The sequence below is a fragment of the Podarcis raffonei genome, chromosome 4 (genome assembly GCF_027172205.1).
Source record: "Podarcis raffonei isolate rPodRaf1 chromosome 4, rPodRaf1.pri, whole genome shotgun sequence".
NCBI classification, from domain to species: domain Eukaryota; kingdom Metazoa; phylum Chordata; class Lepidosauria; order Squamata; family Lacertidae; genus Podarcis; species Podarcis raffonei.
Window position 1 is genome coordinate 18,384,957 of NC_070605.1, and position 139,060 is coordinate 18,524,016.

General features: G+C 43.9%; 8 protein-coding genes, 1 long non-coding RNA gene and 8 other non-coding genes across 25 annotated transcripts in view; 4 read left to right on the forward strand and 13 right to left on the reverse strand.

The window, feature by feature from the left end:
- Positions 1-20,039: 20,039 nt before the first annotated feature.
- CMTR2 (cap methyltransferase 2) lies at positions 20,040-22,518 on the reverse strand. The gene has a single exon (XM_053385601.1). The coding sequence runs from the start codon at positions 22,425-22,427 to the stop codon at positions 20,145-20,147; it is 2,283 nt and encodes a 760-aa protein (XP_053241576.1). The 5' UTR covers positions 22,428-22,518; the 3' UTR covers positions 20,040-20,144.
- Positions 22,519-24,698: 2,180 nt separating this feature from the next.
- On the forward strand, positions 24,699-62,091 carry CEP295 (centrosomal protein 295). Of its 4 annotated transcripts, XM_053385597.1 has the most exons (30): positions 24,721-24,820; positions 25,072-25,196; positions 29,025-29,157; positions 29,882-30,082; positions 32,147-32,271; positions 33,550-33,643; positions 34,399-34,533; positions 36,232-36,372; positions 37,867-38,050; positions 39,723-39,872; positions 40,935-41,159; positions 42,313-42,419; positions 43,482-43,691; positions 44,152-44,267; positions 44,382-45,393; positions 46,357-46,534; positions 47,005-47,157; positions 47,516-47,731; positions 49,504-49,610; positions 50,519-50,666; positions 50,860-51,096; positions 52,539-52,672; positions 53,094-53,238; positions 55,697-56,355; positions 56,709-56,882; positions 58,917-59,037; positions 59,588-59,788; positions 60,254-60,353; positions 60,862-60,961; positions 61,767-62,091. In XM_053385597.1, the coding sequence occupies exons 3-30, from the start codon at positions 29,050-29,052 to the stop codon at positions 61,812-61,814; spliced, it is 5,529 nt and encodes a 1,842-aa protein (XP_053241572.1). In that variant the 5' UTR covers positions 24,721-24,820; positions 25,072-25,196; positions 29,025-29,049; the 3' UTR covers positions 61,815-62,091. The 4 variants fall into 4 exon arrangements, with proteins under 4 accessions (XP_053241571.1, XP_053241574.1, XP_053241572.1 ...); XM_053385596.1 differs by lacking the exon at positions 25,072-25,196 and having other exon boundaries at positions 24,699-24,820; XM_053385599.1 differs by lacking the exon at positions 25,072-25,196 and having other exon boundaries at positions 24,699-24,820; positions 58,920-59,037.
- LOC128413285 (small nucleolar RNA U2-19) lies at positions 50,137-50,220 on the forward strand. The gene has a single exon (XR_008330306.1). It is a non-coding gene; the product is annotated as a small nucleolar RNA U2-19 (small nucleolar RNA).
- Positions 62,092-64,429: 2,338 nt separating the features above from the next.
- TAF1D (TATA-box binding protein associated factor, RNA polymerase I subunit D) lies at positions 64,430-76,476 on the reverse strand. 5 transcript variants are annotated; one of them, XM_053385605.1, is made up of 13 exons: positions 76,375-76,476; positions 74,087-74,496; positions 73,237-73,412; positions 72,550-72,607; positions 71,259-71,320; positions 69,302-69,455; positions 68,282-68,327; positions 67,649-67,751; positions 66,798-66,831; positions 66,251-66,305; positions 65,577-65,632; positions 64,971-65,042; positions 64,430-64,586 (listed from the first exon to the last, which is right to left on the reverse strand). In XM_053385605.1, exons 2-6 carry the CDS (start codon positions 74,456-74,458, stop codon positions 69,440-69,442), a joined length of 684 nt encoding a protein of 227 aa, XP_053241580.1. In that variant the 5' UTR covers positions 74,459-74,496; positions 76,375-76,476; the 3' UTR covers positions 64,430-64,586; positions 64,971-65,042; positions 65,577-65,632; positions 66,251-66,305; positions 66,798-66,831; positions 67,649-67,751; positions 68,282-68,327; positions 69,302-69,439. The 5 variants fall into 5 exon arrangements, with proteins under 5 accessions (XP_053241580.1, XP_053241579.1, XP_053241582.1 ...); XM_053385604.1 differs by having other exon boundaries at positions 66,251-66,318; XM_053385607.1 differs by lacking the exon at positions 65,577-65,632.
- Positions 65,149-65,268, reverse strand: LOC128413280 (small nucleolar RNA SNORA32). The gene has a single exon (XR_008330302.1). It is a non-coding gene; the product is annotated as a small nucleolar RNA SNORA32 (small nucleolar RNA).
- LOC128413282 (small nucleolar RNA SNORA18) lies at positions 65,700-65,830 on the reverse strand. The gene has a single exon (XR_008330304.1). It is a non-coding gene; the product is annotated as a small nucleolar RNA SNORA18 (small nucleolar RNA).
- LOC128413276 (small nucleolar RNA Z40) lies at positions 66,504-66,573 on the reverse strand. Its single transcript, XR_008330298.1, has one exon. It is a non-coding gene; the product is annotated as a small nucleolar RNA Z40 (small nucleolar RNA).
- On the reverse strand, positions 67,441-67,574 carry LOC128413278 (small nucleolar RNA SNORA1). Its single transcript, XR_008330300.1, has one exon. It is a non-coding gene; the product is annotated as a small nucleolar RNA SNORA1 (small nucleolar RNA).
- Positions 68,060-68,198, reverse strand: LOC128413277 (small nucleolar RNA SNORA8). The gene has a single exon (XR_008330299.1). It is a non-coding gene; the product is annotated as a small nucleolar RNA SNORA8 (small nucleolar RNA).
- Positions 68,538-68,663, reverse strand: LOC128413287 (small nucleolar RNA SNORA40). Its single transcript, XR_008330308.1, has one exon. It is a non-coding gene; the product is annotated as a small nucleolar RNA SNORA40 (small nucleolar RNA).
- Positions 69,800-69,875, reverse strand: LOC128413290 (small nucleolar RNA SNORD5). Its single transcript, XR_008330311.1, has one exon. It is a non-coding gene; the product is annotated as a small nucleolar RNA SNORD5 (small nucleolar RNA).
- Positions 76,477-76,581: 105 nt separating the features above from the next.
- On the forward strand, positions 76,582-87,967 carry C4H11orf54 (chromosome 4 C11orf54 homolog). Of its 2 annotated transcripts, XM_053385602.1 has the most exons (9): positions 76,582-76,679; positions 78,376-78,470; positions 78,936-79,034; positions 82,579-82,652; positions 83,672-83,773; positions 84,830-85,006; positions 86,068-86,217; positions 87,162-87,278; positions 87,581-87,967. In XM_053385602.1, the coding sequence occupies exons 2-9, from the start codon at positions 78,413-78,415 to the stop codon at positions 87,752-87,754; spliced, it is 951 nt and encodes a 316-aa protein (XP_053241577.1). In that variant the 5' UTR covers positions 76,582-76,679; positions 78,376-78,412; the 3' UTR covers positions 87,755-87,967. The 2 variants fall into 2 exon arrangements, with proteins under 2 accessions (XP_053241577.1, XP_053241578.1); XM_053385603.1 differs by lacking the exon at positions 76,582-76,679 and having other exon boundaries at positions 78,357-78,470.
- A 2,903-nt stretch (positions 87,968-90,870) lies between these two features.
- MED17 (mediator complex subunit 17) lies at positions 90,871-109,057 on the forward strand. Its single transcript, XM_053385626.1, has 12 exons — positions 90,871-91,263; positions 93,560-93,726; positions 94,175-94,391; positions 95,344-95,480; positions 95,564-95,648; positions 96,014-96,166; positions 96,529-96,659; positions 98,341-98,525; positions 106,458-106,595; positions 106,976-107,093; positions 108,073-108,232; positions 108,635-109,057. Exons 1-12 carry the CDS (start codon positions 91,017-91,019, stop codon positions 108,841-108,843), a joined length of 1,947 nt encoding a protein of 648 aa, XP_053241601.1. The 5' UTR covers positions 90,871-91,016; the 3' UTR covers positions 108,844-109,057.
- A 455-nt stretch (positions 109,058-109,512) lies between these two features.
- Positions 109,513-120,532, reverse strand: VSTM5 (V-set and transmembrane domain containing 5). The gene is made up of 4 exons (XM_053385635.1): positions 120,137-120,532; positions 116,060-116,392; positions 113,774-113,911; positions 109,513-110,469 (listed from the first exon to the last, which is right to left on the reverse strand). Exons 1-4 carry the CDS (start codon positions 120,225-120,227, stop codon positions 110,426-110,428), a joined length of 606 nt encoding a protein of 201 aa, XP_053241610.1. The 5' UTR covers positions 120,228-120,532; the 3' UTR covers positions 109,513-110,425.
- Positions 120,533-125,136: 4,604 nt separating this feature from the next.
- Positions 125,137-129,928, reverse strand: LOC128412323 (high-affinity choline transporter 1-like). Its single transcript, XM_053385229.1, has 4 exons — positions 129,809-129,928; positions 128,499-128,652; positions 128,014-128,231; positions 125,137-125,752 (listed from the first exon to the last, which is right to left on the reverse strand). Exons 1-4 carry the CDS (start codon positions 129,926-129,928, stop codon positions 125,246-125,248), a joined length of 999 nt encoding a protein of 332 aa, XP_053241204.1. The 3' UTR covers positions 125,137-125,245.
- A 536-nt stretch (positions 129,929-130,464) lies between these two features.
- On the reverse strand, positions 130,465-132,624 carry LOC128412564 (uncharacterized). Its single transcript, XR_008330108.1, has 3 exons — positions 132,361-132,624; positions 131,261-131,416; positions 130,465-130,623 (listed from the first exon to the last, which is right to left on the reverse strand). It is a non-coding gene; the product is annotated as an uncharacterized LOC128412564 (long non-coding RNA).
- A 5,968-nt stretch (positions 132,625-138,592) lies between these two features.
- LOC128412560 (transmembrane 4 L6 family member 1-like) overlaps positions 138,593-139,060 on the reverse strand; it is a 20,808-nt gene continuing 20,340 nt past the window's right edge. Inside the window, exon 6 of the mRNA XM_053385636.1 lies at positions 138,593-139,011. Within this exon, the coding sequence (XP_053241611.1) occupies positions 138,991-139,011 (21 nt within the window). The 3' untranslated portion in view covers positions 138,593-138,990. The remainder of the gene's footprint in view (positions 139,012-139,060) is intronic.

The following is a 139,060-nucleotide window of genomic DNA, read 5'->3' on the forward strand; positions in this document are numbered from 1 at the left end:
TATGCAGAAGATATTAAAAATAAATAAATATTAAAAAATAAATTTAAGGAACCGCAGAAAGAGGGGGAACGAAGTCAAATTTTGGAATGTCGAAATGATTGTAAAATCAGTGAAATGTATAAACCTGAAAAGTATAAATAAAATAAATACAAAAAAAAGGAAGAACAGAAAGGATACAGGCAGTGATGGTTTTGTATAGTGGGGTTACGTTCTGGACCCCTACAGATATTGGCAGAGCCCACGTAAGGCCTCCCTGCCCTGTTCAGCCCCTGTCCGACCTGTTTTTGTAACGTTTTCTGGCCACTTCCAGGTTCGGCACAATGCTCATGTGCACAGTATATGCCTATTGGTACGCACCTAAAACAGTCGCTGCCTGTATTGTAGACATTCCCAGTCCAATAGATTTTGGCACCTGAGGCAAACCACAAAAAAGTGCCACCCCTGCCAGGGAAGAAGAGGTGAGTGAGGTTCTACCTCAGGAACAAGCGGGGGATCAAATCAGCTTTACCTGATGGTTGAAGTGGGACTCAAAACCCAGAAGTCCCCAGAGGGCAGCCCCCACCATTTCATTTAAGGGGGGGTGAAATAAATAAATTAAGGTCTTATATATACCGTATTTTTTGCACCATAACACTCACTTTTTTCCTCCTAGAAAGTAAGGAGAAATGTCTGTGCGTGTTATGGAGGGAATGCCTACGGGTGGCATGCCTACGGATTTTCCTCCTCTAAAAACAACGTGCGTGTTATGGTCGGGTGCGTGTTATAGAGCGAAAAATACGGTATATAATAAATGTTCATAAATGTACCAAGCAAACTCGTACATAAATATATAAACCACATGTCTGAAGCAGCACAGGAAAACAGCCCTGGGACCATTCTGACTCCCAAACTGACCAAATGTTCTCTGCAAAGTCAAAGGAAAATGGAAAAGCCTTCCCATTGTCTTTTCATTCACAAATCCTGTCTTAAGGGTATGTCTGTGTATGAATAGGGTGAGCCTGTGATCTGGCTCAGGAACTACGGTAGGTATGATGTATCTGGGGGTGGTCTTGGATTCCAAGGCAGGCAATTTAAAATGTCTATATAAGGGCGGGCACACCTGGGTTCTGGGTCCTCTTTCTTCTCCTGTGTGTGAAGGGGGCACCCTGTTGGACAGTTCAATAAAGATCAGGCTTACAAGCTGCTTTGCTTCTCAATATTCTCTGGTTGGCCTCTGTTATTTTCTCCAACCGATGGAGAACCTGCAAAGGACTCTAAAACGGCTCTTGTGTCCCCCATAAGGGAATACGGGCACATTTTCGTTTATTACAGGGGAGACCAGCAGCACCTCCTATTTGTGGAGACGCTGCTATAGAGGCGGCATTGGGAGGGGGGCTGCTGAGGAGGGGGCAGAATCGGCCCCCCAAGGAGCACACGGCAGTGGCAGCAGCAGGCAAGGCATTCCTTGGAGGCTGGATCTGCTGCCCCAGTGGATTCTGCCGCCCGAGGCACCCGTCTCACCTTTCCTCATGGGTGGGCCGGCCCTGTCTTCAGGAAACTTTGGAGCTGGCATGAAAAACGCCACGCGAATTCCCTCAGTGACTTAAGGGAGTTCCTTTACATTCAGGCTTAGAGAGAGAGATGGAAAACAAACTGAGAAAATAAGCAGTCTGGGCTCCAGCTCAAAAACACCAGGCTGCTTTTGACAGATTCCCTTTAACACACATTTGCTTCTCTCTTTCTGTGGATAGCTGAGAAAGAACGTCATATTAGGGAGCCCCAAGGCTAAGAATTGATGTTGAAGCGGAAGAAGCACGTCGTACGAGCCTGTTAAGGTGTAATGGTGCTTTGCCTGACTGTTGGCGCCCTCTAGGAAGTTTGAAGCCTGCAATTCTTGGCATCCTCAGCACACCTATCTAAACACCCCAGACTTAAATTGTTAATAGTAATTTTATTTTCCACGGGGTATTGTTGGAACAGCCAGCAAGGGGAGAGCTGGGGATTTCTAACAGGCAGGCTGCAACAGCCTCACCAAACGGCAATTCTTTGAGGGCTGCTGTGTCATTTAAATTGGCAGAAAATTGAATTATGCTGAACTCGGATATGCAATTTCTGTGTACGGAAATGCCACGTTTTGTTTGGAAGTAGTACTGTAACACTATCATTGGCCTGGTGCGGGCCACATACGTAGCCATGATTTGTTGCCTTAACCTGGTTAAGACATTCAGTGAAAACAAGGTTTGGATTGCGTTTGCAGGAAATCAGGTTTTCTCCCCACCAGTGTGGCAGTGCTTTTTCTCTGTAACTTCCTGCCTATTGATATTAGGCAGGTGTCTTCATTGCATGGTTGTAAACCCCTGCTAGAACATTTTTGGTTAGGCAAACTTACCCTGACGTCACGCGCACAGTGAGAAGAAAAATGCTTTTGAGGTTTTCTTGCAATCAGGTGGGACAGAAAGTTTGCTAAATAAACAAACAAAATGTATTTAAAGTAATATTTCAATAATTTTACTATGTTTGCTCTTTTAACAAGTTCCTTAGGAAGGCAGATAGATTTGTTAAACCACTCTGGGAACAGTCGTTCTGTGAGGGAGACAGCAGTCTCCTAACAACACTCTGCATCCGTAACAAACAATTGTTCCCAAGATTCCTTGAGGGGGGAAAGCCATGACGGTTAAAGTGCTTTATAGGTATCCCGCCGCATCTCTGCTCACCTTTCTCCCCTCACAAATGCTCATCTTCTCACTCGGCTTCCGATTTTCCCACCACACCAACTTCCCTCTGTTTGGGACCTCCCTCTTTCCCTGCTTGCTAAGACTGCATCCAAGCATTGCATTTATTTCGTTTTACTAATTATAATGGCAGTGCTTCTGTTCCCATTTCTAACGCTCCTTTCTCACTTTGGTACCTATATTAAGGTTACCAGATTTTTTTCAAAGAATCTGGGGACACTTTTTTATTGAAAAGAGAAAAAAGTTATTTAAAAAGTGGTGTGTGTTTTTTTTAAAAAAGACAACTTCTGTGGTCTCCTCTGTCACATGTCCTTCCTCTGGACCCTGGCCTGCTCTCTTGGAGCGCTAGCCGCCATGGAGTAGGGTCGGACCTGGGCTTGGCCATGTGTTCTTGCCCTCCCGGTGCTCTCCTGCCTCTCCTCAGTGGCAGCGAAGTGGCAAGATCAGGGATCCCCTCTTTTTTCTCCTTCCTCTTTCTCTCTCTTCCTTCTCCTTCTCCTCTCCTCCTTCTCCCTGCGTTGGCTCTGGGGTTTTCCTGGCCCCGTAGCGACACTGGGCAGTCAGCCGGGTGACCGGGCGCTCTCGCTCCCGGCTCAATTTGGGTCACGGGGTGTGTGTGTCAGCAGTTCCCCCAGTGGCAGTCTCGGCAGCCCGGAGCCAGCCTGGTGGCGCAGTTGGCTCTGGCTGGCTTCAGGAGCTACCTGCTGCCGTGCCACCCACCATTTTGCCTTGCTGGAAATCCCCATATGTTGTGTCTTGTGCCATTGAAGCAATCACGGAACATTCATTCCCTACTAATAAATCTACAACACTTAAAAAATAAATCCGGGGACATTAAATGAAATCCGGGGACAGATTTGTAAATCCGGGGACTGTCCCTGGGAAACGGGGACGTCTGGTAACCATAACCTATATGCCACTCTGTCACCCTAAATTCACTCACACCTGTGCGAAAGGGAGGTTAGAAATTGGGGTCGACTGCTCTGCTCAACAGCTGATGAGGGGAGGGGGTGATCCTTGGGGAGGGTTTTTAAGAAAATCAGTTATGGAGCCTCACTTGGGATCACAGCTGTTGAGAGTGGACAGCCCTGGAAGGGCTTGTAGGGTACCACAATGGGCTTTACTGGTTATTACTGGTTGCAATGATAGCGTTTCTGGCCCAATTGCTAACATTCCTTTTACAATAAATTAAAACAATCCGTTAAAAAGACTTCTTAAAAACTCTCTTAAAAGAATCAAGTCTTCAAAAAAGTTATATGATCTAAGAAAGTCTTTAAAAGAACCCTTCCAAAAGAATTTAGAAATTATAATCTAGCACCTTAGAGACCAACTGAGTAGTTTTAGGTATAAGCTGTCGTGTGCATGCGCACTTCTTCAGATTTATGTAGACCAACACGGCTACCTACTTGAATTCCTTTTACACTTATAGTACCTGTTGAGTTATGGGATCAATGTTCCACCGTGTTTTGCTAACTTTTAAATGGTGGGAAAGAACTTTAGGCCAGGAGACCACCCCAAATCTCGTTATGTGAAATTACAACACAAAACACTTATACTTTTCTGAGTTTCAGGGTTTGGTTGCAAATGGCTCTCTTCCTGACCCCAGCCGGAAACAGCATTGAAATGAACATGTGACCTTACAGTAAGGTTAAACCTTGTAGTAAGGTTAAGGCTTACTGGGAAATGATATATAATGAATTGAAAAAGATGTTTAAAATAACTTTTGTTTAAAAAAATGCAAAACAGAAGCTTTCCTTTTGGGAATTATAGGGACAGAACTCCCCAAACTGTATAGAAATTTATTCATGTATGTGACTACAGTGGCAAGAATGTTACTTGGCCCAAAATGGAAAGAAGTCCCAGCAAAGGAAGGATGGATGTGGAGAAATGGAGAAACTTACCGGAAAAATAAGAAACCAAGATAACTAACATTTTATAAAAGAATGGAAATGGTTTATGGAATATTTACAAACAAACTGTAAACATTTAAGAACATTGACAGGATTATTGTAATAACCTGCAGTTTTATAAGAGTATATATTTAAAGTAGATGAATAAACAAGCAAATTAATTTGGATATGCAGAAAATATTAAAAATAAATTTAAGTAACTGCAGAAAGAGGGGAAGGAAATCAAGTTTTGAAATGTTAAGATGATAGTATAATTATTGAAATGTATAAAACTGAAAATCATTGTGTGTGTGACATGAGCATGTAAACTTTCACTAGATACTACTAGATTACCAGAAGTGGCTTTTATGACATAAAATGTCATAAAATGTGGAAATTTTCAGGCATTGGAATAAAATGCTGACTGAACGCAGTCAAACTCCTCTTCCTGGCTCACTTTCTCCCTCTGAATTCCCTGCTTCCTTTCCCGGTTAAAAGCTCAACATCAACTGAGGTGAGAACTGTATTTATACAACTTCAGGGAAGTCTTTGGAAATTAGGGATAATGCCAATCTCACTACTTTGTCCTCTGCAAGCCTCGCAGGGATAGGAGGATGTCCAAACATAATCTGGTCGCATCGGAAGGTTTTGCCAGTTGTTCTGTTGCCAAAACGGCACCTACTTTGAGTGACTACATCGGTTAGACTAATACACTTCACGATGAAATCAGTGCTGACAGCGGGGAGCCCATCTATTACCGGAAATAATTTGAAGGATCAGAGAGCAGCTTGTTAAAAGCAGTCAAATGTTGGCAGAACTATCAATGATTATTGGCATTTTTATTGTCTCAGAGGTAAAACAGGCAAATTAATGAATGCAGCATGAAATATTATTTTTATTACCAGTGCATTTAGTTAAGCCATAATAAACAGGAAGGAATTGAAGCTGTGGGCAAGGGGGGAGGAATTTCTTCCTTCAGGAATGACCGCTCTTCACATTAAATGGGGGGGGGGATTTGCCTGGTCGCGCACAGCCCCCTGGACCCTATGCAGCACCATTAGCACAGGCTTGGCTTCGCCTTCCCCCAGTGGGGTACCTGGAGGTCCCCGCCTACCTCAGCCAGTTGCCCAATCCCGCCTGGGGAGGCGTTGCCAAGGTGATCAGGCCAGGTAGGGGAGGGATTACCTGCCCACACAATAGAGGGAGGATCTTACCTGGGAATCATCAGTTGGCTCCAGAGCTTCTCCCACCCTACCCACCCTCAGTTAAGACTTCTTTTGCAGGTTAACCTCTTCTCCACAGGTACGCGGGAACTGCTACGTCAAGGTTGTTGTTGAAGGGCCGGAAAGGAATTCTTCTGCGTTGGCAGGTTTGCTTTTCCCGTAGCAAAACGTAACAACTTTGGCAGTATCAGGCCTTGGGCAGAATCCTTTAGTCTATCTTCCCTAAATTGGGGGTGGGCGTGTAGCGGTGACTCACGCCCCCCTTCTCTTTGCGGCGGCGATACCAGGGTTCCCCATTAAGGGGGTTGTTTTGAGGGGAGGCTTTGGCCGTACGCCGAGAGGTCGTCATTGCTCTCCCCTGCGACGTCGGCGTAACGGGGGTGGACTCTCTCTGCTTGAACGTATGTTCTCCAGAGCCAGCCCTCCCCCCACCCCCCACCCCCCCTCTGGATAACCCTGCTGTTCCCTAGATCCCTGGCGGGGGACTGGGAGGGATAAACGCCCAATGCCTGAGCCAAGGTCTACCCACATCTGAAACATAATAAAGTTGTGGCCAATTTTAATCCCATATGTGAGATACTCTTAACGTGGTCAAGAAACAGGACAAGGGACTCAATATAAGGATAACCCTTTTATTGTTTACGCAATTGCAAAAGCGGGCCCTCCGTACTCACGAGCACAAAGAGCCCCGAGCAAGCTTCTGGTTCCAACTTTTGTCCCTATTGCTGCCGCCCCTCCTTAGAGGCTTGGCTTACACTCTACCTATCATGTTTCTCCATATTTCTAATACATAGACCAATCTACACTCTTCTTTCAACTCATTACCTTATATGGGGGAACTTCCTTCTTTTGTGTTTTAGGGGCCTCTTTGTTTGGAAATTTCCACTGAGCTTGAGGCACGACCTATTGCCTATTCTCACAATCCCCCCTCTTCTTGTATCTTGCCTCAAACTCACACAATAGCTCCCAATGATCCCCTCCTTCTTCCTTCTCATCCTTCGTTGGTATTGGGAGATACCGCATGGACATTAACTGAGTTTGGACATGTCTTTGTGTCAATAGAGAAAGAGAATTGTTGATTGTCCTTACAAAAATTGGCAATATACATGGAATTAATACACATCCTGCAGCTATAAGCCCAATAAGGGCCACTATCGCCTGTAATCCTGGCAATTTGGGGAACCATGATCCAAACATGTCCTTAAAATTCAGCCCATCCCATGTTTGTACGGGCACGTGAGCCAGCTTAATCATGCGGTCGGCTATATCTTTTACCACTCGTCCACTATCATCTATTTCAATACAGCAATTGGTTAAATTAAACTTCCCACAAATTCCTCCCTCTCTTGCCAACAAATAATCTAAAGCAAGCCTGTTTTGCATAATATAAGTGCGGCTTTTAGCGCTTTCTTTTGCTAGCTTGGTTAGAGCAGAAGCAGTTTCATTAGTAATTATCTCCACTACAGCCTGTAAGCGTATTATTCGGTTTAACAAATAAATTGGGTCCCGCCCAAATGACCCCGCCGTTCCATCGTTAGCCCAAGTTGCTGGTCCGTAATACTGTATTATTCTTTCTGGGGGCCATTCGGTATCTTGCCATGTTCCTATACGAATGCCACGTCTTTTTCTTGGCCCTATTTCATCATAGACTGGCATCCCTAATTTGGATTTCACTTCTAATGGAAGCAAAAAGAAACTTGGTCGTAAGGTGGCTAATACGCAGGACCCTATCCAATTCAAAGGGAGCCGGTTGTACGCGTAGGACCCACATGCCCAATAGAACCCGTCGGGGGTTGTCCATTCTAAAGTGATGTTTTGGGGGTCCTGTAAAAAAGTCATATTGGTCATGCCGGCTAGAGGCGAGGGCCATTTCCTGGAAGAGTTATCTGAGGCCCACCATTGTCTATTATTCCACTGTCCTAGACAGGGTGTGTTTCCCACCCATGTTCCATTTGTATCGTTTCTCATAAAACATTCCGTCCCTACTAGCTGATTAGAGATTTGCCATATCTCATTTCCCAAGTGTTGGTATGTGAAGTTTTTCTGATTCTTGTATACTTCAGTGTAATTTACTTCGTGAGCCACCCAAGGCCATTGATCCCCCATGTTAGTTCCCCCGCATACAAAACAATTTCTTACTGTGAGTTCCTTTGCAATAGTTTCTGCTAGACTTAGAAACATATTATGAGCTTTGGGTGGGAGAGGAAGATAATTCAGTTGTTGCATCTCATCCTCGAAATCCTCATAAACAGACATGGGCCTTTTACTAGCTTTAGTAGTATGTACTTTAACAATGAGATAACCGTAGGGGTCCGTTCCCGAACCTTCTATGCCTAGCCCCAGATATATGTATTTTGGGGTGGTGGATGCAGATTCCTTTGCCCATAGGCAAATAGGATTACAGCTTCCAGTCTTACAATCCGTGGATGCCCCTTTCCTGGTGATATTGATTCCCCCGGGCCCCCGATACCTAGGGTCCGAGTTGATCCCTTCTGTGTACCAATAATTCCAAGTTCCGCCTCCCGCTCCCACATTGGTCCCCCTCATCTGTTGAAACAAATATTTTCTCTCTTGGAGATATGATTGCTCCCACCCGTGTGAGCCACAAGTTACTCCTGCTTGATTATTTGGTCCTTGTCCCTTGGCTATGGCAGTGCAAGCATCAAAACATACATAAACTGCCTCTCCTCCTCTAGTTATGTTATGGGCTATGTATCCCTGCCTAGTTTGAGCTGTAGAGAACATAGCTTTCTTCTCCCCCTGCTTGTTTGCAGTTCCTCCCTTGTATCCATACACATAAATGGTTGAAGTGATAGGCCCTACTGCCAATGGTTCATAACACTCTGTCTTGTTTTCTTTGGTTCTGCATCTATAATACTGGGTTTGATTGTATACGCATGGTTTTAATGCTATAATACAATCCGGGGCTACATTATAATACATTAAAGTTCTTGTGATTCTATTTCCCGTCCTAGTGGTCTGGATGCATTCAGTGCACTGTGGTGGTTCGCCCCGGGCTATGCCCAACACCAGAACGGTCAGTCCCCATTTCCTTATCCAATTCATTCTGGGGGTGTCCTTTTTCTAAGATATTCTAGGGCCTGGGTTACGGTGGGGGTCTCTAGCAGTTCACAATGAACAGTTTCTAGGGTGACTCTACAATATTGAATTATTATGTCCTCTATATACACTATTGTACATTCCCTAGTACAGTGAACACAGCAGACACAGCCCTCACAATGGGAGCAACAGCAACATTCAAAAAGACACTTGCAGGTGCAAAATATACACATTACTGTCCCAAGTCTTTTCCCTGGCTCCTGGTCCCTGACTTGGTTAGTTTCACCTTCAGTGGATTGTCTAGGCTTGGCGTTGCCGTCCAACTCTCAGGCGGGGCCCTTTTCACCCGGTGGTAGTGCGTCCATCCGTGTTCGCGAGTCCGTATGGCAGATTCGGTAGCCAACAGGACCTGAAAGGGACCTTCCCACGCCGGGCTAAGCTTTTCCGCCTTCCACGTTTTGATCAGGACCAGGTCACCGGGTTGGAAATTGTGCTGTTGTTCCAGCAATGGGGGTCTCTGTGCCAAAACTCCTCGCCTATGGAGAGATAATAAAGACTGGGACAATGTCTGCAGATATTTCCTAAGAAACATGTCCTTGAACTGAATAAGGGGGTTTCCCAACTGGGACAGATAAGGTCGCCCCATCATCATTTCAAAAGGGGACAGCCCTATGTCTTTTCTAGGGGCAACCCGCATACGTAGTAGGGCCAGAGGTAAATTCTTCGTCCAAGGCAACCCATTCTCCAAATGTAATTTTGTCAAATGTTTCTTGATTTCAGCATTCGCACGCTCTACCTTACCGCTACTCTCAGGGTGCCACGGGGTGTGAAAATCCCATTTAACCCCTATTTCTTTCATTACCTCCTGTAATATTTTCTGGGTGAAATGGGTCCCGCGGTCCGAATCCAATGCCTCAATCATTCCATACCTCGGGACTAAATTCTCCAATATGTTTTTTGTCACCACCTGGGCAGTGGCCCTTCTGCTAGGGTAAGCCTCTACCCATCCCGTCAAGTGGTCCTTGAATACTAGTAGGTATTTCTGCCCTCCCCTTTCTGGTAATTCAGTAAAATCCACCTGTACCCGTTGGAAAGGCCACACTGCTAAGGGCCTCCCTCCCTTTTCTGTTTTCCTCGCCCGTGTTTTATTAACTTTCTGACAAATCAAACACTTCCAAGCGATGGCATGGGCCATTGGCCACATGTCCCTGCTCCAATATAGTGACTTGACCAAGTTGACCATCCCTTCAGTACCAAAATGTCTGCTTTCATGCACCTTTTCCAAAATACCCATCATGACCGTTTTGGGGAGCACCATTTGCCCTTCCGGGGTTTCCCATTTTCCTTCCCTTTCTTCCCAACCTTCTTTCATCATATATTCCTTTTCTTTGGGAGTGTATATTAAGTCAGTTGTGTCCAGTGGGGTTAAGACAGGGACCCGCAGGGTGCACTGCCGGATAACTTCCTCATCCGGGGTGCCTTCCGCGGCCTCTTTTGCTCTCAGGTCCGCCCACGCGTTTCCCCTCTCTTCTGGACTCTTCCCTGGAGTATGTGCCGAAACGTGGACCACAGCTACCTTCCATGGGCCGCACAGAGCCTCTAATAATCGCTCTAATAGCTTCATGTGTTCTATTTGCTTCCCATCCGCCCTAATGTATCCCCGTTCCCTCCATGTTCTTCCAAAAGTGTGTACCACTCCCCAGGCATATCGCGAATCTGTCCAAATAGTCACTTCCAGTCCCGTCCCTAGTTCTAGGGCACGAGTTAGCGCCATTATCTCACACTTTTGGGCTGACCATGTACTTGGCAGGGCCCCAGTCTCTATTGGGTCCCCATTTTCCAGTACCACCGCATATCCTGACTTCCTCTTCCCTTCTCTTACATAACTTGACCCATCTACATACCACCGCTCCCCTGTGGGGAGCGGGATCTCCACTAGGTCCTCTCTTACTTTTGCCATTAACTGTATATTATTCAGGCAATCGTGCTCATCCGGCTCCCATTCCTTTCTTTCCCCTTTTAAGAACTCTGCTGGGTTCAGATTTCTGTCTGTCCCAATAGTGATATCAGAACTTGTTCTCAAAATGCCCTCATACTTCACAAGGCGGCCGTCTGTCATCCATGTGGACGCAGCCCCGGTCAGGATTGAGGTTATTTGGTGGGGACTATGAACTATTAGGGCTCCCCCAAATGTTAACTTCCTGCTCTCGACTACTAATTCCGCCGCGGCAGCTACTGCCTGGATGCACGAGGGCCACGCCCTTACCGTTGGTTCTAGAGTTTTGCTTAGGAAGGCTACGGGTTGATACCGCCCCCCCCTCTTCTGGGCCAGGACCCCTATTGCCGCTCGGGCAGTAGCCGTGACATACAGATGAAATGGCTGCTGGAGGTTTGGGAGAGCTAACACTGGTGCCGATATCAGGGTTTGTTTTATTTCTTCCCAGCGTTCTTGGTCCTCCCTGTCCCATTTTACTTCCTCTCCCTCCATGAGCTTTTTATTCAAGAATTGGGTTAACCTAGCGTATTGATCTATCCATAATCTACAATATCCCAACAATCCCAACATTCTTCTGACATCAGTTTTATTTTTAGGCGGTTGTAGTTCCAAAATTCCCTTTACACGATCGGGATCCAGTTTTCTAGACCCTCCTTCCAAGATATGTCCCAGGTATTTAACTCTGCGCTCTACAAATTGGAGCTTTTCTTTAGACACCTTTACACCCAGGGCTCCTAACCAATTAAGGAGCCTAATTGAGTCCTGCCTGACCTCTTTTTCTTTTTCCCCTATCAGTAATAGGTCATCAACATATTGCAACAAACGGTTCGGATCCTGGGTCCGAAAGTCTGCAAGCTTCTCTCCTATCGCTTGCCCAAACAAAAGGGGACTCTCAGTATATCCCTGAGGCAACACTGTCCACCGGTATTGTTGTTTTCGCCCGGTGTCAGCGTCCTCCCATTCGAATGCAAACAAATCCCTACTAGCCTCGTCGAGGGGGCATGTCCAGAAAGCATCTTTTAAATCTATAACCGTATACCACCGAGTACTGGGCGGGATTCGGCTCAATAAAGTGTAGGGGTCTGGGACCACTGGGAATCGGGGTACCACTATGCTATTTATGTTTCTTAAATCTTCTACCATACGGTATTTTCCATCTTTCTTTTGTACAGCGAGGATCGGGGAGTTGAAAGGAGACATGGTGGGTTCTAACAATCCCTGCTTTACCAATTCATTGACCACTAGTTGCAGACCTCTTCTTCCCTGACGTTTCATTGGGTATTGAGGGGTCCACAAATGGGTAATTCCAGGCTTGATAGTAATCTTAATAGGGCTCATTTCTAGTTTACCAACTGTTTTTCCATCTGCCCATACCTCAGGGTGTATTTGATTTTCATCTTCTTCTTTCAAAATATACATGGGGGTTCCAACATTTAAATCTATTAATTGGAAGCCTAATTGAACCATCAAGTCCCTCCCCAATAAGTTTATGCCTGACTCTGGTATGAACAATAAAGACCCCATCACCACTCTCTCCTCCCTTCTTATTTCAGTGTTTTCCAATTGCACAACTTCCTTCGGTTTACCACTGACCCCCACCACCTTTAAATTGTGCCCTGTTTTATTTACCCCGGGTGGCATTACACATATAGAAGACCGGGTCGCTCCCGAGTCAACAAGAAAAATTAACGTCTTTCTAAGAGGACCCACACGTAGGTTCACCAGTGGCTCATTCCGGGTCCCAAGGCCTGAGCCGGAGGACCCCTATTCATCATACAGGCTGAAAAGTTCAGCCACATCTCCCTCCACCCCCCTCTCAGTTGTCCGTGGGTCTGTCCTCCTCTCAGGGCGGGGTTTTACCGGGATCTGGTCCCTTGGGGTGCGACATTCCTGGGCATAGTGTCCGGGCTTGTTGCACCGATAACAGATAAGTCCAGCCTGCCGGGCAACTCCTCCTCTTTGGCCACGACTCCCTCCTCTACCTCGGTAGGCTGTATTACCTCTAACTTGTTCCTGTGTTTGATCAACTTTTTCTGGTTTAGGGCCTTCCCACGCCTTCTGGAGGGTGGCTGCCATCATCTGACATTTCTGTTTGCTTTTTACCGCGTCTCTATTAACATAGACCTGTTGTGCAATTCTTACTAATTCTGGCGTAGTGGCGTCCTGCCAGTTCATTTTCTGCAATTTCTTTTGGATATCCGGCCAAGCCTTTGTTACAAACTGCATTTTCAGCAGGTTGTCGAAGGCTGGTGTTTCTGGCGTAACGCCTGAATATTTAGTTAAATGTTCCCTGATCCTCTGGATGAAATCTCCCGGAGACTCTTCCTTTTGTTGATTTACCTCAAAGGCTTTTGTCAGATTTGTGCTCTGCGGAACGGCCTGTTTAATTCCCTCTATTATCAGGTCTTTTAGATCCTGTAAATTTGTCCTATGGTCCCGATCATTTGGGTCCCAGTTTGGATCAGTCAATGGGAATTTCTGCTCCGCCGGCACTGGATTCTGCCCCGCATTTGCCAATTGTCTAGCATCCCAATGTCGCATGGCGGCCCCTCTGATTAACACTTTTTCCTCAGGCGTGAAAAGGTGTCCCAAAATGTACATCAGTTCAGTATATGTGTACAAGTGGGGCCCCATCCACATCTGCAGGAGGTTAGCTACCTCCTGACTGTTTTCATGTAGCTTGGGCAAAGTCTGTTTTAATTCTCTAAGTTCTGAGGGTTTAATGGGACTCACCACATATACCATGACTGGGTGCCCTTGGGCGTCCAGTCCTCCCGGAGTCTCCCGTAGGGGGTAACTGGTCACTGGAGATTCTCTATCTATTTGCCCTGATGAAGGACGGAAGGGCAAATTTTCCACGTCCTTCTTTAATTGTCTTAATTCCCGCTGTAGACCCGAATAAGGGGGTGGTGGGACTGAAAATGAGGGTGGGGTAAAGGTGAGACGGGTTACTACTCCTCCCGGCGTCTGTTTAGGGTCTCCCGGCGCCTCCCCTGTTTCAAGGGGAGGCGCGGAGGCCGGGGGGGGTGACCCCGAAGGGGTTGGAGCCGGTATCTGTCCCTGTTGAAAAGGGGGACTGGGGACTTGTTCGTCCTCTGAGTCTTCTTTATTTATTTTTACAGGTAATTGTCTGAGGGGCGGGGGATCTGGCCCTATAAATTTAGCATGAAACCAGACTTCCAGATAGAGTCTTTCGTTATCTTTCTTGTTTTTAATCAGATAAAATTTCAATTGCTTCATCCAATATATATCCGTCTCCCCGTCTGGATTCCAGTTGTAACCGCCCCCTGGCCCTATCGGATACGTGGGCCAAACTACTCTACAGAAATTAATCATTTTTACCTTGGACAATCCTCTGGTATATTCCTTTACTCCTTCCTCGTTCCATTCCAATAACACCTGACCTAGAGGACTAGTTGGATCTATCGGATCCTGCTTCTCTCCATTGGATCCCTTTCTGCATTTACTCTGTCCTTTCCCCATAATTACAATGTCTCGTGTTCACTTTCTCGCAGATTCACACGGAATCGCCTGGCCGTTTCCCTCGCGGGACAACGGAACCGCAAGCTAATCCTCCCGTCAGGACTAGGTCCTGATCCACACTCACGCGTCCGTATGGAACCTCTCTTTCATACACAAGAGACGAGTCTCTCACCCCCGTCCCTTCCCAGGTCCCACTTTTTACTCACCCAATTCCGTCCAGCGCCGCTTCACGCGACTAGTGAACAGGCGGGCGTCCCCGCTGGGTGCTCACGGTCCCCGACCGCGGCCTGTTTTCCAGCCTAGGCTCTTGTCCTCTTATACCGGAGTCCCGTCTATCAGCCCCCGTGAACTGTTACAAGCGGCCTCAGGGCCGGGCTACTCCGAAGAAGCGGAGTGGCGCCCACCCGGTTACCAAGGGTCGCTGCGCAATTCGTCGGGAGCCCCACGTTGGGCGCCAATTTGTGAGATACTCTTAACGTGGTCAAGAAACAGGACAAGGGACTCAATATAAGGATAACCCTTTTATTGTTTACGCAATTGCAAAAGCGGGCCCTCCGTACTCACGAGCACAAAGAGCCCCGAGCAAGCTTCTGGTTCCAACTTTTGTCCCTATTGCTGCCGCCCCTCCTTAGAGGCTTGGCTTACACTCTACCTATCATGTTTCTCCATATTTCTAATACATAGACCAATCTACACTCTTCTTTCAACTCATTACCTTATATGGGGGAACTTCCTTCTTTTGTGTTTTAGGGGCCTCTTTGTTTGGAAATTTCCACTGAGCTTGAGGCACGACCTATTGCCTATTCTCACACATAGCACGTTGTCTTGAGTCGTTATTCCACACGGGGGCTGCCCAGGGTTTTGGGGGACTCTGCCTGTCCACGCAATTAAAAGGCAGGCACATTACAGCTGTTGAATGGAGCAGAGTCACAGAGAAGCAAGCTATTGCCCTTCTGAGTATCAGCCAGGTGTGGATGCCCCACAGGGCACCATCACTTCTTTTGTTGTCCTAATGGTGGCCCTCAAGTGGCAGCTACGGCCATTCTCTCACAAAGAAGCTCACCTAACTAATTCTGCAATGGAATCCTCTGTTAGATTTTTAACCCTTGCTGAATCCAGGAGTCCAGGAATTAGAAGGGACTCATCATACAGACTGATCCCACCCCCCAAAAAAAACCTGACAACAGTTATTATTGGGGTTGGAGGATATACTTTTCTTGGCTTGTAAGCCTCCATGCAGGTCAGCTGAGGTTTATCACCCCCTCTCTGCTCATCTGATGCTCAGGGAAGACATGATTTGCATCGATATTAGCAGGGCTTTTTTTTTAGCTGGAACCCATCGGAACTCAGTTCCGGCACCTCTCAGGTGGGCGCCATTGCCATTATGTAAGAGAACAAGGGAGGCGTTCATGGCGAATTCCAGCACCCCTTTTTCTAGAAAAACAGCACTGTCTATTAGGGCTCTGCATGAACTCCAGGGATGTGTTTACTTTAACCTTTTTTTCTCTTTGCTGTTGCTTCCAAAATAAGTGAGATCTTGTGGGGACGACCAGCTCCCCAACTGGGGGGTGGCCACCCCGGTCTAAATTTTGCAACACTTGCCATGGCAAGTGCCGAGTCCTGTATGTGGGGGACACATTACTGATTCAGGGCATCTCCTTAAAACACAGAACACCAAGTCAGAGAGATACCGTATTTTTCGCTCCATAAGACGCACCCAACCATAAGACGCACCTAGTTTTAGAGGAGGAGAACAAGAAAAAAACCATTCTCTCCCTCTCTGCGCAGTGCCCCTTCAGTGAACGGCAGGAAAAATGGAGCCTGTTTCTCCTCCCGCTTTGCTGAAGGGGCTCTGCGCAGAGAGGGAAAGCTGCGCAGCGCCTCTCCAGCGAAGCCAGGAGAGCAAGAGGGGTCGGTGCGCACCGATCCCACTTGCTCTCCTGGCTTCAGGGATAGCTGTCTGAAGCTTCGTGTTGCTTTCGCTGAAGCCACGGAGCCTGCATTCGCTCCATAAGACACACACACATTTCCCCATACTTTTTAGGAGGGGAAAAGTGCATCCTATAGAGCGAAAAATACGGTAATTTTGCATTAGTCTTAGGCAGGGAACATCTGTTCTCGACATAGGTTTCGAAACTGCGTCTAGCAGGTCCTCTAAATTTGGAAGCCTGTCAGCCCCGACAGGACTCATTGCCAGGAACAATAGTTCAAGCGAGGTTCCTGAGCAGCTGCAGGCACAGTGGATTGAGAGCTAATTGGCCTATTTATTGCAGATAATTATGCATATCGTTATAATTGAAGGAGCATCACTTTTATGGCTGCTGTGAGGCATCCTGGGCTTTTCAGGTCGATTGTAGTAGGGTTCTTTTTGAAAACGCACATGGCAGATGCACCATGTGGTCTGTGTGAAATAATTGTGCATATGCTTGTGGCATCTGAAGTTTTCCAGCTAATCTCCAGAGACGGAGGACATAATTATTTATACCCAGCCTCTTACCTTCCTCCAAAATACTTGACTGCTGTGCAGATCCACCTGCTCTGGAGAGAGGGGACAGGAAGCAATTTAAATGAGAGACTCAAATGGGACTTCTGCTTATAGACACATACCCTAACCTAACAGAGAACCTGACTCTCCAGGGGTCAATCTTTTGGTCTCGGAAATTCCACCACCTACAGCCAAAAGGGAGGTGGCAGCAGGTTTGGGGGACCTCGGAAGTTTACAGAACTAGAAAAAAAAATGAGGAACCCACACTGCTCAATTGAGGCAGTGCAAACTTGGCAGGCATGGTGGTTGCTAGCTGCCTGTTAGAGAGAAGGGGAACAGAAAATCAGGGGAATGGAACGGAGGCTCCTGGCACAAGACCTTGCCGGCTGGCTGGCTAAAACCCGGTCTCACTTGTCCTCTCTATTTCTGATGTTCAGGACGGGAGTGCCATTCCTTACATAGCCAAAATGGAACCACAAACATTCTGCTTTAAGTTCCACAATGGACAAAAGGAAGGATCCAAATGACAATCAAATCTCCAAGCAGGCCTCAAACACATTCCTTTAACGTGGGATAACTTCTTTTCAGCCTAGCTTCCTCCACAGCTTGTCGTGAGAATAAAGGAAGAAGGAAAAAAGAGGGACCCTCTCCTAATGTGGACATTAGTCAAAATTGCAAACAAAGGTGTTTCTACTTGGAGAAATTCGCACCGAATGCCTACAAATTCTAATGACGATTTAAAAAATATGTATCTCAGATTGCAATGGAAGATGCGAATAACTGAATTTAAGAAGTCCATCAGTATTGCCTGATGTGGACACCAGTTTGAGTGCAGCAAAAATATTAACTGGGTCAGCAGAAAGCATTATTCTCAGATAGACTTAACATTACAGGCTAAAACTAACTGGAAGCAAAATGTTTATAACGAGTAAAACCCCACAAAAACCTTAAGTTATTTTGAAATTTCTATTACATTTTTTTTTGCAATAACCCAATCAGTTCTACTTTTCTTCAGCAATTTCCAAACGTGTGTGGTGTTTCTTCACAGCTACAACAAGGTGTTTTTTTTAAAGTATACGCTTCAAGAAGAATCACACACAACACAGAAAATAAAAGATAAATTGTATTTTCAAAATCATTTTTTCTTAGTTTCCTCTAGATCAAACTTTCTTGCTGTTCATAATTTACAAAGCTCAAAACAGAAATAAGAGTAGCCAAATCAAAGCAGCAACATGAGGCGCCAACCATTTGTTTCAAAACAATGTCAACCATCCTTTTGAAGCTTAAAATAAAAAAATTTTTAAAATAAAAAATCAAGGGAAAAACAGCACCTGGAGATGTTTTTTTTACCAAATCCAGCTTATCAAGCACACCTGGAAACACCCAGTTTCCTCAAAATACACTACATTGAACTTACAGGTGAAAAGGAATGAAAATTCTCTCTGGAAAATTTGTATCTGGAAAATGGGGGAAGAGTCAGAAGGGCACTGAGAGAGCCTGGGCTACAAGATTGTGGACACTTGTTGACCAATAATAACTTAGTTATTGAAAAAAGTAAAAGAAGTGTAACCTGGCAGGGAGAGGATGCATTTTACAGTGGCGAAACTGCACATCTTTGCTTTCCCTCTGCAACCATGCAGAGTGTTCCTCCTCTTCACCCTGCAGCCGGCACTCCCAAAATCTGCTCTGGATGGTCCCCCCAACCCTCTAGAGCAGATTTTTGGGGCATGTGGGAGGCTGCAAGGAGGAGAAAAGGAAGGGGAAGTCCTGTTGCGCAACCAGGAGGCCTATCCTCATTGTACAATGGCAGGGTTGGATACGGACATTAGCTCAAGGCCACAGGCACATTAGGAGCACTGTTTACTAGGAAGTGACGGCCTAGCTTCATAGTGAAGCAGAGTCACACAGCTCCTGTCTGCTCTGTTAGGGCTTGCACAGGAGAACCTCCCAGGCGATGCTAGTTGAAGGTATTTGTTTGGCAGTTGTGCAGAAGATACAACTTCTCAGGTGGAAAGGCTGCATGCAGCTTCCATAACAGCACCGGGAGTTTCAGCCAGCTGAATGCTCTTGCTGGTTGACAGATACTCAATAGCTGCTTGTTATTCACATGCTAACACTGCCTGAACAGCCCCTTGCTGGCCAATGTTCTTCCAGACCAGCTGCTCACAGCGTGGTTAGGATCCAACCCTGCAGCTCTGAGCCATCACAAGACACTCATTGCGCCCGAATGAGGAAATGGTGAACTGAAACCATGAAAAATGGAAAAATGCGTCCAAGATTCACACTATCCCACATTAAACAGGCAGTTCCCAAACCAAAACACTGCCAGAATTCCATTTATCTTGTATTGCAAAGGGGAGGTGGAAGAAGAACAAAGGCCCGCCTTTGTCTGACAGACAGTAAGAGTCTACAGGGACTTTGCTGATGATCCAATCTTGTGGCTTTTATGTTCATAACAGAAGCTCTTCCTGCACATTCACCTGAGTTCTGTCCCTGCTACGACCCTGGGATCTGTTCTTGGAGAAACACAGAAGGGTAATCCAGGATGGGAGTGGAAAGGCCTTGGAGAACTGGAAAAGTGGGTAAATGTTTTACCGTAAGATCACATATGCTGAAGCACTCAACAGCACGGAAAAGGCACAATTATGTTCACAGTTAAAAGTGGTGTTTGAAGCACATATGCAAAACCCAGGCGAGTCTAGTGGAAGGGTTGCCTTTAATTTCTAATACCTCCATAGAAGCACCTGTCTATATGCAGCCACAGAGTCAGATGCATGAACCAGCCAAGCAGGTAGGGGTCTTTATCAAGTGATATCAGATGGAGCAACTCTGTCAAATGGGTCATTATTATTATTGCTGCTCTCCACAAAGGGCAACGATCAGTTGGGAAAAGACTCAGGTGATTTGCTCTGCGCATGCAGCCACACGATGAGCATACACTTCCCAGCTATGTACTGCTCCTATTCACCTGAAGGCACCTTTAACGGAAGCCAGTGCCACTTCTGAAGAAGCACTAAGCTAGGCAGATTTGGTCCCAACTTATAAGTCAGAGTTAGGCATAGAAAAGGACTCTTTTTTCCATTACAGCTGTGACTCCTGTATAATAAAATTTCCCCAGGGCCTCACAAGTTGTATATAAACAGAGAATAAAGCAGCAGGATAGTAAAGTACAAAGGACAGCAGATATCTCAAAATATCATATATTTAAAAAGGGTTCACTATGGTTTAAAAAGAAACATTTTCCCCCCAGCAGATAGGTGAAAAAGGGGGTGGCAACTTGCTGCTTTGAACTAAAAATCATGTCATTTGCTGTTGCTCGATTTGGACAATCAAATGCAGCTGTCTCTTTGCAATGGCGGTATTTAGGTCCCACAGAAACTCCAGCAACTGCCCCTTTAGAAGGTTTTCCATAGGCACAAACTGCAAGACTTGCTGCGGGGAGTCCGAGTCAAGCAGTACACCCATGAGCTTCTTCAGCTGCTGCAGGTATTGGAAAACCGGATCTGGAAGACCTTGGTAGCCAGCACAAAGCAGTACAGCGCTGGCCCCTAAGAGATGAGACGAGGTTGGGCAAGCAAATGAGATGTGCTGGAAACAACTGTGCAGTATGAAAACTAAGCCAGCAGTGAAGCGTGTAAAACAAGAAAGAATGGGCAGGAGCAAAGCGTCCCCTTCCTGAAGCTCTGGGAACGAACGCAAAAGGCACTCCAGGAGCTGCTGCTGGTATTTGGGTTCCCCGTCGTGAAGCAACGAGCAGCCGAACGTTGAGAGTGATGCAGGCTCCAAGCATTTAACTTCCAAGCCAGATGGGCTGTTGGCATCACAAAGCAATGGGAAGCCTACAGTCAAGCACTTTCTTTGGCCAATGCAACCTTCATTTGGAACCTCCATCAGTTCAGACAATTCAGACAATATCAGTGACTCCGTAAGAACATTGCAAGATTGGCACTCTTGCTGTGCCAGGCTTCTGAGGGTGCCAACGCTTGCCCTGCCAACGAAAGATTTCTCAAGAGCTTCATTGAGGCTCTTCAGGACCTCACCATTACAGAAGGGAGAACACTTCACTCTCGGCAACCTCCGCCCCTCCAAGATGTACCATAACTGACACTCCAGGCTGCAAGAAGCCCCTTCCAAGATGCAATTTTTCCCGACGTTACCGAGGGAATGTTCTTCAGCCCATTGATTAAGACAGCCCTTGGCCACTTTCTCCTCCCACGTCAGAGACTCCAGAATCTTCCTCTCATTGTACGTGCAAAAGTATTTGTTCCTCTGCCCGCACCACTTGGAGTTCATGCCACAGCCCGCACGGGGCTTCTTCACAAGCCAGTTATTTCTGGCGATAGGCTTCACCTGGAACCGGTTCAAGAAGAACGCGACGGCGCAATCCCGTAAAGCGTTCAGCCTCGCCTGCTCCACCTCGCCCATGCGCTCAAAGAGTCGGAGGTTCTCAGCAATGGTCTCAATTTGGTGCCTGTGGAAGAACGAACAGCACTCTTCGTGGACTTTAAGGAAAGATTCTGGAATGGAGTGTTGGGGGAAGAGGGCCTTCTCGACCATGTCCGTCCCAAAGTTCTGCATCATCTTGGACAAGAGCAAGTGAATGGCCTCCCTGCCCAAATAGTGAAGGCAGACCACATACACCTCAGAGTTCCCAGCTTTACTAGTGGCTGGTTTAAACACGTGAACCTCTTCGAAAGAGCAGTTCAGCAGATACAGCAAGCTAACGGAACAATGTTCAAACAGAGTGAACATCTTCAGAACGAAGGAGCCCCCGAGGCCAAGGGTCATTAAAGCAGTGACCGTTTCGCAGTAATGCAAAGAGGAAACCAGGGCTTCTTGCTCGCCTGGATTTCCTTGGCAATCAAAGCTCCCGTCGGATGTGACCAGGTGAACGGTGGCCATGTTGCTGATGAACTGCTGAAGTCCCGTGAGATGTTTGAGTGTCATCACATCCCCCGTGTTCTCAGGGCCAAAATACCACCAGGGCAGAGTGTTTGCGATAAGCCTGTCATCCATAATCATCATAAGGGTATCGTTTGCTTCATGGTAGGGGTTCAAGGTATTAGCTACCCAATTCCAGTCACAAGGGATGCGGTGAGACTTGAGGTAATGATTGAGGCTGGCTATGAAGGCGCCAGGAGCCTCACAGAGATGGACAGAGTTGAGTTCCCCATTTTGAAGAGCATCGCTTGGGAGGAGAGGGAAGCTGCCCAGGATCTCATGGAATTTGCACCAAGCTTGGGTACACAACTCAGCATTTACGGCTTGCTTGATGTGAGCAATGATCTTCCCTGCTTTGTTGGTGAAGGATGTGTGCTGATGCCACTCATCTAATTTCTTGTCGCTCAGCTGGTTCTTGACTTCATTCAGGGAATCCTTCAAGGAGGCAAGGGAACTGAACTCTTTGTGATCGCAGCTAAAAGTCTGGTTAGGATCTGGCAGCTGCCATTCATTGTTAGGTGGTTTGATGTACGAGAACTTCTTCCCAAAGAGCTTCTCAATTTCAGCAATGATATCAGAACCAAACTTGTCAAGGGTTGTGGTCTGCTCAACATATGCTGCCTTCTTCTGCTTGTTCATTCTCAGGCCAAAGCAAACCTTGGAGAAAAGAGGAGAAAACCAAATGAGGAGGGAAAGGACTCGGGGGAGATCACTTGCTTTGCATGCAGATGATCCCCATAATCTCCGGGTAGGGTTGTGAATGTCTCCTGTCTGAAATTTAGAGGAGTCGCTGTCAGTGTCAGTATGAACCAGGGGTGAGGAACCTTTTTCTTTTTTTTCAATTTTTTAATTAATTTTCCACATTTACAACAAATATAACATATAAAAGACACAAAACAAAACACATTACAATACAGTGGTACCTCGGGTTACATACGCTTCAGGTTACAGACTCCGCTAACCCAGAAATATTACCTCGGGTTAAGTACTTTGCTTCAGGATGAGAACAGAAATTGTGCTCCGGCGGCGCGACGGCAGCAGGAGGCCCCATTAGCTAAAGTGGTGCTTCAGGTTAAGCACAGTTTCAGGTTAAGAACAGACCTCCAGAACGAATTAAGTACTTAACCCGAGGTACCACTGTACTAAAAAGAAAAAAGAAAAAGAAAAACACTTATTACTTCTAAAATCCAAATTAACTTTCATTGTTATCTGACTTCCTCAAATCCCCCCTAACTGAATTTCATTGTGACACCTTTGTGACAGTTCTCCAATATCATCTTTCTAATACAATTAACTCCTTCCATTTACTATATTCATCTCTTTTCTTATTAGTTTAAATCCATATTACTATACAACATTCTTATTCTAATCCTAGGCCTATTTGATACTTTCAAGTACCTTCTAATTATCTGTGAGGAACCTTTTTCAGCCCAAGGACCGCATTATTTTCTGGGCAACTTCTGGAGGGCCGCATGGCTGTGGTGGGTAGGACCAGAGGCGGAAGTAGGCAGTGCAGCAAAAGTTAACTTTACCTTTGTACTGTAAGCTGGTTTCTACTCTATCCTCCACCCAAATCAGACAATATCAGACTTCAAGACCACATTCCAGGTAAAAAATACCAGGGTGTGAAGTGAGCAGTGGGGAAAGCTCTGAGGATCAAATAAAGGGGTGGGGGATACATTTGGCCCCCAGGCCTGAAGCCCCTCACTCCTGGTATAGACAGTGCTCAGCTAGATGGGTATTGTAAAGCAGCTATACGGGAGAGGGTTTTCGAGGGAGGGGGACGTTTAGTAATGGTTGATAAGCTCTGCTGACAGGCCGTTACTCTGGCGTGTGATGGGAGTTGTAGCCCAGCAACTAGAGAGGCAGAAAGTCAAGGCATAGCAATAACAGGCTCTACCAATAGCCCATGGACTGCAAGAAGATCAAACCTCTCCATTCTGAAGGAAATCAGGCCTGAGTGCTCACTGAAAGGACAGATCCTGAAGCTGAGGCTCCAATACTTTGGCCACCTCCTGAGAAGAGAAGACTCCCTGGAAAAGACCCTGATGTTGGGAAAGATGGAGGGCACAAGGAGAAGGGGACGACAGAGGATGAGATGGTTGGACAGTGTTCTCGAAGCTACCAGCAAGAGTTTGACCAAACTGCGGGAGGCAGTGGAAGACAGGAGTGCCTGGCGTGCTCTGGTCCATGGGGTCACGAAGAGTCGGACACGACTAAACGACTAAACAACAACAACAACTAATAGTCCAAATCTGCACCCCAGTTTTGGCAAAACACCCCCTGCATGATTTCTGTGACAAGCACTCAGGGCCTATGTAACTACACGACACAATTCCCAAAGGCAAATGAAGTTTTTTTTTTAAAGCCACTGAAGCAAGAAGTCAGGTATGCATCACATATCCAAGGAGTACACGCTTCTTGTAATTCGCACGTTAATTTAGCGACAGCAAAGTATGCGTGTACAGTCATTAACGCGGACAACACCTCGACCCCGCCCCTTCCGCTACAACCATGCACTCAAAGAGGATCTCCTTTTGATCTCCAATCCATACCCATGACGAATGAGGGGGGAGGGAAACACCAAACCATTATCCGTGTAATTAAAAGTATTCACCCCCTACGCGGAAAACCAACAGCTGCGCATGCGTGCTTCCCTTTACGGGTGAGGCCGGGAGAACGCTCCTTCCATTTCCGCGCAGGCGCACTTCGAGGCCCTAGTCTCCCTTTCGGATCCGCACTGTGAAACCGCCTCTCCTCTCGCCTTTTCCCGGACCAGTCGCGCAGGCGCAGAACGCTTTCCTCCCACCACCCTGTCGCGAGAGCCCGCCCGGTTTCCCGCGCGGCTTGGGCGGTTTCCACCCGCCGGCCAATCGGAGAAGGCATGTGAGGGGCGGGGCGGAAAGGCGGTTTGGGCCGGCGGATGTGACGTCGGCAGCGGCGACCAGAGGCGGAAACTTTTGTGAGGGGGGGCGAGGCTGTTCGAGGAGTCCGTTTTAATGAAGAACCTCGCGGGCGGCGTTAAGGCCAACGTAGGTATCGAGGCATAAGCCGCTTTGTGAGGCCTTCCCGAAAAGTAGTATATAAATATTGTAGAGAAATGACAATAAATTGAACAAATAAGCTTTCATGAGCCGTAGCCCACTTTTTATCAGATGCATGAAGTGATGTATCCGAGTGTGTAGGTGCGTGTTTACGGCTAGCATAAAAAGAGCAGTTGGGAATCTGCTGAGGGGATCGGTTCAGCTTTTCCTCTCCCCTCTTTAAGAACCTGGCAAAGTAGGCTGTGACCCATGGAAGCTTATTGGAGGAATCTGCACAGGAGCGAACAGGAGGAGATCTCAAAAGCACGTTCAGGAAAATACAGTGAAGCCCAAGTTGTTTTTAAGTAGCAGGACTTACTCAGAGGTAAGAATTCGCCCCTCTCCTTGTACGTTTGTTTTGGTGCAGAGATCCTGACTTTGTCTTAAACTAAAGTTCCCTATTACAAAAAGAAAAAATTCCGGTAGCACCTTAGAGACCAACTAAGTTTTTTATTGGTATGAGCTTTCATGTGCATGCACACTTCTTCAGATACAGTGGTACCTCTAGATACGAACGGGATCCGTTCCAGAGCCCCGTTCGTTTCTAGAAGTAAACGTAACTAGTGATGGCGCGTCTGCGCACGTGCGCGTCACTTTTCGCCGCTTCTGCGCATACGCGTGATGTCATTTTGAGCGTCTGTGCATGTGCAAGCGGCGAAACCCAGAAGTAACACACACCGTTACTTCCGGGTTGCCAAGGAGCGCAACTCGAACACGCTCAACTCGAAGCGTCTTCAACCCGAGGTAAGACTGTACACTGAAACAGAAGTCAGAAGACCCTTATATATAGTGAGAGGGTGGGGAGGGGTATTACTCAGAAGGGTGGTGGGAATGGGTGATTATGTTCAAACCCTGTTTTGTGTCAAATAATCTGCTTATTATCCTGGTTAGTTAACCAACATTGTGCTGGTTTGTGTGCCGCCGGAAATTCTGCTTTAAAACAAGCCCTGTGAGGGAGAGGAGTGTGGCGGGGTGTGGGAAGGAATATACCAGCTCAGAATTGGTTTCCAGCCTCATAAACTGGTTTGTGGAATGTACTTCTGAACAAAGCCATTCAGTCAAATGCCCCTCAAGAAGAACTGTACTATTCTAAATGCATTAGTACTTAATGTACTGTTTTTAGGGCACCTTCGAAGTCTTGTCTTCTCTTTATTTAAACAGTATCAAATACTGTATCTCAATAAACTTGCTAATTTTTAAGGTACCATAAGACTTGCTAATACATGGGAGGAATTCACGTTAAATCTTAGTATACTCTTCTCCAAGTGAAGAGTTTCTTCAACAGTTTTCAATATGTGTAGCGTTATTGCGTAATATATGTGAATTAGTTTTTAGAATGCTTCAGATTTGATATAGATGCTAAATGTTAATTTGCTATTCTTTGCTTATTTTGCCCTCACAAAAACCTCAGTTTGAGAGGGAATAGCTTTTCCAAGGATGCTTGGCTAATAGCAATGAGAGAAAATACTTGGGGGATAACGTATCACTGAAAAACAGCATAGTACCAATGAAGTATATTCTTATACAGTATGCCCAGTGTAAATTGGGGGTTGAGAGGGCAGGTGTTATTGTTTTGCAAACTCCCAATTCTGCATCCACTAGTCACATTTGACCTCTACTGCTCCATAACTCTGCCTCTGAACCAGACATGGTTCTTTATTATTTATTATTTTGACTTTCCTCACTTCATTTTAAAGACTTACAAGGATTCATCACTAATAACTGATTTGCAGCTCATGAGGAATTCAGATTTGCTGTATGTACACCAGTGTTAGTTGCCTGTAAATACTTTCATACATGTGCCATGAACTGTGATTGTGTTGTGTAGTGTAGGGCGTGTGTCATGCTTTCTTGCTTTATGTCATGAATAAGACAAGGCAAACTGTTCCCACATGTCAGAAACGAATGGGGCCTTTTGGGTTGTGGTGCCAAGCCTCTGAAATACCCTTTCTCTTTCCATCTGGGGGGGCTATGCCTTATGACCTTTGGAAAGAGGTTGAAAACATTGTTCTCCAAAGCTTTTAATGAAACCGAGCACTGTTTCTTACTCTGACATCGTTCGTTGTTTCTTTCAATTGTTAATTGTTTTAACTGCTCTTACCTTGCTTTTTGTGATTTTATATTGTTAGCGATTTCACTAAGCATCATGATCAAGAGGCAAGATCAAAATACTTCAAATCAGGATTAGGGATCAGCTGTGGCCCTTCAGATGCTATTGGATTGCAACTTGCGTCAGCCCCAATTACCATGGCTAATGGTTATGGATAAGGGAGTTCTAGACCAAGAACATTTCGGCAGACATAGGCTTTCCTCATTCCTACTTTAGATCAATAACATACATTTGTTGCAACATTGTGAATAAGCCCTTGAGCATGATTTTTTAACTGGGTTTCCTGAATCCAATCTTACTGCTGTCCCAACTTATATCTTGATGTTGATTCCAGGGCTGATATAGAATTGGTTCCTGTTCAACAAGGAAATTAATTTTAGTTAAAAATAAGCATGCACACCACAAACATGTTGTGCAATCCTATGCTTTTTATTTAGAAGTATGTCACCCTGAACTAATCAGGGCTTACTTTCTAGCAAGTTTGTTGAGGATTGCATTATTAGTTCTCTTAAGCTAAGCTCCCTTCACTGTGAACATGTTTAAATATGCTCTCTCTCCTCCCCAGCTGTGTTTTCTTTGAACTGTTTTCCATGTTATAGAAGATGCTCTGTGAGTTTCTACAGCGTAAGTGACTTTTGACTGTTTACCCTTCATAGCATTGGGTGGGCTTTGAAAATGCTGGGGTCTGATGTGACTGCTGTTCTCAGAATAGCAACATGCCCTAAGGCAGCAAACAGGTTTCTCTTCGTTTTATAAGCAACAGCTAATTTTGCATGAATATGATTAAGTGTTAGTAAGGGCAGGTTAATTGTCAATGCGTGGGGTTTTTGTCATTTATTTTGGAGCCTTAGGGCAGTAAAACAAAAAGCTATTTTGCCTCAAGCCACTGTAGTCAGAGAAGACTTAAGTTCTGGAGAATCCTCGTTGTATTGATATTTGTCACTTCAATGTAAATGTCTGCTTTTCATTTTTCTTTTTTTTTACATAGTTAAAATTCTTTTTTTTACACAAGGTTAGAGAGCTCCCAAGACAGTCTTGTTTGAACATACCATGGGTAAAAGATGCATTAAGGAAGATCTTAAGATTTTGCTTGTTGGTTAAACTTTATGAAATTCTACCCACTGGAGGCCTTATGAACCCTCAGTGGTGCTTTTCTTTTGAAGCAGCTTGTGCGATACACTTTTGCGTTTGAAAAATGTAAGCTGAATCCTGTGCCCATTTATCCACCAGAGTAATTACGTATCTGTGCGAGTTCTGAAGTATGGAGGGAATATGCCCCAAAGGCAGCGTGACCTTGAGGTGCTTTCATATTGCTTGTTATATTTTCAGCTCTCCAGGAAAGCTTTAGCTCAGTTCTTCAGAACAGCATTTTGATTGCGGTGAGAAATTTGAAAACAAGATGACAGTGTGTCTGAAAAGCATGGTGACAAGTAATCAAACCCCATTCATTTTACTTTCTCTTCCTTTTATTTTTGTGCACACTTCATTACTTTTAAAAGCATTCCATTTGAAAGGGTGGAAGTAGTCTTCTTTATGCGCTATTCGTGAAGTGAATGGGGTGTTGTGCTTGCAGAAGGATGTACGGCTAAAATGTTCAGCATTTGCTTAGAAGATTGTATGCCATATTGAAGAGGGCTAAATATGTATTGGGTAAAAAAAAAGAACTAGAATTTAATTTCATTGATGGCTGTAGAGAAATGGCTCAAAACTAATGTTAGTCCATTCTTACGACTTGCACATTGTTCTTGTTAATTATAGTCAGGTGGTGCCAATGCCAGATAGTGTTCTCCACTACCCACAATAAAGTTATTTGGATTGGTTTGGATTGGTAGATGGAGGAAGGCAGATATGCCTACAGAAGGGTAGCTGATTAATCTCAGTCTCATTTCCTGCCCATGCTGTTGTCTTACCTGAACATAATTATTGCTGTGAGAATAAGCTTTTTGGTTCCTGTTGCAGACGCCTGTTAATTTTGTGCTTTGTCTTCACTAAGTTAGAGTGAAATGAAGTTTATTCCTGTTGTATTTTGTTTTGCTAATGCAGAATAGAACATCACACGTCTGGAAAGATGAAAAGAAAAGTGGCCAAAGCTGTGGGACTTAGACTTAGTCCTAATGAAGAAGCTCAGCTGCTGAAAGAAGAACATGAAAGGAGAAGGAAATTAAGGCTACAGCAGGTGTGTTTGCATTGTTGGGAATGGCCTTCCTTTAGGCCAGGGTTTCCCAAGCTTGGGTCTCCAGACTACAGGTCCCATCATCTTTGACCACTGGTCCTGCTAGCTGGGGATGATGGGAGTTGTAGTCCAACAACAGCTGGAGACCCAAGCTTGGGAAACCATTCATGAAACAATTGAATCTGCAGGCTTCCACATTTTTATTCTGCATGGGAGCAGACTGATTCTGAGTCTGACAAGCTGTAGCATTTGCCCCAACCTGGGAGCTGCAGAGATTGAAGCGGGTCCTATCTTCAGTTGTATGGCAATTCTTGCCCCCCCCTCTGGTTCCATGGTTGAGAGAAGAGCTGTCCGTTGTGTCACCAAGACACCAGAGCACTTCAGCCACATATACTTTCCCACTCAGGAGCAAAAAAGGGTAGAGAGAACTTGACTACAGTGTTGCTGAGGTGTCAGCTATACAAGGTCAAATTAGCTAGGGATGATAGGAGTTGTAGTCCCAAAACATCTGGAGGGCCGAGTTTGCCTATGCCTGTTCTATTTCCTTGTTGCTGGCCCTTATTTCACAGGTGTCCTATTTGTCAAGAAGCAGATAACGGTCTAGCATAGTAAAGCAAGTGGGATTAAGTAAGGTGAGCAAAGAATTCAAGTAGAATAACAATTTAAAAAGAAGTCTACAGTCCTCTACAAAATATAAAATCATCAACAAATATATTTTTTCCTCCAGGTTAGAGAGCAGGAGAAGAATATTGCTTTGCAGATAAGGCAAGATGTTAAGCAGAGAAGAGATGAGCAGCTGCATCATTTGGCAGAAGAACTGAAAGCAGAGTGGCAAAGAGCACAAGATGAAAAGATTCATGCCTTGGAAAAGCTTTATCTGTCAAGCTTAAGAGCTATAGGAGAAGGGCATAGACAAGCAAAGGAAAATGTAGGTAAATTATGGATGTGATACTATAGCAACCAAGACTTTCTGCAAATATCTACTCAACTGAAATTAGAAAAGCTGTATATTTTACTAATATATATGTAATCGTGTACTAATAAAACAAAGTTGGCAGGTGTTGCTTTTTTCTTACATCTGTATATGTGAAGGAAGACATATGGAAATTCAGACTCTCTGAATTTATGTGCAATACATTTAAACATGCAAATAGAGCAAAATAAGGCAAATAGTTAAATGTTGGGCAGGTGTAAAATGATGGTAGTACACAGCTGTGCTGCAGACTTCAGTTTTGTTTGTCAAGGGGGGGTGACACTACTTAATCTGTTGATAATTGAAGTACCGTATTTTTCGTCCCATAGGACGCTCCATCCCATAGGACGCACCTAGTTTTTTGGGGGGGAAATAAAGGAAATTTCCCCCCCTTTATTTCCCCCCAAAAAAGCAGGTCGGAGAAACCGAACCAGGTAGAGGACAGCCTCCCTGCTGTCCCCCGAGCTTGTGGGGCTGGCCGATGTCTGCCCAGCGCGAGGGGCGCTCTGATTCAGGGCGCCCCGCCCGCCCGGCGGCAGGCTGCTATCCGCAGCATGGGGAGCCCTGGGGGGAACTCCTGCAGGGCTCCCCACGCTGCGGATGTATGTCCAGCGCGCGGGGCGCTCTGCTTCAGGGTGCTCTGCGCGCCGGGCGGCAGGCTGCTATCCGCAGCGTGGGGAGCCTTGCGGGGAACTCCTGCAGGGCTCCCCACGCTGCGGATGTATGCCAGGCGCGAGGGGCGCTCTGCTTCAGGGTGCCCCGCCCGCCAGGCGGCAGGCTGCTATCCGCAGCGTGGGGAGCCCTGCAGGGAACTCCTGCAGGGCTCCCCACGCTGCGGATGTGTTCCCGAAGCGCCGGGCGCCCTGAAAGCAGAGCGCCCGACGCTCCGAGAAGCAGGCTGCTATCCGCAGCCTAGACATCCCTGCGGGACCTCCCACAGGGCTGCCTAGGCTGCGGATGTATTCCCGAAGCGCCGGGCGCTCTGATTTCAGGGTGCCCGACGCTCCGGGAAGCAGGCTGCTATCCACAGCCTAGACACCCCTGCGGGACCTCCCACAGGGCTGCCTAGGCTGCGGATGTGTTCCCGAAGCGCCGGGCGCCCTGAAAGCAGAGCGCCCGACACTCCGGGAAGCAGGCTGCTATCCGCAGCCTAGACATCCCTGCGGGACCTCCCACAGGGCTGCCTAGGCTGCGGATGTCTTCCTGAAGCCTGGAGAGTGAGAGGGGTCGGTGCGCACCGACCCCTCTCGCTCTCCCAGCTTCAGCGAAAGCCTGCATTCGCCCCATAGGACGCACCCAGATTTCCCCTTCATTTTTGGAGGGGAAAAAGTGCGTCCTATAGGGCGAAAAATACGGTATGTTAAATCCTAGGATAAGTGGAGCTGTGAAATTGTTCAACTTGTATATTGAAGAGGCAGCTAATGACAAATTAGTGGATTTGAAATTTATAATGATCATTGGAACCTTTGAAAGCAAATGAATGGGGAAATGGTGTGGAACGCTGATATTTACAAAGATGCTCCCATACTGAGAATAAACCTTGCCCTTTTATCAGTGCAAAATAGTAATGCCATCAACATTTTGATCATTAAACGTCCACTTAAAGTGAAGCAAGTCCTTAACATAGCACCATCTATAGAGACAAAGAAAAGGTATTAGAGTAAAATTCCAAAACTTTCCATGGAATTAGAAAATTCCATTTTACTCATAAGTTGATACAGTAGCTTTACTCTGGTGGGTCCTGCTTCAATAGCAATGAGTATAGACCCAGTCCTGGTGGAAAGGCAGCCATTAGAGCTAACACTAGCTCCACAGCACATTTTGATGGCAAAATTATTCCTTAGATTGAGCCCCTGCAAACATTTTCTATTAAAAGCTGGCACAAAGACAGGTCATGACATCTGCACAAAAGGGAAGTTTACCTGAAGTCTTAGATACACTTTTAAGCTGTTTGAATTAAAATTCTGATGTTAATTTGTTTCCATGACAATCGTTCAACTTATACATTTAATTTCAAAGGAACCGGATTTGGAGGCTCTGGCCAAGCTGGCAAAGGAAAGGAAACAAAGAGCAGAAAAGAGGCATAAGGAAGCGCTAAAGGAGCAGAAAAATAAAAAAGAGAAGTTGCTAAGGGAGCAAACAAGGTAAATTGTACATAAAATGAACCTTCACTGCTTTAATGTCCCAACATCTCTTGCATGTGTGCATATGTAGGGTTGCACCGGGGTTCATGCGTTCAAGCTTTCCAGCCCCCTGCACAGCCCAATAGTGTCTCTTGAGTTGGGGCTGCAGCAGAAGGCTGAATTGTTAAGGGGAGAGGGCATGGGGCTGCCTTGCTTTAGCACGTGCCTTTCTGCTTACTCGTACTTTTGGCTGAACCTCTCAGTAATTATTAGGAATTGCATTTTCTAAAGAATATTACAGCTGTGGTTTTTTGGAGGTTTTTTGCATTTCTGTTAGATTTCAACGCAAGAAAAAAACAAAACAACCCCCCCAAAAGTAATAGGAGAAAGAAAATTACATATTACATATTCTATTATATTAAAAAAAAAAATGATCATTGATGGACTTCCCTTCCTCTCCTTCCATGGTTCCTTTTAACTTCCACTTCCTGAGATACATCGTTTGTGCTGTGCAAAGATACTCCTATAGCCCAATCCTATGTGTTTTCATTCTGCATTATGACTTGCTGAATTCATTGAGACTAGCTTGTGAACAGTCGTGCATAGAATTACCGTCCTAACAGCATTGGATTTCTGTTTTGATCTAAGGACTGCAACAGCTGTGCATTTATTCATTGCATTTATTTTCCCCACCTTTTGTCATAGAGCTCAATTGGTGTACGTAGGTCCGCTCCTCCCCATTTTATCCTTGTAACAACCCTGTGAGATAGGTTAGGCTGAGAGTGAGTGACTGGCCCAAGGTCACACAGTGAGCTTCATGGCTGAGTGAGGACTTGAAACCTGGTCTCCTAGGTTCTAGTCTGACACTCTATAACCATTACTGGCTCTTGTCTACAGACTACCCTTCCCCAACCTGTTGCCCTTCAGATGTTTGTGACTACAGCTTCCATAATTTCTATTGGCCATGTTGGTGGGGGTTGTAGCCCAAAACATGTGGCATAGACCAGGCCATTCCTTTTTGTGGGAATTGGAAGGGCAACGTAACAAAGGGAAGCGAGTCAAAATAACCTGCAGGGTATTGTGGGAAGTTGCATTCTGCCCTCTGGTTCTCGCCCTTTTTAAAAACACTTGTCACTGAGTTGGATAACAGCCTGCTGCCTCTTAATTTTATTATCCTTGAAATTCAGTATATTGCCAACTAATAAAACTATTGATTATGTCTTAACTATTTGTTTGATTTAGCCATGCACAAAATCTGATTTGAATGTCTTATTTCTTGCTTTCCCCCTTCTAAACAAGGAGAGCAAATGCACGGAAGAATGCCTTGGATGTCGAAAAAGAGAGAGCTGCTAAAATTGCAAGCCTACCGCCTCCTCCCCCTCCCCCTTTTGAAGTGAGTATTCTTTTCAGAGACTTTAAAAGATGTTGGAGCCTAGCTAATTAAAAGGCTCATCATAGGGACTAATGCATTCCTTAAAAAAAAAAAAGGTTCATTTTTTTAAAAAAAAAGTTTAAGAGGCCTAGAAGTTGTGGATTACGTCACAGATTATGTCCGCAACCCAAGGTTCCACTGTAGTAACAAAAACAATCCAGAGCTCTTCAGTGCTCCACAGACAACATTTTGAATAGCCTTATTTCTGCAAAGCTCATGGGTATAGAGAAGGATGAAGACCCTAGGAAAATAGAGAGGTATATGGAACAGATGTGACAAAGGCTTTGCTGGGATCCTGATTTGACCCAGGGTTATTGACATGTTGCTTTGACTTGGGATGGGGAGAACTCCTGAATCACCTATATTTGTCTTCTTATTTGACCTTCCTACAGAGCTATGCACACTCCTAGTATTTATTGTGCCGATCTCTAGCTACACTGCACTTCAATTTTGGGGGGAACCCCCCTAAACATTAGTATAAGAATAATGACACACAGATATTCATATAATCTTATAGCCTCATATATGGGAAAATGTGGAGTTCCCCTTACAGACATGTCTAAATCTATCTCACTTTGGTCAGTTTTGGAGGGAGTTTGGAGACATCTGTCTTTAGATGGGTTTTACATTGTAATGGGTGACCTTGTACTGTTCATGTTCTTGGTTGTTTAGCACAGCCATCCTATTAAAACAAATTTATTCTTCATACTTTTCAGAATATTGAGTTGAAGAGTGTTTCTACAGTCAAAGTCTGTGATACTGACACTTTTTCGATTACTCGCCATCATCTCTGTGATCTTCACCATCATCTCTGTGAACCATATGTAGATAGAGAAATGAACATAGACCAGGTGACTGATTTTTACTTTGTATGTGGCATACTTTGTGTAACAGCAGTATCAGTATCCCAGAAGCACTTACTGAATTTTTGCTGTCTGTTGTGGAAAATTGACAATCAGCATTAAGCATTGGGAAACACAAATATTTGCCTTTCTGCCTTTCCAACAGTTGGAATCCCAGTGTCCTTTCAGATTATAGCCACTTTTTTTCTTGTGGGTATGGAATTCATAAGTGGAATACTTGAAATTAACGTATTTCATTCCTGCAAAAACAAGTATTAAAACTGGAGCTTTTCTTACTGAAAACCTGTAAAAGATGGAGACTGTTGATGCAGCATAGCCTTATTTGCAAAAGAAAATGAAGACAATTTTTTTGCACGCTGTTTATGTTCTGCTATATCAGGCATAGGCAAACTCTGGCCCTCCAGATGTTTGGGACTACACTTCCCATCATCCCTAGCTAACAGGACCAGTGGTCAGGGATGATGGGAATTGTAGTCCCAAACATCTGGAGGGCCAGAGTTTGCCTATGTCTGGGCTATATCATAGAATCTAAATAGCAAGTCCTTAAATAAGTTTGTTTCACCCAATTTTCCTTGTTACCATGCATGTCTGTGGGAAATTGAACTTACCTCCTGCATGAAAGCAGATGCTCTACTGCTGAACTGCAACCCCTTCCCTCATTAAATGAAGTGGAATATTTGAAAATTCAGGACACACAAAAGGAAGCACCACTTCAACATGGTATGCAACTGGGGGGGAGTGCTGCTTCCATTTGGTTGGCCATTGCACAAACAGGGTCCTGGACTAGATGGGTCTTTGGCCTGATTCAACAGGCTCTTCTTAAGTTCATGTGTTCTCTGCCTCTCTTTGTTTCCTTCTTCCCACTATTTTGTGTTTAACTCTAGCAGCAGATTCTCATTTGATTAAACCAGAAGCAGGGACGGCATGCTCTTACAGCAGGTTCTTATGGGGTCCTTTGGAGGTCCCCAATATATTCTGCTGCAGACCTCCCACACTTCACACAATTTACTGAATTATTTTCCATTCTGCAAAGCTGTTGCTCTTAGTAGGGCACACAGTTGCTGCTCTGCTAGGCCATGCCACTGAATCAGTTGCCACACTGAACAGTACATTATTTCCTTATAGTTTACTGTCTAATTGAGGTTGAAATCACAGAGGCTTGACATATTATTTGAGGGCCACTCTTGGGTAGTAGGGTGGGGAAGTTAGTCCAAAATGTATTTGGATTCAATACCTTTTACCTGGGGATGCAGGTGGTGCTGTGAGTTAATCCACAGAGCCTAGGACTTGCTGATCAGAAGGGCGGTGGTTCGAATTCCCACGGCGGGGTGAGCTCCCGTTGCTCGGTCTTTGCTCCTGCCAACCTAGCAGTTCGAAAGCACGTCAAAGTGCAAGTGGATAAATAGGTACCGCTCCGGCGGCAAGGTAAACAGCGTTTCCGTGCACTGCTCTGGTTTGCCAGAAGGGGCTTAGTCATGCTGTCCACATGACCCGGAAGCTGTACGCCGGCTCCCTCGGCCAATAAAGCAAGATGATTGCCACAACCCCAGAGTCGTCCGTGACTGGACCTAATGGTCAGGGGTCCCTTTACCTTTACCTTTTACCTACAAAACTGTACTTCTGGGTATAGTCTTTTGAGGCACCGTAGAACTTGTCATTCCTAACTTGTTGCTGGTTGACTCCCAGCCAGATGCTCGGTTACTTGCCAAGGTGGAAGCCAAACGGAAGGAAGGACTGCAAAGCAATGAAGAGAGAGAGAGGAGAGAACAGCAAGAAAAAGCTCGCCTAAGAGGGAAGCATGCCTTGAAGATGGTCCGTCTTGCACGAGTAAGCAAAGCAGAAACATTCCCCCAACATCAGATGAGTAATAATAGCAAATTGGGCACTGTATATTTAATGAATTCAAAGTACAATCACCTAACCTTTCTCCAGAAAGATTCTGAAATAATGGATTGTTTAAAGTTCAAGCCCTTAAAGCGTTCGTAGTCCTTATCCTCAGTTTCTAGGTTCATGGTGTGCAATGTTCTTTCCACTGTCAAAGATGAAATATAGTTGAACATTTAGAAAGCCACGCTGAAGTAATTCAGGCCTCAGGGTGGGTAAGGTTTGGCATTTGTGGGCGTAAGATTGATGAAACACAAAGCATTCTAATATATGGGAGAAGAGGGTTGTTGTTTTTTAACTGCATTGTGCAGGTACTTCAGAGTTGAACTTCAATACCGCTAGAATTCTTTTCAGCATGACCTACTTTCACAGAATGTAGCTACCTATTCTGGTGTAGTTACACAAAGATATAAAGGAGTGGATCCTGAGTTCAGTGAGTAGAAGGAAGCTTACAGAAAGAGTTCATTCTTGCTTCTTCCATAAAAGCCTTCCTGAAAGGTGCCTCTACTCGGTTTTCAGCAGTTCCCCTCTCTGCCAGCTCAGGACCCAAGCCAATGTGGAATAATAAAAAAGTGTACCATGTTGAAAATCACAATAGAATTGTCTATTAAAAAAATGAAGGCTTTAAAGCTAATGTAAAAAGCAGGTAAAATCCATGCACTTGTTTCCAGTGTTTCACTTACTTGGGTGTTGTCTTGTAGGTCTGACTTCTAGTGGGTACTAAGAGGTGTTTGACATATTAAAAAGCCCAACCCTTTCTTCTCTCTGCTCTGTAACTTGTTTAAAATTTTCAGCTTCCTGCATTTGAGATTTATTTCTTGTGGCTGTATTAATTCAGCAGATGCACTAGAAAGCTAGGATACTAAGGGGGAATAATGTGGGCTTGTCTTCACAGAATATTTAATGGAATTTTAATGCACCTGATGTTGTGGAGAAAGGAAACAATATTTCATTTTAAGTGGTAATTAACAAAATATGCCTTCTGAAATTGTACACTTAATATCTTCAAATGAAGCTGACGTTTGATAATGAAGTATGACTAATAAATGTCTGCATTTGATCTATAAATCATGTGCAGTAGATTACTGTCCCCCTTTTTAAAGGAATTGCAGGTTGCTTTTAAAGCGGTATATTTAGCAGAAAACTCAACAACATCATTTGTACTTATTGAAATGGATAGCTTCCATTTCCCTGCCTATTGTTTGTGTGCAGGCGCGTGCATATATTCAAACTTGTCTGTCCAGCAGAGTGTAATTTACATGAATAAATGCCGCTCCTCTAAAGTTAATTTTATGACCTGCTAACTAAGAGTCTTCAGAAACCACCCAACATTAAGCAATCATCATCATAGCTTTAAAAGTATCTTTGCTGTGTCAAATAAACTGGCTTGGCTTGCGTGACAGCTTATTAATAGGACATTTTTTTCTGCTGTTAAAGGACAGGGAAAAGCTAATGAAAGAGCTTGAACATATGCAGAATATGGACCTGGCACGCAGAAGACAGATTGTTGCCCAGATGCCACCTCAGTTGTTCCAGCCACCGTACAAGCGTGTGGAAATGAGGGAAGAATGGCAGAGAGAGCTGGAGTGTGCCTTCGAAGACATGTATACTGGAGACAGGAGTGAGTATTTATAAGTGACTTTTGGACTGTTATGGGGTACCCAGAGATTCATTATTGGAGATTGGAGTAATGTCAGGCAGTCTTCCCTGAAAGACACAAGCTTGCCCACCGTTATGTTTTACATTGGTTGAGCATATTCTGTATTGCACAGTCATTTTCCAAAGGGCAGTGGTGAAGCCCAGCAGGCCTGGCCAGTGCATCCCATAATCTGAATGCATATTTTGGCATACACACGATGCTGTTCATTGGTTTTTCCGTGGTAGATTTCAGGGGGGACTTCACTAGACAAATTGATTAGGAGAAACAGGAAATTAGAAAACCACTGCTTTGGAAAGATCAATGATATAATCTTCTTTGTAGTCCCTAGCCAGTTCCATTGGTCTTGCACAAAAGCTCATCTTCCATTGAAAGCTCCACACCAGCACAGATTGGGGGAATACAGTGGTACCTTGGGTTAAGTACTTAATTCGTTCTGGAGGTCCATACTTAACCTGAAACTGTTCTTAACCTGAAGCACCGCTTTAGCCAGTGGAGCCTGCTGCTGCTGCCGCGCCGCCGGAGCACGATTTCTGTTCCCATCCTGAAGCAAAGTTCTTAACCTGAAGCACTATTTCTGGGTTAGCGGAGTCTGTAACCTGAAGCGTATGTAACCTGAAGCATATGTAACCTGAAGTGTATGTAACCTGAGGTACCACTGTACTACTTTAGGCCTACAGCAGGGATGGGGAACCTGTGACCCTCCAGTTTAGGTTGGATTCCAAAGTTCCTTCAGTCTCAACCAGTACAGTGGAACCTCCAGTTAAGAACTTAATTCGTTCTGGAGGTCTGTTCATAACCGGAAACCGTTCTTATCCTGAGGCGCACTTTCGTGAATGGGGCCTCCCACTGCCTGCACGCCTCTGGTGCGCGATTTCTGCTCGCATCCCAGGGCAAAGTTCACTACTGGGAGCAGCTACCTCCGGGTTAGCGGAGCTCGTAACCCGAAGCGTTCGCAAGGAGGACGGTTCGCAACCAGAGGTATTACTGTACAACTAATGGTCAGGGCTGACAGTCCGTCGACACCTGCAGGGTCACAGATTCTCAATTTTTGGCCTACAGTTTAATATTCTCAGTTACTAGGATTATTTTAGGGCTGCTCTGGAATCGCCATATTGCAGCTTGCGCCCCCCAGTGAACTAATTTTCACATATATAATACAGGACTTTTTTGGACAGAGCATCCCAGATAACTTATTTATTTTCCCTACCATAGGTAGTGTAGTTTGTTTGTAATGTACTGGTTTAAACTCAAAAACCATTTCAATTTGGGGATCTCTAAGGATTCTTAGATGGGTGACACTTTTGCATTTTTGTTACAAATGTGATATTTACAATGAATTCTGGCATCCATTTTGCCCATGTTGCAACTAGTTATTGACTGAAGTTTCATTACATGTTGCTTTACTACAATATAAATTTATGTTAAGTGATAGTCATTAGTGGTAAGAGAAATAGTTGTTCTTCTGAATTGGTCTTTAGTGTAATTGAATACCTTGCTTCATAGCTTCACTTTCCTTGGCATTGTGTGATTAAAAAAACATTATTAAATGTCTACTGTTCACCTCCTCTGTAGTTGGAATTTTCAGTAGAGAATGTTGTGTGTTGGTTTCATATGGTCTAATTTCTTTACACAGAAATGAAAGGAGACCTTATTTTGCACCTTGACCCACAGCCCTTGCCAAGTAGATCTCAAGATGATGAGCTGGAACTTTCCCAGGAGCCAGGTTCTGTGTTTGAGGTGCCACCAAGTTTGTCGGATGAGGTGAAGGACAGTGAGCCAAGTAGTAAGAGAAAACTTGAAAACTTGATTCTTATTAATTAATATTCACTTAGAAAACAAGTATGGCCTATCAGTTATATTCACTACTGGATATAAGATGGTATAAAGCAGTTGTCAAATGATAAGGATAGAAATAAACATTGATGCATATCTTGCCAAACACTGGCATATGATGTTTGGATGAAACAAAATGCTAGTCATACTTGGAGTAGCCCTATTTGAATCAGTAAACTTGAGAAATTTCAGTGGGTTGAGTTGGATCCTGCGCGGTGGTTTCTGAATTGTCTGTTAACCGTGTGACCTTGGGGAGGAATGTGCAGTTTGGTGGCACTGCAAAGTCTAAGGGTATACGTGCCAGAGATTAAGAGTGCATGTGGCAGGGTAGAGTACTGAAACATTTCATATTTGTAACAAGAAATAACGATTGACCTGGGTTGGCAAACTTCAGCCCGTTTCATGAGTTTGTAATCTGTTCAAAATTCAGAACCTTGGAACTGGGACTCCAAAGGGTCATCTAGTCCAACCCCATGTGATGCAGGAATCACAGCTAAATAATCCCTAACAGATGCCCATCCAGTCTCTGCTTAAAAGCCTCCCATCATGCAGAGTACATCTCCTTGCAAAGCAGTCTGTTTTCACTGCCAAACAGCTATTACTATCAGAAAGTTCTTCCCTATGCTTAGTCGGAACATCTTTTCTTACCATTTGAATCTACTGGTTTGGGTCCTACCCTCTGGAGCAGCAGAAAACAAGCTTGCTCCATTTACCATGTAACAGCCCAGAGATATTTGAAGATGGCTATCATATCACCCTCTCAGTCTCCTCTTTTCCCTCAACCGTCCTTCCAAAGGCTTAGCTTCCACACCCTTTATTATCTTGGTTGCCCTCCTCTGTATATTTGTCACTTGAAAGTGACTGGCCTATGCACGTCCTGTCCAGTGATGCCAGGCCTTAACATATTTACCGCATATGAATGTCACACCAAACCATGAGTTGCATGGGTTACTCTTGTAAGAACAGCTTCCTTGGTTTTCTTGCTCATGTGTGTACTGTTGGTTTATTTTAGGTAGTGAAGTTGAAAAGCCACCCGAGCCTCAGTCAAAATTGGCTCTTAAAAAATTGCTAAACAAGATCAGGAACCAAAAAGACCATTGGACAACAGGAAGTGAACCAGAAATTACAAGTGAAATTGAATCAATTGAATCTGGAACAATTTCTAGTAGAGAGAGAAGATTATACGACTCCGAATCTGAGCCGGAACCAAAGAGTGATCCTGTCTCTGAAGCCAGGGGTATGTTTTGGGGGGGGGGTTGCACTTAGGAATTAAAACCGACCATGATGATGATCAGGATTCAAAGAACTTTGAAACTAATTTGTGAGCCAAAGGAGCAAATAATAATAATAATAATAATAATAATAATAATAATAATAATAATGCCCCCCCCATCTGGCTGAGTTTCCCCAGCCACACTGGGTGGCTCCCAATCGAGTGTTAAAAACAATACAGCATTAAATTAAATATTAAAAACTTCCCTAAACAGGGCTTCCTTCAGATGTCTTTTAAAAATAGGATAGCTGCTTATTTCCTTGACATCTGATGGAGGATGTTCCACAGGGCGGGCGCCACTACTGAGAAGGCCCTCTGTTTGGTTCCCCGTAACCTCACTTCTCGCAATGAGGGAACCGCCAGAAGGCCCTCGGTGCTGGATCTCAGTGTCCGGGCTGGATGATGGGGGTGGAGACGCTTCTTCAGGTATACAGGACTGAGGCTGTTTAGGGCTTTAAAGGTCAGCACCAACACTTTGAATTGTGCTCGGAAACGTACTGGGAGCCAATGCAGATCTCTCAGAACCGGTGTTATATGGTCCCGGCGGCCACTCCCAGTCACCAGTCTAGCTGCTGCATTCTGGATTAGTTGTAGTTTCCGGGTCACCTTCAAATGTAGCCCCACGTAGAGCACATTGCAGTAGTCCAAGCAGGAGATAACCAGAGCATGCACAAGACAGTCCATGGGCAGGTAGGATCTCAGCCTGCGTACCAACTGCCCTGGACACAGAATTACTCCTACACCCCTTCAAATAACTTTTTCCTGCCAGCAGGAAAAAAAGCTAGATAGGGAACAGGGTGAGGACACAAACCCCTTCTGTGAGCTGAAAGACCTCTTTGGAAGCTGACCAGCAGTGGTGGCATCAGTATGACTGTCATAAATTATAAGATGACTTTATATTTAATTTGTTATCAAAAGAACTAAGGCTATGCTGTGGTTTTTGTGTGTTTATATTGTAAACTGCCCTTCATCTAAGATGAAGGGTGGCATAGAAATTAAAATAATAAATTATATAAAAGGATGCAGTATATATAAAATTATATAAAAGGATGCAGTATAAGTTACATAAGTAACTATCCTTAATCTACATATTCATGTTTTATGTGTGTCTACCTAGAACTGCCACAGATACTGGACCAAAGTATTGTTGCTGGAAATGTAGTTCTAGATCACCCACAAGAACAAGCAACTAAACTCAGAAAGGAAGCAGAAAGACAAAACCAGGTATAACTGTTTTTCGGCCTACAGCAGTGCGGCAGTTCGGTTCTGATATGCCAGTGTTGTCCTTCCCTCTGGGGTTGTGTGAATAATGAAGAGCAGAATATGAATTAACACCAATAAGATGGGGCACTTAAGTCACTAGTGTTTCGATTTCAAATTACAGGAAACTGAATGTCAGAAAACTCATTTCAAGAACAGTTAAGGCTATACGTCAGGATAATGAAACACAAAACACCCAGCTGCTTCCCACAGTGACCTCACAGTAGCTTTAACTATTCTCTACACCTGGGAAACTTTTTTGGCCTGAGTTTCCACATTCCCTTCTGGACAGCCTTCCAGGGTCAGAGGCAAAAGTGGGTGGAGCCATGAATGCAAATATACCTTTGTAAAGTACCCTAGTTTCTACACAGACACCTCTATCCTCCAGGCAAGCAGTTATCAGAGTTCAAGGGCACATTGCAGCAAGGCAACAACACAAAAGTGGATGGTTTGGGAGGGGTGTGTGGCCTGCCTCCCCCCTGCCCTTCCTGAGATTCCTATCCCTGCTCTACTCTGTGGGGTGAGAGGAATGGAAACCTACACAATTGATAGAGTTCTCTCATTTCTTTCCTTCTGACAGCCAAGAATAATTGCTAATGTAAGCTTGTACTTGCATGGTTTCAAACTTGTGACAGTCACAATGCCAGGAATGTATAGAAGTCAGTCTTAAGTACCCAGTTAACTTCAATTGAATTTCTATGTTTCACTCTTCCTTTTCTTAGACATCTGTGATCACTACGATATGATTGCAATATCATACAATTCAAAGCTGTATTGTAAAATTATGGGTGTTATTATTTATTCTCAGTGTTGTTTCCATAGAAAGTTTAATTACAGGGATGCAGTGTAGTTGTTACTAATTGCAGGAATCTCTTGACGAGTAACTATTTTGTGATTCTATATTTTATCTAAATTAATACTTGTGATAAATGTTGTTCTGTCAAAGAATTTATTTAATGGGAGCTTCATTGTGTACCATGGATTCCTTCTGTAACTGACATACGGAATTGCTATTCCTTTGACTAGATAGAGCACCAAAAGCAACAGCAGTTGGCATTGCTACAGCAAATTGAACAGCAGAAAAAACGTCTGGAGGCTGATTTTCTGAAGGCTCAGTTGCAGCGCCAGGAGCAGGAATTTAAAAAAGAGCAAGAAATGAAAGATCAAGAATCCCAAACGGAACAAGTGGATATTAGGGTCCCCTTTGTACACCAGCAGCAGGAAGTACAACATAAGGTGAAGGAGAAAAGTTGTTTTGTCTGACATAATGCTGGATTTGCTAATTCTGCGGCTGTTCACATCATACTAAGCCATAGATGATGCTTCCATGTGAAAATGAAGATCACTCCTGTCACCTCATGAGCAGGAGCAACAAACCACAGTTTTTCCCTTGAAATGGTTGATTCTGCTCAAAGAAACCATGATTCGTAAGCCAATCATAAGCCTTTGCTTAAGACGTGGTTTGTTTGGAGTGAAACAAATCATGACCCCCAGTTTGGATGTATTTATAAGGGTGGATCCACACCATACATGTAAAGCATATGGCTACCCTCAAAGAAAATCCACCTCAGTAAATACTGTCATATTGTGACCGCTGTTGGCTTTGAAACAGAAACTAACTGTTCCCCACAGAACTGATTCAAGTGATTGCCTTTTGCACAGTGCTTGATATTTTCTTTATTTAATTTCTCTTTAGCTTGAAAGAGCCATAGCGCTACAGGCAGCCGGCAGTTCTGTAGAGGGTGATCATACAGAGGACGATCATATACAGATAATTCGCAACTATCAGCAACGCCTTCTAATCCAAAACAGGTATTTTTCTGTCAACACAAGAGATTCCTGGCTATCTGTTTGATGCTATCTTGGCAGTTCTGCTCCTGAAAAGTGTTATCTGCTCAAATATATATATATGTGTGCCTCTTTTAGGATACACAGAGAGTCGGTCGAAGAAGCCAGGAAGCGTCTGCATGAGTATCAGAACAAGCTGAAACAGAGATACCGCTCAGTTTCTACGTCATTGTTAGGTCCTGCTAACAGACTTGCACAGCAAGATTCTATCCCTGACGCACCATCACAATTACAAGGATATCGTGGTTTGCAGAGAGTTAATCTAGCAGCAGACCAGCCATTAGGGACTGCTCCTGTACAAGAGTCAGCTGAGCATTCAAAACTGCCTTGGATGTTGGCAGTGCCATCATCAGAGCAGGAGGGAACAGAACAACGGTTTGATGTGGGCAGCCGGCATGTATGTACTCTGGAGGGTCAAAGGCTTTTTCAGTTGCCACAGCCTTACGGTTCACGCCAACAGTCAGAAGAACTGGGCGCAGTGGAGACACCTTCAGCACAGTCATTGGAATTTCACAGCATTCCAGAATCAATAACGCTTAAGTCACAGGACACTTCTGTTACAACTCAGCCGGTGGCTCAAACACAGCATGCCCCATTCACTTTCCCTGTGGGCAGCTCTTGTGTGTCTGCAGAAACACTCTGGTCTGATAAACTGACGTCTCATGCACCTTCAGCGGAGAAGATTCTCCTGCCAGCAACCTTAAAGCACCAGCACAAACCTCCCGAAAGTTGGACAAGAACAACCTTGGAGCAAGCTAACCTCCCTCCTTTGCGGCCCCTCTCGTCTGTGCTTTCCTTTGTTTCCAGCGAGAGTCAAAAGACCCAGGAATCCTACGCGTTAAAAAATGGAAGAGGATCCATTCCCGGTTATTCTGATATAGTGGAATTAAGGGACAGAATGATGTCTTCCTCTGAGAGCATTCAAGCTCAGCAAGAACACTTGAAAGAACTACAAGAGCAGCTAGATAAGCAAAGAGAAGCTCTTCTTTCTCGGCAGAAGGTACAAGAGGACTTGCTCCTGAAAAAACATACTCGGCTGAAACAACAAATGGAACAGCAGCAGGAAGCTTTAAAGGAGTTTATTAAAAAGGTATGCTTTAAATACATGGCGTGAAAACATTTTGACTGTTCTTCAGTTTAATTCAGAATGAGAACTTTTCTCTGATTTGTTTCCCTAAACTTTGAGTAGCTGCACTTTCGTTGCCATCATTTCAGTCAGCTCTTGTCTAGAGATGTACAATTTATGGAAATTATGAAGTCTGTTTTTTAGGGGGGTGATATTTGGGGGAGCACTGAAATGTATCCTAAATATTTCTGTTTTTAAGTATGTGAAGAGTATAATTTACCATATAATTTTGGTATATTAAATTTTAAATGCCTTTGTTCAAACAACTACTGTGGCAGCAATGTGAGTTGGCTGTAACAATATTTTCAAAGCACAGCTTTTGAAAGTATTTCACTCATAACTTTGGGAGAAAATACCAATTTCCCTTCAAAGTTATGAATACTTCTATTTCAGGCCTCAGAAAACATTTCTGCTTCTCTCTCTCACCCACACACTTCCCATTAGCTCTGTTCTTGCCACAGTTTTAAAGGAAAATGTTCCTCCCTTCTTCAGTGTATTAATGGAAGAGCATTTTTGCAATCATTTTTTTAATCTTAGCTTTTTTATTCTCAATCGGCTCTGTGAACATAACTGAAAGTCCCTGGAAAAGAGGCAACATGTGCAGTTCAGTGGTGGAGTGCATCCTTTGCAATTTGGAGATCCCAGATTCAAAACTTTTAATATTTAGTTAAAGGATCTAGCCTCTTTCTGGCAGACACACTCCTGGGTAGATGGATTAGTAATAAGGCTGCTCCAGTGTTATGTATAGGTTGCAATTTGGTGCGCATTTACTTGGGAGTAAACCCCATTAAACACAGTAGAACTTATAAGTAAGCAACCATAGAATTGGTCTAAATTAGAGATGATCTAATCATCTCTTGGATGTGTGTGATGCCTTACAGTGGGGGAAAATGCTTGTGTTTAGGTACTCTTAATTTCTACTTATAGGCAGGACAGTCCAGCACATGCAGAGATATGACAGAGCAGCGAGAGACTGATGACTTTCATCTGCTGCCAACACTAGGAGCAAAAGACAGCAACCAAGAAATGGTTCACGTTGCTGATATGAGCAGTCATGCTGAAAAGGACATTTTGTTTCATAGTGTTCGTCCAAATGAACAGATTGGTAAGCACCTTTTGTTATGTCAAGTTAACCTGCTTTTGTGTCTGTTTTGAGTTCCCTTCTTCCTTCAAATTGATCTGTTTTCAGACTTGGAACAAAATATACTGCACAGCTCTCCAGAACTCTTCATCAGGGATTCTAGGATGAACTGGCTGATCCCATTTTTTAAAAGAGGAAAGCCTGACTGCTACTCAGACCTATTTCATGCCTTAAGTGAAACACAGGTTTTCAAAAAGGGGGATCAGGATCCCAGGTGTAACCTGATGCCTGCAGGCACCTACCTAGTAGGGTAATAGTATTTATTTCCCAGCCATGGAACAAAGGTAAGTATTGTTTTCCTTGGATTGCCAAGAGAATGACATGCCTCAGGCTGAGTAGAAGTGAAATGTTAACTGGGGATCTCTTAGTTTGTAGCTCAGTGTTCCAGCTGCTATATCAGTTGCAGGTCACCTGAACTTACCTTTACTTTACAGAGCGATTTCAAGACACCTGGGGAAGAGAACAGACATGGAGACTTTCAAAGCCACCTTTGTCAAAAATAAAGCTAGGGCTCGATTTGGAACAGCATGAACTTAGCGCTATACCAGAACTTGACACACCACGGAGTGGCAGACTTTCCTCTACAGGTAAATTGTAAAAGTGTGGTGTCGATCAGAAGTTCTTACATGCTATGGCTCATCCTCTCTTGCTGTAAAATCCCAAAGCTTCTGACCTTTCCTAGACTTATCAGAAATTGCGGAGCATAATTCCAAGGTAATGATTGGCGAACAAATCCAATATCCTCTCATTAAGTAGTGCTTAGAGCAGAAGGAACCTACAAAAATACGGTATTGCCGCTACAAAATCTGTTAGGGCTGCAAAGCAGCCGAATCAAGCTGCTTTCAAAAGGGATCCTTTTTTAATCTTCTAATTGAAATAAGGTATTTTAAAAGTTTGGCCAAGTATTGGTCTTTACTTCTAACAATTGGCAACTGACACTTGCAGGTTACAGAGAACCTCTTACTGGAGATACTTGCCTGGCTTCAAGGGCCCATAAGTGGCATTCCAGCATCAGTCTAGATGAAGATCTCCATGAAGAAACAGATTTATTAAGAATTACGGCAGATGGCCAAGAACCAAGTTCTGATGAAAGTGAGATCCAGTTCAGTGAATTATGGTGTGGAAAGTCAGCGATGGAAGCCGGTGGCTTGTGCGACTCGGGTGAGAAGTGTTGCTTTCTGAAGCATGGATAGGTTGGGGGCCCTTTTGGTTTGCAATCTGCCTCGTCAAACCTAATGATGCTAATGTTAGCTTAAGCCAAATATTGTGTCTGCTTTATATTAGATCCATGGAAAGCTAATGTGCCACGGCACTGCTTCTGGAGAACACCTAAGCTCCAAGGGGAGGCCATTACATCATTGTATAATAGCTCCCATAACAAGTTGATTCATAGAATCATAGAATTGGAAGAGACCACAAGGGCCATCGAGTCCAACCCCCTGCCAAGCAGGAAACACCATCAGAGCACTCCTGACATATGGTTGTCAAGCCTCTGCTTAAAGACCTCCAAAGAAGGAGACTCCACCACACTCCTTGGCAGCAAATTCCACTGTCGAACAGCTCTTACTGTCAGGAAGTTCTTCCTAATGTTTAGGTGGAATCTTCTTTCTTGTAGTTTGGAACCATTGCTCCGTGTCCGCTTCTCTGGAGCAGCAGAAAACAACCTTTCTCCCTCCTCTATGTGACATCCTTTTATATATTTGAACATGGCTATCATATCACCCCTTAACCTCCTCTTCTCCAGGCTAAACATGCCCAGCTCCCTTAGCCGTTCCTCATAAGGCATCGTTTCCAGGCCTTTGACCATTTTGGTTGCCCTCCTCTGGACACGTTCCAGTTTGTCAGTGTCCTTCTTGAACTGTGGTGCCCAGAACTGGACACAGTACTCCAGGTGAGGTCTGACCAGAGCAGAATACAGTGGCACTATTACTTCCCTTGATCTAGATGCTATACTCCTATTGATGCAGCCCAGAATTGCATTGGCTTTTTTAGCTGCCGCGTCACACTGTTGGCTCATGTCAAGTTTGTGGTCAACCAAGACTCCTAGATTCAATTTGGTTCATGGGTAATATAGCTGAGAGCTTCCTTTGGTCCCCAGCAGAGCACCTGATGGCAACACAGTGCCCTTCAATCACCCCTCTTGGTGCCTGTTAGGTCTGCTTGCCCCATCAAAAAAATAATCAAGTTTTGTTTTGTTTTTTTGGTTTTTTAAAGCCTTTTAGATTCTTTGGGGGTGGGGAGGGCATTGTTTTGGGGAAACGGTGTTGCCTGTTTTGTTATCCGTGTTTTATTTGCTTTGGTATGTGTAAGTGTTTAGTCCAGTTTTAGGAGAGGGGTTCGTCTGTGAAATGGGTTTGATTTTGTTTCTGTTGATTTATTTAACCAATTTATATCGTGCCCTTCCTCATAAAGGAGACCATGTTGCAACAGTGGCAGCCGTTTCTTAGTTTTCCAAATGTGCCCCCAGGCCCCCAAAGTTTGGGGACTTTTGATCAACAACATGGCAGTTTGTTGAGCCGAAGCCGTTTATTGGCCTGTTATCAAAAGCATCACTTTGATTTTCACCCCTAAAATCAAACTGATAACGCCATAATGTATTAAATGGTTCTTAGAACATTTTCAGCCCTGAATAAGTTAGGTTTTCTTTCTGTCCTGGTATGAATCATTCTAAGTCCCTGAGAGCACTCCTGTTCTGCAGAGCAGTAGCTGGCATTTCCAAACAAAGTCTATGAAGGACGTGCTCTTCTGTGTGCAGGTGAGATTGCAACATATGAAATGGGAGCAGAGCATGTACTCTCTGATAGATGGAAGCAAACCTGGGCAGAAATGAAGAAGTGGGAATGGCTTATGGAATAAAACCTGTTCAGATTCATAAATGCTTGCTGTTTTCCTACTCTTTCTCATTCTGATTTATTTTATTTTTGTGTGTTCAGCCCACTCCTGCGAACTCCATCTTAGAGATCGAGGCTTACCAAGCTCTGATGATACTGGAAAGATAATAGCTACGTATCCCGATCCTTCATGTAGACCGGATTGTATGGTTAGTCACCACTGGGTTTTAACGTGTAATGCACAGCATTTATTTTAAACAAGCTTGCTTCCTTTTTTCTAATCTTCGTGTTTTTTCCAAAAAAAAATATTATTAATTGGAACTGTTAATTACAAACTTGCATTCATACGTGAGCGCTGTTCATTCTTGGTTTTGCTTTAGGGAGCTCTGAAAAGCCCCGCTCTTCGTCTTTAACTTTCATATCTAGTTTTGTTTTGCAAAAGTTTTCTGGCGACAAAATACTAAATGGAACGCAGCAGTGCTGAATATAGCACCAGTTGTGCAGTCTGTCTCCCTTATTTGTGGAGTTAAAATTCTCATTTAATTGTCCTTGACTATTAAAAATAATAATCTGGAAAACAGGGCATTATATTTTGAATAGTATTACTTAAAAACCTGACGTTTACATCTCTTATACTGCATAACATTAGAAAAAGAGACAAACCACTCCCCATTAGTAAATAAGCATGACTGTGTCTTGCATTGCTTCACTTTTCCTCTGAGAGCCTCTTACTTGACTCTGTGATGAGAATTAGCCAAATCTGAGCGCCAAAAAGATCAGCTGGTCTGTGCGGTGCATGATTTGTAAACTGTTCTGGGAAGCAATACAAGTCTGAATTGAGAGCATGGTGATTTGTGATGTATGGTTACTGTTGAATGAATGAGTGAATGGAACGAGTGAATGAGTGAGTGGAATTTGAGTGAGTGAATGAATGAATGAATGAATGAGAGAGACAGAGAGACTTTACTGAGCAATGATGAGCCTGATGTGTACTGACAATTGAATACGTGGAGGTTTATACACTTGACCTGAGCTCAGAACAAAATGTGTTGCAATTCCAAGCACTTGGGGTTCTGGCATTCATAATTGTTATATTTCATATGTATTATTGCCTTAGGTAACCCTTTCTACAGAATGGTGCCCTTCTTCATTAAGTCCACAGACATCTACACAACAGGTAGCATGTGGCTATTTCGCTTCATCTTCCCTTTCTGCTACCAGCTTCATTGCCAATTCCAATCTTGACGGAAGTCTTGCCAATACAGGTACATTTTCTTACAAACTGTAATACAATAGACTGGGTTTTTCTGTTTACATGGCTGTGTCCAACATGAAAGTGTGCTGTGGAGTAGTCCGAATAAGTTGCACAGCTCTTTTAATTACGGATCGAAGCATTTATTTTCTTGATTTGCACGGATTTTTTTACGAAGTTGAGCATGGTTGTGCTATGTCTTGCAGAGTCGCGTTCAGGCAGGAAGCAACCGGGTCACTTCACTTCTCCTTTGAAAGAGAAAGCAAATACTGCTTTGGGTCCTTCAGTTCCTCTGCTGTGTAAACAGGATGATCCTTCAGAAGCGCCTGGCTCCCATCTGTTTGGAGAAATGTTGCACTCGGATCGACGTAAAATTCAACAGATCATAGACAAATATACAAGAGATTTCAGCTGGTCATCTTTAAGCAATGTCTCCTCCCATGGTAATGTTCGTAGAAGGTGAAAAATAGCAAATTCAGAAGTGTTCAGAGGGAATGAATTTGTAATTTTTAAAAAACTTAATTTTGTGTGTTGTCCAAGCAACATATTCTTCTTTATAGGGCTGGACAAAGGTGCACGGCTAAGCTCATAATACTATACCATAGCTTGATAGCATGAGAAATAGGAGGTATATCTGAATTTCACGGAACAAAGACCAGTAGAGTCTGCAACATGTTGATTCAATGAACCTCTTTTTTTATATAACATCCCCACCCCCCTTCTGCTTCTAGTTCCTTTTTGGATTTACCATTCTTGTTGTGGTTTGTATTGTTGGTCAATAGCTATACTAAACATACATCTCTCTATACCCATTTCAACATGGCTTCAGTTCTGCGTTTGGCGCAGAAAAACACCTTGGTCACCCTGATTGGGAGAAACAGGTGGGATGAGGTTCTGACCTGGTTGATTCTCCTTAGTCTTTACACCTTGTGACTTGGAGCCTTGAGAGTTGTGGGGAAAGCCCATTGTCTTGCCAATGACTATAACCCCCATATGGGATATAGGGGCTTACTGGATAGTTATGGCACTCTGTCTCCTGGAAGTATAGCTGTCTTACTTGTTGACAGTTTTCTGGCATCAACTTAAGACACATTTTTTAAATTCAGGCCTTTGAGAGATTGCATAGGGTTGAGTATTACGGCTGTTGCTGCTGTGTACTGATGGAAATGTTTTTGCTGTATAACAGAATGTGGAACCTGTGGTCCTGCAGATAAAGTTGGACTACAACTCCCAGCAGCCCCGCCCAGCATGACTGACAGCCAGTGGTGCGATGAGTGTTTGTACTCCCCACAGCATCTGAAGGGCCACAGGTTCCCCATTCCTGCTGTATAGCTTGGGGTGTTAAGAGTTTTAATAACCATGCCTTGGGGTCCTACAGGATTAAGGGCGTTTGAAAAGTATGATAAATTAATACATACCGTGGTACCTCGGGTTACATACGCTTCAGGTTACAGACTCCGCTAACCCAGAAATAGCACCTCTGGCTAAGAACTTTGCTTCAGGGTGAGAACAGAAATCATGCTCCGGCAGTGTGGTGGCAGCAGGAGGCCCCATTAGCTAAAGTGGTGCTTCAGGTTAAGAACAGTTTCAGGTTAAGAACAGACCTCCGGAACGAATTTAAGTACTTAACCAGAGGTACCACTGTATTTTTAAATGATTGTGACCATTTGGTGCAACCTTTTAATTGTTGAGACTGCTGGATTGAGGGGGGATTATCCCAGAAGACCATCTTTGAAGATGTGAAAGCATTAAAGAGTGTTTAGCTGTTTTATTTTTAAATGCACATGCTGCCTCATTGCCAGTGTGTTTGATGTGTGATGTGAAGCATACTGTTTTGGCAACAGTCGATTTTTCCTTTTAACCTTTTGTTTTTTGTTTTTTTAAGATCTAGCAGTCGATACTACTGACCTTGAGAGAAGTTTTCCAAATTTTCACCGTGAGCTTTTTAAGCCTTTGGAACCAAGACCTGACTTTGATACGCTCTCAACCTTTTCTCAGAACAGCAAGAATCTAAGCAAGGTATTTTAAAAAGTGCTTATTCCTACACATCACGGGTTATTACAGTTTAGAACTGATTACTATTATTCTCACGTAAAACCATTTCTGGTATTTATAGTGTTGAAGCAGTTTGTAATCTTACAAAATTCAGGGGAAGGAGGGGCAAGTCCAGGAGATTATTCATTTCCTCCTTACCTGGTGGGTGACAGGCTTTAGCTCACCTTACCCCTAGAGGTTAGATCTTCACATGGCCTTCTTCTGTGGGAATGTGAATTATCTTCAGATTACTGCATAGCCATATAAGATTCCACAGTGGATGTTGTCAGTTGGCTTGTCATTTAACAGATATATTAATTGAAAGTAAAATTTGAATGTCTCAATTCTTAAATTTCTCATAACGTACTTGATCTCTCTCTGCCTGCACACATTTTTCTATCCGCAGAATTCCACTTTATTGAAGAGCCACGAATTAACAGCTTGCAGCTTGGAAGAAGGAAGCAACAACCTTTCTCTTCTCAGTACAGGAAAACTAAGTGATATTCCACCAACGCAACAGAGTGGCAAGGAGGCAAAGGAGCAGAGTCAAGGTAATTCACAGGACAGAAACTGTTCTGGTTGCCGGTTAATGGAATCCAACAAACCAGCAACACCAAAAACTGGCTTATGAATATAAAGGACAATTTTTACTAGAATTAGAGTGCAATGTGCATAACCAAGCCTGGAGATACTCATAAACATAAAGGTAAAGGTAAAAGTACCCCTTACCATTAGGTCCAGTCGTGACCGACTCTGGGGTTGCGGCGCTCATCTCGCTCTATGGGCCGAGGGAGCCGGCGTTTGTCTGCAGACAGCTTCTGGGTCATGTGGCCAGCATGACTAAACTGCTTCTGGCGAACCAGAGCAGTGCACGGAAATGCCGTTTACCTTCCCGCCGGAGCGGTACCTATTTATCTATTTGCACTTTGACGTGCTTTCAAACTGCTAGGTTGGCAGGAGCAGGGACCGAGCAACGGAAGCTCACCCCATCGCGGGGATTCGAACCGCCAACCTTCTGATCAGCAAGTCCTAGGCTCTGTGGTTTAACCCACAGCGCCACCCGCGTCCCTACTCATAAACATAGACTGAACTAATGTCTCTCTCTTTACTATACCGGTTGTGTATGCAGTAAGTATTACTTTACATGGCTGGAGCAACCAAAGCATTCTTCAAATAGTCATTTGCTGGAAGCGCTAAGCGATATATGCATGTGCGGTTGTGGGATAACAACTCCTCCCCACTCCCACAGTGTGTATACTTGGTTAATAGAATGCATCATCAAGTTGAGGTTCTTTCAGTAGAGTGTGGTCTATTTCTATTAATCCTTGAAGTTTGGATAAGTGGTTCAGTTGGGTTTGAAATCTTTTGACTTGGCTGAAACTCTTAATTGATTTTCTCAGTAAATCTGGTGGCAAAGACATAATGATGGTAAACATTCTTAGCATGCTGGTATGAGCATTTGATAAGATTAGTTGTTAGCTCCATTGATAGAATCATAGAATCATAGAGTTGGAAGAGACCACAAGGGCCATCAAGTCCAACCCCCTGCCAAGCAGGAAACACCATCAGAGCACTCCTGACATATGGTTGTCAAGCCTCTGCTTAAAGACCTCCAAAGAAGGAGACTCCACCACACTCCTTGACAGCAAATTCCACTGTCGAACAGCTCTTACTGTCAGGAAGTTATTCCTAATGTTTAGGTGGAATCTTCTTTCTTGTAGTTTGGAACCATTGCTCCGTGTCCGCTTCTCTGGAGCAGCAGAAAACAACCTTTCTCCCTCCTCTATGTGACATCCTTTTATATATTTGAAAATGGCTATCATATCACCCCTTAACCTCCTCTTCTCCAGGCTAAACATGCCCAGCTCCCTTAGCCGTTCCTCATAAGGCATTGTTTCCAGGCCTTTGACCATTTTGGTTGCCCTCCTCTGGACACCTCTGGACACGTGATGTTCTGTAGCTTCCGTGACACTGGCGTCTGGCATTTAGAGATAGTCTCTGCCTGGCTAATCACCTTCTGCACAGTCTTCTCTCATTATTAGAGAGAGCTTCATAAGGGAACTGCTGTAACTCAGTGGGTGGCGCTGTGGTCTAAACCACTGAGCCTCTTGGGTTTGCCGATCAGAAGGTCAGCAGTTCGAATCCCTGTGACGCGGTGAGCTCCCGTTGCTCTGTCCTAGCCAATCTAGCAGTTTGAAAGCACACCAGTGCAAGTAGATAAATAGGTACCACTGTGGCAGGAAGATAAACGGCTGTTTTGTTGCGGCGGAAGCAGTTGAGTCATGCTGGCCACATGACCCGGAAAGCTGCCTGAAAGCAAGATGAGCGCCGCAACCCCATAGTCGCCTTTGACTGAACTTAACCATCCAGGGGTCCTTTACCTTTTAACCTTATAATTCAGCAATTAGTCAGAAAGTCAGTCTCTGGCATCTCTAGTCAAAGGTTAAGATATTAGGTGATGTGAAAGACCCCTCTGCCTGAGAACCTAGAATGCCGCTACCTGCCAGAGTAGACAGTATTTGGCTGTATAGTCAAGTAGTCTGACCTTATGCAAAATCAGACCATATGCCCATCTAGCTCAGTACTGTTGACACTAACAGGCAGCTGCTCTTTAGGGGTTCCGGGAATCTTTCCCAGCCCTACTTGGAAACACCAGGATTTAACCTGCAATCTGCTGCATGCAAATCATGTATTGTACTAAGCTACAACCAGCATCCTGTGTTTTTAATAATAATAATATAATAATATAATAATAATAATAATAATAATAATAATAATAATAATAATAATAATTTTATTATTTAAACCCCGCCCATCTGGCTGAGTTTCCCCAGCCACTCTGGGCGGCTCCCAATCAAGTGTTAAAAACAATACAGCGTTAAATATTAAAAACTTCCCTGAACAAAACTTCCCTAATGAAGAAAGGAAAAAAAATCACCCCACCTCATCTTGAAATTCAGCTCTGCTTTGATCCAGGTTAGAATTTTTGTTTTTGTTTCTCCATTCCAGGTGCCGAAGAAGCATTTGAACACCTACCTCTGCAATCTTCCTTAAGAGAGTTTCCACAGAGTGGTGATAAGTATGGATCCTTCAGCGCGGAGTCTGAACGAAACCTTGAAATGAGTAAAACTAATGGGAGCAGTATCTATATTGCACCTGAGAGCACACAGTGTGAGGAACAGGAAAATGATGAGATCACCACCCTTTATTCTTCCATTGAAAATTTCCGTAGTCCAAGCCTAGCAGAAGATGGAGGCTCATTTTATCAGCTGGTTCCGGATAATGGAAAAAGAAATAGTGCTCTTGGGACCACAGAGTCGGAGAAAGAAGACACGTCAACAAAAGAAGAGAGCCTGTATTTTGCCGAATTACCCACTGCATCAACCGACAGCAAGTGCAATACAGTTACAGAAAAGGCAGCTATAAATGAGGATTTAGAAATTGATCTCTCTCAGTGTACTTTGCAAACTATGGGAGATCAGAGTCCTCTAATAACAGAGACGATGCCGAGTTTGACTCCAGAAATGAACTCTAAGATCTCAGTGAGCCCTGTGCAAAATTCTGTGCAGCAAAGTGGCAGAGTGCCAGATGCATTTCAACAACCAAATTTGACTGCCATGCAGGCTGAAAGTTCACGTTCCTCTTTGTCAAGAAACGTACCAGTCTGGGTGAGTGAACTAAAACTATTAAGTAGCATGTGGTATCAAGTTGGGGCTTAGTCTGAAACTGTCCAAATCATGCCTTTCTTAGCATATTGATGAAAGTAGAGCATTGACCTAAATCAGAGAGTGCCAGCACAAGGTCTGCGGTTTACCTGTGAACCTTCTGAAATGTCATCTGCGGCACCTAAGCTTCCGTTGGGGTTTTTGAATTTTCAGCAGATGTAAAGGAATATTGAGCTAAATGTCAAGGTAGCTTGGCATCTCAAGTGCGGCAACAATACTGGTATGTGTGATGTCTGTGCAAATTATATTAAATCATGCACATCCAAAACATAGCATTCTGTCATTTTAATTTCTAGGAAACACATATAGGGCAAGGGATTATGGAAGAACCAGAGTTGACTCTAATAAGCTCCAATGACATCAGCATTGCAGAATCAGATTTGGAGTTCTTTGGACAAGCAGAGAGCAGAAAGGAGAAAACCGAAAACTTGTCTTATGTTGATCATTCTGAAGCAATAAGCTGTCCCATGGTAAACATTTTGGTTCTTCCCCCTCCCCAATAGACCCATTTTATGTGGGTGAGGTTATTGTTTTCTTTACTGGTTTGCAAATAGGGATAATCTGTGAAATTTAAATTACAGCATGGTTTGAATTTGCAGCATTTATTTATTTATTTATTTATTTATTTATTTATTTATTTATTTATTTATAAACCGATTGCCTGCCCTTCCTCAACAGGTCCTATGGTGGGTTACAACATTTTAAAATTCAGGATTAAAAACATATTACATTCAGAGATGTGTCCTGAACCACCTGTCTCAGATGTTGAAAGCCGGGGTCAAGAGGTGTGTCTTCTGCATTTGCCAAAAGCTGTATAATAAAGAAGCCAGAAGCACCTCGGTGGGGGTGGAATTCCACAGCTGCCACAGAGACTGTCCTCTCCTCTTTTTGGCCACCGCATCCGAACTTCTGAACGAGGTGGAACTACCAAGAGCCCCCTCTGCTGACCTTAACAACCAGGAGGGTCTGGAGGGAAGGAGACAGTCTTTCAGATATTTAGGTTTAACAAGATCCTAGCTATTAAACTGAACTTTAAGAAGGGCGTGGAAATATGTGCAATCTGAGCACACACCTAGCATAACTTAGGAAGAAATGTGCTTTATAATAAAGATGTATGATGGAAGAGAGAGGGAGTGTGCTAGAGAAGTCTTTAGCCTATTGGGTTTTAAGTGCGTGCATGATTGCATAGGTGTGTTCTTGTCCTGTTTAGCAACTTCTTTGAGCTTAACCTCTCTCCTTCTTTGGACGTTTCTCACCAGCCCAGCAACAACCCATGGACAAGTGCACAGAGATGCTTTTATAGTAATAATAATATCATAATTTATTATTTATACCCTGCCCATCTGGCTGGGTTTCCCCAACCACTCTGGGTGGCTCCCAACTAAATATTAAAAACACAATACAGCTGCCTTCAGATGTCTTCTAAAAGTCAGATAGTTGTTTATTTCCTTGACGTCTGGTGGGAGGGTGTTCCACAGGGTGGGCGCCACTACCATGAAGGCCCTCTGCCTGGTTCCCTGTAACCTCACATCTCGCAGTGAGGGAACCGCCAGAAGGCCCTTGGAGCTGGACCTCAGTGTCTGGGCTGAACGATGGGGGTGGAGATGCTCCTTCAGGTATATAGGATCGAGGCCGTTTCGGGCTTTAAAGGTCAGCACCAACACTTTGAATTGTGCTTGGTAACGTACTGGGAGCCAATGCAGATCCCTCACGACCGGTGTTATATGGTCCCGGAGGCCACTCCCAGTCACCAGTCTAGCTGCCGCATTCTGGATTAGTTGTAGTTTCTGGGTCACCTTCAAAGGTAGCCCCACATAGAGCGCATTGCAGTAGTCCAAGCGGGAGATAAGTAGAGCATGCACTACTTTTGCACAGTTGTGTGTATGTAGCCAGCTGCAGGAGTGTGAAAAGTTGGGGCACAGATTCCAGGACTGCTATTCCTTAGGGGAACTTCATTAAAATTAAACAACAGATTGAAATGACAGAGCGAGGGGAGGAGTAGTCATTCCTACGAATTCAGAATCCTTTGGAAGGGCATTCAAGCCTTCCGTACTTTTGCTGTTTGTGGGAGTTAAGCTGCTAAGACAAATTCCATCTCTTTGCACCTTCCTGTGCTTGTGTGTCTATTCCACCCTTTGAGCCTTTGCTATACATTGTCCAGTATACACACACAATATTTGTGGTGTTTATAGGTTCCCCCAGTACATTTTTTCCTACAGCCAAGCCACTGGAAAGCGACATCAACTGAAGCTTCTTGTGCCCCTTCAATTCTCTAGCTGTTCTGTACATGCTTGGAGTCCTCTGTGTTAAGAATCATCGCACTGCTTGAGATCGAATTCATATCTCAAATCCAGTGAATTCCAATTTAAAACACAATTTCTACTTCCATTTGGTTTTTAAATTTTTGCAATTCCTTTTGTAGCAGTACTTTATTCCTCATAATGAAGTGACATTAAAGTTTACAATCATCACGTTACTTATTACAGCCAATTTTACTCTCTTAGCAGAACAGAGAATTTTTACCTTTAAATTCAGAAGTGGACAACTCCATTTGCTCTCAGCCTGACTATCCATTAGCAGCTTGCAGCACCCAAGAGGATTCTTGTCAAAGCTCCAAACAAGAAGGTAGATGTGCAGTAGTTTCAGCAAAAGGACAAGAGCTGAGGCAGCATATCAGCTTACGTCAGGAAAAGAATGATGGATGCTTAGCTAATGATTTATCCATATTTTCAGGAGAGTATCCTTCTAGGCCATGCCAAGACCAGAAAGGCACAGAGCTGTCCTCTGCAAAGCCTTTATTAGACATGTTCTCGCCTTCTTGTGGGCAATAAAACATTGTTTTTAGTGCATTCTCAATTAACTGATTATATCCCGATCTAGAAATCTACATGCTTTTGGCTCCTTTGGTTACATTTTCTTCCCTTCTGTAGAAACTGGTTGGTGAGAAAACATGTGTTTTCCCCTTCATTGTTGTGAGTGTCTGAAAGGCATGGCTTATGCTCACCAATAGCCCTCTTAATGTTCTAGTTTAATTATTTTCTTCTTCAATAAGCCGAGATATAATAATTAGATCTGTGAAAGTTTTAAAGCTGTCTTATATGTACTGAAAACCGTACTCCCACATGATATATGGTAAATGAAATAAGGTAGAGGTTTCACCTTCCCTCCTCTACAGCACTGTTGCCAGAGCTCACATCTGCCACCGAGAGCTTGCAGGAAGCGTTTTCCAGGCGGAAGAAAGATTTCATTGAGAGATCCTGTAAAAGAGTAGAGAAGATCAAAAGTAGAAAGCGAAGTTCTGAAAAGCCTCCAGCTCAGGGATCTCAAGAGAAAGAAGTACATCTTCATAAACCAAGAGAGAACTTGTCGCCTCCTGGTAATTTTATTAGCAAGCCATTCAGAGCTTTAGAAAGGGGGGACAGAAATACCAAGCAAGGAATGGAATAGGCCGATACGTTTTCTTCTCCTGGTTATTGTTATTAAGGGGCCTTTTCCCCTTGAAATACTCAAGAGATGCTTTACAAAGTATTCTGCTCGCCCTGGGTCCTTATAGAACAGTTTATCAGTTGCTGGGGAGAGTGTTGGTTGCTTCCCATGGGCATTTGGTCAGCCGCTATGAGAACATGATGTTGGATTTAGATGCGCCATTGGTCAGATCCAGCATGCTGTTGCTACGCCTTCCACACTTTGTTCAGTGTGGGTTAAAATTCAAACATTGCTGCAGTCCATTTCCTATTCCATTGCCAATGAAAAATATATAGTTGCTCTGGGGAAAAACACTGCCTATTGAATGTGGTCTTGTGAACTTTGTTTAACTTAGTGTGTTCTGGTTAACTCCAAGGTGCAGCAGCTGCTCATTTGAAGAAAGTAGAAGACTTTAAAGTGTGTTCCGCAGAGGACAGGAAGGCAGCAGAAGCACAGATGTACCAACGCACTTCAAGGTATTGTGGGAGCCACATTGGGCAGAAACCGAACTAGTTTAGCTGATCAGGCTACTTGATTTTTGCTTGAAGAAGGCCTGCCTTTTACTTTGAGAAATAGATTGATTTTCCCCTCCCCTCCTTAAAACAAAAACATGGGGTGCATTCGAAAAACATCCAAGTTGGTTGGAAGACTCTTGCACTTCCCAACGTAGCAACAAGCCCCAGCTGTCTGTCACAGGTGGGAGAGGTTGCCCATCTGTCAAAGACATGGCTTTGCAAGTCTCCAACCACCTCCCCTTTTAAGCTGTGCCTTGGAAATTTAAAATGGGAGGGTCTGGAGACTTGAAAAGCCTCATGTTCCCATTTCAGATTGAAACAAGAGCTGCCTTAAAGCCCCTCATTATTCATTAAAGTGCCTCATTATTCATAAACACTGAATCTTACTATTTTATTGTCTAATCCCCCCCTCTGGAGAGTGTTTTGGGCAGTCCACTGCTAATGTGCACTTTTTTAAACCTTTGGGCAGGTTGTATAATAATCTAGCTGAAGTGAAAACCAGAAAGCAGGAGAGAGAGCGACGAGAAAACTATGCCAAAAACCGGGAAAGAGCAAAGGCATTTCAAAAGGTAAAATGCTTGCAAACTCCATGTGGTTTTGAAGCAGGGTTTTTTCAGCCCGAGGCATGCATTCTCTCATGGGCAACCTTTGGGGAGGAGGGAGGGAAATATCGGTGGTAAGCAGGGCAAGAAGTGGGTGGAGCAATAGGTTGACTTTGTAGAGTAGCCTACATTATTGCCACACAAGGATTGTACCCTGCACTCCCCTCCATCGTGGCAAAAGGACATTCGGGTGTGGGCTAGGGAGTCCGGAAGGCTGAATAGAGAAACCATTCAGCCTCCAGGTATTTCTTACCTGCTTATGGCAGGAGTGATCCCAGAGTGCATGACAGCAGAAAATGCGTACAGCATTTAAAATAATCGTAACAGCAAAATCAGCAGAGCTCACAATGGTCTGAACAATTGGGAGGGTCTTCAGTTGATGCTGAAAACTCAGCTGTATTCAAAGAGAAAGGGAGTTCCACAATCAGGGCACCTGCCTCAAGAAGGCTCATTCCCATGTTGACATGTACAAAATGTGGCAGACAAGAGGGCCCTATGGAACTTAACAGATGGGCAGGTCTATAGGGGAGAAGATATTTAGGGCCTATGCTGTATGCACCGAAATGAAAAAGCAGCTGCTGCTACATTATTATTCTGTGAAATCTTAAGATTTTTGCAAGCATATGTATGACTCTTTGAGAAATATTCTAGAGCTATTTATTAGGGGAAAGAGCCCATTGATTATCCTTGAAACCCATTGAGTGGGTTATGTGCATCTTATTTGCTGACTCTCTCTAGCTGACAATTGACTTTTTCTCCCATCTCAATACAGAAAACATTGGAAAACCTAAGAGCCAGAAAAACAGCAGCAAAAAAATAATGTTCTTCAGAAGGGACTTCCAGGTGGATTAATTCTTCGCTGTAAAGTAAAAAAACGACTCAAGGTCACCTTTGTAAATAGATGATGTGCCAGCCTTATATATATTACATTCAGTTCAGATAATTTGCCAATATGGCCAAAACTGTATAGGGTGAATTGCCATATTTTCTACAATTATGACTTTTTAAATCAAGGAATGTTTTTTTACAACTTCACATGCCCCCCTCCCCCCAGCTTTTGTATCACTTTGTTATTTATAATAAAATTTTAACATCTAGGTATTGAGTTTGTTTTAGCAAGGGAAAACTATGTTCAAAGGAAATACTTGATCTTACTTTTAAAAGAGGACTATAAAACTTGCGCTAATTTAGTGCATTTGGTTTTGTTAAACCACCACCAGAAAGTTACAAGTCATTGGCAGAACAATGAGAGTCACAGTTGTAACTAAAGGGGAGGTGGTAGTCCTTTTAAACTATCTTCTAATTCACTTTGGGCTTTCAGTGTGTAATGACCAGCACATGAAATGGGGCTTTAACCCAAAAGCAGCTATATGCAAGCACCAACCACTTTTTAAGAACAGCTCCCATCCTACCTTTTGGATACAGTGGTACCTCGGGTTAATTCGTTCCGGAGGTCTGTTCTTAACCTGAAACTGTTCTTAACCTGAAGCACCACTTTAACTAATGGGGCCTCCCGCTGCTACCGCGCCGCCAGAGCACAATTTCTGTTTTCATCCTGAAGCAAAGTTCTTAACCCGAGGTACTATTTCTGGGTTAATGGAGTCTGTAACCTGAAGCGTCTAACACTGGAACTGCCACCAGTCAGTCACTGATTACAGGCTGTAAGACAAAGTAGGGACCGGCTTCTGGCATCTTGGGACGGGGTAACCCCAAGCAGACCTAAACCCAGAATTACTGAAAATGGAAATCAGATTTGTGTGCTTTGGACCAGCTCCATCAGTAGAAATAACCACCTGCCCTTTCATGACACCTTACTCTGAAATGAGGGGGTTTCTTGTCAAGGGCAAGGACTAGAGGCAAAATGGGAACAAGCTGCCAGGGGGAAGGAACAGATTAATTTTACCAGAGCTAAAGAGATCAATCAAGAAGGTCCACTACTGTACTTGCTTTGGGCTTTAAGCAAAGTATTCAGTGTTCTCTTGAAGTGCATGTCTTAAGAGCCACAGCATGTAAGTGTTGTTAGTGGGGCTTAACATGTATGGACTAAAAAGTATTATCCTCAGCAGCTTCTGCTCTTTCCCAGGGGCCCACTGCCAGCTGGGCCAACTACAGACATGGCTTGCTTGGCAGGGTGCTATATATGCTAGTCCAGGAGTCAGCAAACTTTTTCAGCAGGGGGCTGGTCCACTGTCCCTCAGACCTTGTGAGGGGCCATCTACCTTTTGGAAAAAATAATGAACGAATTCCTATGCCCCACAAATAATCCATATATTTTAAATAGAAGGACATTCTACTCATGTAGCTGAACTGAGAAGGCTGCATCCCACCCCTAGTTTGCCTACCCATGTGCTAGCCCATCAGTCTCTACCTTCTTGGTATAGCAGGAAGAGAAGGGAGGTTAGGTGGGAGGTGGTGGATACATGTGAGGTTGTGGATTCTCCTTCCTTGGCCATCCCCTTTGCTTAAAAACCCCCGTCTGTCATTGATGCTTTGAGCCGAGATTCCGGAATTGCAGGCGGGTTGGACTAAATGACCCTTCCTACAACTCCAGGTAGATAAAGCCAGTTCCAAACACAGTGGTTATGTTGCTGTGTCCAACAGCAGGCCACATTCAGAGTTTTCTCAGTCCTGCATTGTACTGTTGTAAATAAAAAATATGCCCTTTTCCCTTATGGGGTATCCAAGAGTCCATATAGAGTCCTTACATAGGTTCCCTATTGGTAGTAGAGAATAACAGAGGCCAACCAGAGAATATTGAGAAGCAAAGCAGCTAGTAAGCTTGATCTTTCTTGATCTGTTGCAACAGGGTGCTCCCCTCACTCGCAGGAAAGGCGGAGGCCCCACAAAAATGCTGTGCAAGGGCTTATAAAGACTTTTGAAATTCCCATCCTCTAGATCAAGACCACCCCCAGAAACATGCATACATCACAGAAGGGGTATAACCTAAGATCACCCCTCAGATACATCCCACCTACATCACAGAAATTTAAATGTTTTTCTCTTGTCCTTGTTTATCTCCTGTCTGGCAGGTTACTTGATTGGATTGCCTGAGGAGCCTGGCCATTCTTTTGTAGTGATAAATACTTATTCAAACACCCTTAAGACAGGATTTGTGAAGGAAAAGACAATGGGGAGGCTTTTCCACTTTGACCATGCAGAGAAACATTTGCTCAGTTTGGGAATCAAAATGGTTCCAGGTTGGTCTTCCTATGTATGTGCGGTTATGAACATTACCATATATCTGAGACCATAAAATTCCTATCACATTATATGTAGATCAAGAATCTGAGACAGCTTCTCACTGTGATCCCAGAATCTCATGGAGTGGTCAAATGGGTTGTATAGTGTGAGAAAAGTCCAGCATTTGTAAAAAAAGGGAGCAGAAACGAACTCAAATACGCACAAGCTTCATTGATACAGAAAAGCAACACACCATTCCAGCAAGGACTTGTTTATTGAGCAGACATTTTAGAATTCCGTAAGTTTCACTTTTGAAGCTTTAAGAAAAACACCAATTCGTTTAATTTAAAAGCTGTCTGACAAAAGAGCATCCCGGCGTGTTCTTCCATTTTCTATCCAGCTGTTAAGGTACCTAAATGTGTAGAAAAATAGTGAATACATTATAAAACCAGCGTGGTTTCATTCCCTTCCAACCACCCCATAGTTAATATTGGAGGTGTACTTCCTCCAATTGCAGTGATTAAAGAGTTCATCCCAAACGGACATTTTATGCCAAGGCCCATTTGAGGCCAAAATTCAACCAATGCCGCCTCCAAATTTCCCTGCAAAGCCTAAAGTGGATTCAAGCACATATCTCCTCTGGGATAGACCACAGAGTACATACAAAGTACCCTTGACATCCTGCAAAGGATTTCCATATTAGGTCATTGCGTTAAGAGCCGTTTGTTCAACAGCATACAGCCCTCTTTGAAGTGACCTTGCAACAAGCAGTTCAAACAGCACCTATAATATTTACCTTTAGCACCAGACAGAGCTTATTTGCCTAAATTGCAGATTCCTTTTCAGGCTTGTAGATTGTCTAGAAGCACTGGAAAACAAGTTAGCACAAGATTAGGATTAAGTAGCTCTAGGAAACCCAACTTTGAATTGCAGCAGTGGTTCAAACTATTGGCCACATGCTCCTAGCTTTTGCCAGATGTTTCCAACAGATTTGATGCTACCATAGCAACAATAAAAATCTGGAGGAGTTTACTTTATGGTCACGTCCACAGCATACCAGAAATGATATTTCCTAGCAGCCTTGGTAGAGACCAGGTAATGCACCCAAAGAGTTTTTAAAAATTGTGTTAAAAGTGTGGTATTGTGAAACGTATGGTTTCACAAGTGATGGAAGATGTTGAAGACTAAAAATAAGCATTACCTACAGTTCCCTATAGCCTTGTATACAGGCAACTCCCCATTTACACAGGAACTGCATTTTGGGTCATTGCGCATGTTAGCACTACCTGGATATTATATTTAATATGAAGGAACAGGAGGTTGTCTGTTACTGTGGCTAGCATTTCGTTTAAGACAGCTTGGTTACAAATACAATATAGCAAATACTTAAGAGCAACATTACCTTTTCAAGCAGATTGTTTTCCAAGCTGCATCACATGCTTTCATCCAAGTCCATGCCTGCAGACAGACAGACATTTCTTAATGCTCAATTTCACACAGTGAGAGCTGCAAGTACCCAATAATTTGCTGTCTTGCAGTTTTATCCCACTAACCTAACATACAGTTTAGTGGGTAAAGCGAAACCACAAGTTTTCTCTGTGAGGTATTTCCAACGATAGGAACCTACGGCAAGGTGGCATCGGGATAGACCTCAACATTAAAGTTTAGTGTTTTATATTTTTAAATATCTGTTGGAAGCTGCCCAGAGTAGTTGGGGTGACCCAGTCAGATGGACAGGGTTTTCCTCCTCCAAAAACTAGGTGTGTCTTGTGGTCTGGTGCGTCTTATACAGCGAAAAATACGGTGCTTGTTATTTATATTCCCTCCTCCCCCAGGGTCAGGGGGCCACATGCCAGAACAAATGTGAATTTTACCTTTGTACTGTAGGCTCCTTTCTCCATATTCCCTCCCTATCCTCCATCCAGGCAGGACACTCCAGCCAGCCAGAAACACTCAGGGGTGCGCAAAGAAAGGGCTAGTGAGGTGTACAGTCTAGGAAGAGTCTTAAGGGCCAGACAAAGACCTGCACTTGTCCCTGCCCTAGGCCTTATGTTAAGCTAAAATAAGGTCACATACCTCAACGTCCTTCTGTTCCAAACTAGAGCAGCTTCATGCCATTTGAATTTTCTACCTGAAAGAGCCAGCTGCCAGTTTGCAGCCACAAGAGAGCACATGTCAAGCAAAAGCTGTTCGGGTATCCCAATGACGCTTCAGCAGAATCTGCTTCCTGGAGATTCCTCATGCTATTCACCATACGGTTTGCAAATGAGGGCTTTGCCTTGCTTCCAGGCAAGAACTGAGACCCAGTTACACAGCAGCAAATTCATTGGTACATTCAGAATGGCTGTTTATCATTCACTCTTTTCAGAGCAGTTGAACATCTTGCCAATCATCATTAACAATTCTTTACCATAGCTTCTACTATGAAAAGTATGATCACTTTGATAAAGATAGTGCCTTTAAGGTTCAGTCTCTTCCAAAGAGATGGAATGGAACATATTTGCATAATTCCCTTTATACAGTGAAGCAGGTTAGGCAAGCAGCAACCAATAATTAGAGTATCATCAAGCTGAAATATAGCTCCGCTAGCCATGTTTATGTTTCAGGCATAATATTTTCTTACCAATTTAGGCGACAGGTGTTCACTATCTGGATTCCTTTAAAAAAGAGAGGGTTTTTAAAAAAATCAGAACTTCATTTATGGGCCAATATATTCCCATGAAAGTTTAACACTTCAAGCATGTATCCTGTCTATAAACAAATTAGATCACCACCAAGTACACTCTTCTAGTCAGTGCAATATGAACCACAAGGTAAAGTTTCATCTGTGAGCCAGTGAACCACTGTGAGCCAGTGAGTATACTGCCCCTGCTTGGGACAAAATGACTTATTTTCCCCCTCCTCTGAATTCTGTGAACATGGCCTGCTAATACTGGAATGGATTTTGTCACTAAAGCAAACCTATTTACTTTCTATCTCCATTCAGCAGAAGTGAACAATCTTTCTGTGAATGGCTGTGTTTCTTCAGGACTTGTCACTCATCCGCTGTTAGTGGGCAGAGCCTAAAGTCAGAGCCAAATGGACAAAACCACCCCAGGTTTCTCTTTCTGACAACCCTTCTCTCTCACTTTCTCCACATCCAGCAACCTGCTGGGGAGGAGGAAGGATACTATTCCTAGCTGAACTGATTGCTTGAAGAGGGCCACATGAAAACAGGCCAAGGGCCAAGACTGTCCACCCACAATTTAGCAGAGATGTCAGAGTAAGCTTATTACAGGTCTCATTGTCACCAATGCAATTTGTCTTACAAGGATGGAAGCATAACCTGTGTTTTCTGTAGCCTTGTTGCTTACTTCAGGCACAATGAAGTGCGCCTACATTTTGTATACCCAACAAGGCAGAGGATGTTAAATTGGCAAACACCAACCCCCAGCACCACTTCTTAGCATCACATTTAAATCAAAGTCACATTACCTTTAGCACAAAGCTGTTGCTTTGATGGATAGACATCACATCACAATTGGACCATTTCATGATGGTTCAGGATACAAAACGTTTTCCAGTGTTTTTCCATGCACTAAACGGTACAAAATTATACTGAATCAGAACCTAGCTTGTACATGAAGTTATTATGTGATTGTAATCACACTTCTATGGGCAGATTTAGGAAAACCAAATCCATAATGCCACCCAAAATAGCTCCAAAGGCATGCAGATTCCTGCTTTCAGCCATCAGTCCAAAAGTATTTTGACAATGTATTCCAAAAGCAAAAAATTCCTTTTGTATGTGCTTATGGGAGAACTTTGAAGAACCACCCAGGGAACATAGAATAAACTAGAATCAAATAACTGCATACTTTATAAATCCTTCAAATAACAGATGTAATTTGTTTCAACAAAAATACCAGGTTTAGCAAGCACAGTAGCTTGAGAACCAACGATGCCATATGCTGAATTATTATTGCACTGCTTTTTGAACATGCCATCAGGAACAGACTGCTGGATGCAGATACCATACAGTGCACTTATCAATTTATTCCTCTACCCCCTGATATATTCCAAACTGGTACACAGCACAATGCAGAACATGAATGGATCTTAACATACCTCTTTTGCAAGCCGGGGTTTTTTCTAACCATCACTGTCTAGAACACTGAAAATAGTAATTGGGAATAGTCTTAGAAATTGATTTATTTCACAAACTTTCTTATGAATATTCAAAATAGTGACCAAGCACTATTTGACAAGAATTACCACCCCTCTAATTGCCTGTGGCCTCTTTGAGATAAAGAGCTTTTATGGGATATCAGAAAAACTCAAATTGTCCTATGCAAAAAGTACAGTATTCCTGGGACTAACAAGTCATGTTCCTTCCTATTAGTAACACAGCCAATACAGATCAGCTGTGGGTTGCAAAAAAGGATTTATTCTTAGCACTTGACTCCATGGTTTTTTGTCTATGAGAGTAGCCAAAACCTGAAGCTGTGCTGGTAAGCAAAGTGCTCAAGGTAAAAAAAAAATTGCATAAATGTCTAAACTTATTGTTACCTACTCAAAATTTTCAGGTTGCTCCAGGTCATCACCAATTCAGACAAACATCCCAATTCCTTTTCAAACACACATTTCTCCAAACACAAACCTACGATCAGCCAAACCAGCATCCCACCCCATCCCACCCCCTTTTCCAGTTGGGATGAAGGCCAAGTGAAAAAGCAAGGTAGGTATTTTATGGTGAAACTGCTTCTGGAACGTATTGTGCCACACTAGATGTTGCTTCCAGTAGCCTTTTCACAAGTTTACAGTTCATGTCAGCAGCAAGGTCCCATTCCCAGTGTCAAGAAAGCATGTGAACGAAGCTTTTAAAAAACACAGACCCACATAAATCTTAAAAATGTGGACATTTAATACTGAAATGGAACATAGTAAAGATGTTACCAAAGAACACACCAATGCCACAGGTGTCTCCTTCAGCAAATACAGGGCTCACATTTAAAATTTCGTGCAAAGGCATAATTTTTGGATGGTTCTTTAGATGTACCAACCATGGCTGGTGTATTTGTGCCAGTTAAGGAGTTTAGTGTTGTGCTTTCCTATAGCTCTTGCCACTCTTTTAAGGAAAAAGAATACCTGGTGAAGCAGAACAAATCCAAGGCTAGCTGCAAACTATAGGAACCAGTGTGGATGAAGTCATCTTCCTTGCTGCCATGGACAAATGCTGCTTCCATATGTTCTCAGAGCCATTGCTTATCATGGCTATTAGTGGCTTCAGTTGCTGGTAGTGCTGGAGGAACACATGTCAAACATACATAAGACTTTTAGCTTTGGCTGCATTCTCTTCAACTGCCTTAAATAGTTTGTTGATTTATCTAGTGCCATCTGCATTGACTAGCAGTGGTTCTTCAGGCTTTCAGACTGAATTTAAGATCTTTGGCCTTAGCGTTACAGGCATCTTCAAATGCCTTTCTGATGCTGTGTGCTGATTTTATCAAATTTTGTTCAGGCAGCTTTTCCCCCTGAAGTTTTTACTAAAAGCATCTCCCCCCGCAGGCCAACACCGCCAGATGTACACGCACTCCAGTTGTGTGCTTAAGGCATACCCAAAGCAACTCTCATTCTGCACTCAGTTCTGGTCAGTGTGTTAGGTTTTAGTTCATTTCTGAATCACTCAGCAGTTGAACTTAAAAACAGTCATCACATGAACTATTGTGCAGAATCTAGACTCAGCAAAGTCAAAGTACAGGGAAATGAAATATTCACATGTTCTCCCCCTGCCTATGCCTCATTTTCTTTCCTCCTTGCTCCATTCCCTTGTCTGTTTTAGACTGTATGTTCCCCGGGGCAGGGCTCTGTCATACCTGTTCTTTGTGAAGTGCCACATACATGTACATGGTAATATATTAATAAAATACTACTAATAAAATACCAATAATAGTACAATCACACCAAAAATTTAGATCCTAATACCTCATGCCAGAGCGTTCATTTCAGGTGATAAAAAGATTGCTGGCACTGATGGTACTACTCCAGAACAAACCACTGTTCTAGATTAAAATGAGGTATATGGAATATGATAAACGCTACCACACTGTGCTGAGATCTAGTAACTCATCAAGTCAAGCAATGTTCAGATATGAGCATGTGCAGCATATAAGCTGTGCATGCTTGGCATATTAAAAGGGAGTGATCAGGTAAGCACTTTGGGGATGGGAAGAGCTTATCAAGAGCAGTACCCAGTTATCACATCTTGCTAGATTAGATGCCCAACTCCTGCTTTTAGGAAACTTAGAAAGCCCCAAGTAAGCAACACACACTAAGGTAATACAATAGTTTGATTGCCATTTTCAAGTAATGAGATTTACACAGAAGCTATTTAGCTGTTAAATGGCTCAGGCCACAATCCCATGCACTCTCCTGAAGTCCTACTGGGTTCATAAGAAAAAATACTCCAGCACACAAAAGTTCCCTTTAAAAAAGAATGTTCGCTAACGCTACAGTCCAATAAAGCTGGATTTTGCAGCTAGTTAATGGGGCAACATATTTAACAACACACTGATGGCAGCCCCTAGAACTGCAATTTGTCAACTCCCCATGACAGATTCCTTGCCCACCTTTTCAGCAAGGCAACTTGCAACTGTAAAAGCTATCCATAAGATCTGCAAGAAAAACCCTGTTGGAATCAATTCAGCAAGGGGATGAAAAGTAGTGCTGCTCAAACACCTGCCTCAAAAGCATTTGTTAAAGGGTCCCTTAGCTAAAGGAACATATGACCACAGCTAATAGCCTGTCTAGAAGAACTCCATCACTACCCTCCTACTCTAGTGTAAAGCAGGAAAATCTCACAACTTAAACCTAGGCAAAAGAGGCACCAGTCTTGTGTGCATGTACTCTCCACCTTATTGCAGCAGCAAGATCAGAAGCCCCAGCTTCCAATTGTAATTTATTTAAACTATGGTTTAGTGAGAACAAGCCCAAGTCTGAAGCCATGTTATTTTAACATTTTAATTTAAAGGTATCCACTATTGAAGCTTCTTGCTCATTTCCTTCCTTACTTTCTTTGCTATATTCTGTAAATAGGCCCACTTACTTTGACTTCCTCTTGCGTGTCTTCTTTGGAATTTCACTACTTAGTATGAAACAGCTGTTTTCCTATGGCAAAGAAACAGACAAGGTAAATGTAACACACAAACACGTGAATACAGAGATCAAATCAACCAAATATACAGAAGTTTCTCGTTACAAAGCTAATTCCTGACACACATAGAGCTTAATAAGACAACCATAAAATGGTAAGTGCATGCCCTCCCACGTCAAACAGGGGGAAAAGATGGGCAGGGGGAGGCACCTACATCACTCACCAGAACTTGCTTACAAAAAGCTGCTCTCTGCGCCCCTCTGTTCAGAGGACAGGAGGGAATGTCCAATCCTTGTACCCTATTAAATGCAGGCATGCTTAAAGAACATGTGCCCATCACAGGAGAGGCCAAGAAGGGGCAAACAAGTCTCAAGACATTTTTTAAGGGGAGACTTTTGAAAGACACTATACAAAGCATGGGTTCCAGCTCCCACAGATGCTGTTGCCAGCTAAGCTATAGAAATAAGGCAGGTTGGGGAAAGGGTTTAATCACACAGCACCACCAAAGTCAACGATCAGGACGTCCTGATGAGAAGTATTGTTGCTGCATGCAAGAGTGAGTAAAGTACAGCCTTCAAAATGATCGGTGTGAAATCTCATTGAATTGTTCTCAAATTAAGTGGCGTGAGAAATGCAGCTTATGCGTTTTACAGATCATCGCAACAAGTTAAAGCAGAGGTTTTTGAGTTCATGGCTCTTGACCAACTACTTTTGTTTCTGTGGCACCCCTGTGGGGCCCAGGAGCCCAGTTCTATCACCCCTTGCCTGCAGAGCTGGCAGCCTCTCACCCTTTTTCAAACACCCTCCCCTGTAGAGTGTTCCCTGAGCCTCCTCTCCTCTCTACTTGGGAGTCCTCCAGGCAGCCACTGTCCCACCTGCCCCAAAGAGAGGTGTCTCCTCACCCTGCCCCACAGGGGCCTAGGATTTGTCTGTCCATACCCAACAGCAATGGCTGGCTGAGCTTCACAGCCCGCTTGATTGCTTACTCCAATGCTCCTTCAGCTCCTGGCATCCAGCACCCCAACCAGCCCAAAAGGCAGCATTCACCTGGAGAGCTTGTAGCCAGAGCTGCTGCAACAAACAGCTATGCAAGCCTTTGGGAGACAGAGACAGGGAGAGGAGGAAGGAGGCTAGTGTTGCCTGTGGAACTCCTGACAATAATTCAAGGCATCCCAGGGAGCAGTAGTTCACTGGTTGAAAACCACTGAGTTAAAGTGATTGACTTAAATCAGCAAAGACTTACCACTATCTTGGCACCCATTTCTTCTTTATCTGCAGAACTCTCAGTTTGGTCATCTCCACTGAAATACAGCAATTGCCCAGTTATCTGTATGTAAGTTGTATATGAGAATAGCAGAAACATTGAATAATTCATATAGCGCTTTCTAGCTTTCAAAGTGCTTCCTGTGCATTTCCTAGTTATAATTCTTACAACTCCCCTATACAGAGTGCAATGTGTCAGTATTATTCCCCCTACAGACTGTTACTGAAACCTTTTCATTTCTGTACTGCATCTTGTAGTAAGTCTGAACTTGAAAGGATTTTATTCCCGTCCACTGAGAAACTCAAGAATTAAGGTGTGTTCCTGTAAAATCTGCAAGAATACATTTGTTAAATAGGAAGCACATTACAACATTGCAATCCTGATGTTTCTGAAAGTGTGCCACATGTCAGACACATTCTCAAGAGATTTATAGGTTTTTATCTGTTTCTCTCAAAGTATCATTTCCGGGTGTGTCTATGGGAGTATACTTTCTACGGTATAATCTAAGCGCTGTGAACAATCAACTATTGATACAAGCAAGGGCTGAGGAAGATGGCTTAGCATGACGTAGATCAGCTGATTCCCATATTCAACTCTTCCCTTGCACTGAAGTTTCTACTGAGTGCAAAGATGTGACAGAGCTTTAGAAAGCGTAATTATACATACTTTGTCTCCACAATGGGAGAAAGAGGTTCATCCTCATCCACGTATTTGTACTTTCTTGACGCCAGACTTTCGTTTTCTAGATCATCCACAGCATTCAACTGCGTCAAAGATTTTTCCATGAGCTTCTCTAACTTCAGCGTTTCAATGTATCTAAAGTATCCATTTAAAGCTGCTTGCTGGGGGAGAAGAAATTTGCTCTATGAACATAAACCAGGACAAAAAGCCCACAAATTTGATTATGCAGTGTACCAATGAGGCTTTCTTTCAACCGCAAAGCTGTTTTTCCCAATCAAGTTTGTTACTCAGGAAGCAAATTATTAACACTATGCAGTACGAAAGACCAGAGCATTATTGTATATAGTTGCTTTCTCTAAATCAGTGTTTCCCCAAGTTCCCAAACTTTATTTTCCAAACACAAATGCAGGTTACCTAAAAAAAGAAATCTACTGCAAATAGCTAATTGCAGTGATTGAAAAATGCTGCTGACAAAAGTAGATCCAAACATCAATATACTGACAGCAGCGTACCAGGTTCATCCTTCTCGTTAGGATTATTTTAAAGGTTGTTCATAATTTTTATTTCATTTCTGTGTATAATGTAAATGTTACTCTGGTTGATTTTAATAATTTTATAATTTCAAGCTTTAAGGTGTCTTATTTAATAACATCATCTTTCTTTACTACATTGCAGGATGTAGGTAAATATAGAATGCAAATTTGTCACTGAATCTGTCTGTTCACTTATAGAAGGTAATTTCCAGGGGTGTGTGGAATCCCCCCCCCCCCCCGGAAAAGGGCACAGTCGGCCAAATAAGTCTGGGAACCTCTGCTGTAATTTAACTGCTACTTACCTCATACAGACACACCATTCTAAAGGGAATGCGTTTCACTCCGTACAGTCTCTCCACAAAAGGAAAATTAACAACTTTCTCAGTAAGTTTCTTTTTCCGTTTCTTTCCTGGGACTCTTGGCTGCTGTCTCCTCTCACATGTTTCTCGCTCCTTGCATTTTGCAGTTTTATTCTTTGCTACTTTCTTCTTCCTGGCGCTTGGCCTCCACTTTCTCCTCTTCAGATGCTGCTTCCTTCTGAAGTAGTCAAAGAGGGCTCTGAGGTCAAGTTTAGGTTTGGGCAACTTGGGCTTTAGAGAGCCATTCTGTGTTTTATTGCCAGATGGACTCTCAGGAGATTGACCAACAAGACTTGCTGGCAGCATACCTTTCATTTTCTTTGAGGGCTTCAGTGAATGCAAACCAGTTAATCCTGTTGAAACAATGAAAGAAAATGATTACTCTTTGATGGTATTTTAATCAATCTATTTAGACCAGAGCATACCAGTCTAATACAGAAAATCTTTAGCAGAGTGCATTTACAGCAGTGACCCCTCACCTCCAGAGCACATGGGGTTGTGTTTCCTACAAGTGCTTGGGAAAGGTTGCAGCCTTCATATTCAATAAGCCTACAGGGACAAGGTAGATTCTTCCTAAACTGTTTCTTGTACAGTTTTAGTCTACTCCCATTTTTGTCAACTTTACATTCTACTGATCTTTTAATTATTTTATCGTTTTACTGACTGTTGCAGATCTTGTCACTATCAGTCATACTGCAGACCCACTGGGCAAAAAAGCAAGATTGGGGATATGGGTGTTATGTTTCCAGCTAGGAAAATTTATCATGGGGTCTCACTAAAAGAAGAATGTAGATGGAAATGCATTGATATAAGTAGCAAAGCCATTACACAGATGGAGGGAGAATTGATTAAAGCTGAAGGACAGTGAACAGGTTTTATCTTTGTCAGGCTGTGTCTGAAATACAGAAACCATTTAATCAGACGCTAACCTTAATTACAATCTTCAGTGTAGGCCCCTTTTTTGATATATTTACATACAAAAAAAGGATAAAAGAACCATGATTCAAAAATCTGGGTGCTCATCAGAACAAACTCCAATTGAGCATGCTGGCATCTGTATCAAGTCTTGGGAAGCATGGCCGCTGGTGGTCTTCAGCATTGCTCAACAATTGAGTTTTTGCCTTCAGCAATATTCAGCAAAAAATTCTGTCAGGTACGCACATCAACTATTTGCTAAATTATTAAGGCAACTTCAGCCCCTTAAACAAAGTCTGGTTGTATTTTCAAAGAAACCTCAAACTATCCATTTGCCCAACACAGGCTCTTAGTCCTTTAAAGACATTTTAAAATCTAGACTTATTTATCTTTTGCTTCCAATTGATCAAGTTACCAAAGGTGTGAAAAAGCCCAAGCATGTTACTGAAAAGGTGTCCGTAATGATACACATTTAGAAAATAAACTATCTCATCGCACATATACTTTACTAGTATAATCACAAAGGCTCTTATCAGCATGCTCTGATGAGGACAAAATAAATCCACCCTAAAATCCAGTGGGATTTTCACAAATCTGCATAGCATCCTCCATAGAATTATAGTAAAACATGTTCATTATCTGCATGTTTGTAATAGATCATACTCCAATAACATTTTCATCCCACCTCGTTTTCAGCTGTTCCTATTTTATTTTTAAGCTGCCTCAAGTGCACGTCAGGCACTTATAAACACACAACAATATAGTACTTTTTAATCCTCCACATATTTACCAAGGCAGCTCAATCCAATGAGTTTGATTAAATCAGCCTGGTGCCGCAGCTAGGTCAGCCCTTTGCGTTCAAAATGGTTTACCCCATGATTTTGGGCCTGTTACTGATTTCTCCACCTCGCAGGATTGTTGTGAATATAAAATAATAATTTATCATTTATACCCCGTCAAGCTACTCTACGATCATCACCTTGCGCCCTTTAGGAGAAAAGTCAGGATATAACAGTAAACATGGATCGCCTCCCAAACCCTTTTTATTTATGTGCTAAAGCTATTCTCGAGTATTAACCCGCCCTCGGCTCCCCGGTCTACCAACCAAGACTAGCCCAGGCCCATCCTTAACCGTTGAAGGCAACGGAAAAGCGGCCGGGGGGGGGGGACCCAGGCCTTTCACCTTTTATAGATCCCCCTCACCCCACAATATGCTACCTACATCCTAAATTAGGCGCCCCTAAACCTTTTCCCAAGAGGCCTATCTCCCCACAGGCCGCCAACCGAGCCGATGCCGAACGATTGCAGGAACCCACCTCCTCCATTTTGCTGGTTCAACAAGGCCGCGCAAGCGCCGCCGGGCCGCTTAAGTACTCTGTTTTTTCCCCAGATCTCGCGAGAGTTCGGTTTCGGCGCCGATGGGAGAAAGGGACCGGATGCGCTAGAAGGAGCAGCCTCGCGCCGCCATCTTGAGAGTGTCGACGGGTAGAAATGGGCGTGGCTGAGTGCGGCGCTCCAGCTGCGAGGTGATTGGGCGAGGGGCAGGTGACGCTGCCCTAGGAAAGAGGCAGTCGGAGAAAGGAACTTGAGACGGGAGCAGGGAGCTGAAGTTTGCATTCCTGTAAGTTGAAGCAGCCATGGGGCGGGGTGTGTGTCTGTATGCCAAGAATTTTTTGCACGGGTTGGGGGGATGCATGCTGAAATGCAATGCATGTTTTGCTCAGAAGTAAGCTCATTGAGACTGCCTGAGGAATTGGGCGTGGGTTTGTAAGGCGGGGCTGCAAACCCAGGCGCTTTGCTATCTATTGTTAGCATTGTTATTTTTTAAACTTCTTGCCCACCCGAGGTGCCTAGAGCGAGCTGCAGCCATGCAACATGGAGCTGGGCTTAAGCAACTTGTTAATTGTTAATGTGGACTAGATGTCCTTTAGGATCCCTTCCAACTCTACAACGTTGTGGTTAGTGTTGAAATCCCATTCTCCCTTTGTTGTTGTTGTTTAGTCGTTTAGTCGTGTCCGACTCTTCGTGACCCCATGGACCAGAGCACGGCAGGCACTCCTGTCTTCCACTGCTTCCCGCAGTTTGGTCAAACTCATGTTTGTAGCTTCGAGAACACTGTCCAACCATCTTGTCCTCTGTCGTCTCCTTCTCCTTGTGCCCTCCATCTTTCCCAACATCAGGGTCTTTTCCAGGGAGCCTTCTTTTCTCATGAGGTGGCCAAAGTATTGGAGCCTCAGCTTCAGGATCTGTCCTTCCAGTGAGCACTCAGGGCTGATTTCCTTCAGAATGGATAGGTTGGATCTTCTTGCAGTCCATGGGACTCTCAAGAGTCTCCTCCAGCACCAGAATTCAAAAGCATCCATTCTTCGGCGATCAGCCTTCTTTGTGGTCCAGCTCTCACTTCCATACATCACTACTGGGAAAACCATAGCTTTAACTATACGGACCTTTGAGCAAACTCTGTTGAAAACAACAAGGCTTACCTCTGTGTAGACCTATGCAGGTTTGCACTGAACTCAGAGGGACCAGGAGTTCTGAGCAAGCCTTAAGGTTGCACTGCCTGTTTCCTTGTTAATGGATAACTGCAACCTTCGTCCCAGAAACACACTGGGGAAACCACATAAGGCAGTTGTTGGGTGAGTGACGGGGGCATCCAGGTGAGGATGTTGTCCCCTCCATCCCATGAACCACAACCCCTAGATTACATTAATTATGCTAATTTGTAGAATCTGAGACAAGACAAAATGTCTAGGTGCTATTCTCCTCATTTTTGTGTGTCAGAAATTAGCCTACTGCTGCAATCCTAATCCCATTTAGCTGGAAGTAAATCCCATTGAATTTAATAGGATATGCGTCTGAGCAAAGCTGCAAAAGGAAGAACATGATAGCGGTTTGTATAAATTAGTGGTTGGAAGAAAATCTTAATTTAGGTGCTAAATGGAAACCCAGCAATGTGTTGTTCTTTTATTTGGTGTATGATTAATGGAGTGGTGTCAGGCTGCTGAGTTTCGTAACCCTCTTAGTCAGGGACAATGGAAAGGGAACAAGATTTCAGAGAGCAGCTGGGGAAAATAGACATGTTGAAAGCTTGGGAAATGTGCAGCCTTGAAAACGGACTATTTGCACAGCTAGGTTTCTAGTTACTCAGGATGCAGCCTCACATAACATGAGCGATGCCTGTATCCCAAATAGTAACTGAAAAGGTATATTGTAAAAAGCCTGTGCAAACACGCACAGCTTGTATTTAATCACTAAACTTATGTGTTCATTAACAGACCTTGTAAGCTGTTCTGGGGTGTACTCTGATCTCTCCGCAGCTTAGCTTTTGAGTTTGCTTCGTGAAATAAGAAAAAGATGGCCAATGTTGAGATGTTTGCTTTTCATGTACCTAGCCTGGAAGAACTTGTTGGAGGTGAGTAGATATGACTCTTTGATGTTACAGAAATGTTGTCACGTACAAAATGGGAGGGGAAACTTCTGGAGTCTCCAGTGGAAGCGAGTTCCATAGTTTAACGATGAGCTGCATGAAGTAGTAGTTTCTTTTCTCTGTCCTTCCTCTTCCAACATGCTGTTTCTTGGGACGTCCAAGAGTTCTAGGAAGGGAGAAAAACTTAGCTCTGTCCACTAGTCCTATGCCTAATGAGAAGAGGCAATAAATAACTAAGCTCTTTCCTGCACTACTATTGCACCACCCAGAAGGTGTTTGAATGTTGGGTGCGCATTTTAATATGATATCCTTGCTTTGCTGAGTTGGTGCTTTTGCACTTCACCGTCTTGCTGAATTGGTGCTTTTTGTTTTGTTTTGTTTCGTTGCAGAAAGCTTGTCCTAAGTATTTCTAAAGACAACAGTAATAATGCACTCTTTACCTTCTTCTAGTTTTGCAAAATGGACTTAAAGAAAACTTTGCAGATGTTCAGGTTTCTGTAGTGGACTGCCCTGATCTGACTAAAGAACCCTTCACATTTCCTGTTAAAGGTAATTAGTGAAATCTATGAAATGTCTATTTCACAGAGGACTTCTGTTCAAGGTGCCAGCCAGCCGCGTCCTTTTCCAGGATACTCCATTGGGTTCCTCTTCTTCCCCTGCTCCCACTTTTGTCTCCTTATCCTCCTCAAAAAGTTAATCCACATTGTGTTGAGCATACCTAGTCCCCATCTTGGGTGTAGCCAGCATTTATGTTGTGGGGACAGAACCTCAGTTAAGTAGTTTAACTGTTTTACTTGATTTAGGGAGAGCAGCTGCCCCCCTGGCTATGTCCATGTTCCCCACTGGGATGTTTTTGAGTGTCCCCACTTTTCTTGGGGGGTGGTTCTTTTTTAAAAAGAAATCACTTCCAAAACCCTCCAGGATTCCTCTGAGCCTGCTGAGACTTCCAGGGATAGGGAACCTCAACCCGACCCAAAAAGTTTAAAAAATTACTGGTCTAAATGTAAAGGGACCCCTGACCATTAGGTGCAGTCGTGACCGACTCTGGGGTTGCGACGCTCATGTCGCTTGATTGGCCGAGGGAGCCAGCGAACAGCTTCCGGGTCATGTGGCCAGCATGACTAAGCCGCTTCTGGTGGACCAGAGCAACGCACGGAAACGCTGTTTACCTTCCTGCCAGAGCGGTACCTATTTATCTACTTGCACTTTGACGTGTTTTCGAACTGCTAGGTGGGCAGGAGCTGGGACCGAGCTCGAGTAGCAGGTTTTAAGCTGAATAAACAAAAAACGAAGGTATTGGAAAAAAATCTAACAGTTGCGGAAAGAGAGAGGTTTCAGAGTGAAACCGGATTAATGGTAGCAAATAAAGTGAAATACCTGGGGATTAATTTAACACCTAAGAATATTTAAAGACAATTATGAGAAATGTTGGACTGAAATTAAGAAAGATTTAGAAATATGGTCAAATTTGAGACTTTCCTTGTTAGGCCGAATTGCTGTTATTAAGATGAATGTTTTGCCAAGAATGTTGTTTTTGTTTCAAACATTGCAGATTGTGGACAAAATGGACTGTTTCAAGAGGTGGCAGAAAGATATATCTAGATTTGTCTGGCAGGGCAAAAAGCCCAGAATAAAATTTAAGATATTAACTGATGCAAAAGAAAGAGGGGGGTTTGCCCTGCCGGACTTAAAACTGTATTATGAATCAGCGGCTTTTTGCTGGCTGAAAGACTGGCTACTTCTTGAGAACACAGACATTTTGGACTTGGAAGGGTTCAATAATAGGTTTGGTTGGCATGCATATATATGGTATGACAAGGTAAAGACTCATAAAGGTTTCAAGAGTCATATTGTTAGGAAGGCACTATACAATGTCTGGATTCGGTATAAAGACTTGTTGGAAAATAAAACCCCCAGGTGGTTGTCACCAATGGAAGCAAAGGAAGTGAAAAAACTTAATATGGAATCTAAATGGCCAAAGTATTGGGAAATTATAGAACAAGAGGGGGGAAAGGTGAAACTACAGAGTTACGAGAAATTGAAGTCCAAAGTAAGAGACTGGCTTCACTATTACCAGATAAATGAAGTATTCAAACAGGACAGGAAAATCGGCTTCCAGGTGGAAAGATCAAAATTAGAAACAGAATTGTTAGAACCCAATACTAAGAATTTGTCAAGAATGTACAACTTGCTGTTGAAATGGAATACACAGGATGAAACGGTTAAGTCAGCTATGATTAAATGGGCACAAGATATTGGTCATGACATTATGTTTGCTGACTGGGAACAGTTATGGACCACCGGTATAAAGTTCACGGCATGTAATGCCTTAAGAGAGAATATTATGAAAATGATTTATAGGTGGTACATGACCCCAGTCAAGCTTGCAAAAATCTATCATTTGCCCAATAACAAATGTTGGAAATGTAATGAAACTGAAGGTACTTTCTATCACCTTTGGTGGACGTGCCCAAGGATTAAGGTCTTCTGGGAAATGATCTATAATGAAATTAAGAAGGTGCTTAAGTGTACCTTTCATAAGAAACCAGAGGCTTTTCTCCTGGGCATGGCAGGCCAATTGGTGTCAAAGAAAGATAGGACGTTTTTTATGTACGCTACAACAGCAGCAAGAGTTTTACTAGCAAAGTATTGGAAGACACAAGAACTACCCACGCTGGAAGAGTGGCAGACGAAGGTGATTGACTATATGGGACTGGCGGAGATGACGGGCAGAATCCGTGACCAAGGGAAAGAGACGGTGGAAGAAGACTGGAAGAAATTTAAATTTTATCTTAAGAACTGTTGTAAAATTATTGAGTGTTAAAATGTCATGGGTAAGGTAAACCAGATTTGCAGCGATAAATGATTGGATAAGAGAAAAAAGGCTAAAGAAAGGGAATTATAAGTAATTTAGATCAGGGGTTGCTGAAAAAGTTTAAAACAGGGATGCAGAAAAGGGAGGCATGGGGAAGTCGATGAAATTGGGTATAAGGAAAAAAGGTTATGAAATTATACATGTTTATATGTTTGTTTGTTTTTGTATTGTTATTTGTAATGTCTTATAATATATGTTGGAAAATCAATAAAAATTTTATAAAAAAAAAAAAAGGAGCAGGGACCGAGCAACGGGAGCTCACCCCATCATGGGGATTCGAACCGCCAACCTTCTGATCGACAAGTCCTAGGCTCTGTGGTTTAACCCACAGCGCCACCCGCGTTCCAATTTCTGACCTACAACGCCCATAATTCCTGACTATTGGGTGTTCTTGCTAGGGCTAATGGGAGTTGTAGTGTAACAACACCTTGCGGACCACAAGCTCCCCACTGATCCACATAATGACACTCACAACCTGAAATGGGGGCGGTGGCGATGTTGATATAACATAGGCAGGTCCAATGCTGCAAACATGTCATAAGTTCGAGATTCCTTTGGTTATTCGTTGTCTCAAAGTTGGGAGAAGATGGAGCCTTTAATGGCTGTGCTTGAAGAAGAAAGCCTCTGCATTTTATACTAGTGATCTATTTTCTTTACTAAACTAGGTCCAGCAGCCGCTGGCCAAATAATAATAATAATAATTATTATTTGTATCCCGCCCTCCCTGGCCAAAGCCGAGCTCAGAGCAGCTGATATCATATAAATAAGACAATATGCGTAATACAGTATACAATACGCAAATAAAATAACATTCAACATTCATTAAAATAATATAGAATAATAGTAAATATGAATAATAGTAAATATCGGCATTTCAAAATTAAACAGACATCCACTCTTAACAGTTACAATAAGTAATTTCTAAACTCCAATCAATAAAACACAGCAAACCACAGTGCACAACCTAATACAGTACAAAATGAGAAGCTGAGACTGGAGGGTGGGGTAAGGCAGGTGGAAGGAGGGCTTGCCTGATGGAGTCTCTCCCTGACCAGCAGAGCATAGAGGCAGCGGCCTTCCCTATTATTTGCCCACCGCTGGCTAGTGCAGATTCATAATGGCGCTAAATTGCTAATGGGGAGCATTTTGCCCTTGAGATGTTCTTGGACTCACCACCTAGCTTTCTGAAGAAACTAAACTCTTTTGGTCGCCTTGCAGGTATTTGCGGCAAGCCTAGAATCGCCGACGTGGGCGGCGTTCCATACCTTTTGCCTCTTGTACAAAAAGAGAAGGTGAGTTGTTACTACTTGTGGCCACATAACAGATCTGCCTGCAAACATGGGATTTGTATCTAATGTGAGTTGTACTCTAGATCCATTGAAATTGTTGGATAATGACTAACTTATGTCCATTAATTTCAGTGCATGGCATCCCAACAAAGCAGACTTCAGCTGTGCAATGGAACTTCCCTTCTCGCTGTGTGCTCCCCATGACCCCAGATCTGTTCTGGGGGTTCCCTGAACTCTCCAGAGCAGGGGTCGGCAAGGTTTACCTCGTCTGGGCCGGCTCACTCGCTTGGAGATCGCTCCGTGGGCTGGATCGTGTCTGCACAGACGCAATTTTTGGCGTCTGCGCAGACGCGATTTTCGGTGCCACGGAAGTGAGTTCCTGCTCCGCGCCGTGCCGGTTTAGCGCAGCATACAGGGACTTGCCGACTGGGCGGCTCGGTTTGGGGGTGGCTCGGGGGCCGTTTAAACGACCTCCGTGGGCCTCAGGTTTCCGACCCCTGCTCCAGAGCATATTTGGGGAGTGGGAGGGAGCATGGAGAGAGGAGGCGGGGAGGGCAAGTTCCATTGGGCAAGGAGAGATGCTTGTGCTGGTGGATTTACTTTGTTAGATATTACTTTGTTAGATACAGTGGTACCTCAGGTTAAGTACTTAATTCGTTCCAGAGGTCCATTCTTAACCTGAAACTGTTCTTAACCTGAAGCACCACTTTAGCTAATCGGGCCTCCTGCTGCTGCCGCGCCACTGGAGCCCGATTTCTGTTCTTATCCTGAAGCAAAGTTCTTAACCTGAAGCACTATTTCTGGGTTAGTGGAGTGTGTAACCTGAAGCGTATGTAACCTGAAGCATATCTAACCCGAGGTACCACTGTATGTCCAAGTGGGCTTACTCTTGAGTGGGACTTAGCTCTCCCACTGAGCTTATGGTCCTTCTGTTATGCGCCTTCAAAGCATGTCCCGGGCATAGATTATCCAACGGAGAACAGCAATTCTAGTGAAAAACCCAACACACCTTTCTTGTTTAGGTTTATGACCTGAACACAATTGCAAAGGAAATGCAGCTACCGGGAGCTTTCTTTCTCGGAGCTGGAGCAGCTTCATCCAGAGTTGTCGGAGGCAACGCTGAGGTAGGTAAATATTAGCTCTTAACATGTATGCCAGACTTGATCAAGAGAGCCAGTGTAATGATTGAGAGGGCTCATCTGGAGAGGTCTGGGTTCAGGCTCCTGCTCAAGTGACCTTGGGCCAAGGCCAGGCTGCATGTGACGTTAAAAACGTGCCTTCCTTTATTTCTTTAAATGAGCTGTATGTCGGCTGCTTAATAAAGGATAAACAAATCTCTAAGCAGCTTATGTGAAATTGTTTAAAATACCTAATTAAAATGCATTGTAAACTGCTGAGAGACTACGGCGGTAAAGCGGTACATAAATTGTTTAAATAAAACCAACAAGCTTTAAAAGCAAATAGGCACAATAAAAGGATCAAAATAGAGTAGGGTTGTCATATTTTTCAGTTTTGCCCAAAGTTGACATTTTTGAGCTATTTTTAAGGGAAATCAGCTAAAACAACACTGCTGACATGGGGTGCCATGAGTCTGGATTTTCCCTGAATAATTTGGCTGATTTCCGCCCAGACACTACTCCCGACTGCAGTATTCCATGTTTGTCCGGGAAATTCCGGGCATATGGCAACCCTAAAATAGAGGGCACAAGGTAAGCTCCCAAGGGTCTTATCCCTTTGGGACTTGAGCCATGTAAGTTGGTACAGTATTTCAACTTAGAATGCTCAAAATCCAGTGGTAAACACTAAATCATCTCGGTACATAGAGCTTCTTTCAGAAGAAAGGTTCCCTTCGTTAACTGGACTCAAATCCTGCTTGCACACTACTTAATTTCAATGGAACCTAGGCTGAAATCCCTATACCTGCTTATCAGCAGGTCAGCCCCACCCACTCTGAACTTCACATGAATTATTTCTGATTAGACACATATAGGACTGCACGGTTCAGGACCTCCGCCTTCCTCTGAATAGTACATTCTATATTTAAAGAAACCGTAACCTGGAGTGTCAGTGGGTGGTTCTTTTTATTGATCGCGATGCCCGATAAACAGAGCAGATCCATTCAGGAAAGTTACTTTTCTCTCTCTCTCTCTCTCTCTCTCTCTCTCTCTCTCTCTCTCTAGCTTATCCCTATCGTTCAAGCTAAAAATGAGAAAAAGCCAGCTGTCAATCGGAGTTACTTGGCCAAGATTAATCCGGAGGATGGTGGGTGCTTGCTGGAACAGTACAGCTCCAAATATAAGGATTGTGAATTTGGGCTGCTGGCCAACTTGTACGCCAGTGAAGGCCTTCCTGGCAAGGTATATGGTCTCATTGAGTTGAACGCATACAGTCTTTGCATGTAGTTGCAGGTGGAGAGCACTTGCTGGTTGTCCCAGATCCAGTCCCTAACATCTCCAGGTACAGCTAGGAAAGACCCTACCTGGAACCCTGGAGAAGCCTAGTTTGTGGTGAGTAAAGAAGAATTGAGTTTGGATTTGATATCCCGCTTTATCACTACCCGAAGGAATCTCAAAGCGGCTAACATTCTCCTTTCCTTTCCTCCCCCACATCAAACACTCTGTGAGGTGAGTGGGGCTGAGAGACTTCAGAGAAGTGTTACTAGCCCAAGGTCACCCAGCAGCTGCACGTGGAGGAGCGGGGAATCGAACCCAGTTCACCAGATTACGAGTCCACCGCTCTTAACCACTACACCACACTGGCTCTTTAGGGACCCCTGACCACTAGGTCCAGTCGTGACTGACTCTGGGGTTGCGGCACTCATCTCGCTTTATTGGCCGAGGGAGCAGGCGTACAGCTTCCGGGTCATGTGGCCAGCATGACTGAGCCGCTTCTGGCGAACCAGAGCAGCGCACGGAAACGCCGTTTACCTTCCCACCAGAGGAAGTATTTATCTACTTGCACTTTGACGTGCTTTCAAACTGCTAGGTTGGCAGGAGCAGGGACCGAGCAACGGGAGCTCACCCCGTCGCAGGGATTCGAACCGCCGACCTTCTGATTAGCAAGTCCTAGGCTCTGTGGTTTAACCCACAGCGCCACCCTCCTCCCTTTGTGGTGAATAGCCTCCATCATAAATTCATTTGAGTTGTGTTAAAGGAAACTGTTCTTTCTGAGGTTTCAGGCGAATGATAGCACTGCTCTGACTGAATTGCTGTGGGGCAGGTAGTGACAGTACTTGCTGTTTAGGAAAGAAGCTTTATGTAGCTACGAAGCCTTCTTACAATATTTCTGAGAGCTATGCTGTATATTAAAATATGCTGTGTTGCTTTTTTTCAAAACAGGAATTGAAAGTTGCATAATCAACATTTTCATGCCGACTAGTGCCCATAATATAAACACAGCTTCTCTCCTTTTTTTAAAGGTCATTGAAGTGAAAGCAAATCGAAGAACTGGGGAGCAGAATTTCATATCCTGTATGAGGAAAGCCTTAGAAAAATATTACGGTGACAAACCAGTTGGCATGGGAGGGACATTTGTTATCCAGAAAGGAAAAGCAAAAATTCATATTATGGTAAGTAATAAATAAGTAATGGTTCTCTTCCCTTGTTCTTTAAGAGTATACAACAGCGGTACAACTGCCATGATAAACAAGGTCTAGGTTTCTGCATAGGAGGAAAAAATACATGTAGAAAGTATTCTGAATTGCAAACTTGTGTTTGCTGTATGCATTTTGAACTTATAGCCACTTGGTGAGTGTCTCAGGCGCCCAAACCAACAGCAGATAAGGAAGGGTGCTGGAGTCGCTTGTTGAAATGAATCAAGGTTTGAAAGTCAACAACAAACCATGGCTTCAGACTGTGGTTTGTTGGCAATAAACAAACCATAGTTACTATGCAGGATGGCCCTGTGTCCTACTTTATAGCCCCCTATTTTCAAAGAGCTGTAAGAAGATAGTCCTCTTTTTAAAGTTGTCCTCTTTTTGAAGGACTGGCCAGTTTAAGTCTGGTTTAAAGTTTTAAAAATACCCCTCAAGGAGCGGCTGGGAAAACCCAGACAGATGGGCAGGGTATAATAAATTATTATTATTAGTAGCAGTATTATTAAGAGAGAGACCAGGGGTCTTGAAGTGCCTCATCAACACTTTGCATCTAGAAAGAGAGGTAGGCCAGGTGGGCCCAGTCTTGCCCACTATGGTGAGATGTAGGATATTTTTCTGATGGACATTACCAGGCTGACCTTTGCTCCAACATTCCCAACTTTTCCTTTCCTCAAATATACAGTGGTACCTTGGGTTAAGAACTTAATTCGTTCTGGAGGTCCGTTCTTAACCTGAAACTGTTCTTAACCTGAGGTACCACTTTAGCTAATGGAGCCTCCTGCTGCCGCTGCTGTGCAATTTCTGTTCTCATCCTGAAGCAAAGTTCTTAACCTGAGGTACTATTTCTGGGTTAGCAGAGTCTGTAACCTGAAGCATCTGTAACCCGAGGTACCACTGTAGTTGTGTTTTTCCTACAGCCCTCAGAATTTTCTGCCTGTCCTTTGAAAACGGATGAGGACGTGAACAACTGGCTCAAGTTTTATGAAATGAAGGCTCCGCTAATTTGCCAACCCGTTTTGGTTTCCCATGATCCAGTAAGTCGTTGGCATACGGCGTGGGTTCTCTTGGGTGTGCTCTGCGGGGGGGGGGGGAATGTTGGCTTGTCTAACCACGCAGACATTATTGGGGGTCACAACCAACCCCTGTGGGGAGCATTCCAGCATATCGCTTTCTGTCTGCAATCTGAATTGTTACAGCGCAGCAACCGGGCAGTTCTTTGCCTTGTTTTCTGATTCTCTTTTCATAAATTCATTATAAGGAATCATATAACGGAGGGCTGGGCCTGCGGCATGGCCTTGTCCCTGAGCTTGATTTTACTTCTTCCTATATTCCCCAGGGGTTTGATCTGCGCCTCGAGCACACGCACTGCTTCAGCCACCATGGTGAGGGAGGCCATTACCACCAGGACACGACCCCAGAGACCGTCGAGTACCTGGGGTATTTTCAAGCCGCCGAGTTTCTCTTCCGAATTGACAAGCCCAAAGAGACACACATGGTTGGCCGGGATTAAAGCGAGACGGGGTCAGGTTGCAGCGGGAAGCCAGCTCGGCCAAGGAACAGGAGGTCTGGCGAATTGGTAGAAATTTGCCTTTAACCGGAATGAAATGTCGGTCACAAGATGGACTCCAATAACCACAGGAAGATAGCACTTATTTTGCTTGTTCTCGAGGGGGGATGGCATGTAATTAATGGGTGATTGGAAATACAGATGAATTTAATTTGATGACAAGGAACACCTGGAGTCAATTACTTAATTGCCGGGAGGGTTGTCTCTACCAGCTGTTTTCTCAACTTCCTACTTTCTTTCATTAATAACAATTTTTACAAACAGGCCACTGAGTGGAAGGTGAGTTCTTCCCCATTGTTTTTTTTTTTTGTTGTTGTTGTTTAGTAAGTCCAGCAGCGACATACACATATAACAAATACAGTGGTACCTCGGGTTACATACGCTTCAGGTTACGCACTCCACTAACCCAGAAATAGTGCTTCAGGTTAAGAACTTTGCTTCAGGATAAGAACAGAAATCGGGCTCCGGCTGCGTGATGGCAGCAGGAGGCCCCATTAGCTAAAGTGGTGCTTCAGGTTAAGAACAGTTTCAGGTTAAGAACGGACCTCAGGAACGAATTAAGTACTTAACCCGAGGTACCACTGTATATTGCCATTTTGTCCATAGCTGAAACACCTGAGAGGGGGGAGGGGAGAGAGATCAGGGGGAAGGATTGTTTTCTGTAAGCCCTTCTCCTCTGTTTTGGAGCCTGCCTGCCTCCTGCCCCAAGCCGCTTCAGGAAAGAGAGGGTGATATCGTCTCTTTGAGCAAGCAGCACCTCCAAATGGACCAGTCTGGGCCTGAGGCTGCCGGTTGCCGAACCTCCCTTGCTTTAACACCAACAAATTCAAAAGTGCAAGGTTCCCTCATGATAGTCTCAGCCACACACCCTTGCAGCCGTATCCCTCAGTAACTCATCCCACGCCTACAAATTTGCGGCATAGAAATGATGTGACCATCCCCAAACAGGATTTGGATGCAGCAGAGAGAATACGTGGAGCGGAGATGGACTGGTGGTTTTTATATATAATAATAATAATTTATATAATAATTTATTATTTATACCCCGCCCATCTGGCTGAGTTTCCCCAGCCACATAGAAGAGCACAGCAAATTTCAATGATTCACACAGAGATCTGAAAAACACACTTTTTATTATTTGGGCAAGTCTCCAGCTTACAGCATAATCCTAACCGTCTACTTAAGGCCTATTGAATTCAGTGGGGTTACTTCCTTGTACATGGGACTCACGTTGCTGCGTTAGCAAGAGAGCCAAAAGTTGGACTGGAGCGCTGAATTTATTCTTGGTTTTCCTCCTGACTTTGGGTTGCAACAAAACCACACGTCTCTTATTTACTCAATTGCCCATTTCACCCATGGGTGCTTCATTTGGGTGTGACGCTTTTTCTTAGCACTTCTTGTCCCAGATGAAACATCTTAAAATTGCACTTGAATCTATTATTTTAACCATTTTTTTCCAGGCAGGATAGGCAAACTCCCCCCCCCCCATGCACATAAACTAAAAAGCTGATTGGAAAGTGGCAGTTCTGAGTCATCTGCTGCACTCGGTTTGTTTAGACAATTTTCTCCTTGCAAGTAGCACAGCTTTAGGACCATAGAAGTCCTTGTTCAGTGTAGGATCCTCTGCTGTGCTAGTACAGTAACCCCTTGATGGCACCTCAAAGACTCAAGTTGTGTTTATGTGACAAAGTGGAGTGGCTAAGCTTTTTCACCCCCTAGGAGTTGATTAGCAGTGGAAAGTGTGGCCACGCCACACACATGTTCGCAGGACACACAGAGCCCCCCCCCAATGCAAAACAGCTGTTTCTGCTTATCAAATTATCAATTTGATGGGGAGCCTTTTTTGCTCTTTTTTGCCAACAAGGGGAAATTTGCATGGGGGGAACCTGACTCAGCCCCCCTGGGCTTAGTAGTAACTACATATGACTGAAAGGACCTTTGGATTGGAGTTTTACAGGACCGGGCCCCAAATTAGCATGCACAAGGCTTGTAACATACAGCTGCAATATTACAAATACTTGTCTCGGAGCATCTTCTGTGGAATTCAGTGCGGGACTTGCTTCATAATAAACCTTGGCGGTATTGCCCTGCACACCTGCTGCAACCCTGCTTCCAAGGTCTCTGATGAGTCTTGTGGAGCTTGGAGCAGGGATGCGTGGACACCTCCAGGTGTCCTTGGACTCCACTCCCATCAGCACCAGCCAGCACAGACAGATGATCATCAGATGATAGGCGCTGAAGCCCAACAGCAACAAGGCGGGCAGCTTCCCCATTCCTGACTTGGAGCGTGGAAAACTGAAATATACTCACGAGTCGAGAGTGGATTTCATGCTCTTTATTCACGATGCAATGGCCTGTTGGCTATGCAAATAAAGTCTATTTTATTCTCTTTATTCAGCTCATAGTGGTGAGGAGGAATGGAAGTTCCCCCAGAATTTCTGCTTTATATACGTTATTTACACAATGGGCCCCACGTGATTGGCTAATTCCGGGATTCTCCTGTAGGCCAATCAGGTTGTGGATTCACTTCCACCTGGAGCTGGATTGGGTGGCTCCTGTGGACCAATCAGACTGCTGCATTCTGAATCCTATTGTTCTAGGACCAATCAGAATGCTGCATTTTGGATCCTATTCAACTCAGTACATAACAAAAACCCAGCAAGTATAATTTTCCGTGCAGAGCAAACATGCAAATAAATAAAGATGCATGTAAAAGCTACTCATAAATAACTGCCGCCATACACTTTAGTTCAGCTTTCCCCAACCCGGTGCCCTCCAGATGCTAAAAACTACAACTCCCAATGAGCCGCGCTGATGGGAGTTGTGGTCTGAAATACCCAGCGGAAGGCTGGTTTCGCGGTTCCCCCCGCCTCCGTTCTATCCCCGCCCCTTTCAAATCCCGAGCTCTTCCGGGAGCAACCTCCGGCGGCCACTAGGGGGAGCCTGAACTCCTTTTTTTTTTCTCTTTACGCACGCCGCTTGCTTCAGCCGTGTCCCTCCACAGGCACCGTAGTCCTTAACGCGCATGCTCGGCAAGGCCTGCCGGGATCTTTCTCATACAAACACACAGCCGCTGTGGGAAAGCTGAGTGGCTGCTCTGCCTTGTCCCTCCGCAGGCACCGTAGCCCTTAACGCGCATGCTCGGCGAGGCCTTCTCGTACACCTGAACGCAGAGCCTCTGAGGGGAACCCAGGCTGAGGCGAAGATGTCGGGGGTCCCCGCGGTGCGGATCAGCATCGAGTCCGCCTGCGAGAAGCATGTTCAGGAGGTGGGCCTGGACGGGAGCGAGACCTACCTGCAGCCGCTCTCTATGTCGCAGAACTTGGCCCGCCTGGCGCAGCGCATCGACTTCAGCCAGGGCAGCTCCGGCTCCGAGGAGGACGAGCCCGCCGCGGCCGCCGGGGGAAGAGAGTGGCCCGGAGCCGCAGGAGGGGAGGACGAGGAGGAGGAAGGTAGGGAGCGAGGCCTGTCCGTCCCGACCGCTATCGTAGACTTGGGAAGGGGACCCTTGAGGGTCAGGTAGTCCGAGCCCCTGCCATGCCCGAACCTGAAGCATCATCATCATCATCATCATCATCATTTATTGCATTTGCATGCCGCCCTTCCTCTGAATATCGCGGAGCTGTCCACCACATTTTAAAAAAATTTAATTTACACACACACCGCCCAATACCCGGGGTCTCAAGGCAGTTCACAGAATAAAATCAAGATATAACACCACAAAATACATAATAAAAATAAAAAACAGCAACCCAATAGCCCCCCCCCCACAATTTTTTTTTAAAAAGGGCATAAAAATACAAAGCAAGAACACAAATTACGTTTTCAAAACGAAAACACCGAGCCACTTTCAGGCTGCAGGTAGAGCAAACATGTTTTTAATTGTGTTCTCTCCCTTGTAGAAATCGCAGGCGAATCCAAATCCACTGAAGGTGTAGCCAAGCTCCCAACACACTTTTTCCCCCTTCCTAGACAGTGCTTTTACTATTTGGTTTTAGTTGGGGAGACAGTACGAAATGTGACAATACGAAATGTGACCTCTCTGCCAGCAATCTGGCCCACTTCCTTATTTCTGCTGGAGCCGGAGGGTGTTTATGCCAACTCCTTTTTCAGAGTTGTCAGCTTGGATATCTTAAAAATATCTAGTAGGTGTGGACAACTGAAGAAGGCATTCTGGGAAAGGCCTTGGTGGATTTTGACACATGAGGAGGCTGGGTTTCTGGGGGGGAGAAAAAACCAAGCTTCTCACCTAATTCAAAATGTCTGGTTTATTTTATGAAATATCTGATACCTAAACCTGAGACACAAAATATCAACTGGTGAATGGCAAACTTTTTCTGCATTGGTTTGTTTATTAAGGAATTTCCTACAAGGCTATTGAGGAACTTTGATGAGTTGCAGAGGATTCTGGGCCATAAACATGCTTTTGTATGCACTCAGTTTCTGTGTTTTGCTACTAAGGATTCCTGGACTTGTGTGTGGCCCCTCCACAACTCTGTGCATCCTGGAAGATGTTCGGTACACACCTCAACCACACTGAATCACGGATTAATGAAGTTAGAAGTTTTCCAAGAATTCATCTAATTCAATCCCTGGTTCAGTGGAGGATCTACAATACACAGGCTGCAGCTGCAGCATCCTTGATGGATAGCTATCCAGCCTCTGCTTACATACTTGCAGATAAGGAGAACTTAGGCAGCCCACTCCACTAGCATGTATCTCCTCATCTATAGGTGATAACTACTTTCCTGCACACTTTACCAGTATTGATATTCATTTTTTTATTGAGAAGCTTCTAAAGCTGCCCACCCCCTCTCACTGAGTTGAACAAGGATGGGAAATTGCATTATAAAGACTCAGACCACTGGTTCATCAATTCTTCTGGGGTTTCTTTTTTTTAAAAAAGATATTTATTAAAGTTTTCAATTTTTTATGCAAACAAAAAACAAACAAAAAAATTAAAAAGACATATAGTTCATAATACGTAGTTTTCAATAACATATTTCTCTGACCTCCTCATACCTCCCCTTCTTGTATTCCATTTCAAATTATTTGTTCAGCAAATCCTTAACTTAAAGCATTACAGCTTATACTAACACCTTGTTTTCTATCCAACCATTTTTCATGTTCCTTTATACCATTACAGCTAGAAACCACTCAATTTCAATCCAGCATCATTCAACATTCCTTAATTTTACAATATTTCTGTAAGTAGTCCTTAAATTTTTTCCAATCTTCTTCTGCCGACTCTTCTCCCTGGTCACGGATTCTGCCAGTCATTTCTGCCAATCCCATACAGTCAATCAGTTTCATCTGCCATTCTTCCAGAGTGGGTAAATCTTGCGTCTTCCAATACTTTGCAATGAGTATTCTTGCTGCTGTTGTGGCATACATAAAAAACATTCTATCCTTCTTTGACACCAATTGGCCGACCATGCCCAGGAGAAAGGCCTCTGGTTTCTTCAAGAAGGTATATTTAAATACCTTTTTCAACTCAAATTCTTCTGGGGTTTCAGGTGGGTCTCTTCCAAGCCTTACCTGGAGCTAGTGAGAAATTGAACATAGGACCTTCTGCGTGCAAAGCAGATGCTCTACCACTGACCTTTGACCCTTCACGAATGGGATGCAACTCCATGGCATGCAGCTTTCTATCCATAGTTATAGCAGCACCTGTGTAAAGGAATAGCTCTCTCGATGATTCCAGTAATAGTATATAGACATCCTGTGTTTTTCCTTCGTGTGCTCTAGGTTTGGTAAAGTTCCAGCCTTCGCTCTGGCCCTGGGATTCAGTGAGGAATAACTTGAGAAGCGCTTTGACAGAGATGTGTGTGCTCTATGATGTTCTCAGCATTGTCAAGGATAAAAAATTTATGACTCTGGATCCAGTTGTGCAAGAACCACTTACCCAAAAGCAGGTACAGCACACCTGTTCTGTTCAGACCACTATTAAAACTATTGGGAAAGATGAACTGTTCCATTTTGACTTGTTTCTGTTTGTATTTATTGTTATCTGTGGGCTACATTGTCAAATATGAAGTAGTTTCCTTTTCAAGAGGGAATTAGAATTTGTCCACACCTGCTTTTAAGCTGAAATTGGATTTGTTGCCTAGAAGACACAATACAGTATAAGTTTCCTTTTTGCTTGAAGTTTTGTTTTGTTTATAATGTAAAAGGAGAACCAGTGGCTCTGCAGATAGTGATGGACTCCCAACTCCCACTGGTACCAGCCAGCATGGCCATTAGGTGTAAATGGTGGGAGTTGTGATCCAGGAACATCTGGAGGGATACAGGTTGCCCCATCCCTGGTGTCGACAGATAAGGTCACATTTAAATAAAACAGCAGTTCTGTTTCTTCATTTCTAGAATCAAGTTTTGCAGCTGATCTCCAAGAAGAAGTCGTTAGCTGGAGCAGCCCAAATTCTTCTGAAGGGAGCAGAAAGGTTATCTAAATCGGTTGCAGAGAGCCAGGAAAATAAGCGACAGAGAGACTTCAACTCTGAGTTACTAAGACTGAGGCAGCACTGGAAGCTGAGGAAGGTCGGGGATAAGATCCTTGGGGACTTGAGCTACAAAAGTGCAGGTATGGTAGCCAAAGGGTTGGTCTAAAGTTTACTAAGTCTAATAATAATGTTTTTGATCACCTCTTCTTCCACGCATGATAGAGCTTTGTATCTCCTCCTTCTGAGTTGAAGCAGGACTGCCCAGGACATTTTGCTGCTTGAGGCAAAGAACAAGATGGTGCCTCACCCCCTACATTGCATGTACAGAAACTGCTTGGAGTGGCTGTTGAATCTTTCTTCAACATGAGCAACAGGACAGCATCCTCCACTGCACTTGAAGGCAGCAGGCTAGCTTAGGGGACGTGTGCAACGCTGTTCTCTAGCAGAGGGGAATGCGTGGAGGTTTGGAAGGAATCGGCTAGCAGGGAGCTTGTCACTGATGCCCGCTTCAGATCTGCTGCCTGAGGCAGCTGACTCACTAATAATAGGGCTGGCCCTGTCAAGAAGCATGGAGTGGAAGGAGAAAGACATACTGGCAACTGAGGAGCTAGGTAGTAGATATGGTTGCCAACCCCTGTATTGTACCATCTACTCCTTAGCTTTGAACTATAACTAAGATAGTGTCCAGTTCAATTCTTGTTTCTGCCATGAATTTGTTAGGCATGCCACAGTCTCTCAGCATCATCCACCCCCCCATATCCCTCCCCCAGTGTATAATTTGGGGATAATAGTACTGACCTACTTTGCAAGGTTGTTGTAAGGATTACTGTGAATGAGCAACACTGTACACTCTGTTTCCTTGGGATAATTCAAGTTACTATTTCAGTGAAAATACTAGGACGACATAGAATAAAAATGCAGTACTCTGAATATTGGTAGCTTGTGATAGCAGTTATTTGTTGCATAGAGTAGTAATATGTTGTCTAAAAAGTTACAGATTACAAGTATGTATGTATGTACTTCATTTGGTCTTATTATTGTGGTATGAACATGGTAAGAAATACCAAACATTTAAACTCTTTTTATTTTTAGGGTCTCTGTTTCCTCATCACGGTACATTTGAGGTCATAAAAAACACAGACATTGATTTGGATAAAAAGATTCCTGAAGATTACTGTCCATTGGATGTTCAAATCCCAAGTGATTTAGAGGGATCTGCCTATATAAAGGTTTGCCCAGTTTTTGTTTTTAACGTTTTGTTAGTATGTTCTTTGAATTCAAAATGACCCTGTTTTCTTCTTCTTGAATATAGGTGTCCATTCAGAAGCAAGCACCCGATATAGGGGATCTGGGTACAGTAAATCTGTTTAAAAGGCCGCTTCTGAAATCAAAGCCAGGTATAGTTATGGTCTGCATTTGAATGGTATGTCTCAAAAGACTGTGTAAGCATGAAAACTGAATAGAGCTATTAAAAAATAAACCTACTCTTGAAAAGCCCAATATCTTCACTGATTCATAATACTCTGCTCAAAGATCTAGACGTGAAATTAAATGTGTTCTTTTTCGCCCACCCTCCCTGGGCTCTGCATAGGTGATATGTATTTTCTTCAACTTGAGTTGTATTAAGAAAATTCAAATTGTGTGCACATTTTCTCAGCCATCTCTTTCTCATCATTTAGGTTGTGTAATACTTTGAATGTCCATATAAATAGAGCTGCTTCTCTCAAATTTACAATGGTGTTTTCCCCTTCCTCTCCTTCAGGGGCTCTGCATTGGCAAACAAAGCTGGAGACGGCACAGAATGTGTTGCTATGTAAAGAAATCTTTGCTCAACTGTCTCGAGAAGCTGTACAAATTAAATCTCAGATTCCCCACATAGTTGTGAAGAACCAAATAATTTCCCAGCCATTTCCAGGTAAGAGTTCTGAGACAAATTAAAATCAAGGATCTGGCAGATTTTTGCATGCGTGTAGAGAGCAGATCTCAAAAGATGTGTCATTTAACCCAGTAACTTTCAAGTCTTAAGACTCTTTCAGGTGCTTGGCTCTAATCTGTTCAAAAGATATCCAAAACTATCATCTTGCTTGCATGGACTTATCTAGCCAAAGCTGCCAGCATTTTCCTGATTCAAATGTTTATATCTTATATTCAAGAAATCAGCAAGTTTATGTGTAGGACAAATGGAGTAAAATATATCTAGATATGTTGTATGTGTTGCTGTGCTCTTATATGTTAAAACTAAGCCATGCTTTCTCTCTGCTCCATTTCATTATGTAGGCTTGCAGCTGTCCATTTCCTTATGTCACTCTTCAGAAGACAAGAAATCCCAGAAATCTGCTTCTGATAAGCAAAGTCCAGAGGATCATCTTTACGTTCTAGAGCATAATTTGCACCAGCTTATTAGAGAGGTAATGTCAGCTTTCTCTGTCCTTCCTGTTAGCTCACTTATAGAAAGCAGCTGTTGTTGTTTTAATTGCCTGCTAAGAGGGTGTGTAATATTTGCATTAAGAGCTGTGGAATTTTCTCTAAATGTTTTCTTTTTCTTTTTGGAAGGGTGGTAGTATCTTGGCTATGTTTACTTTAGGGACTAATTCTGAGCGCCATGGCTTCTTAAAAACAACAACAACCTAGGCTGTGCTGCATTTTCTCACAGTGCTGCCAGTTAGATAAAACAATCAGCACTATCCAGCAAACATTGTCCCACCCAGTATCAATGAGTGGGACTTGTAGCAGATCTTGCAAGGCCAGTTGAAGCAGGGAATGAAAACAGAATGATTGCATGGGATTTGTGTCTTTCGATTGCTGGAACCAGCACACAACTAACTCTTCCTTTCTTCTATTGTGGATTCTGTTTTCGGTAGCAGGAGCTTTTAGATTGTAAAAAATTAAGAGCATATTCCATTTGCAGAACAGCTTCTTGATGGGTTCCTGAGAAGCATTTTTATTATCTCAGTGTGCAAACTGGCAACTTGTGGGTCTGCCTCTAATCATGACAGAATATTGTTCCCTGTGGTTTTTATTCCATTAGCCCTCCTTGATCTCCATGTACGGTTGAGAACTTCTCCCCAGAGTACAATTGCAAGTGCATTACAGGAAGAATTAGTATCAAAGACTTTGGGGGTGAGGAAAGGCACTGTTATTTTTGCAATACGGAGAGAGAAGTCATGTGATGTACTTGAGTATCTATGGAGAGGTTTATCATACGTGCATGAGGATCTAAGAAAGCGAATGGAATTAAAACTACAGATCTCTGGGAAGCAAATATCTTTTAAGCTCTTGTTCTTCCGAGAACGATTTCCTTTGAGTGTCATTGTTTCCTGATAACCTCAAGCTCACCAGTGGGGAACCTACTAATTCTCATCCTTGACCATTGGTCATGCTGGCTGGGTGTGATGGGAGTTGGGAATCCAGTAAGATTTGGAGGACTGTAGGCTCCCCAGAGCTGCTCCAGGGTGACATAGCTGATACAGAGCAGGTGCTCCTGCAAACTAGAGAAAAGACAGAAGACATTCAGAAACTATAGTGGAGAGCTTTGTCCATAGCTAAGGCAGTGAAGGATTTCAGGACAAGTCTCTGATTGCTAGACCTCCTGATGAGGTTGTATTGGGTTGTATTTGTTTTTATTATGTATTTTTTATTTTTTATATTGTAATTTTTATGTTGAGAACTGCCCTGAGATTTATGGGTACAGGGTGGTTAGTTAATTAATTAATATACCCACTAGGTCATATGATCACTCCCTCTCCCAGGTGGAAGGGGGAGACAATCTCTTAATTGTCTCCTTTACATCAAAAAGAGAAGAACTAGGTATTTCTCCTGAAAATGGCTTTCAGGATATGTGTTCCCTATCCTGGCCAGTATTCGTGAGCCTTACCAAACCCAGGAGAAATTTTGCTTGTTTGATACAAAATCATGGTGTGTTTTTTGCTTTTGTATTTTCTCAATAGTAAAAAAATCGCTTAAGCAAGTTGTGTACAGTTGTTACTCAGCAAACAGTTCTGTTTTGTTAGTCTTTGCACAGTTTCTGACTTAAGACTAGAATTTGCTTGTTCTCTTGGCTTCATTATAGCAACTTTTTTTCCTCCTCAGTTTCACAAGCAGACCCTGAGCTCCACCATGATGCCTCACCCAGCTAGTGCACCTTTTGGCCATAAGAGAATGAGACTAGCGGGGCCTCAGGCTTTTGATAAAAATGAAATCAATTCCTTGCAACCAAGCGAGGGGCTGCTAGAGAAGATTATAAAGCAGGCAAAACACATCTTTCTGAGACGCAGGTATGCAACTGCATCTTTTGGAGGCTTTGCAAGTTAATTCGCCTGAACGCTTCGCTTGTGCAGCAGGGATTATATCCAATATTTTCTGTCAATTTATGGAAGGAATTCTTCAGAGAAGGGGCGGGGAATCTTTGGCCCTGCAGATGTTGCTGAATAACAGCTCTTGTCAGGAGAAGATTTAGGGGAGAACAGCAGGCTGGGGGGTGATGAAAAACCATCCCCCTCCTCCATTCCTCAGATGGATTCCTTTCTTTTTTCTTTTGCCATATCATTTTTATTAATTTTACAATAATGCTTTCCATTACAATCTCTCCTCTTATATTATACAATACGGCTTTTTAGGGCCATGACTTTTTTCAAACCTTCCTACTGATTTTCTATCTTTCATTTCAAATTTCTGCATTTTCACTACTTAACCATTGCTTTCAAATCAAAAACATCAAAGCATCATATTTCCTTATTCTTCTGTGCAGTGATTTTTATACCTTTCCTTACATAGCTTCTTGCATTCCTACCAATGTGTTTGATTGACTACAATTGTATTTCAAATAATTTACAAATTTAGGGACTTCCGGAGGCGGCGCGAAACAGCAATGGCGGTCCTCTTCAGTTGTTGAAGAGGGGCTCCGCGGAAAAGGGTCGTGCGCTGCGGCACAGCGACGACCCGTTTAGGAAAACCACGGGTAGAGTGAGCCCGTGGCCGTGGGATTCGGCGGGCACCAGGAGCGACCTCGGATACGCAGAAGGGACCCCGTAAGGGGCTCCGGAACGTGGAGGGGGTAGCGGTGCTGTGAATCCATCGCTCTTTCCGCGGAAGCGAAGCCGCGCGGCTGCTGCTGATGAGCGCTGACCTTTCTTCTTTGAACATTTGATTGGAAACAACAAACTCGTGAGTAAGAAATTTGAGGCTTTATTTGGACATCAAATTGGTGAATTTCGGCTGAAAGCGGGAGACGCTAAAAAGGAAGTCAGTCTTCCGTCCCTGTTTAAAGTACTGAGCAAAGTTTTTTTAAAGCGGAAGCGTTGAAAGGAGTTTAAAAGAAGTTGGAACTTACCCTGCAAGTTTGGATTTGATTGTGAGACTGTGCTATACTTCTCTATATTTTGTGGATTATAAAGTTATAAGCCCCAGCTCACGGGCTGCCTGGATACAAAGTAACATCAGACTGTGGCAACTGTGTATAGAGACATAAAGTTACATTGGGCTACTTTGCAGTTACAAAAAAGGAACTGTTGTTCACACCTTCGCAAAGAACCTTTATCATCTGCAGTTTAAAGTGAATTTAGAGGGTTTCCCCCCCTTATTTTGGATTTTACCATATTTGGGAATTAAATGGTGGAAACTTTTGGGGAGCTCCCCCTGCTGGATTGTGGAAATATAAACCTCTGAGAACTGCTGGTTGTTTTGGAAATCTTTTTGCCTGGATGATTGCTTTTCCCATGGGATTTACAATTTGACCTTGAAACCTAGACAGTTGTGGAATGAGTGTGGCAGGAAAAACAAGGGCTGCCAAGAAAGCAAAACAAACTGAACTATTGCAATCAACTTTGCCTGTGCAGCCACGTAGATCATCTGTTCCAATTGTGACAGGTCTGCAAGAAGGACAATTTAAACAGCCAGTTTTGGAGGATATGGCTGCAGGAGGATTAGACCCTATTTCTAAAGAAATATTGGATCAACTGGCAGCATTAAATAAGAAAGCTGATGAACAAGCGGCTAAATTTGACCAGGTTACAGCAACGATTAATAAGTTGACAGACCAAGTTGCTCAAAACACACAGGCGATAGGAAATTTTGAAAAGACTATATCAGAGAACCGAAAATTAGCTGAGGACGCAAACACGAAAGCAGACCAAAACAAAAAAAGGATTGAGGAATTAAGAGGGGAAGTAAGACCACTGAGTAGACAGGTCACTGAACAACAGGCCTATCTGTCTATGGCGGAGCTGAAAAACCGGGAAAGTAATCTTAGGATTAGAAATATTCCAGAACTAGAAAAGGAAGATCTGGCTGGCTTTTTGACTGCAGAAATATCCAAGTTCTGGGGTTTGGCAGAAGAGAAAGACTTCAAAATCGTCACCGCTTTTAGATTGGGAAGAGTGGCCAAGAAAGATAAACCAAGGGATTGCTTGATCATATTGAGATACAAGCAAGAAAAAGACAACATACTTGGCCTACATTTTAAAAACCCATTGGTGATACAGGGAAAGACAGCAGAAATCTTCAGAGACATACCAAAACAATTGTTGGACTTAAGAACTACATACAAGGATCTGGCAAGATTATTAAGAAACAACACAATCCCTTACAGGTGGGAATTCCCCCAAGGATTATCTTTTAATTTGAAAGGGAAGAAGGTGAGAATCAGAACAGCAGAAGAGCAAGAAAAATTCCTAAACGATCACGGGGAGGACCTTCGAAAAGGGACAGCAGGTACCTGGCCACCCCCCACGCCTGGTACAAAAGATCCACCTCCAGACATAGACGAGAAGGGAGACAACCCCATCGGCTAACAAGCTGATCCAGGATGTCTCTGCAGCTTTTTAGTTGGAATATCCATGGGGCAAATTCCCCTGAAAAAAGGAAAAGGATTTTTCACATTTTGAGGAAAGAACAACTAGACGTCATTTGTCTCCAGGAAACCCATGTGACTAGGCTCCACAGAAGAGTGCTAATAAACAAGCGACTAGGCCAAGAATTTATTTCATCAGCTAAAGAAAAGAAAAGGGGAGTCGTGATATATGCAAAGGAGAGCCTAGCACCAAAATTTGTGTTCAAAGATGAACAAGGAAGAATTTTGGCGATCGAAATACAATCACAAGGAGAAAAATTTTTGATAATTGGAATTTATGCACCAAATGAGGGGAAATCTGAATTTTATGGGAAGCTGCATGAGACAATGCTGGACCATATGGACTATAATAACATCATTCTGATGGGAGATATGAATGGGGTTGTCTCCACACACATGGATAAGTCACAAAATCAAAATGTGACTAAAGATGGCAGACTACCAAAGACTTTTTTTGAACTCACAGACAATATGGACTTGATTGATATCTGGAGGACAAAGAACCCCCTAGGTAGAGAGGGAACATTCTTTTCTGAGGCCCACCTATCCTGGACAAGAATCGACCAAATCTGGATATCTAGAGGACTGGCACCCAAGACCAAAAAAGTAGAGATCTGCCTTAAAACTTGCTCCGACCATAACCCCTTGAAAATGGACTTGAGACTTACACCAGCTGGATCCTTCAGATGGAGAATGAATGATGCATTGTTTAGAGACCAGGAGATAGTGAAGAAGGCCCAAAAGACGATGAAAGACTACTTTGAACTAAATTTGAACACTTCGGTGGAAAAAAAAACAATCTGGGACGCAAGCAAAGCTGTTATGAGAGGGTTTCTGATACAGCAGAATTCTATTAAGAAAAAACTCTGGAACGGTAAAAAGGACAAGATCTTGGAAAGGATAAAAGACGGAGAGAAAAAGTTGAGACTAAATCCAAAATCAAAAGAAGTTTTGAGAGAAATAAAATTCCATCAAGCACAATATGCAAAACTGATAAATCAAGAAGTTGAATGGAAAATCAAACAGATGAAACAAAGATCATTTGAATCGGCAAATAAATGTGGGAAGCTGCTATCATGGCAGCTGAAAAAGAGACAAAAACTGAACTTTGTTACCAATCTAGAGGTTGAAGGAGAATGTATTCAGAAACCAGAGGAAATTAGAAAGTGTTTCCAGAGATATTTTAAAAAATTGTTTTCCCAAGGACCCCAAGTGGAGACTGAAATAAATAAATTTTTAAAAAGCTATGGCCTACAAAAACTAACACAAGACAAACAAACTGACCTGAATTATAAAATAACCCAACAGGAAATCGAAAATGCCATTCAGAACATGCAACTAGGCAAATCCCCGGGCCCAGATGGACTTACCTCCAAATACTATAAGATATTGAAGGAATACCTGACTCAGCCATTGATGGAGGTATGTAATCAAATTATGGAAGGGAAGGGGGCACCAGAATCGTGGAAAGAGGCATTCATCACTTTGATACCAAAATTGGAATCTGAAAAGACTCAACTTAAGAACTACCGTCCCATCTCACTCCTAAACGTGGATTACAAGATTTTTGCTGACATTTTGGCAAATAGATTGAAAAAAGTCTTAAATGGAGTTATTCATAAAGACCAAGCAGGCTTTCTCCCTGGCAGGCATTTGTCAGATAATACTAGGAACATTGTTGACGTTCTGGAACTTCTACAGACAAATTTGAATACAAAAGCAGTTTTGATATTTATAGACGCGGAGAAGGCCTTTGACAATATATCTTGGAAATTTATGAAGAAGAATTTGGAAGGGATGGGAGTGGGAAGGGCGTTCCAAAATGGCATAGATGCAATATATTCAGAACAAAAGGCTAAATTGATAGTAAACAATGTGGTGACAGAAGAGTTTAAAATTGAAAAAGGAACACGACAGGGGTGCCCCCTATCACCCTTGCTATTTATTTCTGTCCTTGAGGTTTTGCTAAATTTGATCAGGAAGGATCAGCAGGTGGAAGGAATACAGGTCGGAGGAAAACAATATAAACTGAAGGCCTTTGCAGATGACTTGGTTTTGACATTACAGGAGCCGGTGTCCAGCACAAAAAGAGTATTGGAATTAATTTCTGAGTTTGGTCGGGTGGCGGGATTCAAGTTAAACAAACAAAAAACTAAGGTTTTGGCAAAAAACTTGACACCTTTAGAAATAGATGGGTTTCAGAAGGAAACAGAACTAAACGTTGTTAATAAAGTGAAATACCTGGGGGTCAACTTGACTGGGAAAAATTTGAATCTGTTTAAAGATAATTATGAAAAATGTTGGTCTGAAATTAAAAAGGATCTAGAAATCTGGTCAAGATTGAAACTTTCCTTGTTGGGAAGAATTGTAGCAGTAAAGATGAATGTATTGCCAAAAATGCTGTTTCTGTTCCAGACCCTACAGATCGTGGACAGAGTGGAATGTTTTGGAAAGTGGCAGAGGGACATTATGAAGTTTGTCTGGCAGGGCAAAAAGCCCCGAATAAAATTTAAAATATTAACAGATGCAAAGGAAAGAGGGGGTTTTGCCCTGCCGGACTTAAGGTTGTATTATGAAGCTGCATCCCTCTGCTGGCTGAAAGATTGGTTTTTGCTAGAAAACACTGATGTCCTAGATCTGGAAGGGTTCAACAATGCTTTTGGGTGGCATGCATATTTGTGGTACGACAAGGTAAAGTCTCATAAGTTGTTTAAAAACCATATTGTAAGGAAATCTCTGTTTTCTGTCTGGACTAAATACAAGGACTTATTTGAAAACAAGACTCCGAGGTGGTTATCACCGATGGAGGCTAAAGCCACAAAAATACTTAATATGGGGGGTGGCTGGGCAAAATACTGTGAAATAATAGAAAGAGTGGGTGACACTTGGAGGTTGCAGAGCTTTGAAAAATTGAAAGGGAAGGTGCGAGACTGGTTTCACTATGCCCAAATTTTAGAGATCTTTAAAAAAGATAAAAAAATTGGTTTCCAGGTGGAAAAATCAAAATTAGAACTAGAATTACTTGAACCTAAGACGAAAGTGCTTTCAAGAATGTACAACTTGCTGCTTAAATGGAATACTCAAGATGAGACAGTCAAATCAGCCATGATAAAATGGGCACAAGATATTGGATACAACATTATGTTTGAGGACTGGGAAAGGTTATGGACCACCGGTATGAAATTTACGGCATGTAGTGCCTTAAAGGAAAATATTATGAAAATGATGTACAGGTGGTACATGACCCCAGTCAAACTTGCAAAGATATACCATTTGTCTGATAATAAATGTTGGAAATGTAAGGAGGCTGAAGGAACTTTTTACCACCTCTGGTGGACATGCCCGAGGGTGAAGGCCTTCTGGGAAATGATTTATAACGAGTTGAAAAAGGTATTTAAGTATACCTTTCAGAAGAAACCAGAGGCCTTCCTCTTGGGCATTGTGGGCCAGAGGATACCTAAGAAAGACAGAACCTTCTTTCTATATGCAACGACTGCAGCAAGAATTCTCATAGCTAAATACTGGAAGGCACAGGAGCTACCCACACTGGAAGAATGGCACACACAACTGATGGACTATATGCAACTAGCCGAAATGACTGGCAGAATCCGAGACCTGGGAGAAGAGGCTGCGGAAGAGGATTGGAAAAAATTTAAGGACTATTTACAAAAACATTATAAGATATATGAATGTTAAAAATTTGCTAAGGTTTGAGGTAAATATGCTTCAGTATTGAAATTCGGAGTTGATAGAAACAAAGTTAATGATCGAGAAAAGTTTTAATTTCAGAGTGAATAATTAGATGAAAATACAAAAACACAGGAAACAAGGTATTAATTTGCTGTTTATATTTATTATAAAGAATGCAGGGATGGAGGAGATGGGGAAGTCCAGTGGATGATGAAAAAAAAAAAAAAAAAGACTTCGAAAAATGAATTTTTTCTTGTTTAATTTCTTTTTCTTTCTGTAAAACCGCTTTTGTTGTGTTATTGATGATGGATTTAGATTCTGGAAAAAAGCAATAAAAAAATTTATAAAAAAAAAAAAAAAAACAAATAATTTACAAATTTAGTCCAGTCCTTGATGAACTTCTGGTCCCGCTGTTCTCAGATTCTTCCCGTCATTTTGGCCAATTCCACAGATGGATTCCTTTCATCAGCAAACAGAGCATTGACTACACTCCCAGATGATTCCTATAGGAAGCTGTTTATCACAGGCAGAACTTTTAATCCGTTTTTCATAAACCTATTAAGTAAGACTGTCCACTGTCTGTACTGGACCACACTGATTTTTTAGCGTGTTTAGTATGAAGTGTTACGTATATGCTATATAGATCAATGCACAATGATGTCCAAATGATGAACTCTTCTGCTTGGGAGAGCCTTGCTGGTCGATGGCCAGACTGATGTTCCAGGGACAACATGGAATGAGAATTGAAAAGGAGTGGAGTTGATTTGGGAAAGGGGCTCAATTCAGGAGAGAATGCAATAAGTAGTGGGTAGCATTTCAATTATGTTGGGTGGTCCAGATATCTGTTCAGGGAAATCTAGACTTAGCCAGTGTGCTTTAGTGGTTAGAATGTCAGACTGCACCCAGGCAGACCCAGCTTCAGATCTCCATACAAGCTGACTGGGGACCAGGAAAAGCTTGTCAAGCTGACTTATCTTGCAGGGTTGTTGTGAAGATATAATGGCTGGGAAGAGAAACAGCATCCTGAGCCCCTTGGGGGAAAGGGTAGGATAAAAATAGAATAAAAAACAAAGTGAGGGAGCAAACCTAATACGTTTTACCTGCAAGGTAATGTTACTTCATGCTGGCCACATGACCCGGAAGCTGTACCCCGGCTCCCTCGGCCAATAAAGTGAGATGAGCGCCGCAACCCCAGAGTCATCCGCGACTGGACCTAATGGTCAGGGGTCCCTTTACCTTTTAATGTTACTTCAAGAAAGCTGATTGCAGAAAAGCCCACTTCTTTTTTCTTTCTTTTTTTCAGTGTATGTATATTTTACTGGTGGTTGTTTCTGTCTTCCTTGCAATGCTCTGAGTCTTTTTCCTACATTATTGTCTTGTTTTGCAAGACGTGCAGCTTCAACCGATCAATGTGCTGAATAATATATGCCTCTTAGTGTCTTCAGGAATACCTATAAAACATTGATGTGCAACGTAAGGTTCGCTTAAAGTTAGGCATCATAGTCTCAGTAGCATTTGAGATGTGTCAGGCTTTAAATATTATCAATATCAATTTATGTTTATGGGCATTGATGTCTAATTTGATCAGGCAGAGCTTATTATTTTTCCTCACCAGTATAAAAATGCAGTGCCTCCAAGTCTTCTGGGATCTTGTTCTTTTTGTTTTCAGAACTGCTCGAACCATCGACAGTCTTGCCAGCCGTATTGAGGATCCACAAATTCAGGCGCACTGGTCAAACATCAATGATGTCTATGAATCAAGTGTCAAAGTCCTGATCACCTCTCAAGGTTATGAGCAGATATGCAAGTGAGTGTGAAAGGGGGGGAAGTGTTTGCACCTTGCTCCTTTGGTGGAGGAAATATTTGGATGTCTCTGTAAATACCCAGCTGGGGAGGTAATTCCCCAATAACCAGAAGTTAGAGGCTCAAATGCCTTTTTGAAAAAGGGAGCGCTAAGCGTGAACTATTCCCATTGGTGTTTGCAGTGCATATTTGCTGAATTGAAATATCATTTTCCTATTCACAATAGTGCTCTACTTCACTCTGCTTTTAAGGATTGCTGCTGTTGAAGGATTGGTTTTTAACTGTGGTGCAGTGCTATGCTTTTGACTTTCTCAGGCAATGGAGGGAACCCCTGTTCCACCACCCTGAAACATCAGTTGTGCTCATATCTTATTGCTTTCAAAGGTCCATTCAGTTGCAACTGAATATTGGCGTTGAGCAGATCCGAGTAGTGCATAGAGATGGAAGAGTAATTACGCTATCCCACCAAGAACAAGAGTTACAGGATTTTCTTCTCTCACAGGTAAAAACCAGGAATCTTTTGCCTTTCTGTGGTGGGCGTCTGATTGCAGCAGGACCTTGGGTGCCTTCTTTTTTTAAATGGAATTCTTGGGATTGCAGATGTAGATTTAATACAGTTGTAGGAGTTTGAAGTTCTCATGCTGCATCTGCAAAATATTGCACTAGTGGCAAATAGCAAGAACAGGGAAATGATGTCTGTGACTAGGGACCTGTTTTCAGTCCAAAGTTCGTAGTCCGAACTTGTTGAGCCAGCTTGATTCTACCAGTAGTATGCTTAGAAAGTATAAGGGGGGACCCCCTGACCATTAGGTCCAGTTGTGGCCGACTGGGGTTGCGGCGCTCATCTCGCTTTATTGGCCAAGGGAGCCGGTGTACAGCTTCTGGGTCATGTGGCCAGCATGACTAAGCCGCTTCTGGCGAACCAGAGCAGTGCACGGAAACACCCGTTTACCTTCCCACCGGAGTGGTACCTATTTATCTACTTGCACTTTGACGTGCTTTTGAACTGCTAGGTTGGCAGGAGCAGGGACCGAGCAACCGGAGCTCACCCTGTCACGGGGATTCGAACCGTCAACCTTCTGATTGGCAAGTCCTAGGCTCTGTGGTTTAACCCACAGCGCCACCTGCATCCCTTTTAAGAAGTATACTTTTCTGTTAAATTATTCTTTTTGCCTTGGGAGCCTCCAGCCGAGTCAGGATGGCTTGCTCATAGTCACAGACAACCAAAAAGTGCTGTGTCACTTGGCATCTCTGAATGTCTTACACTCCTGTTTGGTACCAGAGCTTCTGCACTGGTGACTCTTGAGTGTGGAAACTGCTGTAGATTAAATGCAGATGTGTATTTATCTTACAGTAGCTAATGAAATAGCTGCTCTGTGTTTTGGGAGAGTAATGAGAGAGAATATGGCAGGAGGCAGGGGCTAAGGGGGGGAAACGCAACTGAAATATCCACCCATTCAGTTTTTTAAATTTTATTTCAGATGTCACAGCATCAAGTGCATGCAGTCCAGCAGTTAGCCAAAGTTATGGGATGGCATGTGCTCAGTTTTGGTAATCACGTGGGTCTAGGCCCAGTGGAGAGTATTGGCAATGCGTCAGCCATAACTGTGGCATCACCAAATGGAGACTATTCTATTTCAGGTACTGTACTGGGAATTAAAACTTGCTGAGAACCTATATGCTGCATGCATGTCAGCTAAAAAGAAATTGCAGTGAAAGGAACCAGTACAGTAAATACAGCATTGTTATACTGCAGGGTTTGTTTTTTTTTTAAACCACAACCCACTCAGATTGGAAAGTAAAAAATGGCACAGTATGACTTAATGAGGACTTGTGTGGTTCCTAAGAATTGTTGAAGACACAATCACCAGACTGATATTTTTTATTTGGTTTCATTTTATATATTATTTGCATATTTTAACAGATGGATTATGTCACCACGGGAACCTTTGGGTTAAAGGGTGGATTACAATTTTAGTTTTAAAAACTTTACAAAATGGTGCATAGTTAATGCTGTTGTGTTGCTGCGCTTGTTTTCTGCAGTACGCAATGGTCCAGAAAGCGGCAGCAAGATTATGGTTCAGTTCCCACGCTCCCAGTGCAAAGACCTCCCCAAAAGCGACGTGCTGCAAGACAGCAAATGGAACAACCTTCGTGGCCCATTCAAAGAGGTTCAGTGGAACAAAATGGAAGGACGCAACTTTGTGTACAAAATGGAACTCCTCATGGCGGCCCTGACACCCTGCTCCTAGGCTTAGCAACAAAACGAAAGGGACTATTGTTTTGGCACAAAAGGGAATGACTCTCTTACACTCCTGATAGTTGCCAAGTTGCATAACCTGTGAAACGCCATTAATTTCATTTTTCTCCTTCCCCCAGAATAATATCAAAAGTCTTCCTTTCTGGAAGCAATTTCTCCTGCCATTTCTGAATGTTGAATTAAACTGTGCCATTGTCTTGCCCGAGTCCCAAGTTCTTGATGTTTGTAAAATGGAACTCGTCTTTGCTCCCATCTTTACAAAGGGGTTACCTGGACTGCTTCCATAGAAAATGTGGTTACTCCCAGCTTAGCAAGGGCAGCCCAGAACAGGCTGGAACATTTCCATACATTTAGAGGAGGTCTTTGCCATAGTAGTAGTTACTTCTGCAGTGCTCAGATCTGCATCTGTGACTCTGGATAACTACTGAATGTAGGCTTAGATTGAATTTTTACACACCACCTGTGAAGGTGAAAGATTGCAAAGTGGAAGAAAACCTTTACAAGCTCTTACTGATCCCACCTTGAATTCAGGAGCAAGTGCCACTAAATTCAGAGGAGGTGGGGGTTAGATCGGATGGGCTCTGTGTGATGTCTCAGTCCGAAAACCAATGAATATGTATGTTCAGATAATAACTCTTTATTCATGATGATCAAAACAAGGCAGCTTATTTGTCAGTTTTATTCCTGAAACATTCACCAACAGCCACAGCTAAAGACAGTTGCGAGCACCACTGAGTTTTACCATTCTATTGGAATGCTATTGTCATTCCAAAGACATACAAGCACAGGGAATTAAATGTAAAATATCAATGCAAGCTTGTGGCATAGTGTCTGCAGTACTGTATTTAGAAGTTAGAAAGCCATATTAAAATCCCCACTGAGCCATATCACTCTTAGCCTGACCTACCTCACAAGGTGGCTGTGAGGACAAAATGAGATGATCCTCATCTACACCGTCTTGAGTGCCAGAGAAAAGAGGAGGGCTAGAAATAAGTAAATGAGATGCTCATCTTGTCATCTAACATCAAAAAGTCAATGAGAGAACTTGAGCTTCAGCATCCTTATAATGTTGGTTTAGTCTTTAAATTAATCACCCAATCATTGGTAACCGTTTTTGATGTGAGTTGCCCACTACTACTTTAATATGTTTTTAAAATGTAATAAGTTAATAAACAGTTGCACCTTCTTTAAAAGGCTGCATTTTTTTCCTACCGATGCATGTTCAAGATTGTCCGCTGTCGTGGGTGCAGATTTTAGCACATGAAGTCCTCAGTCACATCGTCACGATATTTGCCAATGCAAAGTTTAAGTGTTTGTTCTTGATACAGGCTGAAACAACAGCATTCTGTCCTCTTTACATGTTCTGTCCATTGTAAATAATGATACTGTGAATCCACAGTATCTTTCACAGCGTCTCTGGATCAGCTTCCAATTAATCTTTGCTTTTCTGGTTCAGGAAATATCTTACAATAGAAGAAACGTACACCTTGTGTCTTCTGGATGCCTGTCTCCTCTCTTACTAGTGTTTCTTTTTGAGGTAGAAAATTGTCTCGTCCGTTTAAACCGTTCCACATTTAACACCCCATCATTTGCAGCTCAGTCTCTTCAGTTGCGCTTGCTGTAAATGAAAGGAGAACGTAGTTTGAGAACGGATTGACTGGAAAGGAGCAGTTCCAAAATAAAAATATAGCTAAGAGATATTGGCATACAACTCGTGAGCATAGTGGAAACCTGCTGCGAACAGGGCATTAGTGTTACATAATCTCCCCTAAACAGGGCCCATGCTTATACTACACCTCTCCAAAATCTGTACCAATTAAACCAAGACTTGTAATGGTGAGCCACTCATTCAGTACCAAAGATGCAAGTGTCAAGTGTGTGCATTACATCTGCAGCAGCTTTGCAGATGCTGTTTCTCTTGATATCTCTACTTCCTTTTCCAGATCTGCTCTGGTGTCAGTTGTATGGAGAAAAGCCAGTCATGGAACATGGAAAGGCAATGGAGTCGCCAGGAGGGGGAATGTAGGAGAGTCAGGCCAGCTCAGTATTGTGTGTGCTAAGAGGCAATGGCTCTCCAGGCATTGCCCTTTTAAGGCACTGCCCTTTTACCAGCCCTATGGGCAGATGCCAGTGTTCACTGCAAAATAATTGCCAAACTTTGGCTCCGGTTTGAAGCAATTCAGAAAAGGTTAACTAAAAACCCCGGTTTGATGTATCAATTACTCAGGTTTTTTGGGGGGGGCACTGCAAAACAGGATTTTTGCTGCAAAATGGCTGCAGAACTTTGGCACAGGTTCGGATGGGATCCTAAATTTTGGAGTTAATGAAGCTAAACCAGGGGGACCTTCTATATGCAAAGGAGAGGCTCTTTTCACTCAGCAAGGAAGTTAGTTCCCATCAGCCTCAGCCAAGATGGGCTGTAGTCAAGAATGGTGGAAGTTGTGGTTGCCCCATTCACAAAAATCTGATCGGAAGCTCATAATGTTTTATAAAACTGAGCAGCGGGAGAGTTTGCGGTCTTGCCTTGCAACAAGAGGCAAAGAAAGCAGGACTGCAACATGTCAAAAGAGGAAGGGACTGTGGCTTTAAATGGACTGGGCGTGCCTTAGTAGCAGTGTACTTTGTTTTAGCAAGCAAAAGGTCCCAGCTTCTCTTGTTTTTTAAAAAAATATCTGTAGGTGATGTGGAAGGTCTCTAGCTGAGACACTGGAGAGCTGCTACCACCAGTTGGAAAAGAATTGTCTCCTGTCTAAGGCAACTTCTGACATTCCATGGAAAGGGATATGACAAGTCCGCTTGTTTGCACAAGGGCTCTGGCACAATGGGGCCTTTCTTCTCCGCAGGTGTTCTCAGCTGCCACTGCCATAGTTGTAAAGCAAACAGCCTGCTGTGTTTGTCTATGTCTTTGCATGCTTGAAATCACCTGAAGATCTTTCAAGCCAAATAGATAATGCACTTTTGCAAACAAGGTGCAGAGGAATGGAAGAAGGGTGGGGGGAGATTAAGTCTGAATACTGCAGCACTGCTGCTGGTACAATCAAACCTCGGACCCCGAACGCCTCCATTTTGGAATGTTTTGGCTCCCGGACGACGAAAACCTGGAAGTACAGTGGTACCTCAGGTTAAGTACTTAATTCGTTCCGGAGGTCCGTTCTTAACCTGAAACTGTTCTTAACCTGAAGCACCACTTTAGCTAATGGGGCCTCCTGCTGCCACCGTAGCACGATTTCTGTTCTTATCCTGAAGCAAAGTTCTTAACCTGAAGCACTATTTCTGGGTTAGTGGAGTCTGTAACCTTAAGCGTATGTAACCCGAGGTACCACTGTAAATGCTCCAGTTTTCAAACGTTTTTCGGAAGCCGAACATCCGACACAGCTTCCGCTTGAGTGCAGGAAGCTCCTGCAACCAATTGGAAGCCGTGCCTCAGTTGTCGAACATTTCGGAAGCCGAATGGATTATGTTCAACAACCGAGGTTTGACTGTACCGTATACCCAGATTTACACTCGGGGCAGATTTTTTAAAATGTCCTACTTTCAGGGCACTCTTTCCACATTGATCTGCCTGCTAAGGAATTCTTGCCTCCTCAAGAGGTGGGGAAGAATGTCACAGCTGTTTAATATACTGTTGCAGCTGTCTCGTGTATAACTGTGCTTTGGCATTCAACTTGAGATCTCTGTGTAGATGAGCATCCCTGGGTCCCGATGTCCCTTCCCAGGGTGGTGCATTGTAAAAGATGTGCATCGTTTGCAGGTGTGTTTTAAGAGTTGAAGTATACATACATGCAAGTTTCCTGGCATGCATTCAGCATTGTCTCTGAGTCAGATCAGAGTTCAAATTATGCTGCTGCTGCAGTGTGTAAAATGCCAGTGGCACTAGCTGCTTTAGTGCTCATGCGCATGTATTTTTAAAGTTACAGATGTGCATTAAAGAAATATGCATGTGCTTCCCAGATTAATGTCCATGGAGCTAAACTCTTCTTAAGAGGAATGGAGAACTACAACTCTTGTAATTCCTGATCGCTGCTGTAATAATAAAATTTAAGGTTTTCTATATATAATAAATGTTCATAAATGTACCAACCAAGCACGTACATAGATCAGCACAGGAAGACCGACCTGAAACCATTATGACTCCCAAACTGACCAAATGTTTTCTCTGCAAGGAGGGAGGGGGTAAGAGAGCCTTCCCATTGTCTCAGGAATTGGGAAATCACCATCTCAAAGGGTGACAGACTACCAGGAAAGGCAATCAGATTAGGCATTATCAGATAACCTGGCAGACAGGAAAAACAACAACATTCAAATTTCTGTTGTAGACCACCTTTTCTGTGATGTAGGTATGATGTTTGTGGGGGGGTGGTCTTGGGTTACACCCCTTCTGTGATATATGTATGATGTATGGAGGGGTGGTCTTGAGCTCCAGAGCACGGAATTTAAATGTCTATATAAGGCCTTGGGCGCCATTGTTCAAGGTCCTCCTCCGTTCCTGTGTGTGAGGGGAGCACCCTGTTGCAACAGTTCAATAAAGATCAAGCTTACTAGCTGCTTTGCTTCTCAATATTCTCTGGCTGGTTATTTTCTCCTGCCAATAGGGAACCCATGTAAGGACTCTATATGGGCTCTTGGATACCCCATAAGGGGAAAGGGGCAGATTTTGTTTACAACACTGCTATGTTTGTTGGGGCTGATGGGAGCCGGACACCAACTGCAGAGTCGCTGGCTTCCGATTCCTGCTGAAGAACAATGTTTGCAACTCGCAATAACAACAATTCAACATAGCATCCTCTAAAGAGACAACAATTTTCCGGGAATGGATAGCAACCCCCACCCCCCAAAAAATCAGGAGCTATCTCTGGCAAACAGGGTCAGTTGGAGCAAGTGAAAGATTATTTGGTTCCTTTACGTGCTGCTGCAAAGATTACCTTTGATCCGGTGCCTCTCCTTCTGAAACAGCTGTATTAATTTATTGCATAGCCACATGAGGCAGACTAGAATGGCCGACACACCTGTGAGGAAGGCAAAAATGACAGCCACGAAATGCAGGTCTTCATAGATAATCTCTGAAGGAGAAGGGAAGACAGACAACACAGTGGAAGTTGACAGGACGCTTGGAAAAGAAATCACGAGTCACTGAGGGGTGTCTCCAGATTATCGCTATGCTGTGGGATAGATTCAGGTGCACACCCTTTATTTAGGTTTGCACAATTAAAGGGGTTTAAAGTCTTCTGTCGCCCCAGCGGAACAAATGCACTATGAAAAGAAAAGAAAAACATAACATCTTTTGCAACTAGGAAAGTGACAGTGAAGTGCACTGGGATGTGTGGGGTGAACACATGATTAATGGGAGGGTGTGTAATCAAGCAAATCGGGGGGAATGTTCCTTGTTGAATAACCTCCCCACAAACAAATGTTCAGTAAATATCAGATGCCATTTAACCATGGTGTGGGCTTTGTGCAGGGACGCGAGTGGCGCTGTGGGTTAAACCACAGAGCCTAGGGCTTGCCAATAAGAAGGTCAGCGGTTTGAATCCCTGTGACAGGGTGAGCTCCCATTGCTCAGTCCCTGCTGCTGCCAACCTAGCAGTTCAAAAGCACCTCAAAGTGCAAGTAGATAAATAGGTACCACTCCGGTGGGAAGGTAAATGGCGTTTCCATGCACTACTCTGGTTCGTCAGAAGTAGCTTAGTCATGCTGGCCACATGACCCGGAAGCTGTACGCCAGCTCCCTCGGCCAATAAAGCGAGATGAGCGCTGCAACCCCAGAGTCGGCCATGACTGGACCTAATGGTCAGGGGTCCCTTTACTTTTAAGCTTTGTGCAAGCAAATCAGGATGAATGCTGAATAAACAGTTTGTCTGGCAGGATCCCAGTTCAGCCTTGTTTTCTGCCAAGCCCTCGTTGCTTTTGGATCTCTCTGTTTCCGAATTTCCCCACTGCCACTGCCATCAATCACCCTTGTGACTTATCTGGAGTTTGCTCTACCTATGCAACAGAGCAGGCATGTCCAACAGGTAGATCGTGATCTACCAGTAGATCACTGGACGTCTCTGGTAGATCACTGGCTCGCCCCAAAGAAGCTCAACAACTTTGCCCTGCCCTTCTAAAAATGGGGCTTTCCTCCTCCCTAAAAAAAGCTTAAAAACTTACCCCCAAGTAGATCGCAGTCTCTTGGGAGTTGGCCTCCCCTGCAGTAGAGCAATGATATAGAAATGAGCTGTATCTGTTTTGGGTTTTTGGTGGAGGCGGGCAGTCAAAGCAATTGCATTTTGAAATGTTTCCCTATGCAAATAGAAAGCATTCACCATCCTATGCTATTGTTTACTTTCAGGGAGGAGTTGGGGATTGATATGTAGGAAGCATTCAGAAACGGGGCCACAAACCTGGCACAGGTTACTCTCCCCCAGGACTTTACCTTCTGTTGCCATGCTCTGACAAGTCTCCCTCAGCAACGAGAAAGGCAAAGGCAGACAGCACACAAACACAGAGAGAAGGAGAAGCCACTGGCCACCATTCTCTATCTGTTGAAAACCTGATCTTTATCAGGTTTTTAATTATCTATTTCCCATTACTTGTTTGTCCTGCTGTAATGCCTTAGGGTTCCAAGATCAGGATAACAAGAGGTAGAACGGCAATCCCCTTGAATCAAAGGATATACATCTATTCATCCAATAAACCTTTAAAACAACAACACACGTTTAGCAAATGATCCATGATGGTATTTGACAATGACCCAACCCTGAACCACTGCTGGTAATTTGGCGGCAATGAATTTGCTAGATAAATATCCGTTCATTTATTAGTCAGATGGCAGCTTCTTGGCACATTCTCAGACATTTACCTGAACAGGTGAATGATCTATCCGTGGGCATTGTGTTCCTGCATTGAGCAGGGAAGGTCTGCAAGAGGCTTCTAACTCATATTCACCTGGATGTGTGAAAAAACACCTTGTGGCGACCAGGGACCTACCTGCTTTTGGGTGGCAAGGCAGGAGGTAAAATAAAGAAGGGAAACCTTTGCCACAGTCTTAAAAATTTGCCTGCCCCCTGAAAACTCTCCAACTATCACCTTCCCATTTCTGCATGAGCCAAGCACTCCTATGAAATTGTGGGATGGGGATATTCAGCCCAGCTTTAGCTCCCAACTCCTGCCAAAGAGTGAAGTGCGAGCAGTCGGCCCTAGAGAAAATATTAAATCCTCTCATTTCATACCATAAACATTCAACAGGATGGTGCCATAGATGGTGATGCCAAACTCTTCCCTCACCGTGACTAAGTAATAACCAGTATCTCTGATATCGACGTTCAGCAGCTGAAGAGAACCATTGTCATAAATCTTCACTCTGTCTATGTAGCCGCTGGATATGTTGGCGTAGCTTCGCGGTTTCCACTCGGCAATTTTGGACGTGCCCCTGGGTGACGTGTGGGTCCACTTGATGACGGGGGAGCCCCCGAAGGTGTGCGCAACAGACAGCAAAACGTTCTGCGCCACTGTGGTGTTCACGTTGGGTTGTGAGACCAGCAACGATGCTTCTCCTCCTTGGGCTGGAAAAAGAAAGCAAAGGGGAAAGTTGTCCTTTTTTTAGGTGCTGGATTGGCCTTGTCTGTGTTGAGCTAAAAGGTAAAGGGCCCCCTGACCATTAGGTCCAGTCATGGCCGACTCTGGGGTTGCGGCACTCATCTCGCTTTATTGGCCGAGGAAGCCGGCGTACAGCTTCCGGGTCATGTGGCCAGCATGACTAAGCTGCTTCTGGCGAACCAGAACAGCGCACGGAAACGCTGTTTACCTTCCTGCCGGAGTGGTACCTATTTATCTACTTGCACTTTGAGGTGCTTTCGAACTGCTAGGTTGGCAGGAGCAGGGACCGAGCAACTGGAGCTCACCCCGTCGCGGGGATTCGAACCACCGACCTTCTGATCAGCAAGTCCTAGGCTCTGTGGTTTAACCCACAGCGCCACCTGCGTCCCGTGTTGAGCTAGTGTGGCATATAAACAATGCTTAGAGCATCGTCTCCCAAACTTGGGTCTCCAGCTGATTTTGGACTACAGTTCCCATCATCCCTGACCACTGGTCCTACTAGCTAGGGATGATGGGAGTTGTAGTTCAAAAAACAAAAAAAAGCTGAAGACCCAGGTTTAGGAAACCCTGGCTTACAGTGTTCATCTATGACCAGGGAGTCCAGGGTCCGAATCCCCACTCGACCACAAAGCTCTCTGGGTGATATTGGGCTGGTCACTACCTCTCAGCCTAAGCTCACAGGGTTGTTGTGGGGATTGAATGAGGAGGGGGAGACACATGTGTGCTGCCTGGAGCGAAACGTGGGATAGAAATGCAATAAATAAAAATAAATTTGGTTGTAAGGAGGCCAGCTATTCAGTGTCACTCGGGATGGACAAATCCGTTACATCTGGTTTCTCTCTAGGTCTATTTTTGCTACACCTTAAGTTCTCGCAGTTTGCTTTTTATTATTTTAAAGAGATCCTTATGAAACTCATTGGCATTTTAGTGCAACTTCTCCCAACGCACACATTTCTGTATGAAATTTTGCGTTATATAATGTGTTTTCGTACATTATTTTCTCCAATACATACATTTTTGTACACATTGCTTGGCTGGAAAATTGCATTGCAAAGGTCAGAGATGTTTGTAGCCCTGTTTCAGTTTGGGTATTGCGTCAGAAAGTTAGAACTTGAGAAGATCCTGCTGGATCAAGCCAATGGCCTATCTAGTCCAGCCTCCTGTTCTCACAGTGACCAATCAGATACCACAGAGGGAAATCTGCAGGAAGGGCATGAGCACAAAAACTCTCTGTGTTATGTACTGAAGTTCTCACCCTGGGCCAGCAGGGGGATACTGTAGATAGTTTTCACTCAGGTCTGCATATGCAAATAAGGAATTGAAAGTGACGTTCAGTGATTGGATAGTTACAGAAAGTTGTTACTGTTGCTTTGTAGTTGAGTTCTATCTAAGCAGGTTGGCTGAACCCTTCAGTTCAGTTCTGTTCTGGCCTGTGCATAAACAAGAGCTGTCTGAAGAATCGCTGTGTCGTCTGATATGTTCACCCACAACTTAACACTCTGCCCACCTGGGATTCCCAGCAACCAGCATTCACAAACATTACTGCCAGTCAGAGCAGGCAGCAGGCTTGATTAGTCTTCCCCAACCAGATGCCTTGCGGATCATTTTGGACTACAAATCCCATCCCACCCCTGATTATCAACCATGCTGGCTGGGGCTGTCAGGAGGGCATCAGATCAGAAAAGGCTGAGACAGATGAACACAGATGGCCCCAGTATAAGGCAGCTCCCTATGTTTCTAAGTGATGAATACACCTGTGTGCTTCTGCCTCAAACAGGGCATTTTGCTGCTTGAGGTGGGAATTTACATACAGATGTTGACCAGACTGGCAGTGGGATTTTACATCAAAACCGGCAATGGGACAGCACCCTCCACCAACTTAGAATCCTACAATCGTGAAGTTGGAAGGGACCACATGGGTCATCTAGTCCAACCCCCTGCAATGCAGGATTATTTTTTTTGTCCAAGGTGGAACTTGAACCCACAACCCTGTGATTAAGAGTCTCATGCTCTACCAACTTGAACAAAATATTGGGGTGGGGGAGGTAAGCCCCGCCCTGTATATGTTATCATATGAGGCACACCATTTGAATGGAAATGCCCATCTGCTTGGGGGGGCAGCTTGCTCAAATATTTTAGGGGGGGAGGGACCTCAGACCCTAGAAGTGGTCTCCTATGTCCAACCACACCTGAGGACAGCAAGCTAGCCGGTCCATAGGACAGGCCATGCGGCACAAATTGATCTGTTCTCCAGCGCATCGCCCCTGCTGCCTGCCTTCAGCATCTGCCACCTGAAGCACTTGCCTCACTCTGTCCAATGGTAGGGGCAACCAGAGCCTCAAATGACTGGTTGGGTACTGTGGTTGGGTACACATACAACCATGTATACCTACATACAGTGGTACCTCGGGTTACAGACGCTTCAGGTTACAGACCCCGCTAACCCAGAAATAGTACCTTGGGTTAAGAACTTTGCTTCAGCATGAGAACAGAAATTGTGCGGCGGCAGTGGGAGGCTCCATTAGCTAAAGTGGTACCTCAGGTTAAGAACAGTTTCAGGTTAAGAACGGGCCTCCAGAACGAATTAAGTTCTTAACCCGAGGTACCACTGTACACGGTTTGGAAAATATGTAATATATGGAGTCCCGATGCCCAAAGGAATAACTCTAGTGTGCAGAGAGATTGTGTGTGTGTGTGTGTGTGTGTGTGTGTGTGTGAGAGAGAGAGAGAGAGAGAGAGAGAGAGAGAGAGAGGGAGAGAGAGAACACCAGGCTGTGTTCCTTTCCAGACCAAGCCCAAATACCTTAAGTGGAAAAACCCCCAGAGAATAGCTCAGTCAGTAGAGCGTGAGACTCTTAATCTCAGGGTCATGGATTCAAGCCTCACATTCGGCGAAAGATTTCTGGGGGTTGGGCTAGATGATCCTCGTGGTCCCTTCCAACTCTGCAATTCTGTGATTCTATTATTCTAAACCTAAACGACTTGCCATGCCTGCTTTGGCCCACAGCCCAGCAAACGCCTACACTTCGCCACAAAGGAAGAAGGGAGCCGAAGGCAAAGAAGATGGAGGAAGACAATTTATTAGGCTAAAGTTCCCCCCTCTAGCAGTGCTGGGCTTTAGGAGCTGCATGCTTAGTTGGGGATTATTAGCAAAAGGCACTAATCTGTTTAATTTATACGCGGCCCTTCTTTCCCGCAAACAACAGAAGCAACTTCGAAAGGTCTTAAAAAAACAATTCCATACAGATGCATCTCGAACCACACAAACATACACCACACAGGGAGGCAGCAGGGATGGAAGTGATGAGACTGTTTAGGAAAGGAACACACAAGGAACATGCTGGAAACCAGGAGGAGAGCAGAGGGCTCTTATGCTCAGATCCTGCTCACGGGTTTCCCACAAGCTTCCGTCTGGCCACTGTGGCACCAGGATGTTCATGGGCTCTTCTGGATCAGAGCAATGACCCTATCTAGCCCAGTACGCCATTCTCACAGCGGCCAAGAAGATGACGCCTGTGGCAAACCTGCACGCAGGACCAACGTTTTCCATTTTTTGAGGGAAATTCCCTTATGCCGAATAGGATTCCTCGCAAGAAAAGGAAAAGTTGACACCTATGCGCAGGACCCAAGCTCAACAATGCACCTGGCACCACAACCTGGTCTGGCGGCGGAAAGAAGTGTGGGGACTGCGAGGAGCCCAAAGCACTTACTCGGCAGAGCCCAGCCAGCCGTCAGGCAGAGGATGGCGACTGCTAGCCGTACGTCTTGTCTGCAGCTCTGCAGACAGCCGAGAGGCCTCATCAGAAGAAGGGAAACGTTTGCCGGCCTTCATTTAATCCAGTGTCGGGAGAGCCGCATGTCAGAATCCAGATTGGGGTGTGCATGTGTGTCTTGTCCGTCCCACACCCCGTTCTTCTCTTCCATCTCCTGTTCCTGCAAGCCAGCAAACAATCGGATACCCAAGGGGCTGTGAGGTGTCAGTCTCTGCAGGTTCCCTCAGGTTTCACTGCGTTCCCTCAGACGCAGAGCCTTCCCTCGGAAAACCCAGACCGAACTGTGAGGTGAAGCCTGGCTCTTTGCCTCGGCTCTCACGCCCTTAAAATAAATAAATATCTAACCCTCCCTCCGATATTGATTTAGGATGCAATTGGCGGAGAACAGGAGCAGCACGCAGTGTAATGTTCCTTTCAGGAAATGAGCCACTCAGCCAGCTCTGCTGCATGACAAGCGGATGAATAATTCCTCTGGTTTCTGTTCTGCCTGTTACACTGCACTGAGCCGGGCTTGCTTCTGAGGGAAACGCTAAACTGAGCTGGACTTCAGCCATAACAGCCATAGGGTCATATGCAGCTCAGAGTAGACCCACTGGAATGAATGAATGATGATGATGATGATGATGAAGAAGAGGAGTTTGCATTTAATATCCCACTTTATCACTACCCGAAGGAGTCTCAAAGCAGCTAACAATCTCCTTTCCCTTCCTCCCCCACAACAAACACTCTGTGAGGTGAGTGGGGCTGAGAGACTTCAGAGAAGTGTGACCGGCCCAAGGTCACCCAGCAGCTGCATGTGGAGGAGCGGGGAAGCGAACCTGGTTCACCAGATTACAAGTCTACCACTCTTAACCACTATACCACGCTGGTTAGCACAACTAAGTTAGGCCCATTAATTTCAGTAGGTCTAATTTCAGGGAGTAGGAGTGTTTGGGGTGCTAGGGGACCCCTGGTGGGGGACACGTCATCAGCGGCAGAGGAAGCCACTCGGGCACCTGAGGCAGCGCACCCAAGGGTGGGGCAAGCTGCCCATAGGGGCAGGGCGCACCATGGGGCCTCCAGAGTCTGCCTTCCTCCTCCCACTCAGCCGCCCTACAGCTGGGGGGAAGGCAGCAGGTGGACCGTTTGGGCAGCATGGAGCCTGTGCGCATCCACACCACCACGTCTCCCAGGAGAAACGTGTAGCTCGGGCATGCTGCAGACCCTGTGGTGAGTGCCGCCCGGCATTTTGTCACCCCCCTCAGTGGTGGCACCTGGGGTGGAACGCGCCCACCGCACGCCCCTTCCTCCGCTTCAGCACATCATGCTCCTTCTGGGTAGTTTGTCCACCTTTGGTCCCCACCTGACCCTCCATTCATCTGTGACTCTTAGAAGCTGTCAGCATGTGACTTTGGGCACATGGCTGGCTAAACCAGGTGAAAGGTGCTGATGGGTCTCAAACCCTCGGTGAGTTAGGGACTTCCCCTGCATGTGAAGACAGCTCCACCAGATTGAGTGGATAAGACCAATGGGGACTTTTTTGTTTAGACACTGAGGTCCTCTGAGGGTCTTCTGACGGTTCCCTCACTGCGAGAAGCGAAGTTACAGGCAACCAGGCAGAGGGCCTTGTCGGTAGTGGCACCCTCCCGGTGGAACACCCTCCCTTGAGTTGTCAAGGAGATAAAGAACTATACAACTTTTAGAAGACATCTGAAGGCAGCCCTGTATCAGGAAGTTTTTAATGCTTGGTGTTTTACTATGTTTTATATATGCTGTAATCCTCCAAGAGTGGCTAGTGAAACGCAGCCAGATGGGCAGGGTATAAATAATAACATTATTATTATTATTATTATTATTATTATTATTATTATTATTATCATCATCATCATCATCATCATTATTGAAAGGATGAATAAGAGTTGAAACAATAGAAGTGTAAAATGTTATACACGGCATGGAAAGAGTGGGTAGTGAAAAGCTTTGATTTCCCCTCTGATAATGAGATGAACTCATGGACCTAAATGTTGGAAGATCATTATGTGGAAAAAGTAGAATTTCTGACAGATACTGAGTGATTCCAGAAAATGATTAGAGTGAAAGGAGAATAAAGGTAAGATAAAAGATATGATTAAAGAAATAATGAAATGTTTAAGCTAGTTGGAAAAATAAAGTAGCGAACAAGAATGGCTGGAAGTCAAGTCACTTGGTGGGGTAGGTGGGTAGGTATGTTGATATTAGGTTTGTTGTTGTTGTTGTTTAGTCGTTTAGTCATGTCCGACTCTTCGTGACCCCATGGACCAGAGCACGCCAGGCACCTCTGTCCTCCACTACCTCCCGCAGTTTGGTCAAACTCATGCTGGTAACCTCGAAAACACTATCCAACCATCTCGTCCTGTGTCGCCCCCTTCTCCTTGTGCCCTCCATCTTTCCCAGCATCAGTGTCTTCTCCAGGGAGTCTTCTCTTCTCATGAGGTGGCCAAAGTACTGGAGCCTCAGCTTCAGGATCTGTCCTTCCAGTGAGCACTCAGGGCTGATTTCCTTAAGAATGGATGCGTTTGATCTTCCTGCAGTCCATGGGACTCTCAAGAGTCTTCTCCAGCACCATAATTCAAAAGCATCAATTCTTCGGCGATCAGCCTTCTTTATGGTCCAGCTCTCACTTCCATACATCACTACTGGGAAAACCATGGCTTTAACTATACGGACCTTTGTTGTCAAGGTGACGTCTCTACTTCTCAAGATGCTATCTAGGCCTGTCATTGCCCTTCTCCCAAGAAGCAGGCGTCTTTTAATTTCGTGGCTGCTGTCACCATCTGCAGTGATCGTGTGTTGTATATGTATGTGTTTTATATGTTAAAAAAAAAAAGTTTCACATTTAGAAAACATTTAGTATTGACCCGAGCTTCCCTGAATTCTCTTGTTGCGGCAGGAGATACAGCAATAAATTTGCATCTGGTTAAAAAAAAATGTTGGAAGATCAAAGAAAGTACTTCTTCATGCAGTGCATAGTTAAACTATGGAGCTCGCTTCCATGGGATGCAGTGATGGCCACCACATTGGATGGATTAAAAACAGGATTGGACAAGTTCATGGTGGACAAGGCTATCCATGGCTACTGGCCATGACGGCTGTGTTCTACCTCCACTTTCAGAGGCATAAATGTGTCTGAATAGCAGTTGCTAGAAACTGCAGGAAGGGAGAGGGTTCATGCGCTGAGTTCCTGTTTGTGAGCTTCCCACAGGCAACTGGTCAGCCACTGGTCCTGCTAGCTAGGGATCATGGGAGTTGTAGGCCAAAAACATCTGGAGGGCCGAGGTTAAGCAAGCCTGCCATAGGGCTTTTAAAGTAGACCGTGAAAATGATGTCTTATATTTGCTTTCAGAGTCTTCAGATCCAATAGATTTTTCAGATGGACAAGCCTCCACAACTTGTGAACAGAAATCTGTACCTTCTGAAATTAACATTGCAAAATTTTAATTTCAATGGGTACAGAATGATGGCTGACTGTTGCAGGTTGGGGGCTTATTAGTCACTTTACACAAGTGCCTCAGAGTGGCTTGCAAATAACAGTAAAATACACGGCAAAATATATGGAAGACAAGGTAATTAGAGGCGCAATATGAGGCAATCAAACCATCAAAGCAGGTCTTGTTTTAGATCATGCGTTTTATTAATACAAAAAGAAAATCAAGTTTTTGAAGGAAGATCCATCAAGTCCAGTATCTGGAAATCACAGACAGAAGGCACTGAGGCAACTGACCTCTCTTATTATTTGTGCTGAGCAACTGCTATTTAGAAACTGGAGTCACTTTCACACCATTCATTTAAACATGGCTTCCTGCAAAGAATCCTGGGAGCTGTTGTTTATTAAGGGTGCTGAGAGATGTTAGGAGATTCCTGTTCCTTTTCTGAGCTACAAATCTCAGAGTTCCCTGTGAAGAGGCATTGACTGTTAGGCCACTCTGGGAATTGTAGCTTTGTGGAGCTCCTCCTGCTCTTCCTCTTTGGGAATCTTAAAAAGGCCAACCCTTCAGGCAACACCTTCAAATAGAGGACCGTCCTCTGTAAATTAGGACACATGCTCCATTCCTAGTGTTGATGGTACTGTTGATAAAGAATGCATTTCAGAATTGGAATCCCCCCCCATTACACAGAGGGCTACAAATTTGACAAAAGTAACCAATCAATTAAGACACTCTATGCAACTAAACGATCGAATAATAATAATAATAATAATAATAATAATAATTTATTTATATCCCGCCCTCCCCAGCCGAAGCTGAGCTCAGAGCGGCTAACAGCAATAAAAGTAACACAGCATTCTAAAATCAGTATTCTAAAATCAATTCAAAGTCAAATGGCAACCACTGGGCCAGGGTTCTACGAGGATCGGCAAAGGAGGGGGTCAGACTGTGCCTTGCAGAAAGATGTCAAGTCCCGCAGGGCCCTAGTCTCTTGTGGCAGAGCGTTCCACCAGATCGATGCCACAGCCGAAAAAGCCCTGGCTCTGGTTGGCCTAACCTCTCTGTGGCTTGGGACCTCCAAAATGTTTTTATTTGAAGACTGTAAGGTCCTCCGTGGGACATACCAGGAGAGGCGGTCCCGTAGGTACGAGGGTCCTAGGCCGTATAGGGCTTTAAAGGTTAAAACCAGCACCTTAAACCTGATCCTGTTCTCCACCGGGAGCCAGCGCAGCTGGTATAGCACCGGGTGAATGTGATCCTGCGGCGAGGACCCTGTAAGGAGTCTCGCCGCGGCATTCTGCACCCGCTGGAATTTCTGTAGCTGCAGCACCAATTAAAGGGCTTCAAAGGATTCATGTTTTCCAGAAAGAGCCCAGACATTGGATTAACAGGACTAGGAAAAAAGAAAGGTATTGGAGGTTGTGCCACAATGGGAGAGGGCCCTTTGCTATGAGTATGGACTTCAATAACAACAACAACAACAACAACAACAACAACAACAACAACAAATCACACAACATGGAAGATGACCTCATTCAAAGAGCTAAGGATCCTTCAAGAAGGATCATGGGTAAAATACCAATGCAATTTGTCTCCCATTTGCTCAAAACTCTGTTCTGGCACAGGCAACTCTTTTACGCCTCTGGGGTAAGGAAATGACCACCCTGTCAGCTCGCACGATCTTACAGACGTCCCATCTGCGGGGAAGGACATTGGCCTTAAATAGAAAGGCGGACAGATGCGAGACGGAGACGATGGTCAGCAGAGATACCAGCATGGTGAACAGCTTAAATGGGAACAGCTGGACGTAGGCCCCGTCCACCAGAGAGCATCCTGGGTAATGGATGACCGGGGGGATGTTCAGGGCAGGCTCCCCCGCCAAGAGGCGCAGGAGGAGGCCCAAGAAGAACCCGGCGGCGGAGCCGTAAGTGTTGGTGTTGCGAATGAAGAGGACGCAGCAGAGCTGGGGGAAGAGGAGAGCGTAGACGAGTTCTCCACTCAGGAACCAGAGGTCATAAATGGAATGGGAGTGAAAAGCTAGACCTGCAGACATCATCCCAAAGATCACCATGGACATTCTCATCGCCCATAGCACTTCTTCCTCTGACGCCTGGAAATAAAGAAATAGGTGTTTTATTATTGGTTTAGGTGCTATTACATTTCTGTGGAGGTAACGCTCCGCTTGTGCTGAGGCACACCTTGCACCTGGCAGGCAACAGCGTGCCCAGGAGCCTTGCGCCCACGCTCCCTGAACTTGTGCCTCTTGGCTAGCAAACAGGGGGTTTCCCCTGACCGTTTGTCTTCTCACAGATTTGGTCACTCGACATAACGCTTGGCTGGAGCATGACCGGGGACACAGATGTAATCAAGTATCGGGGAACATTTTAGGGAAACACCTGCTGACACGTGTACAGTGGTACCTCAGGTTACATATGCTTCAGCTTACATACACTTCAGGTTACATACGCTTCAGGTTACAGACTCCGCTAACCCAGAAATAGTGCTTCAGGTTAAGAACTTTGCTTCAGGATGAGAACAGAAATCGGGCTCCGGCGGCGCGGTGGCAGCAGGAGGCCCCATTAGCTAAAGTGGTGCTAAAGGTTAAGAACAGTTTCAGGTTAAGTACGGACCTCCAGTACGAATTAAGTACTTAATCTGAGGTACCACTGTATTTGATAATGCTGGAAATATGCTTAGATGGAAATACGTCATGTTCAGAGTGGTTTCACTACTGTTTCCAATTGTTGACTTCTGCTAATAAAAAGAGGCTCTGCGAAGCTTGCTCTTCAGCTTGCTCACGCACAGCTCCCTGTATCCAACCTCCTGCTGTCCTCCGTTATTCTTACAGCCGCCTCTCCTCCAACGAATTCAAGGTGGCGTGCATGACTCTCCTCCTCTCCATTTTACCTGTACAACAACCCTTTGAGGTAGGCTGGGGGCCGAGACGTGGCGACTGGCCCACCCAGGTCACCCCAGGGAGCTTCATAGCTGAGTTCAGGTGGGCTGCTAGGTCCTAAACACAACTACACTAAGCTGGGTAACTTTTACCAATATCACTTATTATTACTGTGGTACCTCAAGTTACAAACGCCTCAGGTTGCAAACGCTTCAGGTTACAAGCACTGCTAACCTGGAAGAGTTACCTCGAGTTGAGAACTTTGCCCCAGGATGAGAATGGAAATCGTGTGCCGGTGGCACAGCAGCAACAAGAGGCTTCATTAGCGAAAGCACGCCTCTCATTAAGAACAGTTTCAGGTTAAGAACAGACCTCCGGAACGAATTATGGTAAGTTCGTAACTAGAGGTACCACTGTATTATTATTTAAATTGTCTTTCTGGGATTTGGGGTGGCCTTGAACCCTGTTGTTACCAGTTCCTGGAAATTCCCAGGAATCCCTTAAATTAAGAATTTTATTTTGTTTTAAAAGAAAGGTCTCTGCGATATTCTTTCTGGTAAAGTCAACTGCTTACCACAAACCCCAAGAGCCATTTTAGCTAATGAGATAATGAGATGAGGAGCCTTGCAATATATTTTACGAAATGTTACGAATCTATTTCCTGTGATCATTCTGAGTGGTGTAACTCTGTGTAACTACTGGCTTCCTATCTTTAAATTTTATTATGTTCCACTGCATATTTCTGTTGTGGCCTTTCAAGTTTCTCTCTTCTTATAGAGAGAACCTAGATTTGGCCTTGCATTTAACATTCAGTTTCTTTCGTTTTTTAATACAAATATCATGGTGGGGGGGAGGGGACAATTGACAGCATCAGAGCAGACATGGAGAAAGGATTTAACCTTTTCCTCCCCAGGTGCGGGAAAATCATGCTTCTGTTTTGCATCGGGAGGAAATTCCTGCTTAATTTTCTTTAATTTTATTTCATAAAAATGTATGCACTGCTTGATTGTATAAAAAAAACCCTCAATGCAATTTATGAAAGGAATAAAACAATAAAACTGTTTGTAAAAACAGTTGCAAGCAACAATTAAATCAGCATAGAGATTTTAAACGCAGTGTAAGGTAGTCTCTGTGTGAGTATATTGTATTCAATTATGGGGTATCAGAGTTTTTAGGGGCTAACCAGGTTGGGATAGTTGGGATAGCAGGCTTGTTGGTTTTTGAATGTCTGATGTAGATTTTTTTCAATTTCGTTGTTCTGTATAGGACAATGACAATAAAGATTATTGTATCGTAAAATCCATGATAAACTAAAAACAGATTAAAATACAAATCAACATTCTGCATATCTGGGTGGGCTTGTCAAAACAAAACAATTTTTTTAGCAGGCACCAAAAATAATATAGTGAAGACACTTGGATCCCCCACAGACCTCCCTCCACCCGCTGGTGTCGATATTATTCGCAACAACTCACATGTTTCCTGAAGACTTTCCTGTATATGTTGTGAGCAAACAAGGTACCAGCAGAGAGCAAGGCAGAATCGCCCGAAGACATCACGGCAGCAGCCAGGGCGCCCAAGCCACCAAGGGCGACATACGTTGGGCACAGATGGTAGAGAACCAGTGGGAGAATAAGGGCAGACTCTCCTCTGTCGTTGGGACTGGGGAGGCCATAGGCAGTCTGATTCCAGTCTTAGAAAGGAAACAGAGAAGCGTCATGTATGTTAAAAGGTTTGATCATATTTCAGGATGAGGGTTAACGCATGCAAAGGAACAGGAAGTCTTCCCTATAACTTTTTCCAATGGGGAGAGTAGGCTAGGTTAGGAACAGCGTGTCGTTGAACGAAATTGGCTGTCCCTAAAATTCCTCACACCCAAGGCGGCAACTTCTTTCTCCCCAGAAGAATCAGGAAGGATTTGCGATCCTCCGGGTGGTGTTATGGAGCATGCTAATCTTACCTGTGGAAGCAGCGACAGCCCCAATGACAACAGAAGGGATGGCCATGATGAAGCACCCCAGTCCAGAAAAGTAGGAGATGAGCCTTCCTTCGTTTGGAGAAGAAGCCGAGAGAACGCGCTGGAAATAGATTTGCCACGGGATACTCCCAAGAACCTGGAAGAGAAGCAGAAGGTTATGAACATATCGGTCAGCCTCCCATCACATACAGGCAGCCCCAAAGTCACTTCAGGCAATGCAATCCAAGTGCTGTTAGGTCTTGTGGCCTTCCGTTCCAACTGAGTCTTGTTCGAGCGACGAAGGGCTCACTCCCAATTTTGCTGTGGTTCCAAGTGGTTTCCCTCTTGCCTTGTTTCTTCCCAAGGGAAAACCCTTAGGAATCTATTCAGCAATAGATCAGAACAAATGGCAATCTCATACCCTCCAACATTCCTGAGGTGAAAGTAGGGACATTTCTGACTCCCCAACAACTGACCCTTCCTGACACCCCCCCCCCATTTTTGGGTCTGTTCCCCCTGCAAAGCATTTCCTATCAGAAGAAGGGCAAGTGCTACCACCACTTCACAAACACAACACAAACAACCATCCACCGTCCTGAGGGGGAAAACCCTTAATCCCAATTTTATTTACAAAAAGAAAACCGCAGAAATAAATGTTAGAAAGGGGCAATACTAGCCCGAGGGCCAAATATTTAATTCCCTCACTCACTGTGGACCAAACTTGAGCAGAGAGCAGGACAGTTCAAAGTTATCAGCGTAGCCAGTAATGGGGGCATTACAGGAAGCCGCTTGGAAATCCATTCTCAGATGTGGTAAAGGGACCCCTGACCATTAGGTCCAGTCGTGACCGACTCTGGGGTTGTGGCGCTCATCTCATTTATTGGCCAAGGGAGCTGGCGTACAGCTTCCAGGTCATGTGGCCAGCATGACTAAGCCGCTTCTGGCGAACCAGAGCAGCACACGGAAACGCTGTTTACCTTCCCGCCGGAGCAGTACCTATTTATCTACTTGCACTTTGATGTGCTTTTGAACTGCTAGGTGGGCAGGAGCAGGGACCGAGCAACGGGAGCTCACCCTGTCACGGGGCTTCGAACCACCAACCTTCTGATCGGCAAGTCCTAGGCTCTGTGGTTTAACCCACAGATGGGACTCAGATTCAAATTGCACCTGTGAAGGGGTGTTTTTCCTCTGCAGACATGGTATACATTTCCCCAGCTCATCCAATACAGCTATTTCTACGGTTTGGCCAGAATGAAATAAAAACAGCAAGCACCACCAGCTTGCCCTCCATCTGCCTTGGGAGCAGTTCTTACCAAATATAAGAAGTCATCGAGCCACCTTCCAAGGTATTGCACTTCCATTTTTCCAATCCAAGATGCTTGGAAGACGTCGTGCCCAGCAGTGTAGGAAATGCTTTTCGTTGCAGGGTTCATGAGGGCGAAGGGGATACAAACCCACTTGAGGTAAAAAGAGAAACATCAGAATTATTTCCCCACCAGGTTCCCACAAGGACACCAGCCTTGAGTTCTGGTTTGCAAAATATGCTACCCACAAGTGAAAAGAGGAAAGTAAAATAAAATACCCACCCCTGCTCACCAAAATCCATCAAACAGAGGACATAGGTGAGTGATGGGTCGATAGCTGCTCACCCACAGACAATATTTGATTTACTAGCAGCTGGTTGCTGATGATTACTATAGAGAGCTGGCTCCAGTGTGCTTATAGAAGCTCCTGCTCACACCTGAAGCTCCAGCTCCACACATGTAGAGAGAGCGCTCATTCACTTTGATGGTGCTCAGATTCACTGCAGGCAAAGATTATCCCCAGACTCATAATTTTGTCCTAGCATTTTGTACCCATCACAGCCTCGCAGAGACTGAGACCAAGCCCCATGTGTGTAGAATATGGTTATGGGTTTTTTTAAAAAAAATCACACCAACATTTCAAGTGAGTAGTAAAATAACAATATTGGGACTTACCAGGCTGACTGTTATAAAGACCAGCTGTATTACATCTGTATATGCAACCGAGTACAGGCCACCTAATAAAGTATAGATTATAACCGTGCATGCAGAGATAATAATGACTAAAATACCATGGATATCCAAAATGACCTGCATGGTTGCACCTGTGGAAAAAAGGACAACGTTAAGCTACAGCATGAAATTTAATGCTACACGATTTCCCTTACATCGTTATATTAGTGTGCAACACAAGTGACAGAATTGCTCCTTAAGAGATAACAAGCATTAACATAGGGAGAGATATTCTTCTAGACTAGATGTTTTCCCCCCAACCAGATGCACTCCAGTTGTTACTAGTCTGCAGTTCCAATCATTGGACTGTGATCATTGACCACACCATCTGGGGCTGATGGCCTTTGAACCCCAAAACATCTGGAGTGCCAGAGGTTGGGAAAGGCTGCTCTAGACATTATGAACATTCCCAGATGTGGAGTTCAGTTCTGATTGTTCCTCAGGGCAGGTATTAAGTAGGGTTGTGGCAGGACAAGGCTGAGGAGGGGTTGTGGCCTGGGGAGAGTGCCAAGGGCCAGAGAGAGAGAGGGCCACATTGGGCTGCCTGGTCTGAGGTTCCCCATCCGATTTAGGACAAATCACTCCATCTATCTTTCCCCAGCCGTAGACATTTGAATTGGATGAAGTGGAAATGTGGGCTGCAGCGACTCATGGGCCGTATTTAAAGCAGTTCCTACTTTACTGAAACAAGCCTTCAGTCCTTAAGACAAGTGAGAGATGTTTAGTTACCTAAGGAAGCAAGAATAGCTGCAAACCAGAATATGTCCCCTATCAACGATGGAATAAACATGAGGCTTGCCATCACATTCCCATATGTTTCTTGGAGTGGATCCATCATTGTCACGTACTTCTTCGATCTCATTGGATTGACAAAGAAGAGCCCACCTGTTAAAAAGCAGTTGTATTGCAATTATTATTGTCATCTGGGTGGAAGCAATGTTTTTAGATACCCAAAATTTCCTCGAGGAGCTAAAAGTGGCACACGTGGTCCCTCTTTCCCATTTTTTCCTTAACAACAATCCTGTAGTCTGAGAGAAGGTGCTGGTCTGAAATCACCTAGCAAGTTCCATAGCTGAGTGGAGGTTTGAACCAGGGTCTCCTCACACCTGGACCAGCACTCTGACCTGGGAATAATCATCACAGTGACCTTCAGAGATGGCTGGATGGAAATCTGCTGGGTTGCTAGGTCATGTGACTGAGCTGAAAGGAGTTTGAAATAGGGGGTGTGTCCTCCTCTGCCCTGCCTCTACCACACCCTTGGAGCACCCCTTTTTGGGTATTTTCCTGGCTTCAGCTTCACAGGATCAGAGATGGAGGGTTTGCACTGAAGTATTTATGGCTGGCTCAAGATAGGGAAATTTAGTCCAGATTCAGCCCAAGATCCACCTATCCAGAAATCCCCTCATCCCAGCGGCTCTTGTGTTTGGACTGCTCCTTGAGAGACTTTTCGTATGTGCGACAAGGGCAATTTGTGAGGAAACAATGTGAACCAAAGTCAGACTTCTGCATTCCCCATGGACAAGGCTCTCATCATTTCCAGTACTGATTTTTATTGAATGGAATACAGTGGTACCTCAGGTTACATACACTTCAGGTTACAGACGCTTCAGGTTACAGACTCCGCTAACCCAGAAAGAGTACCTCAGGTTAAGAACTTTACCTCAGGATGAGAACAGAAATCGTGTGGCAGCAGCGGGAGGCCCCATTAGCTAAAGTGGTGCTTCAGGTTAAGAACAGTTTCAGGTTAAGAACGGACCTCTGGAACGAATTAAGTACTTAACCCGAGGTACCACTGTAGTTATATATTTAAGCTTTTTTGAAAACTTTACCAATAAGGAGAGACAGAGCAAATCCTGCTGGGGCCTGGACCCACATGAGTCCTCTTGAAGGCAGGTAGACAATTTCAGCAGTGCCATTGATATATGCTCCTCCAACCCACGTGGCTGAAAGAAAGCAGGAAGAACACACTTAAGCTTGGAAATTTGCTCAAAATGGACAATCCAGCTAAAAATAAATGCTTTGCTGTGCTGCCTTTAGCTCCAATTCCTATAAGCCCCTGAATAAGGGAAGGACCATTTCTCAGTGATAGAATATTTACATTGCACATCTCAGGTCTCAATCCCTGGCAATGAAAACCTCTTTTGCAATATTTTCTCTTTCAGACTGATGAGAGGTTTTATTTATTTATTGACTTTGGAAAAGAAGTGGCCACATCAGAATATGCATACACAGCACCTTTGGTTGGTTGGACGATATTAGGATCAAAATATTTTAAAATTAAGGAAACTCTTGACACAATTAAGTCAGTTAAAAAGATATGGAATATAATGCCGGAAAAAAACCAGATTTGTTCCATGGTAAATTGACTTTGTGGGGGAATCCCATTTTTAAAATTGGGGAAAAGATGGCATGTATGGAAAAATTGGATGGAAACGGCATAATGACTTGGGTTCAACTGATAGATGAGGAAGACGAATTTTATACGCTAAGTGTTTTAAGAGATAATTACCACCCATCAGATGCATTCCAATAGCAATATCTGCAGCTACAATGTCTTGTAACAAAGAACAACATCCCCATCTCTCCCCCCCTTCTATTTTCCCCCAATCACAAGAGGTCCATGACAAAAATGTCTCTCGCTACATGTAAACAAACTGCAAAAAAGACTCTATGAATTGAAAGTGCAGACAAAAGATGTACCATATTTTTCTGTCTATAAGACGCCCCCATATAGAAGATGCCCCCTATTTTGGGGGACTCAGATTTAAGAAAATGGGGGGAGATGGCCCCATGTATAAGACGCCCCCTAATTTTTGACATTATTTTTTAGGGGTGAAAACTAGTCTTATACATGGAAAAATATGGTACTTTCCCCTGTTTGTTTGTTTTGTAGCACAATAAAATCTTTAATAAAAACTAATTAAAATAAAAACCAGTGTTTGCATTGGCTGCTTTTTCAGCCTCTGAGACATCAGAGGTATTAGAACAGTTGTCCAAATCTTTTGAAACAAAAAAAACAGCAATTACTTTTTATAGATATTTGTTATTAATAAATAAGTTTGATATGCAGACTGTAAGAAACAACTGGAAAAAAGATTTGGTTGTTCCTGTAGACCAGGTAGACAGTGTGACAGTGTTTTCGCTTCCATAGCAAAGGCATGGATGGATCTTAAACTAAGGCTTACACAACAGAAAATAATATTTAGAATCTATTGGACTCCATTAGTTTTGCATAGAAAAGGACTGTTGAATGCAGCTCCTTGTTGGAGGATAATGCCTCTTGGAAACATGGTGTTCTTACAGTGTCCTGTTCCCACTAAGTTTTGGGTGAAAGTGTTGAACTGTGTAAATACAACTGTATGGAAAAACTTAAAATATTCAGAGGGAAATATTCTTTTGAATTATACACGTATTATATGGAAGTTGACAAGTGGACAGACAACAAAAATGGATTCTATGTGTTCTAAGTATGCCCAAAAGACTGATATTGATGAACTGGAAAAACAAAAATCTGGCCCTCTTTAATCAATGGATTGAAGACTTGACAGCACTCACAACATATGAACGGATTGCTTATAGATGCAGGCTTTGTTTGGATAAATATATTGATATTTGGAACAAGTGTATACAGAATATAGCAGGTTATTAATAATCATATATGCATATAAGATATATATATATAATTTTGTATAACTGAAAAATATTAATTAATAAAAAAAACTTTGGAAAAGAAGTGCTTTAAAATAAAATAAAAACTGCTATATTAGTCTATATTGCACCTTCTTCTTTCTTTTCCCCCACTTTATTTTGTATAACTGGGGGAAAAACTTTAAAATATAAATAAATAAATAACCTTGGGAAAGAAGTGCTTTAAAATCAATCTGCTGCAAAAAAAAACTTCTAGACCTAAGACTCAGATGCAGTAGTTCAGTGGTAGAATACTCCCTTTGCATTCAAAAGGTCTCATGTTTCATCTCCAACATCTCCCCATTAACGCTGGGAAAGACCGCGGACACAAAAACGTACACACAAACACGAAAACTCTGACTTTCCCCTTCTGAATTTTGGCATAGCCACCCAGCCACATTTCTGGACCCTGCCTAGATATCAGGTTAGTTCCTTTTAAAAACTGGCAATCCTGTGTCATTACAAAGCCCATCTATGACATCATGACGCCTCACACCATGAGTCATTAGAATTGTAAGTTGGAAGGGACCCCAAAGATCTTATAATCCAACCCCTGGCAATGCAGGAATCTCAACTAAAGCATCCATGACAGATGGCCATCCAACCTCTGCTTAGAAACCTCCAAGGAAGGAGAGTCCACAACCTCCTTGGTTTTTGGGAAATTGGTACTTACCGGTAGCAGTGAACAGTCCAAGGCAAAACCCCATTTTCCTGTTTCCCACCATGGCCACTTCACTGGGCTTCCTGCTTTTCAGCTTCTTGGCTTTCCAGGAAGCCCATATTCCAGTTGCTAAAGTAACAACATAAAAGGCAACTAGGGCCACCAAGCCGCTTGTGCTCAAAGCCATCTCCTCCAGCTATCAGGAGCTGTGAGTTTCCGGCAGTGGAGCCAAGTTCAAGCAGCAAAACGCCTGTGTCTTGTCGGACGAACCTTCTGCAAACTCTTCCACTGGCAAACTGTTGCTATCTGAAGGACTAACTTGGGGTGTGCACAAAGTGGGAGCAGAGCAGTTTATGACGTTGGAATAGGACCCCGCCTATCTCTCTCTCAACAGACTAAACAATCTCTGCTTGTGTGTCCTTAAATACCAGGGGAAAATGAGAGATTAATGGAACAAACAAAAAAGATCCAGCATTGTGGATACCAAGTGTAGTCTTGGAGCAGTGGTTCTTAAAGGGCATTGCACATCACACTGGATGGCAAGCGTGGCAGGAAGATTCAAGGACAATCGGAGAAACTTTTAAACATGTCAGTGTACAGCACAGAATACTATCAAGTTCAGAAAAGAGAAATGTTTCTTTGAGTTGATGAAGAGATGTGAGTGTCTCAGAATAGACCTAACATACCGTATTTTGGGGACTCCAAATTGAGAAAATGAGGGGGAGATTGCCCAGAGTTGTTGAGCTTTTTTTGGGGGGGTGCTGAAGAAAAAAACCGCTCACCCGCAGGACCGCCACAGCCAATCGCCCGCACATCAACAAAGCCACCAATCTTTGGCACGCAAGCAGACAGCAAGCGCCAATCGCCCGCCCTATTGCCACAGCAGCCAATAGCCTGCAGAACTTGCCGCACTGGCCAATCACCAGCAAATATGCCGCTGACAATCTCCTGCTCATGGCAGCCACCAAATGCCCATCCCCCCTCTCCACTACCCATGTATAAGACGACCCAAAATTTTTAGCATAATTTTAAACTAAAATAATGTCATCTTATACACGGAAAAATACGGTAAATGAAATTACCTGGCAAAAGCAAGCTCATTGAGTTTGTAGGCATACTTAAGGTACATTTTATGCAAGAGGCTGGTTTGCAATTATATTTTGGGAATGATTCATGTCCTTGTGCAGCTGCATTGTGCGATACTTTCTGGATGCCCCATGATCATATTATAAATTAGTTGCGTTCTGTGTTAGTTGTGGTGGCAAGGTGGTAGCGCAGGGGCGACAGTGGGGGCAGGGAGGGGGCCTGAATCTGTGGGCAGCGGCGGGGAGGGGGGATGTTTTGCTTACAGTAGCAAAACATCCTGTGCCGCCTCTTATGCAGAAGGTCCCAGGTTCAGCTCCTGTCTGAAGCCCAGGAGATCCATTGCCAATGATTGTGGGAAATACTGAGATATGGTGATCTAACTTGGTGCATGGCAGAGTCCTATATACCATTTTGGAGCACATTTCTCCTTGTGTACACATTGTTGCAAACCATTTCTCTGATATGATGCATTTTAATGTTACTTTCAACATTATGTTTTGATGCACGCTTTCTAATACGTTCCTTTTAATACAAATCTCTCTCTCTTTTTTTATTGGAGAGCTGCACCGCAGAATTCAGAGACGCGTGGATTTTGTTGCATTGCGTGTCGAGACCCCAAGACCACCCCCTCCTTGATGAATAAGACACAAGGTCACAGAAATTAGGTTAATGTTATTACGCAAATTTAGGCCACAACTTTATTGGTTACAGAATGTGAGCGGTATTGGCTTAGGCATTGGAATTGACCCAACTATATCTGACTCCTGCCCATCATGCAGGGAGTCCAGTAAGAGTCAACCACCGGTAGGGCGAGCCCCGTCGATGCAAACCAACTCAAACTCCCCCTGGGTTCCCGACAGGGTCGTGGCATGGCCCAGGCCCAGCCCCGGACTTTGGACAAGATCTACACCCCTGGATTCCTTTAACAGAATACCTTTAAGTTTGGAGGGGCAGGTGATGGCCACACCTCCCCTCCCCCATCGTAAGATCAACCAATGCCTAACCGCCCCCGGAGGGGAGTGGGTGGCCACATGGTCCACTGCAACTCCTCCTCACTGGGAAGTGGAGCGGATTTCCTGTTTGTATCTTGTTTTGGGAAGTACAAATCAGGTAGGTTCGTGAACCGAAGTGAATTTCTTCCTCGTTGTTAGGAAGAGTGGATACAAATTAATAAAGAACTTAGAAGGAAGGTGCTTTGGAATCGGGGGGGGGGGGAATACAAGAGAAAGAAAGGGAGAGGGAGAGCGAAGAGCGAAGAGCTCAAGCATTAGGGTGGCCTTGTGCAAGTCAATGTCTTTCAGCTAGGGAACTGCAATTTGATCGAGTTCACATTTAAATGTGAACTTATGTAATTCACACTTGCCTAATTCACAAAACAAGATGCGAACCAAAACAGGCCCATCCTTTGTAGTGAGCACTTTTTTGAATTTTGCAATGCAGCTCTCCAACCAAGGAATGTGTATGCAAATATATGTACTAGGGCAAAGTGTATATTAGTGAAAACAAGGTATAAAAATGCATTGCAAAAAATGTGCATATTGGGGGAAACTGCATAAAAATGTCCCAATTCACACTAAAACGATGAATCTTACCGAAGTCTTTAAAAAGGAAGAATTTGCAAACTGATGTGGAAACATGAAGAAGTGAATTAGAGATTGGAAAAATGAAATCACCAATCTCTGCTCTCAGCCTAACCTACTTTGCCACTATTTAGGAATTTAAAATTCAAGGCGTTCATCTCCTTTGAGGAAGAATGTAATTGTCCTGCAGCAAATGGATATGAAGCAAAATGTGGTTTTCAAGACTGGATACGTGTGCAAGCCTGCCTGAGCGGACTCTGCCACGCAGCCTCCTTTAGCCAGTCGTTCTTCCAACTAATAAAAGAAGCATGCCTCAAATAATAATACAACAACATTTAATATTTACAGGCAAGACATGATACAGACGGAAGCCCAGATAAGAAACAAGCCTGGTTTGAATGCGCACGTCTCTAAAACAAGGTAAATTGTAAGGTTTCAGAATATACAACATTTGTTTGTCCATTCTAGACACCGTAAAGATCTATCTCTGGCTCTCTCTTTCCTGGGATCTAAACTCAGGCACCTAAGAACATAAGAACCTTTACTGTCAAGTGAAGCATCTTGATCTCACAGTAGCCAACCAGAAGAGGCATACTGATTCTGACTGTGATGTAAAACACATTGTGTGTGTGTGTGTGTGTGTGTGTGTGTGAGAGAGAGAGAGAGAGAGAGAGAGAGAGAGAGAGAGAGAGAGAGAAGGAGGAGGAGGAGGAGGATGAACAGGGCAATATTTTTGTTTGCATGGTTAGTACACAAAAACTAGCTCATTTATAATAATAGCTGTAGAATCTGCATGTGGGACAGAAGATTAAATATTGCCGGGGCACTTTGGCTTCTCTTTGTATTGCACCCAGCAGTGTAAGGGGCCTTTTATTCATGTTGCTATTCCACAGGGCACGGGAGCATGTCTGAATCAAACAGCATGATTTATTTGCTAAAAGCCAATGGGTGTAACCAGGATTTATAGGGGGGGGGCAGGACACGCACCTGTCCTTTGCTTGCTCTCAAAAGGGAGATGGAATAAATGAACACAAGAACATAAGGATGGGCTGCAGGATCAGGCCAATGGTCCATCTAGTATAATCTCAGAAAAGTCCTAAATAAATTACACACAACCTTTCCCCCTACCTATATAGTGTTTAACTTTATATATAAAAAAGAACGTTTTGGGATTCTTTCTGTGGTTATAAGAATCCGCTGTGTTTCTGATTCCTGTAAATCTGAGGTGGGGAACCTGTGACTCTCCAGATATTCCCAGGTTACATGCAACTCGCATGATTCCTGACCATTGGCCATGCTGGCTGGAGCTGATGGGAGTTGGGAATCCAGCAATATCTGGAGGGCCCCAGGCTCCCCACCACGGCTATAAATATACAACACACACTATCCTGACTTTACACATGTTGGCTGTTGGTTATTTGTCTTTCGTCTTCTTCGTAGGCCGGTCACATTCCTGCAATATCCGTCTGAAAGCAAGCGAAAGAAGGGAGGATGAGTTCTCTTAACAAAATAAGT

Coding starts and splice junctions, on each gene's coding strand:
- CMTR2 (XM_053385601.1), bottom strand. CDS start 22,427: ATGAACAAGCAGAAGAAGGCAGCATATGTTGAGCAGACCACAACCCTT.
- CEP295 (XM_053385596.1), top strand. CDS start 29,050: ATGAAAAGAAAAGTGGCCAAAGCTGTGGGACTTAGACTTAGTCCTAAT. Junction 41,160..42,312: donor TCCTGTCTCTGAAGCCAGGG/GTATGTTTTGGG, acceptor GTGTCTACCTAG/AACTGCCACAGATACTGGAC. Junction 56,883..58,916: donor AAGCAATAAGCTGTCCCATG/GTAAACATTTTG, acceptor TTACTCTCTTAG/CAGAACAGAGAATTTTTACC.
- TAF1D (XM_053385607.1), bottom strand. CDS start 74,458: ATGAAAGGTATGCTGCCAGCAAGTCTTGTTGGTCAATCTCCTGAGAGT. Junction 73,413..74,086: donor GAATGGTGTGTCTGTATGAG/GTAAGTAGCAGT, acceptor CTTCTCCCCCAG/CAAGCAGCTTTAAATGGATA. Junction 71,321..72,549: donor AAATGGGTGCCAAGATAGTG/GTAAGTCTTTGC, acceptor TCTTTGCCATAG/GAAAACAGCTGTTTCATACT.
- C4H11orf54 (XM_053385602.1), top strand. CDS start 78,413: ATGGCCAATGTTGAGATGTTTGCTTTTCATGTACCTAGCCTGGAAGAA. Junction 78,471..78,935: donor CCTGGAAGAACTTGTTGGAG/GTGAGTAGATAT, acceptor ACCTTCTTCTAG/TTTTGCAAAATGGACTTAAA. Junction 87,279..87,580: donor TTTTGGTTTCCCATGATCCA/GTAAGTCGTTGG, acceptor TATATTCCCCAG/GGGTTTGATCTGCGCCTCGA.
- MED17 (XM_053385626.1), top strand. CDS start 91,017: ATGTCGGGGGTCCCCGCGGTGCGGATCAGCATCGAGTCCGCCTGCGAG. Junction 96,660..98,340: donor TGCACCAGCTTATTAGAGAG/GTAATGTCAGCT, acceptor TTTCCTCCTCAG/TTTCACAAGCAGACCCTGAG. Junction 108,233..108,634: donor TGGAGACTATTCTATTTCAG/GTACTGTACTGG, acceptor TGTTTTCTGCAG/TACGCAATGGTCCAGAAAGC.
- VSTM5 (XM_053385635.1), bottom strand. CDS start 120,227: ATGAGGCCTCTCGGCTGTCTGCAGAGCTGCAGACAAGACGTACGGCTA. Junction 116,393..120,136: donor GGCTGGCTGGGCTCTGCCGA/GTAAGTGCTTTG, acceptor TTCTTTTTCCAG/CCCAAGGAGGAGAAGCATCG. Junction 110,470..113,773: donor GGAGAGGCACCGGATCAAAG/GTAATCTTTGCA, acceptor TTTCATTTACAG/CAAGCGCAACTGAAGAGACT.
- LOC128412323 (XM_053385229.1), bottom strand. CDS start 129,928: ATGAACCCTGCAACGAAAAGCATTTCCTACACTGCTGGGCACGACGTC. Junction 128,653..129,808: donor TCGATGACTTCTTATATTTG/GTAAGAACTGCT, acceptor CTTCTCTTCCAG/GTTCTTGGGAGTATCCCGTG. Junction 125,753..128,013: donor GGAAAGTCTTCAGGAAACAT/GTGAGTTGTTGC, acceptor CTTTATTTCCAG/GCGTCAGAGGAAGAAGTGCT.